A 143,433-nucleotide genomic window follows, 5' to 3' on the forward strand; every position below is an offset into this window, starting at 1 on the left:
TTTCCCAGGGTCAGGTGGTGGGCACAGACATTTTTTTCTTTATTCATGGGGACAAAGTGAATTCTAAATTGGTGAGTAAAGAAGGGCGAGTAAAGAACGCCAGTCAGCCGGACAAAATATCATGAACTTTCAACACTAATTAAAAAAATAAAATAATTGCAACTGGGTTGGCAAGGCCTTTTTCAGGGGTGACCGCTGGAACCACCACAGCTCCTGACACACACACGCACACACACACACACACACACACACACACACACACACACACACACCAGATCAATCCCCCAGCTGTGTGGAGAGAAGTGTAGAGAGACAGCCCAGAGGTCTTCACACCACTTATAGATTAGATGAGGAGATCAATGTTCCCACTGCTAGAATTGATCGCAGCCTGCCAATTCCTGTAGCTTACAGGGTCTGGATCTCGCATCGTTCAGAAGCTGCCTTGAGCCCCCGTCCCCGAATCGACGGATTAGAATTACGCCCCAAAAATGAGACCGCCGGAGGATTGGGAGGCGATCGTAGGAGAGATTCACCCCGTTGCGTTCCGCGATCGGAGCGCCCCTCACCTGTTCCCTCTGTCCCCCCTCAGGACCCACGCACCCGTCAATGGGGCCCTTCGGCCACCCCTCCCACCACCACGGGAACTTCCTCACCCCCGCCCCCCACCTGGAGCCCTTCAGCCGGCCGCCGTCGTTCGGGGGCCTGGCCTCCCTCAGCAACGCGGCCTTCGGCGGCCTTGGCAACCCGGCACTAAGTGAGTTTCGGCTCCCCGATCGCACGTTTGTAACGGGACGCACGACGCCGCCGCCGTCCTCACCACCCGAGACGCGCCTTTTATTTTCTGTTGTCTTTTCCGTGTGTTGAATCCCTAACAGCGCCCAACTCCGTGTTCGGCCATAAAGACAACCCCAACGCACAGCAGCACTTCGGCAACAACCACGAGCCGTGGAACCGCCTGCACCGCACGCCGCCCTCGTTCCCCACGCCGCCGCCCTGGCTCAAACCCGGAGACTCGGAGAGGAGCACCTCGGTCAGCTCCCACGAGAGGGACAGAGACTCGGACAAACGAGACTCCTCCTCCGTCAGCAAAGACGACAAGGACAGGTGATACGGGAACCCTTGACTGTAACCCTTGACCCTAACCCTACATACAGGGGCTGACTGCTGGCTCAGTCTTTGTAGTCGGCGTTAAACCCTGCTGTCTGTGTGTTGTTTTTTTTCCCAGGGACCCGATGGACAAGCGTCACCAGAGCCACCCGTCCCCCGTCCCCGTCAACCCCCTCAGCCTGCTGGGCCAAGGCCGGCCGCAGGAGCCCCCCAGGAACCACCTGACCCCCGGGGAGCCCCCCAGGGACAAGGACAGCAAGGCCAAAGACCGGGACAGGGAGCACCCTGCCGACTCCTGGAAGGACGTCCGCAGCCCGCCCGACGACCACAAGCTCAAGGAGAGCCACCACGGCGACAAGGAGACGCCCATCATCCTGGACGGACGGGCGTCCGAGGACAAGCCCGCCAACCGGGGGGGCGCGTCCCCCTACGTCCGCCAGACCAGCCTGGAGCGTCCCAACGGGGGTCTGGGCCGCGAGCTCCTGGAGAAGAAGGGGGAGGCGCCCTACGAGCATCAGCAGAAGAAGAACAGTGGCGGCGAGGTGAAGGTGAAGGAGGAGAGGAAGGAGGAGCCTGAGGGCGCGGCGGAGCGGCCCTCGGAGCACCCGCCCCAGGCGCCCCCCCCGGCCGCCGGCCTCCACCCCCCCACCTCCATGGCCGTGCCCATGGGCATGGCGGGCATCCACCCCATGAACAGCATCAGCGGCCTGGAGAGGACTCGAATGGTGGCGCCCTTCATGGGCATCAGCCCCATCCCCGGCGCCGAGCGCTTCCCCTACCCGGGCTTCCACTGGGACCCCATGAGGGACCCCTACAGGGGCCTGGACATCCACCGGCGGGACCCTCTGGCCAGGGACCTGCTGCTGAGGAACGACCCCCTGCACAGGCTGGCGGGGCCCCGGCTGTACGAGGCCGAGCGCTCCTACCGGGAGCGCGAGCCCCACGACTTCAGCCGCGACCACATCCACCCGCTGGTCATGGAGCAGAGGCGGGAGCACGAGCGCGCCCACATGGAGGAGCGCGAGCGGCTTCAGATGCTCAGGGAAGACTACGAACACGGCCGCCTGCACGCCGCCATGCATCACCACCAGGCCCTGGATGGCCACCTGCCGCACCCCCACCACGCCCTCATGGCCCCCGGGCTACCCAGCATGCACTACCCCCGGGTCAGCCCCGCCGCAGCTGCCGCCGCCGCCGCCGCCGCCCACCAGAACGGCATTCTCAACAAGACCCCGCCCACGGCCTCCCTGAGCGCCCCGCCCCCTCTGATCCCCACAATGGGCGCCAGGCCGGGCTCGCCCAGACGGACTACGCCCCTGGGCACAGACATCAGGGACAGGCCCGCCTCGCACGCCCACAAAGACATCGAGGCGCGGTGAGGGGGGCTGAGCTGGCCTCTCACCCCGGACCACCCCGGCAGACTGATGCCCCCCGCTGCCCTGTGCCTCAAACTAACACTCCACTCACACCGAGCACTTAGCCTTGGGCAAACAAGACTCCAACATAGCTGTGAATAACAGACGCGGGAAGACACGCCCGCACACCAAGTTGTTTTTGTACAAAAAGGGACAAAATAATGGAACAAAAAATGAGATTTTACAAAGCTTTTTTCCAGTTTGCTCCTGCTTTTGTGTGTATTCTTTCTCTTGTACAGTGAAGTGATCTGGAGTAAGCAGAAGGTCTGTAGTAAAATAGAAATGATGGCCTCACAAAGTCACTATTGGAATGTACAGGTACTTCAACGATGGTAACGTGTGTAGATATGTGTACAGTCGACTTGCTCACTCCTTACGGAAAAAAAATCATGGTACAAATATGCAAAAGGTTGTTTTTGAAAAGCTTTACTTTGAACAAATGTAAATAGAGGACTATGGTGCAGAATGTGCTTTTGGCAGGTTTGATGCTTGATGCAGCTGAACAAGGTGAACATTGTACCAGAGACCATCTCCCCCATTCTACTATGCAACAAACTTCTGGGCCTCCTGTCTCCAGGTGGCCCTCCAACCATCTCAACTGAATCTGACAACGCTGTGTTCTCTCCACAACACAGAGCTCACGACCACTGATCTGATAAGAGCGTAGCTTATCTTTGGCTTTAACTGACTAAATTCACTCAATGCTCCCCTAAAGCAGTCTGAGTGAACCACCCCTATTTCTAATGGTAGTGCAAAAGGCTCTGAGAAGATTCTGAGATATAATATTTTGTGGTGACAATCCTTGAAATCCTTATAGAGGTATTATATTTTTGGAGGAGTCACCCACATTAGCAGGTTAAAGGGAGAGATATTCCAGTTATTCTGACTATTCATGCGACTTCCTTTGGGGTAGTTATGGAGAGAACACAACACAGCACACTATTAAGAAGACGCCACATTTTCCCCTCTGAAGGAGTGTAAAGTATGTGTTTGGAAAAGTTCTGTTGGTCAAACAGTGTATTAAAGTGCTATCCTAAGTTGTTGTATCTACAAAAACAAAAAGACAAAAAAGCAAGTCTAAACTATGGACAGTTTGTTTCTAACGAGCAGAGATCTATTTTAGTAGTCCACTGAAGGTTTAGTTGTGCGCTTCAAACTCTGTGAGATCATGTTGTGCAGTGTTTTTTAATCCAACATTAAAAATGTCCACTGGAGCCGTAGTGGTTAGTCAATGCGTATTGCAAAGAGATTGTTAACAAGAAAACTTTTTTGCTGTTTATCATGTACGTAAAAAAATGAAGTCTTTCTAGATCATCATGTACAAAAATGAGAAAACAAAACAAAGCGACTGAATCTTCAGCATGCTCCTCATTTAAACTTGTGTTATGTAAATTGTGCCATGTTATTAAAAAATGTGAACTAATGTCTCTGTGCTGTTTATGACCATCACTCACTCATTTTGCCGACAGTGCACTGCGCATGTACACTGTTCCACAAGACACATGCTGATTTAATATAGGCTACAACAATTACGATTTTTAACATCACGGAGATTCAGTAGTACGTGGGCCTATGTGTCTATATGAGATTCTATGTACAGTAGTATGTCTAGGTCAGGGGACAGTAGACACACAAACACACACAGTCACACACACAGCATGCTGCGTCCTTTGTGAACATTGACCACTAGCAGATGTTAGTACATGATCGACACTGATGTCTTGTCAGGTCTCCCTGGCTTCATGTGTCTATACTGTCGATGAATGGTAGCGTGATGTTTTTTGTATTCAACAGAGGATGGGAAAAGTAGAAATCCAGCAGTCCATCATTTATAAATTATAGGCTATAGCAATCATGCACACAGCACCTGATGAAAAGCCACCATTCTGAAAGAGAAATATCCCTCCAGTCGCGGACATCAGTCATCTAGGATCCCCAGCTGGGATGTCATATGATGCACAGTTCATCACTTTTGTGAATGAGTTTTCTATCATATCAATCACAATACCTATATCCATCACCCAGACTGTCCAATGTAAAATTTCCCGTCCGTCAAATCACGAAGCTACATATTATTTCTTAGCTGTTTCAGCAACTGACAAAAGAGACCTTCATACGAAAATGCATTTGTATGTTCACCATTTCTACCAGGGGATGGTGCCAAAGTAGGCTACAACATACCAAATACTTTACATTCATAAGCCGACATCATAGTAGCTTACAACAGCAACGCGTATATTATCATGCTAACCTAATAATGCACATTAATTATATATAAAGCACAGAACACAGCTAATCTGTATGTAAATGGCCACGTAAATAAACTACCGGTGGTAGAATTAATGGCTACCTGTTCACCTGCTCGAGTGTATTCTGCTTCTTTAACGCTAGATGGCGACAAAATATAACCTAAAAATATAAATAGCCACACCGCAACAGAGAGCTCCTAATGACGGGCATCTAATGACGGGCATCCACAATATTGTGCTTCGTGTTCTTTCTCTTCCCCCTTCCTGACGTGACAAGATAGAACCAGTCTTGCAGGTTGACAAACTTTGTTTTAACCCCTCTTTGGTAGGCTATTTGTGTATGTGGAACTGTACACCATCATTGTATGCCGTCCGACAGGATGAGCAGGACTAACAAAGAGAAGAGAAGTGGTTTCTACACCTGACTTCCTTGTGAAAAAACAGCTGATGGGCTTTGTCACTTTAGTTTGCACTGGTGCACTTTGATCCGTAGGCTATTAAAGATCTATATCACTATAACTGTATCAAACGATTAGGCTACCTTTAAATGTAATCTTTCATCCTTAATTTAATCTTGTATATGTAATGTTTACGTAGCCTAGGCTATAAACAATACATTTTCGTGATTTCCATCCCTTGATTTCCAGTGGCCATAGCCTACTGGCCTCAGGTAAACACAACAGCCTCTTGTTGTTCAGGGCTGGGAACATGTTTACCATCCACAATACCTCTCAGACACAGGGATGAGACCAGATTACCCCTGGCCCCTTCTTAGTGCTCTGTCGCCTCCTCGGCCACTACAATCCTACAACACACCGCCTGCAGCACAGAGGCCATTAGATTGCAAGGCTCTTCTCCCCGACAACAATTCTAATCACATCCAAAGAAACATGCTCCCTCTCTCCTAAAAATACCTCCCTTCTTATAAATGGGAAAATAAATACCCCAGTCTCTGTGGTAATGTTCCCCTGATAGTTGTCTCCCCTGAGAAATGAGCTATAAACACACAACTGGTAGGCCTATTCATCTGCACACCATTACTGCTTCAGTTAATGGAATTGATGGAATGGCTGTTTTCCAGGGGGAAAGGTATTTCCGTACACACGGTTCGTTCATCATCAAAGGGAGGGGGAGGAGGAGCCGACATACAGGGAAAATAAATATAACACATATATCTTCAATATGTAGGCTACTCATTAAAATTGTAGGCCTATTCTACGGAATTAATTAACTAGCCTACCCTATAGATGAAAGGCCAGGTTTAAATTCCCCATCCCAAACCAATATCATCTATCTCTCAAGAAAGAAAAGTCAAAATGGCCTATCAAATGGATGATGTTTAAGGTTCAAATTTCAGCTAGAAGAAATGATTACCTCCGCCCAGCGGGGTGGCGTAGCCTAAGTAGGCCTAGTCTACGTCCGTCCGGTAGCTACGTGTCTGTCCGCAGGATTACGCCCAAAACTATACTGGACCGATTTTCATGATACTCGGTGGAAGGATGCATGCGCGAACCAAGAACACATTAAATTTGTGTACGGAACGGATCCGAATTACAGGCGGGCCATTCACCACAATTCATTTTTTGGATCAGGATTAGCAAAAACTAGGCTATACCTGACCAATTTTCATGAAACTCAGTGAAGTGGTGTTAGGCCAACTTAGAACCAACTAGCCTAATTTTGGAGCAGAAATTTTGGAGCAGATCCGAATCCCGTGACAGGACCACAATTTCTTGGTTCTTGGCTTGCTTGCTTGTTTGTTTAGCAGGATTACGCCTAAGCAAAAACTACCTGACCTATTTTAATGAAAGGGGGAGGATCCGAATCACGAGCCGCCAAAACTCGCTGGTGTTCTGAAAAGTTGGCCTACCTCCTCAGGATGATCTACACCCATTATATTATGTTTAGTGCATCCTGTCAGGTAGGAAATGTCTATCAGAACGCCCTTCTATCCATTGCACTGTGCTTAAACCATGGGTAGCGCATCCTGTCAGAGGAAATGCATATCAGAATGCCCTAAGACCCATTATTATGCTTAGGACATGTTGAAATGTCTATCATAATTTCCTACCTGACAGGATACGTTACCCATGACTTAAGCACAACATAATGGATCATAAGGCATTCTGATATATATATATATATATACATTCTGATAGACATGTCCTACCTGACAGGATGTGCTACCCATGAATTAAACATAATATCATGGGTGTATAGGTCATCCTGGGGAGGTAGGCCAGCTTTTCACAACACCTGCCATTCACCTCCATTCATTTTTTAGACCAAGTTTACGCTAAAACTACCAGTCTGATTTTCATGAAACGTGGAGGGGTGTAGCCTACAATGGGTCAACTAACAGCCCATTAAATTCTGGAGTGGATCAGAATCACATGGTAAGTCCACGAGCTGCCCAAACATGGCAAGACATTCATCTCCATCTCCATGAAATGCGCTATACAAATAAAGCTTTGATTGATTGATTGATTGATTTGTTTTTTGGACTAGGATTACGCAAAAACTACCACTTTCATGAAACTCGGTGGAGGGCTGTAGCATGGGCCAGTTTAGAACCCATTCAATTTTGTTGTGCACAGAGCCACAAAATGCATTCAGGGGCGGAGGTCTGCTCTCTGAGCACCATTTAGTTTATTTGTGTTTCCCTTGAGCACCTATAGGCAACATAGATGCTGATGCCCAAATTCAGAATGGTTCATAGCCTAGTTTTTCATAGGCTACAGAGGCAGTCACAGGCATGACACAAATATTGTCTTATCCACAGGCAAACACATTTTCATACGATTTTCATATCATTTTAATTCTTATTAATAAACATTGTACGCTACATCAGCTCCTACTGTGCATTATTGTAAGATTTGAGATTGTAATTCTGATGAACTAGTAATATATTGTACATAGCAGTGCAGTACTCCCCTGGCCAATTATTTAATTTAATATGATTTTCATATTTTATTCTTATTAATAAACATTGTACGCTACATCAGCTTCTGCTGTGAGTGCATTATTGTAAGATTTGAGATTGTAATTCTGATGAACTAGTAACATAGGCCTACTGTACATAACAGTGCAGTACTCCTGTGGCCAATTATTTCCAGACATGAAAATATGCTTTATTTTGAGATCATGACAACATATCCTTCTCATGCAGGAACTGAGGCAGGAGAGCATCATTAGGCTGTAATTGGGTGAAGCTGTCACATTCCACTCCTCATAGACAATTGAATGAAATGAGAAGCCGTTTTCCTGCAGTTTAATCTAAAAAGGTACTGTACCTGTACCCTAACTGGCTCCTGAAATACCCCGAGTTCAGTGACCTACTGTCTTTCTGTACTGTAACTCTTGCCTAAAAACCACCTTTACAGTAACTTCATTAAAAACAAACTGTACAAACCTTTGTCTCTGCCTGCAGGGTTATGACCTGATTCTATTCTTGAACCCCGTGTTGGTCACTCTCTAACAACCTCAACAAATCTTTGCGCTAACGCTGATAGCTGTTCCCAGAGTAATAAAAAGCTGATAACTAACTGCTGCAATCTCATGTCCCTCTGGGAGGGACGCCCCTCCTTGATGAATCTTCCTCTCGCTGACCCCTGGAGCCCACCTGGCTCTCTGTCAGATCACACGGCTGGCCTCTGCGCTCTCATCCCCTCTCGCTGTTCATGTCTGCTCCCTGACCCTGCCTTGTCCCCCGGGGGCCGCTGCTCTAGCATGAAAACAATTGAGATGATCTCTCTCCTTAGGGCAGTGAAATCAGCCCAATTTCACAGCCCTCCCCGCCGCCTGCGCCGCCCCCCAGGGCCCGAGCCCCCGCTGTAGAGCATGACGGGTCGGTCTGGGGGGGTGGGGTCCTGATCTGGATGGCGGCGCTGTACGTGCGCAGCATGACGAGGGAAGGACACTCTAATTGCCCGTCTGTAAATAGCCTGGGGTGGGCCGCTGTCGTCTCCAGGGGTCTGTGGAAGGAGAGGGACGGCCCCGTACCACTAAATCACCACCGTGACCTCTGACCTCACTGTTGCGACGCTGGCTGATGCTACCGCACTGTGTGGGGAAATACACTCGCTCACACAGACACGCACACTCGTACACAGACACAAATTCACACAGATTTATCACTGACATTCCCATGGTAATAACGGAGATGACCCCAATCACAAGAGGCAGAAAAAGGCAAGGCATTCCATTCCCTGGCCAAGGCTGCATTTTCCATCGGGCCCTCCTGATTACTTGGCTGCACCGGAGGCTGACCGGCTATAATGGAGCCGCTGATTAACCGCACAAACCACCGAGCAAACTGCCGTCCCTCCAGCCGGTCCTCCGGGGTCCGCCTCACACCTGTTGGCGCTCATTTTGCAGAACGCCGCCGCAGCCTCTGGAGACCGTAGATGGCGGATAACAGAGCTGCCCTTCAGGCAGCCTGCCAGGCAGGTCAGACAGAGGTGGGTCAGAGGCAGCGTGATGAGGCCATGCTGTGATACTAGACCACTGAGAGGAGGATATTAAACCGGCTCCGCACCCCCCCCCCCCCCCCCGGCACGCGTCTGTCTGGCTCAGACCTGTCCTCTCCCCTGCATTCTTAATCGTTCGTTTCTCCTTCACCGCCATAGGGAACGTAGTGGAAGAGCTCCTCATATGAAGCTCATTCAACACCTGCAGAGTGCTCCCATAGCTGTTGGCTTGCTTATGAAGGAAGCGATTGAAATGTCACGTTTGCCTGTTCCAGTGACTTTGCCCTGCCCAAAACAGCTTAAAATCGGACAGAATGAAGCAGCCAAGCAGGGTTTAAGTGCTGAATGAAAGGTCATGTCTGTGCGTCGAGTCTCATCTTCCCTAGAAATCATTTGTTATGGCCAAGGTGGCATTCATTAAAAGTATTATTCGCCCAGAAGTAAGATAATTGTCATCATCAGGATAGTCAGAGGTGACCTCAGTTGAACCTTAATAAGATGGTTCACCTTATATGATGCAGCAAGACACTATGTAAAATGTACCATATAGACGATCATATATACTGTACATAATGTATATACTGTATGTATGCATGTACCATATGTATGTATGACCATAAGTATGTATGTATGTATGTATGTATGTATGACCATAATCTATGCATGCATGTATGTATGTATGACCATATATGTACAGTATGTATGTACGTACAGTATGAATATGTGTATGTGATGGCAGCCAAATGGCATCTGGGTTCGGTTTACTGTTCTCCTCTCTTCACTGGCAGAGACGACAAATGAGCGAACAGCAGCTGGAGGATCCCCAGCAGACACCTTGCCCTCCCAGAAGTAGTGTTGGGGGTAGAACACTCTCTCAGTGCTCCTGGAGCAGTCTGATGATGAGCTAGTGTCGCCTACACATGGCAGCTCCCCCGGCTTCAGACGTGGGGTCTAGCGTTGCGTATGGATGTCTGGAAATGGTGGAGTCCCTCTCTCCCCCCACACCCTCAAAAACACAGGCTCTGCTGGGACAGGAAGCAAACCATGGGAGGAGAACAAGTTGGATTAGACCAATACATTTAGAGGGGCCTTTTGTTAGCGGGGGGGGGGGGGGGGGGGGGGAATTGTGCTTACAAGATAAATCATCCAGTTATGCAGCCGGCTTCGACTGTGTACAACCAGATAAGGTTGCCAAGGAAACTCTCCTGGACAACCAATGAGCAATCTCCCCCCTCCCCCCGCTGCTGCCCCCCCCCCCCATCCCCTTCTGTGCAAACAATTAATACCTAGCACAGAGAAATGGGGGGGGGGGGCGGGTGGCAGGGGAGAGGCACAAATCCCCAGGTGCTTAACAAAATGCCAGTCTCTCTCTCTCTCTCTCTCTCCCTCGCCACAAATGGAGACAGGGCCGGGGAAATCTGAGCCAATACATAATTTATCCTGCATTAATTCAATGCAAGTAGAATGACACACACAGCCCATAAATCCAATCCATATATGCAATAGCCAGACAGCACTAATGTCCTTTAAATGGATGTTTTGAATACACAGTCGTAAAAGGGGGCCATTACATGAGTATGAACATTCATTGTGTGGCTAAGATGGCGAATGTGATCGCAAACCCAACACGGTGCATAGACCCAATGTGATTAGGGAAGCTATTGAAGTCATTAGGATCCATGAGTGACTTCGACTGACCATAGATCAATGCACCGGGGCCCTATCCATTACTGACATCCAATTATAGCCAGGGACGTCCACCTCACACTGCCAGTAAGTGCTCCAGTCTTTTTATTGGCCACCTGTCAACCCGAGTCAACACACAGGGCTACTGGCAAATGATCAGCTATGGATTCTCTCCCGTTAGTCCAGATCATTAGCGTGATGGTCTCGAGTGAGTAAGGAGACAATGAGGTCAGTGCCGCTTGAACTCGAGATAGTCCTGCAGACAGGGGTACAAAAACCAGCAGACGATTCCTCCCGTTAACGGTTAACTTTACATTCCTCTGTGTTCAGCTCAGACAAGCGACGATTTAGGAGGGCTAATTTAGAAACAAATGTTGATTAGCCGAGACTCATGGTGCAGTTAATTACAAACCACATTAGCTGAAGAGAGGAAACGGCCTGTAAAAGAACAGGAGAGAAAGATAGCAAATGTGGACTTCCCTTCCTCACAAAGGCAGTGATGAAGTGTGAGGGTGGAAAACGCAGTCGGGAGAATATCAGTGAGTCAGCATGAGGCTAAAGGATACGTGTCAGAGGGCTTATGCTGAACAAAGACGTTAAGTCACGTTCATAAAGTCGAGCTAGGGCAGAAACCTGAAGGTGTTATTCTCCGGCTCTCTCAACAGAGGCGCAGTGTTGGCTGGTTGTGATCATGCCTCCCGGCTTCACTGATTAATTACAGTCATTAGGTGGTTAGAAAGTCACCTCACCTGGTGCTGGGGGTGAAAATCACTGCCTGATTAAAATTAATCACAGTAGAAGGCCGGCTGCCCAGGGGGCTGCTAGGAGAATGGAAATTAGTTTGATTTAAACCAAAGTCAACAGCTGCTCCTGCTACTATGTACTGGAAAAGAAGCAAAACGTAACCTTCTTTTCATTTTGCGGACTTTTATTATTCAAAAATACAGCACGAAAAATACACGCACATAAAAAGAAAAACTATAATGGTCTTCACACAGTGTGCAAACCCCAAACTAAAAGATCTTCATACAGTATTAGTACACTATTTTAAAAGCTACAGTTAATATCATTAGTAGTAGTACTTCATTTCTGAGTGGAGGAGGGCTGTACAATGTGACTAACTACCTAATGGGTCTGTACAGTTTGTCAGCAGCTGAAAGTCTAACTCTACTAAAAGGCTACAGGGACCCGATCCAGACAGTTCTCACACACGCAAACACGCACACACCAAGTTCCCAGGGTGACATGGCAGACAGGTTTGACACCTCGGGGAGGAGCAGGGGCTCGGTTTCGTCTCCACGTCCTTCCTGTGTTCAGGAGGACACGCCCCGCCCTGTGGGTGTGGGATTACACCTGCCACCACCAGGAAGTGGAGCGACTAAGAGAGCTCCACACACCCGTCACCTCCCCTTAGTGCCACACCTACATGCCTCGACATCCTATTCACACACACACACACACACACACACACAGAGAGTGCTTCAGCGGTGCCCCCCTGAACCGGGGGGCATTCGTTCCCACTGTCAAGACCCCCAGCGTCACACCTCTCCGGGTTTAGATATATACACCTGCCAAGCACAGCAATGCAGAGCGCCATACAAACTAACATCAGACAGACCATTAGATTGTGTTGTGATTAGATCTAGGGATAGTGTTACTTTTACAGGATATTTACAATACAAATACATGGAAAAAATACCTTTTTAAAAACCATACATGGGACAATGCATTTTAAACAGACAGAAAAAGGAATCATCAACTTGAACGAATCAATGTTTGAAAAAATACAAAACAAGACATGAAAATTGATTAAATACAGTGGCAAAATAACATGTATTTGTTTTAGCTGTCACGGGGATTAACCCTTCACTGGCTCTACAGTATGCTCAGTTCTACAGGTAGCAGAACAACAATCAAAGCATTCTGCATGCTTGATGATGGTGGAGTCCAGGTCCAGATCATACCACCAGTATAACCACCAGCGGGGGCTTGTGGAACATCGTCTGGCTCCATTAAAACATGCACACAGACGCGTGCGGAGAGCCTACGGCAGCTGCATGTGGTTCTGGTCCATAGGGGACAAGGCACCGGGACAGTACATGTCAATCACAGACCCCCAGCTGTCAATCACGGCTACGCAGGCCACAGAGAAGCACCGTGGGGGGCCGGGAGTAAGACGCGAGAGAGACCAGCGTCTCTGGACAGAGAGAAAACATGGGTCTTTACATGAGAGCCCTGGAAAGTAATGTAACTGCAGCAGCCTAAGCCCCAACACCGGCCGGTCAGCACTCCAATGCTTATATAGTATTATCATATGTATCGTATGTATATTATACATTATGTATGCTCCTGTGTCCCTTCACTTCCTCCACCTACCATGTACAGTAACATATGTGCACAGACAAATCCTTCATTTAAAAAGCAATTTCATGGTAATAGGGCCGCTAGTAACTTCACACTGACCATTGCGAGAGATATTCACGAAACTGGATAGCAGCGATGTAATTACAAATAGATATCAATTACTTGGATTAAGCTAAATCAGGGAGACCGCTGGGATGGAGTCTAAAATGCCGACGATGACGACTAAACGGTAGCATAGCTACTGCTGCAGGGCTGTTAATAAGGAATGTGAGAGGGAGATGTTCAGGGGGGTCAGCAAGGTTTGGGGCGAGGTGGGGAGAGGTGGGGGGGGGGGTGCTGATGGCAGTCAAACACAATTAGATGAGTTTGCTCAGTGAACCCTGCTCTCCGCCCTGTTCTCCAAAACACTGCCTGTTCCAAGAACTCGGGGGCAAGCCGGGCAAAGGGACAATTATCCACCAATCACACAATGTGTTGACCTCAACTCCCCCTCATCAACACTCCTGCTCACCCATGCTGGACCTTTCACAACGGTCAGTGTCTGAATGGTTGACCTAATTGCTCCCAGAACTGGTAAATCTGACCATCAGTCAGATTGCAACCTCAATTTACACCAGTAGTTTCACAACTAAATATTTAATAGCCACATAGAGGGGTCTTCTTCTATCTTTTTAAAGAAAAGAGGATAAAATCTAAATTAAATAGTGCTGTAAAAAAAAAAAAAAAAAAAACATGATTTACAGAGGTGAATAAAGATGTTTCATCAAAGTGGGGGCAATTCATCCATAGACAGAAGTTCATAGTACAGTCCATTTCCCACGGCCAGAAACAGACATTTACAAGAGAAACTATGTACCCTCATCGGCCAATCAGAGACCTGCGTCTGTTCTGAACACATCTCTCTGGACAGGGGAGGCTAGATTAAAAAACTAAAATATCATGCATTCAGCTATGTACAATAGAACCTGTAAATTGACCATTTGGGTGGATAGCCACCCGAGAATTTCTCTCTTTTTTTGTTTGTCAGAAAGTTCAGGAAGTAAAATTCAGGAAAGAGAACATAAAAGCGTGTGTTTGTTTTGCAATTTCAGTAAATATAGTTCATGTGGTCTGATGGGGCGGAGTACTGAGCCTCTTCTCCTCTCAGCTCCTCACCACCCCCCCGCCCCCCAGGCAGGGAGTGGCCTCCCAGGTGTAAATAGTGGAGAGTGGTGAATTAGGCTCAACTGGCCCCACCCAGCCCCCCCCCACCCAATCCTCCTCCACGTCCCAATTGGCTTGTGCGCCCCCCCCAACCCCCCACCTCGCTCAGGGGGCGGGGCGGCTAGACGATGGAGCCGTCCCTGTTCTGGGCAGGGATCATGACGGGGATGGCGCCCATGCGGCTGAGGTTGGGGCCGCCCATCCTGCCGGCGGTGGGGGGCGGCGCAGGGGCGTGGCTGGGCGGGCGGTCGAACTCCTCGCTGGAGGGGATCTTGTCGTACTGGGGCTTGAGGGCGTACTCGTGCAGGTTGGAGGGAGACATGGAGCCCAGGGAGGAGCGCTGGCTGCCCACGCTGGTGAAGCTGCGCGCCGTCGACACGCGGCTCTTAGGGGGAGGGACGTCCTCTCTGTGGGGGAGGGGACACGTTAGAACGACAGACAAGCTTTTCCGCTCACTTTCGCCACTCACCTGGGGTCTGACACCTGTCCCAGGTGGACGGTCACAGACAGAGGGACAGAGGAAGGGAGAGAGACGGGAAGACATGTGGAGTCAAACAGAAGGGAAGAAGGAAGCAGACAGGAAAGGAGAGAAAGAGAGACAGGAAGCTGCGTTGTCTTCCCTGGTCAGCCACCCTGGATGAGTGCTTGAATTCCCTGCAGAGGTAACTAAGCAACAGTCTTCCAGGCCTCCCTTCACACCCACTGGCAACAAATTAACAACTTATAAGCAGCAATAATCCATTAAAGAGCTCAATTAAACCGAGCCTGGGGCTAGCGGCTGTGTGTGTGTGTGTACGTGTGTGTGTATAGCCACTTTTCCACCTCATAAAAAAGGCACAAACTAGACGCGAGTCGAGTCGTGATGTTTTTTGCGCATCACCTCCTCCGAGATTTCAAGCGAGCTGAGGCGAGCCAAAAGGAGAAGTGAAAAACCACAGACCCCTGATTGGTCGGCCGCTTGTAGACAACTGTACATAGGAACTAAAAAAAAAAACACATACGGGATGAAATTCACACAGGTCTTACTTAGCTCTATATATTTGAGATATAGGTTGTCTTCAACTTGAAAAACTCACCAGGGTCTTTTGAGTTCAATGAGGGGAGTGCCGGAACATTTAGTGCCTGTTTCGCTTCAAAACAAGTAGAATTCTAACGCCTCGAACGGTAGCGCCAGCGCTATGCTATCGCCTAGGTAATGCTACATTGAGTGAAAGCTGCAGATAACGACACATTTACCAACAGATCATTTCTTTGTAATTTACTGTCACAAAGAATCCTCAAATTGACCGCTTTTCATGTGGAATGCTTTTCATATAGACAATTAAACACAGGTGCTGCCAAGGTCTACATGCTCTGTATGTTCTGCTATTTACGTTTTAGGAAGGTCATTTTAGGAAGCTTTTTTTGGCCAGGGACTACAGATAAAAATTAGCCTTTTGGCTAAATCTGGCATATGTTCATTAATATGCACTGTCCCTTGGAACTTGAGTTCACTGCCCTATAGGCTGGTGGAAAGACTGTGCTAACGCTACAGTGAAATAGAGAAATGACTCATTTCCATAGTAAATGTTATGATAACATTGCAGAACATATCATTGTACTGTACACCAGTTTCTCTCTGATTTGTTCATTAAGTATATGTTCAAATGAACCAAAACGTAAATATTCCTTTTGGTGAAGTTCGGAGCTCCCGTGGACGTTGACGCGTTGGCGTGGCGCCTGACTCCCTACTGTCTACAGTGGAAAACAAAGTAAAAAAAACAAAACAAAGCGAGTCGAGTAGAAATGAGTAGAGTCGAGGCGGTAAAAGGCGGTGGAAAAGCAGCGTTTGTGTCTTGAGTGTGTGGCAGGGCCCAGGCACCAAGCTCATCAGGCTAATTCTCTTTTGTCCCACGGTGAGCAGAGCTGTGTTGGGTTTTCAGACAGGCAGTGTCCAGGCCAGAACAAGTGGCCCAGGGACAGGGAGAGGCCCTGTGCCGCTGGATGGAAAGCCCTGACCGGTGTGCGTGTGTGTGTGCGTGTGTGTGTGATGGGGGAACTGGGGAGGCTGTACTGGGGGCAGACACAGGATCCACTGAACAAACAAAGCTCCCAAACTGATTACCACAGCCGTTCATTTGAGGAAGAGGAAAAAAAGGAAAGTGCTGATGGGGCGACAACCGCTTTCCTAGCCTGTTGACGTGTGTGTGCGCGCGCGTGGGTGTGTGTGTGTGCGCGTGGGTGTGTACGTGTCTCCAGACAGACCAGGGTACGGTCGCGGTGACACGCACCCATCTCGCTTGGCAGCTTTCAATCAGACTCATGTAACCGCATGAACGCCTAAGTCGGAGACGACACTCTAACAGTGTTCATCTTCATTACCCATCAGCGCCACTTCTCCTCCTCTGTATCAGCGCCATGTCGGCTCTCTGCTTCATCTCTGTGTCTCTAACTGTAACGTGGAGGAGATCTTCACCTCCCCGGGCGTTCCTACCCCGTCTCTGGGATGTGACGGTGAGATGCGCGGCGTGAGACGGCCTACCTGATCTCGTAGGAGATCTCCTTCTCGTACTTCTTCCTGTGGCGGGCGCGGCAGCAGCAGAACAGGAACACGGCGATGATGATGAGGATGAGGAGCACGGAGATGACGGCGATGGCCACGATACCTGCCGTGTTGGGGGCTGCAGAGAGAGAGACAGAGAGAGAGAGAGAGGGAGGGAGAGAGGGAGACAGAGAGAGAGAGAGAGAGACAGAGGGAGAGAGAGAGAGGGAGGGAGAGAGGGAGACAGAGAGAGAGAGAGACAGAGGGAGAGAGAGAGAGGGAGGGAGAGAGGGAGACAGAGAGAGAGAGACAGAGAGAGACAGAGAGAGAGAGAGAGAGAGAGAGAGGGAGAAAGAGAGAGAGAGAGACAGAGAGAGAGAGAGACAGAGGGAGAGAGAGAGAGACAGGTCACTCTAAAGTTCACACTCAGCCGCAAAAACACGATTCCCTCCAAGCGACGCCGTTTCCGGGCCGAGGGAGGTCAGACGGGTGACCGGCGCGGCGGCGAGGGCGGGAGACTCACGTGGCGTGATGCTGAGCGTCAGGACGCACTCCTCCATGCCCACGCGGTTCTTGGCCGTGCAGCGGTAGGTGCCAGACGAGGCGGCGGACGCGTTCCTCACGTTCATGGTTCCGCCCACCGGGTCTGCGGAGAGAGGGGGTGAACATGGGGGGGGGGGGCAGAACGTTCAGAACGCTGGACGATAGAACAGCTATGTTAACTGTGCGTCGTGCGATTTCCGCGTGTGTGTGTGTGTGTGTGTGTGTGTTACCCAGCACGGCGGAGGCCGGCAGCAGCTTGGTGTCGCTGGTCTTCTCCCAGCTGTACTGCAGGGGCTTGGTGCCCTCGTTGGAGATGCACCTCAGGGCCACATCCTTCCCCTCCTGGGTGGGGCCCTCGGTGTAGCACCTGGGCTTGGACGGGCGCACTGCGGAGAGGGGGAGGGTGAGGGGGGGCGGGTGGGGAGGGGGGAGGGGGAGAGCGGAGAGAGAGAAGAATATTAGGTGTGGCGTTTGCGCACGGGTGGACTCATTAGCTCCACACACAGACTCTCCCTGATTCCTCTCCTGCGCATCCCCTCAGCAGGTGGTTGCCCTCCGTGTGTGTGCGCGTGTGTGTGTGCGTGTGTGTGTGTGTGTGCGCGCCTGCTGTTGATTTCCCCTCATTCAGAGCAGAACAGTCATCAGAATAATGAGAGTAGTAATCAGTGTAATTGATGCAGCTACTGTCATTACAGGTTCTGTCACCCAAGATCATGAAGACGGAGCGCGCCATTGCCTGAAACGCGCCTGCGCACACACACAAACACACACACACACACGCACGCCCACACACACAGAGAGAGAAGGGAGGCAGGGGGCGAACGTAGGCCTCCGTGCAAACACACACAGACAGACCCCTCAGTCTGCTGGCAGGAGATGAGATGGGAATTCAAAAGCAAACAACGCTTCAAATTAAAACCAGACCGGATCAAACTGGAAGGCAGACAGACGGACAGACAGGCATGAGGGGGAGAGAGAGAGAGAGAGGGAGAGAGAGAGAGAGAGAGAGGGGGGAGAGGGAGGTTGAGATGGGGTGAGGAGGTAGGAGGTAGGGGGTATGGAGGGGCAGTGCGGCTGAGTGAATCAATCGTTATGAAGCTCAAATCCCTCGATTCAACGCCGTGCGTGCGTGTGCGCTGGTTGGTGCGCGTGCGCTGCTGACATCAGGGTGTGGTAATGTCCGCTGTAACAACAGGGCCCTGGAGAGGGGCTGTGTGGATCTGGGCCAGGGGCTTAGCGCGCCGCCCAGCGTGGATTAGCACCAGACGGGCCCCTCCTGTGAGAGCGCTCCCACTAATCTAATAGGCCTCGGTTTGAGCGGAGAGACGCAGAGAGACAAATGAAATGGGCGCTGATGGAGGGCTGGAGGGGATGACTAGGGCCGAGCCTGCTCTCTCGACTCGGTCTGAACACACACACACACACACGCACGCACGCGCGCACACGCACACACAGGATGTGTGAATGTCACACGGCTATGACATTTTGAATTCTCTTTACAGCCAAAAGTCGACCTGACGAGGCAGGGCGGTGACGTGTGCGTATATTAGAAACGGGGGAGAAGCGGGAAGTGCTGATTTATTTGTACGATACGCGAGACGGGTGAGGTCAAAGGGGAAGGAGACAGGAGGGCTAGGGACCAGTAAAGACAGTGATTGGTCGTGGTGGAATATGAAAACGCTGGAGATAAAGAGATTTATGCGTGGAGCAGGCCTCCACTGAGACAGAGATAAGGAGAGAGTTATACACTGAAGGAACATGGGTTTAGGTGGCTATAAACAGGATAGATAGAGAGTGATTTTGGCGACGAGTGAAGGTGATTGGCTGGAGAGTGAAGGTGATTGGCTGGAGAGTGAAGGTGATTGGCTGGAGAGTGAAGGTGATTGGCTGGAGAGTGAAAGTGATTGGCTGGAGAGTGAAGGTGATTGGCTGAAGAGGTCTATGGTGACTGGTTGAGACCTCGCGTCAGGTAGACCTGACTGGCCGTTGGGGGCTGTAGTGAGGCGAGGGCCTGTCCAGTGTGCTGCGTCGGCCGGAGATGTGCTCTCCCCTCCGGTTACCTTCTCTGTCCATCTTAGTGTGTGTGTGTGTGTGTGTGCGTGCGTGCGTGTCCTTCCTCGGCCATGTTCTCGAGTGTATTTACCCTCTGACAAGATCGACCTGAAGGTAAAATGCAGCGCAGGCAACATGTCTTCCCGTGTCCTTGTCACGACCACTCCGTCCCCACAAGAATAGCTCTGTCCCTCGGGTCAGCAGCCCGTCAGAAGCCCCTGGCCCTGGCCAGGAGAGACCGCCGCGGGATATCAGCAGCCCTGCTCGCACCCCCTGTCCAGCACTGTGTCTAGTAGTCTATTAAATAGATTTCCAATGTTTCCGAAGGGCGCTCACGTCCGGCCGTTCTCTCTGGTCAGCGTACGCCCCGTCGCCTGGGGTCAGCTGATCACTAGACATCGCCCAACCCATTCATCTCCTCCCTCTTAACACTAGAGGGAAAGGCTTAGTAGTGCACTATTGTGTGTGTGTGTGTGTGTGTGTCTGTGTATGCACAGAAACCAGTTTGTTTTCAAAGCTTCCTAGTTATGTTGCTTAATACCGATAGATTACTCAACACCCTTTCTTCAAAGGGAAATCAAGCAGGTACATGTTAACCAGGAAATGATGTTCAGTTATCATGTTTTGAATCTGGGCTTTACTACAGTACAATAATGATTACATACATGATTTAACTACTGACATAATGATTTACCACCACTGCTTATCTAATGCAAATGCTCTCGCTGGTCTTTTGAGTTTCAGGAAGCAAGTGGACTTTCAGCGGCGTTGACTCACCACATAGCAAAGGGCCTGAATCCGTCTGACCAGAGGTTGAATCAGCTGCTGATGAATACTGCCCATCGAGCCCAGTACAGCCCAGGAGGGCATTTGATCGATAACACCTCTCCCAGCAGCCTGGGCGGCTCAGAGGAGATGATGATGATGATGATGACACACCCCTCGGGAAGGTTAAACCCCCCCACACCCCCACACCCCCGCACCGTTCTGCTTGGAGTTTCATAAAAGCAGTGAGTCGGCCGAATGTACCGTACCATTGGAACATTGCGTTCGGTTTATGGTGGGGTTTTCAAGCGCAAAAAACTTTTGAAAAAGAAAAGTGTGGGGTGCCAAAACGTTACTAACTGATTGATTGATTGACTTTATTAGACAGAGTTGGTTGAAATACAAGACACTCAGACCTCTATGAGCTTGAGCACAAGATATTTAAAACTCTTCTGCCGAGGATAAAAACACAATAAAACCTTCCGGTTTATTTTCATTGCGGTCCTCAGGCAAGCAAGATGAAAGATGTTAAAACAGCCTTTACAGAGTTGAGTATGGCGACAAGGGAGTATCAGAGCATATAAAGGCAGCGCCGAAATCCCACAGCGCCAAAACAGTAAAACTCCAGGAGCTCGCTCGATTGTCTCGCCAAGAGAGGTCAGGGAAGAGTTTAACAGTTCTCCTGTATTTACAGTTTGTTTTGCTTCCCTCTGGGAAATTATGGGATGTCCATTCATCAGTATGTCCACCCCCCCCTCCCTCCCCCCTCCCCGTTACTTTCTGTGAAGCGCACCGCGTTGCCTTTGTGTACGAAATGCGCTATATAAATAAAGTTTGATCTGACTTGACAGCACTGATTAGCGGTCACTCACCCATGACGGTCAGCAGCATCTTCCGGCTGCGGATGCCGGGTGCCTTCTTCACCTTGCACTGGTAGGTGCCCGTGTCCGACGACTTGAGCGCCGTCAGGCTGATGGAGGCGTCCCCGTTCTTGGGGTCGGCGGCGTTGAAGTGGGCGCGGCCCTTCATTTCGGGGTAGTAGTCCTCATAGGCCCGGTCCCCGGAGTACAGGATCACCTGGGGGGGGAGAAGCCGGTGAGAAAGGTGATGCGGTAAATGGCGTTACTCTTTAATGGCCGACGAGAGAAATAACTCCAGTTGTAATGACCAGGAGCTTGGTCAACTACCTAACTCACTACTAACACACCGAGACCAGGCTGTCATCCCTCCCCCAACCCCCCTTCCCTAAAACAACAGAGTCTCACTCTAACCCCCCCCCACCCCCCCGACGTTCATCAGTGCCTAGACGACTGCATAGCTGACTCACTGCTTTTGCCCTTTCCTGCAGGGGTGCACTGTGGGACAAACAAAGCCCCTACTGTTGAGTCAAATCAACACCCGCTGTGTCAACCAACAAAGAGGTAGGTAGCCCCCCCTCCCCCCCCCCCCCCCCCCCGACCCGCCAACAAGGAAATGCCAGGAGATGAAGTCCAGGTGTGGCCATTATGGAGCCGATGCAGAGGTCTAAGCCCACAGTCCAACACACGGAGAGGGCTGGGAGAGAGAAATTCTCTCCCTATCACACACACACGCACATGCACACACACCCACACACCCACACACACCCTTCTCCACTTCCCGGGCAGAGGAGGAGAGAGGGAGGAAGAGGAGGAGGAGAGAACGGAGGAAAACCATGAGCATGGGCGAGAGCAGGGGAGCTGCATCCTAATCAACGCATCGGGGAAGACAGGCGGTTAGAAAGGGAGTGAGATGAGGGAGAAGGCAGAGAAGTGGAGGGATGCTGGGCCCTGGAGAGAGAGCCCTGTGTTCTCCGCCCCTCGGCTGGGAGGGGGAGTCTGGTTTCGGAGGCCCCCGCGCTGCGTCCCGGGCAGAGGACATCTTGTAAGCGTTAGTGATGGAAACATGTCATATATTTCACCAGGAAGGAAGGAAACCTCTCTCTCAACCCCCAGTGGAATCACAGCATCGTCGGTAATAACAGCCGAGATGAGAACACTGAGGAGGAGAGGAAATTAAATTGCCCCGGGCAGGGGAGACAGACAAGAGCTAACGCACTCTCTCTCAGACACACACACACACACACACACACACACACACACACACACACACCCACACCCACGCACACGCACACACACACACACGCACACACCCAAACCCACAACATTGTATGCCCAGATGAAAGTGGTTACAGAAAGCAAACCCTATAGAAACTTGAGTGCCTACATGACCAGATCGAATCAAAACGGCAAACAAGCAGAAGCAGACAACCAGAGAGGCGGGTGGAGTTGGCCAGGAGAGAGACCACATCAGCCAGGAGAGAGACCACATCAGCCAGGAGAGAGACCACATCAGCCAGGAGAGAGACCACATCAGCCGGGAGAGAGACCACATCAGCCGGGAGAGAGACCACATCAGCCTGGAGAGAGACCACATCAGCCGGGAGAGAGACCACATCAGCCGGGAGAGAGACCACATCAGCCGGGAGAGAGACCACATCAGCCGGGAGAGAGACCACATCAGCCGGGAGAGAGACCACATCAGCCAGGAGAGAGACCACATCAGCCAGGAGAGAGACCACATCAGCCAGGAGAGAGACGGCATCTCCCAGTGCTCTGTTTTCTTAAAGGAAGACCTTCGCAAGGCCCATCTGTACTGGAGCTCACTGTGAACAACCTCAAGCCCTGGTTATACTTTCGGCATCCGTGTAAGGAAGGGTCCACGCTGTGTAAATGACATCACCAGAGGGTGTACGGTACGGGTAGGCTCGGTGTGGACGGCCGCATAATACCTCTGACACCATGGTTTTGTGACCAGTCATGGCGGCCGCTACGCTACAATCTACAGCCGGCGATCTACTGCGCATATTTGGAAGGTGTCCTCCGAGTTGACACTAAGACCTTGTCTTAGTTAGGACGTGTCAAACCTCCGTTGTCCTGGCGACGCTAGCAGCGGGTGCCAGACAGAGAGGTTTAAAAGATGAGGTAATCGTCGCCGTGCGAGCCACCGCCCGCCCGGGGAGGGGCGGGGCTCATTTGAGAGTCAAATCAGCGCGCGGTGTCACCTGCGTTCTCCCAGCGGGCTGTCTGGCTCCAGGGACGGCGGCGGCGCGTTTCTGTCAAGAGCGAGGCTTTTTATTCCGCTACGCCTCGGCGGCCTGTCGACCAGCGGCTCTGCCCCTGGATAATTCTCAAGGTTAAAAGTGAGCGGCTACCTGACAGTAGAACACGTGCCCTTGATCACAGCCAGTGTGTAACAACACAATGTTAATGTCATTAACATGACGAGGACAGGCGGGCAAATCGCTACCCCAAAACAAACGCCGTCGGAGGCGCCCGTCTAAAGCCTCCGCGCCACGGATTAGACCTCACGCTCGTTTTCACGTCGTAACGCCCTCGGCAAACATTCCGCTTAAGAGTGCTCGGCTCAAGGACGCGAGCCCCGACAGCTGATAGCGCGAGCGGGGGGGGATTTTCACTCGTCACCCCAGAGATAACGCGAGTGCGTAGCTGTAAGCGCCCTTTATCACCCATATGTTGGGAGAATAGGCTGAGCACACACCCTGCTCACAGCTAACGCCTCAGAGCCACATGCAAATGGCCGTGACTGTCGGCATGCCTGGCATCTGCCGTCGTTACAACCCAAACAAAGACAAATACATTAGCTATAATCCACCAGGGCCCAAAGGAGTCTGATATGTAGGGTTTTTGCCAAACGAAGAGCCAGGCCTAGGACAACTCACTAGATACAGTATGAATACATGACTACATCCCCTGTGAACGTACTGGCACAACAGCCCCGTTCTTTACTGTAAACATAGTATGTGTACGGTAGTAGATCCAGTTTTCCTAGTCTGCCCCGGGGAGCGGTGTACTACCATCTATAAAGCAGCGTAGCACAGACTGGGCGCTCGCAACGTGATACATCTTCCAGCTGGCTGGGCCCGTTCAAGCTGCTATTATCTGTGACTTCACAGCAGTTATGAGTCTCTAGGGGCTCCCTGGCTATTAGTTATAGGCTAACTGTTCTACCCCCCCCCCTCTCCGTTCCCTGGGTGGAGTGTGTGTGTGTGTGTGTGTGCATGAGGGGTCCAGCGCAGGCTGCCAGTACACAGCAGCCCCGGCCCTGACAGGCCAGCTAATCCCACTGGGCACTGTCACATACACTAAGCTGCCAACTGGACTTAGCAGGCCAGTAATTACTGATAATGAACTCTGCACATGACATCATCGTCACATCAGGGAAGGGGGGGGGGGGGGGGCGGTGTGTGTGTGTGTGTGTGTGTGTGTGTGTGTGTGTGTGAGAGGTCAGTGAAAATGAGCGCGCTCGGAGGGAGATAGCCGGCCATATTAAATTAACCCAAAACCTTGCAAATGAGTTTTGCTGCAGATCAAGGAGTGGCGCGAGGAACATTGGGAACATTCTATGCACGTCCCGTCCACAACTGCACCTCAATGGACACCTCCCACACTGTGTCACATGGGCATCATTTTCCTTGCTGCCAAATACCCAAAACCTGGGAGCACAAAAAGGCTTTATCATAATAATAATAATAATAATAATAATAACTGTTTTTCATAAAAGGGAGCAAAAAAAATGGAAATGAGCCATTTCAACCCCCTCCCCTCCCAAAAGATCATTAGCGGTTCCTGTTCTAAATAAAGTGAAATAGGTCAAAAACAAACAGGCCCTCCAGTTCAGAAGAGACTAATGGGCGGTCCAAAAAGAGAGAGAGAGAGAGAGAGAGAGAGAGAGAGAGAGAGAGAGAGAGGCTGGGTCCCTAATTACATTGGACTGGGCTTGGTTGGAATGTAGTGGGAGGAATGGAGGGAGGGAGAGAGAGAGAGAGAGAGAGAGAGAGAGAGAGAGAGAGAGAGAGAGAGAGAGAGAAGGATAACGATGGGCTCCTGACCCATTTCTGGCCCCAGCCAACAAGTCCAGGCCCTAGGGACAGAGAGAGAGAGAGAGAGGGAGAGGCACCTCCAACAGAACCCCCCACCCCCCCACCGCCAGACCCATGGAGAGAGCATAGGAATCTCAATGCTGCTCACTGCCTCCAGGCCTTCTACGAGGCTTGTGCTATCAGTCCACCATTCGGGCTCTCTCCGGAACCCAGGGGACCCGGTCCACCATTAGGAACCCTTCCCTCCTATCACTCAGGCTGGGGAGACAGTGGCAGGTCACCGCATTCACCCCGTCAACGCAGAGAGCCGGGGGCTGCCGTTATGCAAGCCAACGACAACTCCTCACACATACACACACGCACGCACACACGCACACACACGCACGCACACACTGTTGAAACATACTCCAAAAGACAGGGCGCAATGCATGTATTGGATTATGTATCGGATGACATGTCACTCCCCTAGGAGCACACACCTTCAGGTTGGAAGTGCTCTGATGTCCGGCCACACCTTCTAACCATGTGGACACGGTTTTATAGAGCATTCAAACACATGCAACATGTTAAACATTAACTGCTGTTTTTATAGCTCTGTTTGTGACGAGAGTGAGAGCTTTCCAGAGCTCCACGCACCGGAGAGCAGACAGGAGAAACGCTATTCAGCTGGATAACAAAGGGAGAAACAAAGACTGACTTCTACTTTGGCTGCTCAAATGACTGGTCAGTCATGCTTAGTACCATTATAAAAAAGTACATCATCATAGTTGGGGGTGAAATTACTCCTGAAATAGCAAGAAAAAGTGCACGCACGCACACACACACACGGACACACACTCACCACTTTGTCCTCTTTCTGGTTGTCTGAGGCCAGCAGGCTCCATTCGATGTCCAGAGGGCCAGAGTCCTGGGGGCCCAGAGAGAACCGGCAGTCCAGTACGACGCTCTGACCGTTGGCCTTCTCTATAGACGTGGACTCCGTGGATGTGATCTCCAGGCCATGGGCTGCACCTGGACACGGACACACACACACACGCACACACACGCACACACACGAAAAATAAACATTTAACCTACAGAAAATGGTGGGTGACATTAGCCTACTTTATAAGCACACAAGCATGGAGCCATTCAATACTCAACTGCCACATGCCAACTGACAGACACTGTACATAAATACACTTATTCAGCAGCAGTATTTTCATCCCACCATGACATTACGAGGTTGAGTGCCTCTTCAAGGGCTAGAAACGGTAGAAACGGTAGAAAATATTGTGTGAAATGTGAAACCCGTGGGGATTCTAATAAGGGAAACTAATATAGCAGAATAAGAAGAGCGCAGCCAACCCATCACCCAAATGGATCGTACTCTGAAGGAGTTATTCTTAGAATGAATAAACATAATTTCCTGGTGACATCAATGGGGCTAAGATTCCCCATTCAAAAACAGATTTAAGCCTCAGCAAGGAACACAGTCCATGGGGGGGGGGGGGGAAGTGGCACATGCTGCCGCCACACAGAAAAATCCTTTTGACAGCCCTTCATCTTCCACTGAGAGAAAAAAATTAGCTTTTGGGGAAGAAAAAAACACATCCACTCAATACATGTTGTGTGTGTGTGTTAGTAACACACAACGAATTACACAACATGCTTATAGTGGTGTGAAATTTGCTACAGTACACTGTTAGAGAAAGCAACATGTTTACGACAGCGGTGTTTTAAATCCATGAAACCACAAGAGACAAATTGTTGTGAGCAATTGTAACCAAACAAGGCATAGACTCACACACACACACACACACACACACACACACACACACACACACACACACACACACACACACACACACACACACACACACACACACACACACACACACACACACACACACACACACACACACACACACACACACACACACACACACACACACACACACACACAAAGGAGAGCAGTTGAGCAGTGAGCAGGGATTGGACCGACCAGCCCTCAGACCCAGCACGAGCCACATCAATCACACCCCTCTGCTGTATGTTCTGCCAGCCCAAAAAAAACCCCCCCCTGAGTGTAATCTGACGGTAGGGGCCAGTCGTGGTGGGGGGGCGCTCAGTACATCAGCCCCCCGCCTCTGCAGAACATACAGAACATTCTAGAAGCTGAAAGAAACCCTTGGCATTCTCTGTCCTCTCGTGTATCTGTAGTACGAATACAAAGCTCTAACCTGTGGTTGTCCCCCCCCCCCCCCCCCACACACACACACACACACACACACCAGCATAATGAAATAGGCTGGGTAAAAAAAAATGCTCCTGTGATTGTTGTGTTTGGGTTCGGGTGGCTTGAGAGAGAGGGTATCGTCGGCACGTCAGAAACTTCTAGAACCTGTTCCTCTGGTCCTGTGGTGCCAAGTGAAGGGTGTAGCCTACAGGTGGGCGGGCCCAGCCTTCTCTCTCAAGCATCAGCTCCACACCTCACCTCCCTCATCGTTCTCTCCCTCTGGGGTGTGACAGACACTGTGATCTGACGCACGCACGCACGCACGCACGCACGCACGCACGCACGCACGCACACACACCCACGTTACTGTAGAGCCTAAGAGGCCTCAGAGGATTTCACACGGGCGCAGCTCTAAGCTGCCGCTGCCGTCGTCCGTCGGTTGTTTCTCTCCATTGGATCTGACAGCCGTCCTCGTTGTGAGAGCCGTCCTGCGCCCGCGGCCCGTGAAATATGAGCCGCGGAAACAAACAGACAGCCCTGCGCGTCTGTCAGCGTCAAAGACGGACAGCCAGCCTAGCGTCTACCATGACAGGAGGCTGCGTCAATTCATCAAGCTCCGATTGAGCCTGCGCAGCAGGAAAGACAGACACAAACAGACAATTACATTTTCCATTCGGCTGGAACTGTTTATCAGGCTTTTTTTGTTGTTGTTCTCCGACGTTGGTTCAGGGGGCACCGTCTAGTTGTGGTATCTAATGGAGGCATCTGGGACATCATGGACCCTGGCCTGCGTTTCTCTTCGACCTCGGGTCTGCGTGTCTGTTTATTACAGCTGACCGTGCCGGTTATCTCTGACAATAGGGGGGAAAAGCGCTATTTCAAGCTTTCATCTAATCACTCTGAGCGCTGCTGTAAATCTGCGGCGGGGATGCAGGTAGGATTCAGACGGGAACGGGGATGAAGCCGGCGTGGGGTGGGGGGGTGGGGGGGGGGGGTAGCGTGCCTGTGATCTGAAGTTAATTCAACATTACGTCAACGCACTGGAATTTATGGCCGTCTCCTCGACCGGTCTGCCTACCCTGGTGACTCCCCCGCTCGCAACCTGCACAGACACAGCGGCCTCCATCCAGCAGCAGACGGAGAAGAGCCGGCCTTTTAGAAAACAGCGCGAACCGCCGTCCTTCATATAATCTGACGCTCTTGAGATGTCGTAGGCAGCCAGACAGCCTGGCTTGTACAGATGTGCGTTCTCTCAGGAGGCCACGTATCTAGGCGCAGATTCTAATCATGCTAATAGCTTCTAGCCCGCATAACTCACGTCTCGCCTTTTAACGACTCGCACCTCGAAATGCGGCAGTCAAAAGAAGCCGTCGACAGCCTCGAGCCTCCGCACTTTTACACCGCATAAAAAACCCCAGATGGCCACCCCTTTTATGGAGAACAAATTAATGTAATGGAGATATGAGCCAACTGAAAAATCCCTTTAATCATTTTAATAAAAACAGGCAATAGATGGTATTAGGAGATGGGCTCTGAGCATGGAAATTAACTTTGACAAAGCCTATGGCTGCGTTCAGAATCCCATAAATCCATACTATGTAATATGCCAAAAAGGGATGTAGTATGTCCCAATACATAGTATGCCACTTGCAGTATGGTAAAAATACCAGGATGTCCTACTACATCCAGACGTATTTTGCGGTACGTAAGCCAGCAGACTAGGGGCAGCTACCGGTAGTAAAAAGTAGAAGTATGCGATTCTGAAAGCAGCCTATCTGCTCTCAACAATCCTAAGAGGTCAAAAATTAAAACTAAACATGGCGTCAAACAAAATAGATGTAACCGTTCACTGGGAAAACTCTGCTCTGTGACTCGTGCTCAACATCTAGAACATTGTTTACACATAATAATGATTCATCATTCATCACTGTAATCACCTACCACGCTCACTTATGACACGGAAGCACAAGCCCTCGCATGGAGTGAAACAAACGTGTTGCTGGTTACTTATTAACGCTAAAACACACAGTTCATAACTCGCAAGCATACAGTATGACTGGAGGGAATGGCCTTTCTTCCTCCCTGTCCCGACTCTTAACGGGAGCCACAGCGAGCCAGTGCGCCGTATAATGACCGGCCTAGGAGGACGTCCTTGGCTCTTCATTTAGAGTGATGGCAGCGCAGACAGGGGAACCGGGCCGTTCTAATGGCAAACAGACGGTGATGGGAGAACCCACTCTTATGGTCTTAGAAAGATTGACAACGAGGAAGACTAACCTGCTGGCGTGCACACGCACACACATGCACACGCACACACACACAAACACAGTACTATCCTTGAGCATAGAGCCTGCAGTAACACTCTGACTGTGTTTATACTGGTGTGTGTAAGAAAGAGGTGGGGGAGAGCGAAGCCAACGAGAGTGCGTAGCGGGTATACTGGCTAATTAAAAACTATTCTGATGACTACTCATTCCTGTCTCCTGACTTGCTGGCACACCCCCCCCCCCCCCCCCTCCTCCCCTCCCGCCCCCCCCCTCCCTCCCCTCCTGCCCCTCCTGCCCCCCCCACACACACACACACACTGACACAGCATATCCCCATGCTGTTACCCGGCAACCAACCACTGGCCAGCGGGAAAGTGGGGGATGCAAAGGGGTGTCGGAGGACATCACAAAACACCCCGCTCGCTCCCCCTTTCCCAGACCCGCCCCCCGCCCACACCCCTGATTGTGGGCCGCCAGTCCCCTGGGCCCCCCATTCTCCCCAGTCGAGCTGATTGTGGACCCCCCTTTGTGACTACACAATGAGGAGAGAATCTGGTCTCCTGGCAACAGATCCTACCGAGAATGCTGCTACGGCACTTGAGAGATGGTGGAGAGACAGAGGGAGGAAGGATAGGGGATTTGTGGAAACGGGAAATGACATGTTGCTTCGAGGTTTAGAGTCTTTATGGTGGGGCCAGTCGTCAGCTGGACTACTGGACTACTGGCTGGATTAATAAGACAGCCGCTCAGAAACCCAGCGCTCCAGAGGTCCAGAAACCCTGCCTTCTGTTGTCAAGTATAAACCGGTTAAATGTTAACATCGATCAGGACTATAAACTCTTACGTTTTCAGCTTGCGGAGGACGTTTTTGCCTTGACTACGTAGGAATCACTGTAAAGAATTGTACTAATTTTAAGACGGAGTGCAGGCTTAGTCTTTGATGTTCTCTTTTTCAAGGCACGCAATATTTCATATGGCCACCGCCTGGTTATCTGTGCTATTTATCCAGGGCGGTGTTTCTCTTAAGCGAGGTTAAGGAGTGCACTAGTAGGACTGGAAGAACAGTGTAGTCAGCAGACAGACAGCACTAAAGCTCCCAGGGTCTGACCTCTCCTGACCCTGGTGCTAGCCAGGGACCCAGGGGCCGACAGTTGGCTGGCATCATGGTGGAGCATAAGCCTCTTTCCCAGCCGACCTCTGACCTCAAGGTCTTTCCAGGGACAGGGATGGAGGCCATTTGAAGCTCACGTTCCCACAATGGAAGGAAAAGGAGAGTGTTAAGAGCTTAAGTGTTAAGATTGGATGAGTGTTTGTGTGTGCTCTCATGTTGTGTGTTTACATTTGAAAATGTGTCAGGTAAAACACGTAGCTTAGCCTACCCAAAGCTACTTTGTCTTGCTCTAGAAGTCAGATAGCTACAATTTTCTCGTTGAGGACAGACGAGCAAGAGTAACAATAAAATGAGTCGGGGATGTTTGAAGGGCGGAAAAAAGCGGTTTAAGCATCCGGAAAGACAGCCTGTTCTCACCCTGGGACTGCTGATGAGGATGGATGGCATCTTCGCACAAAAAAAAGAAAGAGAAAATAAAAGGGAAATAGCTCGGTTCTCGCCGTTTCTCTCAGAAACATTCATAAATCAGCATGGAGCCAGATTGAAGAGCGAGAGGGAGGGAGCTGTTCTGGGGCCGTGGTGGAGGCAGCGTTTAGCTCATCTGATAATAGAAGCCTGCGGTGAAGGGGCTCCTGAAGACGAGCGCGGCACATTTTCTCGGGTGGGCGAGGCTGGCTGGGGGATTAGCAGCGGCGGATCGTCATTAGAAAATGGCAGTCTGGAGGCCCCTATGGCGAGCAAATTAAACAGCAGTGATAACACTCCTCCCTTTCATTACAGCGCCGGACGACCCTCTGTGACCGGCCGCGCTGAAGCGTGTCAACCGGACCGCGCGGCGCAGCATGGACTTCCTGGCTCCTGGCGGCGTTTCGACAAAAAACGGGAGACAGCTGAACGCTCTCGCCTTCCCGTCCGCCGCCGGAGCCCAGCTGTCGATTCTGTGACGGTCTGGCTGCGTTCGGAGCTGGCGGGACGGCGGTGTGTTGGTGGGCTGGCGTGTTGGCGGGCTGGCGTGTTGGCGGTGTGTTGGTGGGCTGGCGTGTTGGCGGGCTGGCGTGTTGGCGGGCTGGTGTGTTGGTGGGCTGGCGTGTTGGCGGGCTGGCGTGTTGGCGGGCTGGCGTGTTGGCGGTGTGTTGGTGGGCTGGCGTGTTGGCGGTGTGTTGGTGGGCTGGCGTGTTGGCGGTGTGTTGGTGGGCTGGCGTGTTGGCGGTGTGTTGGTGGGCTGGCGTGTTGGCGGTGTGTTGGCGGGCTGGCGTGTTGAACCATGCAGAATGCGTCGTAATGCAGCCAGAGAGCCCTGCTTCCCACATGGCACCGCCATCAATTCTCTGTGTAGCAGATTGACCTGAGGGGCTGTTTGGACTAAATTGAGCATTAACCGACAAGCGGGTGACAAATAGACGCCGTTTTACTTACTTCTCCTCTGGTACATTAAACTGGGTGCAGGGGGACCAGCGCTCATGGGAAATGTAGTGCAGTTAGTGCCAGTGGTTTTAAGTGTCATTCCAGAGGCCTCCACAGGTCCCATGTATATTATTACACCTTTCCATACGTAGGGTTGACAATAAGAGCCAGCCTGTGACTTTATAATGAGTCTGACTTCTGCTGTGAAGTCCTTGACCTACCAAGCCGCCTGGCGTCATCACCACCCCCTTCTCCTGCTGCAATTAATGGAGGAGGATGGCCGCTACAGAGCACAGCTGGTAAAGGCCACGGAATACATTTTCTGTTTTCTTCCGAGGGGCAAATTAGCCTTGAATGCTGAGCAAATACGTGATGAAAAGTACAAGATGTGAAGAGCGGGGGGGGGGGGGGGGGGGGGGGGGGGGTTGGGGGGTAGCTTTGCCCGCCTCGTTCACACCGCCTCGTTCCTTAACAGTTGCTTAATCAAAGGCGAAAGCCTCCTTCGGGGATACTTGTTTGGCGGAGGCTCTCATGCCTTTGCAGTCTTGGGAGGAATAGTCGTTATTTATAGGCTCAGCATTATCATCTCACAAGGTGTCAGAGCAGTGGACTATGAGCAGCTGCTGCATGTCTAATCCAACCCTCTCTCTCTCTCTGTCCTGGAGATGAACCAGCAACTCCCTCCCCCTCTCTCTCCACACCTCCCTCTCTCCACACCTCCCTTCCTCCAGCGGTTCGTTTATCCAGAGCGCCCTGGACAGCCAGATAAGCGTCTCCCCCTCTCAGGTTTCTCCTCCTCACTCCCCTGTGTGTTCCCGCAGGGCTGCGGAGTCTTCTTGGGAGTCAAACACACACACACACACACACAGACACAGACACACAATACACGCACACACTAGGTCCTATGGAGCCCCAGGGACACGGTGTGCTGGCGACAGCGCGGGAGGCTGGCTCTGTAGACTGGTTGATAGGCTGCATGCCAGGCAGGCCAGGGAGACCAGATAGCCTGCTGATAACGTCTCCACAGGAAAACACACACTAACCAGCAGGCAGGATGGCCAGTGAGGAGAGGAGGAAGACAAGACAGAGGAGGGGAGAGGAGGGAGGGGAGGGGAGGGGAAGGGAGAAGAGATGGGGGAAGGGAGAAGAGAGGAAAAGAGAGGAGAGAGAGGGGAGAGGAGAAGAGGGGAGAGGAGAGGAGAGGAGAAGAGAAGAGAGGAGAGGAGAGAGGGGAGGGGAGAAGAGAGGAGAAGAGAGAAGAGAGGAGAAAAGGGAGGGGAGAAGAGAGGAGAAGAGAGGAGAGAAGGGAGGGGAGAGGAGAGGAGAGAGGTGAGAGGAGAGGGGAGAGAGGAGAGGAGAGAGGAAAGAAGAGGAGGAGAGAGGGGAGGAGCGGGTGTTGAGAGTGAAGTGTCTCTGGGGATATAATGCCTGGCCTGATTTAGAAGATGCACCGTCTTTGTAGATGTAGTTGGCAAGGGACACAAACATGAGACACTGAGTGTGTTTCCTTCAGCCTAGCGAGCTGGCAGAGTAATTACAAAACCATGTCACCCTCGCTCCCTGAGCAGCCATTAAACATTAAACACTTACTGACAAAGATGATCTGGGAATCATTATAAATAGAGGATTCACAGCCACGTGCGCACACACACACGCGCGCGTGCATACGCACACACACACACACCACAGATAATGGAGAACAACGCAGGATCTAACCAAACCAATTAACAAGACGTGTAAATGTGAGAGTTTGAGGCAGATCTCATCTGAAGCAGTAGTTCAAAGCACAAACAACAACATGGCACATAAAGAAAGCGGGTGGCTGGCACAACGACCCAATTAAGACAAAAAAAAAATGTTTGGAGGTCTGAGTTAAGTTTCAGCTAGTTTAACTTGGTGGGACAACCCCACAGTGTGTTAATGAGGTACTCATATTCTCTGGGTGGACATCGCAGTGCAGGTGACCCAGTAGTGAAGTGGCGGCCAGGGCCAGAGCCATTATGGGAGCCGAGCGATGGGAGTGACCCTGGATGACGGGGCTGCTTTACGAGAGCATAAATCTCTGCACTCCCCCCAGGGACCTGTAAACCCACCTATAACAGCGCCATGCAGGTCTAACAGCACCACTGCAAGGTCACACACTCAGTACTGACCCATGGGACTACATGTGCACCAGACTCCGCCGCACCAGAGACGCTATAGACTCCACCCCACCAGGGACGCTATAGACTCCACCCCACCAGAGACGCTATAGACTCCCCCGCACCAGAGACGCTATAGACTCCACCCCACCAGAGACGCTATAGACTCCACCCCACCAGAGACGCTATAGACTCCACCCCACCAGAGACGCTATAGACTCCACCGCACCAGAGACGCTATAGACTCCACCCCACCAGAGACGCTATAGACTCCACCGCACCAGAGACGCTATAGACTCCACCGCACCAGAGACGCTATAGACTCCACCCCACCAGAGACGCTATAGACTCCACCCCACCAGAGACGCTATAGACTCCACCCCACCAGAGACGCTATAGACTCCACCGCACCAGAGACGCTATAGACTCCACCCCACCAGAGACGCTATAGACTCCACCGCACCAGAGACGCTATAGACTCCACCCCACCAGAGACGCTATAGACTCCACCCCACCAGACGCTATAGACTCCACCCCACCAGAGACGCTATAGACTCCACCGCACCAGAGACGCTATAGACTCCACCCCACCAGAGACGCTATAGACTCCACCCCACCAGAGACGCTATAGACTCCTACCCACCAGAGACGCTATAGACTCCACCGCACGAGAGACGCTATAGACTCCACCCCACCAGAGACGCTATAGACTCCACCCCACCAGAGACGCTATAGACTCCACCCCACCAGAGACGCTATAGACTCCACCGCACTAGAGACGCTATAGACTCCACCCCACCAGAGACGCTATAGACTCCTCCCCACCAGAGACGCTATAGACTCCACCCCACCAGAGACGCTATAGACTCCACCCCACCAGAGACGCTATAGACTCCTACCCACCAGAGACGCTATAGACTCCACCCCTCCAGAGACGCTATAGACTCCACCCCACCAGAGACGCTATAGACTCCACCCCACCAGAGATGCTATAGACTCCACCCCACCAGAGACGCTATAGACTCCACCCCACCAGAGACGCTATAGACTCCACCCCACCAGAGACGCTATAGACTCCACCCCACCAGAGACGCTATAGACTCCACCCCACCAGAGACGCTATAGACATTTCACATCACGATTATAGTGACCAAAATTAGCACAGTTATCAGTATGATCGTGGTATTGTTAAAATGGGCCGAAAATGCTCAAAAACTACCAATACACACACTGAAATCATTTCACCAAGTCTTATGTTGAAAACCACAAATAAAATTAGCAGCACTATGCACTTTTTGTTTGCATAAACATTAAAATAATGTGTCTTGGAATTGTTGCTAACTTTGGTTAATGCTGGATAGTATTTACAGGGAGTTTTTCCAAAGCACAGTAATCAAACAGGGTTTTAATGATAATCTTATCATGATACATTTTGTCACATTTTATGGCGGTTTATCATTATACCGGTTATCGTTACATCCCTACCACACGCACGCACAGTAACAACACAGGGAAGGCTTGTATGCTGCAAGCAGTCTCAGAAATGAAAGCCACATGTTCTGTGGAGTGCAGCCATATCTCCCCTCAGACACAGGAGGGTTTCTATACATGGGGGGGGGGGTAATAGCCCACCCCTCAGTCTGCACTATCCTAGTCTCCCCATCCCCCAAAACAAACAGGGCCCCTGATAAAGACCAGACTCCCGCCGGCGCCCCTGGCCAAAGCCTTTGTCCAGGCCTGGGGGCACAAAGCCCTCTTTGATCAGGGGGGGCAGCGTCACTGATCAAACACTGAGACGCACAACTGCTGAGTGCGGCCGCTTCATTCAGACCACGGCTACGGTCACACAGCAGCGCTTCAGACCACGGCTACGGTCACACAGCAGCGCTTCAGACCACGGCTACGGTCACACAGCAGCGCTTCAGACCACGGCTACGGTCACACAGCAGCGCTTCAGACCACGGCTACGGTCACACAGCAGCGCTCAACATCAGGGCAGCGCAACGCACGCAACAAAGGCCTGTTTCACAGATCTAAATAACACAGAACAACACAATGCAGGATGCAGCCCGGCACATTTTGATGTCGATAAATATGCGATAGGCTATCATAAATAAGCCTAGCTAAGCTATGTTCAGCTTTGTAAATGCGTAGGACGTGTGCAAATAGGGTTCCTTTGGATATGTTCTGTCGGTTAACTGGAAAGCGCAAAAAAGCGTTCTCACGGCTGTCCTTAATTATGTCCGAAGGGCACCAAGCTTAGACTGATAGAGCGTGAATATCAGACTAGAACATTCGCCCCTGAAATGAAGGGCTCAATTAAGGATTAAGAACTCTGGCCAGCACTCCTAACAAGCCCGGTTCTCAATGTCATTAGCAATGGGAGTTTATGAAAAGGGGACGGGCCTGTGATGAGACCACTGACATCTCTGGAGCTCAGTACAGGTCAGCCATGTCTGGAATGGGCAGTACTTTCCACTGCGCTTATCTTCCCTCATATCCCTGTTGTAGCCTAACGGTACCAACATCTGCTGTAAATGACCAGCCAAACAGCAATGTGCTATTCAAGTTGAGCCTGGGCAGTTCTTAAAATGCGGTGGGAGTTGGGGGTCAGATTAAGGCCATTCAAGACTATTTCCGACTACTACTAGGTTCCTTGTACTGTCTGGTACAGAAGCCTGACAGCAACACTGCGGGTATGTTTCTGTCATCTTACAGGGCTTCGAGGTTCAACTACATATCACGTTAAAGGCCTCGCTGTCCCACTTAAGCCGAGGTGCTGGAAAACAAAACGGACACACACTTAATAGACAGAAATGGGGTAAACACTCTCGTGGCTTGTTGCCAAACACTAAAAGGATTGAAGTGCGGGAGGCCTATGAAGACAGTTCAGAACTGTGGTATGCAAAGACTAAGCACTGAGATGGTTACATCTGAACTACCAGTGACCTCCCTATAGTCAGGGAGGGGAAGGGTGCCTTTAGGATTTGAGTTAAAAAACCACCAGAAACTAGAAAAACTATATCGCTGCCACTGCTACGACTGGGCTGGGTTTTCTAGGTCATAACCACTGCAATTGTTAATATTTAGGATCATCGTCGAATTAATACTTGATATTCATGCGTTTCATGTCATATACAGTACACGCACAAAAGCACATCACATGCAGATTAAGATATTAGCATGTATGCATATTTTACACGGTAGCCTAGTTCCTGCGCTGCACACAGGAGCATGCGTCGCTCAGCCTGATAGGCCAGGAGCAACCGATGAGTCCGACCTGCTCACGTTCTCTCGCTCGCAGGTTCTGCTCTACATTTTGCTCCCCTGAAGATGTTCGCATGACGGGCTTCTGGGAGTTACACATACAGTAACATGTTTGTACGTCAAAGCCCTTGTGAATGCCCATGATGGTATTAACCTAGTCTATGTCGGTAGAGTATGTGCGACACATATGTTTCAATCTAGCAATATAGTACTTCCAATGATAGCGCCTTGGGGATTGTGGCAAATGGTGTATTGATAAGGTACCTCATAACCACAAACGATCAATATCCCCTTCAAATGGATGGGCAGCGTCCCAGCTCACTGCGTTCTCATCTTGGCCCTCCCCATCCAGGAAGAAAACGATGGACCTTGAATAACACAGACACCCCGTCGCTCCCTGTCCTCTGTGGAGGACAGACGGTGCAGCAAGACATCAAGATAAGCTCTCAGTCGGAAGATAACAGGCCTCTTTATGTCTCCCTGATAATCGCTCTCCGACTCCAGCATCCTCCGACTCTCTCCTCACCGGGCATGGAAAGCCGGGCCTGCTGTTGAGAACTCGGTTCTCCCCACTTAGAGAACTCCCAGAGGCGGCAGAGTAAACACACCTGAGCCGTGCGGCCCTGTAGAAGCCAGGCAGCTAGAACTGCTGAGTCTGTCAACCAAATCTGCCTACAGGTACTAATAAAGTAACTGTACCGAACTGAACGGTCTCTGTTGGTTACTGTTTCCGCTCAACCTAGCCCACTGGGCATATTCATTCCTCCCAGCTGTCATTCTAAGCCCAGAGACGTGATGAGAAAGCCCAAAAGGACCACCCTCCCCCTCCGGCCTATTGAGAAACTGAGTGACAAGGAAAGATGGAGAAATTTGAGAATAAAAATAAACTCCACCGCATTGGTTAAGCAATATCCCAGAGATATCTACCCCCCCCCCCCCCCCACACACACACACACGCTCACTCCCTCCCCCCACGTCTCGGTCCTGACATCTCTTGAAGGTATTTATTCTTGATGTCTATTACAGTGTGTGTGTGTGTGTGTGTGTGTGTGTGTGTGTGTGCGTGTGAGAGACGAGGCTTGTCAGGCTCATATAAAGATGAGCCGGGAGTCTGGCCGGCAGAGATAAATGCAGTAAAGCCTTTTAAAGCTGCAGAGCTCAGGACTGGTGGAATGCAGGGTGGGTGTGACCGGTGAACAGGTTATTGTACCTAACCTGTCCAATGTTCTTCCTTGGGTCAGCAGCAGGTCTCCTTTCAGTTGCTCGGGGACCTGTGATACACCCTCAGACCCTTCAGATTAAAGGGCTAGTTCAGAATTTGGGACAATTACAACTTACCCATAATGTTGATTGACGGAGAACATTTTCAACTGTTTCCATGCCGTCTCTAGTTTCGCGCGTTAGCGAGCATGCTAATGCTAGCGCAATAGAACCGAAATGGCTAGCATTCAAAGTAAACTCAATTAAAAACTCAAACAAGTAAGGATCACCAGATACACTAAACTCCTCATCAAAGTCAAACATATCCCTTTTGAACACGGCCATTGCAACTTGTGTTGATAGTAAGAGAATAGTCCCCTCTTCTGTTCCTTGTTGTCATTAAGACAATAGTGCTGGCTAGTTACGTATTGATCCGCCTCCCTATTGACAGAGCTATATAGGTCAGAACAAACAAATTGGTTCAACGATAGTTGGACTTCAAAAATAATGGTATAAAAACTCAAATGAGCCCCCGAGAGACTGTCCTCATATTTGATTTGGGTGCACTGTGGAGTGTTTAAGTGAGTTTTCTTAGAATGCTAGCCGTTTCTACTGCATTGAGCTAGCATTAGGAAGCCGCTAACGCCGGAACGAGAGACAGCATGGAATCAGCTGAAAATGCTCTCCATCAATCAACAACATTATGGGTAAGTTGTAAATGAGGCTCTATGTCCAAAATTCGGAACTACCCCTTTAAAGGGTTACCATCTCCCCTGATCAGAACAAAAAGCATAATAGGCCTAAACACCAAGGGACAGTACCCATTTCAAATGACTTCAGAGCATGAAATTAAGTTTTGAGTTGCCTCTGAGTTTGTGTGTGTGATTTATCAGAGCAAAGCAAACTGGACACTCATGGACAGAGAAAGGGTGGGAAGGCAAAGCATCCACGCATGTCTGTAGAGAAAACTTATTTTGGGGGTCCTATTGAGCTGGGGCCTTAAAAGATGAAGTGAACTGACAACTAAGGGAGCTATTTTCTCTAGGTTCACGGTTGAATATAAAAGTCTTCAGACATTCTGGGTCAAATTCCCAAGAATAATGCCTTACATCTGTTCAAACCGTGAATGCATACCAAAGGATGGAGTTGACAACGCCGCATTTCCAAGAAAACAAGCTTGACCTTTCAGTTGCACAATGAAATATTACTCACTAAAAATACCACCATGACCTGAATTGCTAGCCAAATGTGGTCAAAACACCCAAGGGAACAAGCTGGGATTGGCGTTGTTGCGGAACAACTCAACCAAGGTAGCACTCATCACCACATGCTCAGAAACATCCCCAGCAGGGATGGTCAGGGGCTCTCAGGTACTTAGTGTTTACACTCCCTGACCAAACAGTACTCCAAATTTTAAAAGGCATTTGGATGTTGGAATTCACAGAATGATTCACGTGTTGTTGAACTGATCTAGGTCTCTTAATTTTAACTCAAAAACAAATGATGCATTGAGGCAAATTAATATTAACCTTGCAAATGATGCTCAATCTCTATCTCCCTACCCCAAAAGGGGAAACCTTACAGGTAGACTGCTTTTGTGAGTGAACTCCCAGACCGGCTGGCCAGCTCCACTGGTCTAGTGACATTGAAAAGGGCTAAGTCCCCAGAACACAGCCTACTTATACAGCTCCCTGGGTCAGTCTGGCAAGCAGATAATCCCAGAGAAAGTGTCTGATGGACAGTGGAAAGCAGAATGAAGGATAGCAGCCTACATGACCCTGAGGAGTGAAACTCACAGTAAACATGGCACACATCAGTTTTTAATTTTAGCATGAAACAAAGAGAAAAGAAAAGTTCAAAGAAATATTTGTGCAATATTTACATAAATAACTATTGCTATCATTGACCTTGGCTATTTAACACAAGATGTCCTAGAAATCTAAAAAATGTACAAACCCTTTCAAACAATCTGCTTCTAGTCCTTTCAGAAAGATACACTGCAACCAACTCAGAAAAATAAGCAACCAACTCAGAAAAATAAGCTATCTGATAAACGGGCCTACGCTTGGTTCATTGTAGGCATTTTATGCATCGCTGGCACTGCAAGTTGCAATAGCAACCCCCTGAATTCCAAGACTGATAAAATGTTTAGTAAATCACATGTTCGTCTTGTACCATGAACTGGACAGGACAGACATTAACTTCTGCTCTGACATTAATCAATTCACAATTATTCCTCAGGCCAATTCACACATTTTGCTATGAAATTCCAAGGACACTTTATATAGGCTTACTACATGTTAAATGTCAATGACAATGGAAGGGATGTGGTCCTCCATAAAAAAACAATTCCTTCAAATTGTTGTGCTACCTTTCGGGGTTGTCTACTGCAGCATCGGCACTGCGGCTAATAGGCCTACATCCTCCTGTTGTCTCCAGCTGTGGAGTCTCAGTGGGATTACATTTTAGACGGGGAGCTGATGTTCCTCCACACCTCACCCAAGGTGGCTGCCATTTGTGTTAGTGTGACGGGGGACACTTCGCTCGCCAATTACCCAGACACTCGGTGAGAGCCAGGAGCCCTGTGTGTGCTCATGAATTAAACATTGGCTCCATTAAGGCACTTAACAGTTGGTTCCTGAGGAAGCTCCACGTGAGGCAGAGCAGCAGCCTAGCTGCCCCTCTGTGTGCCTCTGGCTATTAAAGCAGGAGCGCTCACGATTAAGATCGGGCAGTAATACACCTGTGTCTTTTGACCCACCATAAAGCAGAAAGTTGGACGAGCTGCTGATTTTCTCACTTGGCAGTGATGAGCGCTACAGTAATTAAATGAGTGTGGCCTGCTGAACTTGCTGGTGGTTCAGGCTCTCAGCCTTCACCTGACACCAGCAGACGGCCTGGTCATCATCCCTTACACAGATGGTCTTCAAACTGCAGGACCGAAGGAAGGAGAGGGTCTGGCTCTTGAAAGTCAAGGACAGGGGGGGCAAGGGGCAGATTGTGACTCTGTTCTAGAATACCTGGGGCCAGTTGTACCAGCTGGGCGCAGCACTGGACGTAGGAGTAGGCTGGCTGTAAAAAGCGTTTTATACCCGACGTAGGATTTATACCTGCTGCACCATCTGGTGCTACGTCGGGGTTTGAGTCTTATACCTACCCCTGCGTAGGTGTAAGATAGAAATACCCGACTAGTTTCCATGGTGACAAAAAATAATAGGCTACAACTGCGGTAAAGCGTGTCTAATCTACAGACCAGCCAGCTTTCAGGGTGAGAGGGTGTTGAGAGATTGCACTCTCGATACATATGGAGATAAAAGAGCTCATAGGAAGATTTCGCTTCAGGGAGGCTAAGGTGTTTTAGTATTCTGATGAGCAATCTCCCCAGCTTCAGCATGTCCCTGCCTTGTCCCCAGCTTCACAGCTGTCCACTGCTTATGTTTTACGCAAATGGATCGTTACAAAACACTGCTGCAGACATTCTATATCAGTATAATGCGCTATACTGTATTCACAACTCCAGTACTTCCTGAAATTAGACATGCTTCTCTATTTCCTGTCTTACACTATTGGATGAAATGATTATTCAGGTGTGCCTGATCATTGTGCTGCAGTCAGGCACGCACACCTGATTAATCACTTCATCCAATAGTGTAGGACAGGAAATTGAGAAGCATGTCTAATTTCAGGAAGTACTGGAGTTGTGCATATAGCCTATTCCTCTCACGTTTTTTAGACTCTGCCATTTAGCTAGCCTTGATATGAACCATCCACCGCCAACTTTCAACTTGGTAAAATTCTGTTACCTACATCCAGCTGGTGAAACCGCCCCCTGGCCGCAGTCAGCCAATGAAAATCATTTAAATGCAGTGAAGACCCATTAAGAGCTAGATTTTAAAAATGAATATTCACATACGCAATCAACACAATATTGCAGTGTAGGGAGGTCTGGATAATGGAGAAAAAACACAATAGTGCATGTTAATAGCCATCTAGGGAAAGAATCACTTTTCTATGCAAACACGAGTCATTTCCATATGCACACCATCCACGTAGGCCTAGGCTAATTTTCATTTGCCTTGATTTAACATTAGACGAGATGACTTTAATGCCATTGCCCCAGGGCACGATGAGAGGCTTTTTACAGTCTGTGCATATTTGCCTTTCCCTTCTGCGTACTGCTAGTCGACAATGCGTAATGTTTCTCAATGAGATAAGGGCGCTAAAAATGGCTCCTTCAACAGCTGCTTCCACTCCCCCCTAAACCCAGCCCCACCCTCCACTCATGCCACTTATCTTCTGAGCCATAATATTTTTCAAGATTAGACTCACAATTAACTCTAATGTTCTTAGCGAGGGGGTGGGGGGCTTACTGCTGATAGAGACATTGTATTATCATATTCTAATAGCCAGGGCTCTGTACAAGACAATGCCAGAAAACTATAACAATAGGACATGCACATTACATTTGATAATGCTCATCTCTGAGGAAATATTATTGTGCGTGGCAAATTTTTCAGACTGCCTCTGCCTCTCATCTTACTTATGTGAGCTCGACTCTCACCATAGCAAAACAAACGGTCTAACAGAGCAGCCATTATGTGGAGAGCTCAGACCTTGAAGACAGGTACAGTAGGGAAGCAGCCGACTGCCCACCAACACACCAACACCTGCAGACGCAGCCCCCCTGGGGACAAGCCCGTCTCACTGGGTACCGTCACACTGTGTTGCCCGCCTCACATAGATCAGTGGAGTAGGTAGAGCTGATATAAAACCACCGTGAGCAGAGTTCACATGTGAACCAGAAAATAAAAATTGTACGTTAATTAGACAAAATATGACAGCATCTAAGAGGATGAGAGGCAGGCAGAGCCTTTAATGAGGATATTGTGGTCTTGGTTTTTCGACTGGCTGTCAGGACATTGAAGTCTCTCTGCTTGCTGAGAGGGTGTGGTGGTTTAGACGTGAGTGGCGGGTAGAATGATGGGAGGTGCTGACCTGCCTCACTAATCACTAAGCCTTTGCATATGAAAAACACAGCCCATTTTTTATTGCTGTTCAAACCCTCCTATCCTCCAGACTGATGAACCACAAACCCTTCACTATGACTCACAAGAAGTCAGTCTTGGGGGATTTTGAGACCTGCCTATTGTACACTGACTACAGAAACCTGCCACTGTATGCCACTGCAAATGTATGCTCCAACTCTGCAGAATAACGCTCCAATTCTGCAGAATAACTCTCCTTATTAAAGGGATTCAATGGAGTTTCAGAAAGTGGTCCCCGACAATTGTGTATCACGTCTTCTAGCATGTGCACAAGGACACACGAACAAGTGCATGAGGACGCGCGAGCATTGTGGTGATGTTTCACACATACGTGTGAATCCTAGTCTTGAAGCTACAAGTAGAGCCCACCCGGTGTTTCTAGACCAACCAGAGGCTTCTATGTCAGACAATTGGAGGCAGTGTTTTGTGCAGTGGGATGCAACCTACCTTGCTACTCTGCATCTTCGCTATCTCGGGATGTAAACAGTGTTGCATTCTAAACATTAAAAAAAGAACACTTCCCGAATGAATTATCAGGTAGGAAATGCATTCAAAATGTTTATATGTTACATGTTAACAAAACGAATTAAGCTACATGGGTTACCTTTAAGAGATAACATCTAGTCAGTGGATGACAAAAGATGGCCCAAATCTGCCAAAGAAAATCCATCATGCCTGCCATGACAGCTGTAACTCTTAGGGTCTTAGTAGTTCATCTACAGGAGAGAGGGTCTCTGTGTGATGAACATCACCGATATGAATGTGAGAAAAAAAAGAAAAGAATTTCGGTCACGGCTCCCAGTTGATCCGTCATGGGGCCCATTATTCCTCATTAAGGCTGGAGGGCGTTGCGGGGCTCTGCGTATCCCAGCATCATAGAGTGGCTGGGGGTGATGGATGTGCCGGGGTGTTTATCGCCTTAACAGACCGACACCCTTTTGATGACGGATGGGCTCAAGTGGGGAGAATCAGCACCGCTGATCCGTGACCTTGTTTTTATTGATGGGTTACATGGAGAGTGAAGGGAAAGTCTCCCTTTCCTGTCCAAACATTGGTCAACCAACCCAATCTGAACACCGCTATACTAACGACATTTTCTTTACCACACACATTGTGTATGAACATTATTTTTCCTTTGTAAATGCGACACAAGCACGTTGTTGGGGCGAGAGTCTGCACCTGCAGAGAGTGTTTTGAGGGAGAAAACACAAGCATGAAATCCGCTTCTGTTCAGTTGCGTTTTCGTGAGTCACTCAGTACAACTTTATGACGACGTTGGTATCAGTTTGGAGTATCAGCTCACTGAATTGAGCTCCGAATACTAACGTACCAAATGAATAGTGGAATTACTCGGGCCAGCCCTATGGAAAATCTAGGAGACGATGTTAGCGCAATGACACAAACAGCCATCATACAGTATTATTAGCAGGCTATCCACAAGGAATGCATGGCTACTTGAATGGCTGATAAACCAGCAGACCAATGTCATGGAGTTGAAAAATAATACTAATGTACCAAAAGTTCATCAAAGTCATTATTTACATATTCTGAATATAGAGTAGGGTTTACGACCAGAGGGTTCAAATTAAGGGTTACCAATATCTCTTCTCCATATAGCCTAGGGCTCTGGCAGTAAGCCCAGCAGAGTTATTGCTCCCACTACCTGAGAATAAAGAATGAACTCTGAATACAGAGTTGCCTCTCTGCCATAGATAAGCCTAGAAAACAAGAACTCCTATTAATCATTATCATTGGCTCTAATGGAATGCAATCGGCACGCATTAATGGTCCACTCGCTCTCTAAATTGAAAATAAACGGAAGAAATAAAAAAGGCGGGGCTGGCGAGCGCATGGGGTTAAGGGCCAGGATCAGTGTTTCACACTCTCGAATGAGGGAACAGGAGTCACTTACGACTCCAGCATGTTAAAATATTTAAGGCCCGGCCTCGGAATATATTCATGGGGCATCATCCTGATCATCGGATTGTGGAGGACAAGAGCAGTGTCCCTGGAGTGTAATCCAATTCTACATGTTCTTGCTTAATTTCCAAGGACGGAGCTGTAGGAGGATAAGGGAGGATGTTGGCTTGGAGGTGATGCTGCTGCTAGAGCACGTTGCAGAACACAGGAGGCAAGTTGAGGGCTGAGAGAACCATGTCACGAGATCTGAATACAAAATCATGACCTCCAGCAAAAGCTTGCCTGTATAATGGGGCCCATGATAATAGCTCAGACTGAACATTTGATGTCACCGCCCATCTCGTTTTTGTGGGGGGTTTTGATCGTCAGAATTTCAATTCATGAACGTAAGAACTGTTCGTTGACAGTTTAATGCTACCTGTGCAACTGAATAGTCTACGAATTTCTGACAGACAACCTTACCCTGGACTCACATGTATGCTTTGCTAGGCTTTGCTTCAACGCTTGACAGTGGGCGGGCCTGATGCTCGCAACAACCAATCACATTGTCCAAAAACGACTTTTTGTGAAAACTATGGAAGACAATATATCCAATACGACAAATACAAAACTACACCACTAGTATATTGGTAGCCTAATGTCACTGACCCAAAACAATTTAGAAAGTTAATAAACTACAAAAACTGCTCAAGGTGCATCATCATTGTTTCTGAAAAAGCTAGGTTTGGACACAGCTGACAGCCATTCGGCTAACGTGACCAGAGTTAGAATTAGCTATTTTCGAATGGTTAAAGGAGAATGTTCGTTTTTGACAACCTAGACCTTATTTACAGCATATTATAAGACGTTTGACTCACCGAGATAACTTTGGTGTAATTCGGAGGCCTGTAGAAGAAATTTAAAATCCAGTGCGAGCCAAGTATATCCATGTAATGGCGGGGAAGCTATATTTCGTTTCTAAAGATCATATTACAGAGGCATTTGAAAACCACAACAAGCCCTCACTCTATGTAAGCACAACTAGCGATTCATGAAAACAGATTGATGAAAACAATCTGTTTCGTGGCAGAAAATTGATTTTTTAGAAGCTGCATTCTCAGTGCCCCGTCCGCCGCCATTACATGGATATACTTGGCTCGCGCTGGATTTTAAATTTCTTCTACAGGCCTCCGAAACAGCCTGAAACCCATAAGTGTGAGTCCAGCGTTAGACCGGAAAAAAAATATAGAAGCAGGTAACTTGCTGAAACCCTTTACATGAGATATGGAGGAACTATCATACCCTAATGGGAAAAGGAAGAAGTACAAAAGAGGAAACTCAACTTTGCACAGATAAATCAAAAAAGCAAAACAAGGGGCAAGGGGGTAAAGGAGATAAATAATTCAGTTTCTGGTTTGATCAAGGACTTAATTGAGACCTGTGGGCAACAGTAGGGGGAGGGCGGTCTCATTTGAAAAAGACAAGCACACCCAATCATGCTCCCAGGATCTGCGTGTCTGTTTTCAAAAGGTAACCTAGCAACCAACTCCCGGCAGGCTTATCAGGTAACGTCATCCAGGGCCTGCTCTGTGAGTTTGCTGCGTTTACCTTACCCAAGGTCCCCCAATTCACTTTTCATTTGACCCCGGGTCGTGGCGGGGGGGAGGGCGGGTGGAGATGGAACAGGTAGAAGCCAGCTCTAAAGGCAGGAGATGATCTCAGATTTCAGAGAAAATAACCAGCCAGGCCTCACAACTCAAACAAACACAGGCAAAGTGCTGACTAGCTGGCGGATGTCTAGAGGCATCTGCTTAATCCCGTTAAGAGTGGACAGGGCCATCAGAAACTATGAATACCGAAGCATACAGAGACAGACAAACGCACAGTCTTGGACACAAACTTGACAGAGGGCATGGGGTAAAGGAGAATCAGGCCACATCTGGTGTTGAGCTCTCAGGGACAACGGAATTCTCTTTCCATTTGTTTCTGTTTGCAAAAATCTAACAGGTTACAATTCTACCTGATGATCTCGGGGGAACAGAGGAAATGGTCACATACATTTAATTCATAGGGTCCTTGTAACAACATCCCTTCAGGGATGATATAAAGTATCTACTGTATCTACCTATCTGTCATGAAATGCCTCAAGTAATTTTCCTTTGATGAGAAACTCAAAATGGTGTAGTCAAAATGCTCTAGTTCCAATTGGGGATCCCTATTAAAGGAAGATACACTAGGTATGCGTCATTGTTGAACTAGGTGAATGCCAGCCTGTCTGCTGAAGTGGGACAGTGCCCAAATGATGAGCCGCCTATGATGCCATTATGATGGTAATGAACCTGTTCTGGTATCTGTACAGCAATGTCTAGTGAAAGAAATATGCATTGTTGGAGGGTAAACAATACCTATACCAGACATTTAAACATTGCCCTCACTGTCCCTGCTTCACAACAGGCAGAATATATCTGCCTGTGTAAACAAAGCAATTCACTCTTGCATGGGTTTATCAGTAACCAGTGGACTGGAATGTCATTGCCCTGTCATTGGCTCAGCTTCTCCTTCACACAGGGAACCTTTTGACAATGCAGGCTAAGAGCAACACTATCTACCAAACCATATACAGTAGTTTCACTTCTCTGTTGGGAGCGAGGGAGGAGAGATGGTTTGGTTTCAGTTAGAATTCGAGGACACACACACACACACACAATGTTCAATTCATCTAAAGCATGTCCCTAGCAGCAATTAATCTTATACAGTAAATGGCAGCCCAGATGACAGTTTAATTGTTCTATTGTATTGCCCATTCCACTCTCTTACCCTATTGACTCAACACCGATTTCATGGGTTCCCACGAGCGCACCAGACAGTGGTCATAGTTACACAAAGAGTCTGGTGGAATAACTTATCTGTGACTTTTCAAATAAAACATTATGACTTATAAAATGTGTACAGAACACATTTCATTGTTCACATCTTATGCTACTAGTAGGCCTACTAGAAATCATGGTGTGTGAAACATTATCAGCAAAGACATTTGTGGCTTTAGAAAGCACCTCCAGCACAGATCTTGGTACTACGCGCGGGAGGGGACCGATGTTGGCTTCATGTGCTGGCAGATGGCAGACCGAAACCACACAACCCCCTTGCCCACGGGGTTTAAAGCCGATCGGCCAGTTGTAGCCTATTAATTAACGTTTAAACAACCAAACCTGAATCTACTTTAGTCCAAGCAAACGGTAGGCTATAGTTCTATCATTTCTTATTTGTGGTAGCAAAAGCAAAGTTTACATACGTTAGGCTATAGCCTATAAGTTAATTAATGTTATGCTTCTATATCCTAACGTCGATAATAGGCTACATGACGTTAAACGTCGGCTATCATATCATTTCGAGTGAACGCACAGGTAACTTTAGTTTTAAAAGCAATTCTTATTTACAATATTTGTCAATGTTCATCCAGCACTGGTCATTACTTAATGTTTGCGATAACCCCCCTTATGTTGTTTGTGGAAAACTTTTTCACATGTTGCTCGCGACGCTAGCAAGTGAGTGCGAGCGGTTCACCACTCCATTTTAGCTCCCCGCTTTAAAGAAAATTCACTGAGTAGCTTGATGTTTTCTTGAAAACTTACCTGCGATAACGCTAATTAATAAACAGCAGAGGTGGGATATCGTCAAATCCATTCCTTTCTATTTATTCCAAGACTTCTCAGGCGAAACTTGGCGAAAACCGAACTTCTTTGCTGCTTGTCAGACAGACCAGTCTAGCGAAGCATCCGAACTCTCCCGTTCCTTCCTTCCCTCAGCAGGTGCACAGGGGGAGCCTGAGTCTGATCACGTGCTTTCCGGAGGGTACCCATGGAATGTTTTCCAAGTTGCTTTCGTGCCCCCTACCGCTCACGACAGTAATACCACTTTTACGGTCTACTACACACAGGACTGAGGCCTAAATTAATATCAATGATGCCTGCCAAATTGTACTGAAAAACTAGACAGTGCAAAATAGTCTTCAATGGGTTGCGAGAACAAGGCTTTAATGGTTATTGATGTAACCTGATGTGGATGGCATTTGTTTACATTAAGTCAGTTTAATCAAACTAAAATCACAGAGCTTTGAGATGATTATAAAAAAGTGTTTTAATGATTTTTTTTTTATAATTTAAAGAGCTTTGCACAGGTCATACTACTACAATGTGAATAAATAAAAAAAGTATCACTGGAATATAACTGGTATACAGTAACATACAATTATCCCATCATCATATATAAATACAGCACAAATATTCATGACAGTAAGATACAAAGCAAAGTCATTACTCCTGATTCATTACAACTACACATTTTACTCACACTATTACAATTGATCTAAAGTGCAAGATGTCATAAAAATAAAGAGTACAAATTCCAGGGGTAATCATTTCACTACAAAAATACTATAAAAAAGTGGTTTGTCATCTTAGTGGATTTATTTTTCGCTCTCTCCTGTGTCCTGTGAACATAATTGCTACATTGGTTCCTAACAGTGTGCCAGGTTTGGAATGCTGCCCCAAAAGCGACCCCCTCTGTGGCCATGCTGGGACCCACCATTTTGTCTGAAGGGCTGGGTGAGCCTGCCTGAAGGTCTAAAGCCATATTGAGGGTGTGGAGAGTGGAATCCATTACCTGGTCCCATCTTCTTCTTGGGTGCCGGATGCCACATGGGCGCCGCTGGGTTCATCTGTGAACATTTAACAAGAGTAAACATTCTGTCCCCCCACATAGCAACAGTTTCCCAAATCACAAAATCATCCATCTTTCATGCAAAGGTGTTGGTTATACCTGGTGCGTGGGGCGACTCTGAAACAGGGTAGGGGTTGGGCGGATTTCCCTGAAGCTACTTTCCTCATCAGAAGAGGAGCCGGAGTGGTAGTCAGATGTCACTCTCTCCACAGCGCTGGTCACTTTCTTGGTGACGTCCTCTTTGTCATCATCATCACCAGAGAAACTGGCAACTGTGAAAGCTGGGTTTTTCTCTCCATACCTAAGTGAGGTAAGAAGCCAACAAAACTGTGATGCACTATAATTGTAACATGTTAAACGTTGATAAACATGCATTTTCAAGGCAGGAAGCCCCTTACCGGTCTCAGTAGAATGTTGTCTTGTGAAATGAATAGCCATCCCCATGTGTTGACGTGTTAGGCATGGCTAGGAGGATGTAATCAATCGTCTAGCTTTACTGTGGCGGAAGTTTACAGTGTGAAAGGTATGGTGTAGTGCGTTCAGCGAAATAGTTCTGGCTCAAATAGAGCTTTTGTTTCAATACTCGGTTTGAGAATGCAATATATTTCACATGACAGCATAATGACACTGGTAAGATCACACCCTGCGCTTCCTGCCTTGAAAATGCATGTTTATCATAGTTTTTAGGAAAACATAAACCACATGCACCTGGTGTGCGTGTGGCATGATGTTAATATCCATGATTTCCAGGGACCCTTTTTGGTTCGTGAGCACCAAAAATAGAACTTGAGGCTAGAATCATAATGAAGTTCTGTGTCGCAGCTTTTATTTGAGACGTGGTTTGGAACTAGACCAACTAATACTGACCTGCAGCACACCTCCCCTGGGTCCACCCAAAGGGTGAGCTCTTGGGGCAGGCCCAGGTCTCTGTACTGAACCCCACACTCCTGGCAGGCCCTCAGCAGCTCTGGATCCTCCCGCTGGAACCTATTCATCCGGATACACCTGGGAGAGGATTGCAATATCAAACTCAATTTAGTAGTGGATTAAACCTCTAAAAAGCTATATGATGCCTGGCTTGAGATTAATAACTCGAGATGGACTACAGTTACATGAGAAAGGGGGAAATTCAGCTGAAACGTAACCCAATGTTAGAAAAATTGTAATAGATGAATGAGAATGCAAAGCTTCTGACCAGTACCTGAATGCTTGGCCTTTGCTGGGGTTGTGAGGGTACCAATGACCCCTGAACTTTTCTTGCAGAGCCACAGTGAACCGCTCAAAAAGCGGCTCAAATTTGTCCGTCTCCAACGTCCCTGCCTGCTTGATAAGTCGCTTCAGGAAAAACACCACTGCTGCTATTTCTTTCTTCATATTTTACTGATTTTCTCTAGCGATGGTCCGGGGTCTGTGGGTACAAGAAAAGAGAACCAAAACTCAGAATCTTAAGTCTTTAGTAACGAATCTAGTCTGGGAGAATGACCTGCACGGCTGCACTGCTGACTTTGGATTGGATTGTTTACCAAATCAAACGGCCTTCCCGTCTGGCGGGACCTCTTTGAGAAAGGCGCGCTGTGACGCACTAGTTCCATGACAAGATGGCAGCCAGGCAGTAGCCAAGGAGTTACAAGCGAAAACAGCACAGATGCTGAAGTCGCACCTTGTTAGATAGATAGTAGCTAACGTTTGATAATATATGTGGCACGTAAGTAACGCTAGCCCTGACAGGACTTTCATATGACATGGCCATGGATGTATTAATAGAACATGGCACACTAGTTAACTTATTAACTGTTAGCTAACTAGTTGTTAGTGCCATAGTTACAAGCTCCAGTACGTTAGTGCTGGTTCAATAGCACCAACACGTTTATAAATGTGCTAGTTGACCCTAACGATATATGACAACCGCCAGATTCACGTAAAGTTAGCCAACGTTAAGCCACTTAGGTTCGGAACGAGACAACTTGGCCAGTTAACGTTTAACTACGTTAACATTAAAGTTACTGGCTTGCTAACTCCCTAGCTACCCGAATGAGCGTGTCTCTTGCTAACGTAAAAAACAGCGATTTTGACTAACTTTAGCTAGATGAAGCCAGAATGTGAATCAACAACACTAATCTATACAATTATATATCAAAAAGTAATTCTAGCTACCGTTTTCAATGTTCATCACAGCAGCTGTGATCACAACGTGCTTGGCTTGGCCGGGGCAGGCGCGATTTCTACAAATGACGCACGTACCCCGCAAACAGGACCAAAAATGACCAAAATGGCCACCGGACGGATAAGTGCTTCTATTATAATCTCTTTGGATGATGGCCTTCATTCAAAACAATAAAAACAACCGTCAACATACCTCAAGAGTAGGTGTACATTTTCCAATTAAAAGTAAACAGAACAACGTGGCTAGCTTTCCCCAGTGTGTACATGTACATATTTTGAATTAAAATACTGTAGTGTGAGATGCTCACCACAAGAGGGCACTCGACCTCTACTAATGATACCCTCCTGAGACACGAACCATTCATAGCATCCATGGTTCATAGACAGGGGGAACTGATAGATCAATAACATAATACTTATTTGCTACACTTGGTAGACTTGTCCCAATACTTCTACTGTGGAATCGGGCATCTGTATGAAGAGAATTTATTTTATTTCTGAGCCACAGAAGTAAGAAAAATAGTTTATTTTATTGAAATATTTTAGAAAAAATACAAACCACTACTTAGGCAATTTACATAGGCTATAAGCTCCACAAACAAACACACATTTAAACAAACGAAAGATCACAGTACAGGTGCAGCCTTATGGATCAGACCACAGCAGTAAATCATCAGTCATGTCAAACAGGGTTGAATGTGTACATGTAAGCACACATCCCTGATACATACTGTAATTGGGATTCACCAAAGACAACTAATGACAAACAGCTCACACATTCTACAAAGCAGAGACGCATCAGTCCAGATGTCATGAGGAAATGACAATCAATGTGATCAACTTTAACCAGAAATCTGAAGGACACAGCACTCATGCACACAGGACACATTTACTGTACCAATCCAAACAAAACCAGGAGTTTAAAACAGAGCTAAAGCCTTTCCAACAAACCCCAAAAGGGCTGAATATATATTTGATCTCTTATAAAGAGAAGGAGATTGGCAATGACAAATTCTAATACACATCAATCTGATTACAATTACCTCTTGCCTCAACATGTTGGGCTAATGGATGAGGTTCTTGAGAATGTATACAGAAGCACAGCAGGCTTGATATTCCAGCCCTGTAGTCCAACCTCACCTACTGTCTCCATCACCAGAGGGTGACATTGTATAACAAAAAACAATTAAGGTTTCACACACTAACCAAGGACATGCTAAAACACGTGTACGATCACCAACTGTAATCTATACTTTAATACTTTACAACATAATATTACCATATCCTCATCCCATTTTCTCAAAATCACTGACCTGAAGAGAATGGACAGCTGAAACTCTTTGCTGCTTGGGCTTCCCACCATACTGCTTGCAGATCAGTGGTTACGAAGGAGGCAAGGCCACAGCCTTACTTTAACAGAACATGGAATAAAGTAACATTTTAAAATAAAATAAAGAAAACAATTACATAAAACATAGCCTAATTACTGAGATGAATCAATCACACACCCAGATCAATTTTCAAGTCTAACAGTTGTTGGGGTTTATCATTAATGGTTATTTAGTAGAATCAGAAATTTATCATTGAGCCACATTTCAAGTCAATTTGGTTTCAGGTCTCTTTCTATTGCATTTTCACTACAAAACAAGTAGATTACGGTATATGGATATGTCTATTGAGGCCTATACTCATAGGCCACTAGTCTAATAAATACTGGAGTTTACCTTGCCTTGAAGCAAATAAAGGCTTTGGTTTTGGGACAGGCCAAAAGCAGGAGTTCAATCCTATCTTTACTTTTTCAGCACCCATTTTGTGTCATTTGCCTTATTCAAGTACAGGTCTGTCTTGTGCTATAGTTAAACCACAAATTGCCATTAAATGCCTATCCAATTAAAATCAAGGACTTAAGACAAGCAAAGAAAAGCATCTATGCAGCATGCTGCTAACAAAGCAATCCACAAAACCCATTGAAATGAAAAAGTTAAAAACGGCAAAAAGATTGAGTAATATAACAGTGTTCAAGAGGAAGCTGCACTGCACTGATTTAAAAAATAAATATTTCACTCATTTAGGAACAGTTACCACAGCAACAATAGAACCAGTCCAACAAAATGCATGAAAATTAGAAATAAAAACACAAGTGGGTATCAAATTAAATAAACTGACTGTGTGACTACGAGGGTAACCAATAAAATGAAAACTAAAATACTGATCAAAACAAAAAAACACAGCAACTGTAGCTTAAGTACAATCTGCAGTTGTTCAGCAGATATGATCAAATATTTGCAGAGGCATTCATTAATACTCTTGTCTGCATAGTCAACAGGTCCACCAACACTGGGTCTCAACACAGTTCTTCATCTGGAAGTCAATGGACCTCTAAGTCTTTATTGCCTTTCTCAAGCCCTTTCTTCAGATACTGCAGAAAAACCAAAGGGCCCCAAATCAAGGGAAGACATGTCCACTCCCCTTCCCTCTAGGAGTCACCACACCACACACACCATGTGAGAGCCTTTCAGGAGGCAGAGGGCCTTGGTCAGTCTGTGTCCACACAGCCCTGCAGAGGTGGGGATGAGACCCCCCCACCCCCCCTCAGGAGGAGCTCGCCTCACTCCACAGGAGCAGCGCTGCTGGCTTTGACGCCCGCCCTGCTGATCTGCAGCCAGGGCAGCTTGGCACAGTTCTTGAACAGCTGCTCGATCGCGATGTGACGAACGTGCAGCTCCGACGACAGGGAGTCCTTCTCCTGCACTGCCTCCGTCAGCTCCTCGAACACTTCTGTAGAATCAAGACAGAAAAACAGAGGTCAGTAGAGCTAACACACACACACACCTAACACAAATACGCCCTGCACACACAATCCCACGAGCACACACGTGAGGGAGGGGCAGGAATAGAGATTAGAGATAAAAGCAACACAGGCCAGGGGCAACTCGCCCTCACACATAACAAACAGCAAAAACAAACAAAAGGAAATCAATAAAAGTGATTGAAGAGAGAGGGCAGAGAACAATGACAACACCACCTCACAGACAACACCTCATCTGAGACACAACACAAACAACTTCTCCAAAGGACACTGCAGCTCATTTATTAAGCGGTGCGACCACTTCTATATGCGATATGCGTGCCTGTCCGCATGAGATTTAGACCAATCAAGAGCGGCCTATGCAAATCAGGAGTAGCCTGCAACAACAATGCCACATCCAAAAGGTCCTTTTCACAGCAGCCACTTTCGCATGTCAAAGCAGGATAAACATAAGTGCAATCAATCAAATTAATTACGGTCCCGTTGAAGTTGGTGTGTCACCACCATTCCAGTGAGCCAGCATGCACAATATCAGGGCCCTGGCTCACCTAAATGGAACAGGGCCAAAATTAATGTCATTAATTACAACTTTGTTAACCCTGCTTTGACATGTTGCTGTAAAAGGAGCCTATCTGCTCCACTTTACCACCTGGGTGGGTTTTTTCAAGTCCCTTTGAAATAAGCAGCCATTAAACCCAGTATGCTGAAGCATTCCTCTCAAGCCAACTGATCTAAAACTACCCACCAAACCCATCTGTTCCCAATAACTTACTTTGGATCTGCAGCAGAAGTTGTCCATTCAGCTGGTGGAGCTCATCCATACTCATCTTAATCACTGAAAAATATAAAACAGACTGTTATAGTGAGCAACACTGGTTGAGCAACTAATTCCTAACTGCCGTCATTGGGAACAACTTCAGGCACTTGTCGCTTAGCAACAAAGTATGTAGAGCTACACTTTTTATTTTTTCCTCCAAAGGATGAGAATTTGAAGAGTATAAAAGGCCAGCGTCCTTGAGAATATCCCCCTCGCTCCCAGAGGAGATGCGCAGTCAGTGACAGTGTAGGTAGAAAGCAAGGACATCTATTGAGGTGGCGCAGAGAGAGAGAGAGAGAGAGAGAGAGAGAGAGAGCGAGAGAGCGAGAGAGAGAAAGAGAGAGCCCGACCAGGCACAGGAATGTGTGAGGACGTTAGAGAAGCAAGGTCTGTGCCACCATATTGTCAGCCTGCCACATTAATGAGGGGGGAGGAGGGGGATAGGATTGTCTGGGTAGTGGAGATCACAGAGAGAAGATAACACAGGAGAGAGGAGAGAAAAACGAGAGTGATGCGTCCCATCTGTCTCCCCAGGCTTCTCACATCCTCCCCCTCCCCCCTCCCACACCACCTCACTCTTCACAGAGGCAGACACACTTCCTGCTCCAACCTTGAAATGTAGCCTTTGAGTGATTGCAGATACCCTGACCATGTTTCTGGGTCTAAAACACTAGGGATCCGGTATTGGTGATAATGATTTATCATAATTTTCTCATGACAGCACAAACGTCACAATAAAATATATATATTTTTGCCAGTAAAGACAGTGTGCGGGGACCTCTCCTTCTTTCTCATGACAGCACCACCAGTAATAGCTAAGAAACGCATTGAGCCCATTGCTGCGGATGACCGAACCCTCACTTTGCCAACTGCCTCAGCATTTATAGCCAAGCAACAGCTTGCATCCAACTGTCTAGTGATTTGAACAGAAAAGGTCGGTATCCGTACTTGGTTTCGTCTGGCACATTCCAAGTCCAGTACTCGGAATCGGCAATAATGGCGGTTAAAAATAGTAGGTGGAGGGATCCCTCCCAAAGACACAGAAGCAAACTGTGGTATGAAAGTAAATGGGTCTACTCTGCCCAACGCACACTCGTCTCTGCCATGGCCTCGGTGTCCGTGCTGCGTCTGGTCGTCCGCTGGGGACTGGCCGAGGTGGTGGAGCCCCCGCCTCCCCACGCCTCCCCACAGGCATCCCTGCGACACCTCCAGGAGCCCCAGGCCCAGGTCCTCGGCGGCGTAGTCGGGCAGCCCCGCAGCCGTCCCCTGGTTCCAGCGCGGCGCGTAGCGGGGGACCTGGGCGTCCGACTGGGGCAGGAGCTTGCAGTCGCCCGGCTGGCTGTAGCACAGGAGTTTGGCCCCCCGTCTGCCCGGGCCCTCGGAGGACACAGAGTCTTTGTTCTGGGCGTACTGGACGATGCGGCTGATCTTTTGGCTGAGGGCCAGCTTCATGCCCTCGTAGGTGCTGCGGGAGACCTTTGAGCGCGACAGCTTCTGGTTGGCAATGAGGTGGTACTTCTCAAAGCAGTCCCTGTGGCCGCGCAGAGACTTGGAGTGTAGGAGGGTGGAGGCGGACACACCTGCAGAGACACAGACCGATGAGTCAGTTGAGACACCTTCCATTTCTCAATCCTTCAACGTCGGCCTATTTGAGCTGTGGTCCTAGGACTGAGGTTGTAAAGTCGGTTCACTTACTCTTGACATATGTACTTATTGTCATGTTTGGATAAAAGTGTCTGCTACTGTAAATGACTAAAATGTTTCTAGAAAAATGTAGAACAAATGAGCATACAGCAGTAATACTTAACACACAAAAAAACACGTTTTAAATAATCCACTATAAAAACTGGGTTGATCAAAGTATGTGGATGTCTGCATCTTAGGCCTGGGTTACATTACTGCCTTTTTAGGTGTTTTCGCCAAAAAAGACCTACGTTTGTGCCTGGCAATAACACTACCCCGGCCAAAACAAACCTTGAACCTGGAGGCCTTGGGATAGAGCCAGAGCTACGTTTTGGCACTTGAAATCTGGAGCTGCGTTCTAGTGTAATCGGCAGATCCGGAGGCTTTTGAAAAAAACTATAGGAATAGGCCTACACTGTAACACTGTTCACTTCACATTATAACAATCAAAATGTGATGTACGAGTTTGAGCTAGCATGTATACTGTAGTATCTTAGTGGATACTATAGTTCATATCAATTTAGAAATAAGAATAACAGGAGACACTCAAAAAACAGCCAAGTGGATAATGGGATGGGATGAACTTGAACTGTAATCAATGTTAACAGGTTTCCCCCAAAAGTAGACACTTCAAATCATAACCCAAACAAGAGTAGACACAAAAATAACATTCTCTCGTTCAAAGAAAAGTAAATGGCAAAAAGGTGAAGCGCCTTTATTGAGATATGCTGCTATATGAGTGGGTAGGTTCCCCAGCTCAGTCTGTGTTCCCAAACAAATAGCTCCTTCATCACACCTGTCTGAACTTCCCAGCACTCCTGCCCTTGTCTTTTCAAATAATATTCTCTATTCAATAATCTAATTCTGTCCACATGTTCCAATATATAGGCCTATAATCAGTTTGTTTTAAGTCCTTCATTCCTTCACATTATAGCTCTCATATTATGACGACTTGAATATGACGAGACATATTGAATGGGTTTATGTCAGCAATCCTGACGCAGAAGTTTGTGCTTGTGCATATATATTAGGGTGTGTGGATGTTTTTATGAACACAACTGTCTGTCCAAGTCCTGCATGTTGTCACTGAAACATCACCATCAATAGATGAATAAGCCTACTGATTTAAACCTCACCACAGTTATGGGAAAACATGATTTAGGATAGCTAATAGGCCTACAAACGGAGATGTCTGTTTTTGCAAAAGAACCTCTCAAATATGTTGTACAGTTTAATCGGGAATCGTATTCTGAAATGGGATCAGTACAGATCTTGAACAGATCTTTCCATGCAATTTCGCGTGTAATCGCGGATCGGGTTCTCTGTTCGAAAACATAGCCATGAACAAACGCTGTAATGTAATCCAGGTCTTAGTGTGCTACAGTATGGATGATCTTGTCACTGCTCCATGGAGAGTAAGGACTGAAGATGGCCTCATCCTGACCTGTACATGCTGTCACAACAGCCACACAGTCCTCAAAGAGAGAATATCAATACCACAAAGTTGATGCTTGCCTCAACCTGTTCTATGGATATTTCAAATCATTCTGAGGAATCTTGAGTCTTGAGCAACAGCAGATAGGAAGTTGCAAGTTCCTCATTCCATTGTTTATTTCACATGTTTATCAACTAAATTTGGGTGAATTCTACCCACCCAAAGTCAAAACAACCTTGATGTAGTAAACTAGGTCACACAGAGGGAGACTGGCAAATCACGAGGGAGGTTAGATAGACACAGTGGAGTGAGTGTGAAGTGGACTCAATGTGCGTCAGTGAGAAAAGGGAGTATAAACAAGAGTGTGTGTATTGGTGAGTGTACAGTATGTTTGCACAGGCTTTGTCTGGTTGCTTTCTTATCACGGTCTACACCTCTGTGAGGTAGATGTACGTGCTGGAACCTGAAGCCAGGAGATTAGTCAGCGCTATTCTTCAAGACAGAGACGCTCATGAGCTCGGTTTACCTCAAAAAACTACCCCAGGATAGAGGGGTGTCATCATGAGCAGAAATGCAGAGACCATAATGACCAGCACATTTCCCTACTGAACAATTAAGTCCTATAGGAAGAGAAGTGAATGCTCTCTTCTGAAACAGTCACCTGAAAGCATTAAGATTGAAACCAGGCCAGGTCCAGCCTGGCTTTTGTGCGTGGCTGGCTTGTTTCTGTTCAGGACTGGTAGAACGGAAGCTAGTCATGCCATTGAAATAGCTGTGAATTGAAATGACATGAAATAATGTCTGATAAATTAAGATATGTCTTGTCGCCTGGACACATCAGTGCCAATGCTTCCAATGCTAATTCAGCATAATAAGAGCGGGATAGCCAGTTAGCTCATGGGCTCACAACAACTAGCAGCAGCTTCTATGACATTAATGGCAGCAGTCAGTGGCTAAAGCAGTTACACTGATGATTCCTGTAACGTTAGCTATTTTGCTGCAATTGGTTCAACTTCTGTTTCTGGACAAAGGAAAGGGATAAAAAGATTGGAGTGAAAGGATGAACATGTGGAGGTTTGGGGTATAGTCCCATAAAGTCATCCCCACCGGGGCCTTGAACCCCGGTCTCCCGGGTGGGAGTCCTATGCTCTCACCACTACTCTACTTGTGCAGTGGAGATCGGCGGGTTGGTTTTGGTGTTCTTCTTCCAGTCCCTAGTGTGGGTTGGGGTTGGGACAGGATCTGACCTATAAGGCAAGGGGTAAAGGTTGGAGTGAAAGGATGAACATGTGGAGGTTTGGGGTATAGTCCCATAAAATCATCCCCACCGGGGCCTTGAACCCCGATCTCCCGGGTGGGAGTCCAATACTTTCACCGCTACTCTACTTGTGCAGTGGAGATCAGCGGGTTGATTTTGGTGTCCTTCTCTATTTTGGTGTGCTGAGACTACTGCCTCTTGTGGTGCCAACAGAGAAATGCAGGTCAACATTGACCAGAGGGAGGGAGTGATAACCAGAAAAACGCTATCCTAGGTGCGCTGGCTTACAGCCACGCACAAAAAGAGAGGCATGAAGGCTAAACAGATGTCGTGTCACCCGATAGGGCCATTTCCTTCCCCACAGCAATGTTAATGTCAGGCCCAACAAGACAATGAGGAAGTGGGGGCCAAGACCTTCTGCCAGATATGCGCCCACACACCGTCAAACACGTATTACATACACACAGTAGTGCACACTGTAACACAATGCACGCACTGTACTGTGCGTTTCTCTACATCTCACACAACACACAAAAAAGCAGAAAAGCACTGAATATTAAAATGCTGTAGATCCACAAGGCACATCATCTGACTGGCTTGTGCTAACCACCCTCTCAAGGGCATCACTCAGTTTATACAGAAGTAGCACAATCTTCTCACCACAGAGATGCAACCTGTCTCAACTTGTCAGAATTCATACTTACCGGATTAAACAATGAAATTGACTGGCTAGACCGTAAAAACAATGCTAGTAATCAGTAATCAGTCTACAGCCTAGAGGCTCATTACAAATTGTGTACAGACATGTTGGAGGACCACAGCTAGTTTAGCATTGGCACTGCAGCTCAGTCCCTCTGGCACTCAGATACTTAACCTTAGTATTTCAAACATGCTGATGTTTGGTAAAATAGGCTAACACAAACAGGAACTGTATTTTTTATTTTTAAAGTTATGCTATGCGGTTTTGCCAGCTGCAGTCCCACGCATAAACTAAATCCGTCTGTCTCATTACATTGATAATGACATTAAAACTGTTGTCATATTACTGTGACCTACGGTAATAGCCTAGGGCTACACAAATCATTAAATTATATTGTAAATAACGGGCAAACGTGGGCGAGAGAGAAGTGTGAACAGCATGAAGGTGTCAGTGTGACATTTATCAGGGCATTCATATTTGAAAAAGACAGTTTTAACTTTGTTTGGGGACAAATTCTGGAGGTGATTTAAATGTAGCCTATATTTGCTGGCTGTGATTAGGATTGCTGCTTGTGAGTGGTCCCTTTAGGCCTACTCTATAATTGTGAAAAATATATTTTACCAAACCGCAGCAAAATGCAACAAATATTGTACGCATCATAGCCTCAAGGAGTGACTTAGCCGAACCAATAATCTCTTATGCAATGCATTTTTTCTTATATTTCATATTGCTCATTTACACTCTTTATTGAGAACCTCTGGGTTATCTAGCCTAACTTTTCTTTTTTTATTGAACACAATCTCTAGGTTGTCTAGGTAGCCTAAATTTTCCTTGTGCCCATCAAGGTTTTGGCTACTTACTAAGTTCAATCTGGCTGCACATTAAATGTGTGAATAGGTGCCAATATCGCTACAAGGCCTTTATAATTTGTTATTGCATGGTAAAATCGCACAGAAATGGTCTTTATTATAGAACCCTATAGAATTTGCTTCCACAGTTTGTCAGTGGTCTTCCAACATGGTGCTGGGGGTGGGTGTGGTTCCTAGATAGAACCCTAACCCTAGCCTAATGACTGGAGAAGACCAATTTGCTTTAGATGAACTAGAATTAGACCATACTTGTGTGGTGGCCATCTATTCTTGGTGCGTGTGTGTGTTATTACCCTGGGCAAGAGACCAAACCTCTTTAGTCGATTTAGTCAGAGTTGTAAGGGACTTGTGAGCCATCCAGTGTTTTGTGTCCTCCCAGAGTCCTAGCCACTGAAGGGGCTACCCAGGGGCTCCATAAGCCACAGAGTCAAAAGCAATAAGACAATCAGGCTCAGACATTAGTCCACCACAAAACACTGACCCAACGGTCAAATCAGGGGCCCACAACCAGGCCAGTGCTCCACTTGCCAAGTGGGTTGTGGAGCTCAGCTTCTTAGAGCTAAGCAGTTCAGCAGCTAGCTAGCATCTCTTTCTGTCTGTGACACACATGCACGCACACATGCACACACACACCAGCGTTTCCGCTGGTAAGATCCTTGCCGCCACACCAAACATTTGATACAAAAAACAATAATACAAATTAGGCTATATATAAATAAAACCTTCTAAATATTTCTGCCTAAATGTGCTTTCAAAACCACTGTCGCGCCCACATTAGAACTATTTATTTTCAATAAAGAGCCTATAGGCCGCGCGCTCCATGCTGCTCCTTGCTGAGGTGATCGGAAGACTCGGCGCGTGAAGGGATTTTTTCTTCAGTGAAAGATAGGCAGGCTATTGCTCCTCAGATATTACCATAGTGTTAACCAGTGTTTGAATTGGGCCAAACACTGGTGCTGGCACCTAGGCCTACTCCTCAAAATGCCTAGCCTACTGTCTAAAATACATTTATGTTGGTAATCTAAGTGCCGTTATAGCTACAGTTAGACGTGCCGACAACTCCTGCCCATCTAAAGCACTTTGGTAAAGCCTTTGGTTTTATAATTCCTTGATGACAACTAGCGGATCCTATAACCTAATACAGTATATCAATACAATTTTCCAGATGGGCATACGATTATTTTTTGAAGAGGAAGAGAGAGGAGAATGATGAGACCAGTCAGGTAGGCTAGGTTATTGAAGAGGAAGAGAGAGGAGAATGATGAGACCAGTCAGGTAGGCTAGGTTATTGAAGAGGAAGAGAGAGGAGAATGATGAGACCAGTCAGGTAGGCTAGGTTATTGAAGAGGAAGAGAGAGGAGAATGATGAGACCAGTCAGGTAGGCTAGGTTATTGCCGGCTAGCCATGATTCACACCGGGGGATTAAGGAACAAGGCACGCTACCTGTAGTAGGCTAACAGTTTTGCCCGCTTCCCAGGGACCAGTAAACTCTGTTCGGCCAAGAGGAATGCCTCATGCAGTTGTCTGATCGGACAAGTAAAAAATGAATATGATAAATTGGCCTTGTGTTGCTAACGTTACGTAACGTTATCTGAAAGTACAGTTTGAGCCGAAGCGGAGCTGCTTCATTTGAGCTACGCGCTGCTGTCTGTCTGTCTGTCTGTCTGTCTGTCCGTCTGTCCGTCAGTCAGCCCTTCAAGGGAGCGTTGTCAAGGAGACATACACCACAAGCGCGAGTAGGTTTTGCAACTTTCGTGTGAGTCAGGCGCAGCGCTGCCTGATGGATGGATTGTGCGACGGTCTTTTTGGTTGGCTGTACTAATGGTGCGTTCGTTTGTGGTCGGATGTGGCAAGTCGCAAGTGGCAAAATACCTACTTCCGACCTGTGTGCATTCGAGCTATATACCATTATATCACAGTTACCTAGTTATATCTAGTGCATTCGAGCAACTGGGGGCTGAGAAACATATCCGAATTTGCGACGAGGAAGTGCGAGTTCATGAGGTGTTTTATTTAATCATTCCTAGTAGCAAGTCGCAATTTGCCACCTCCCAGTTATAAACGAATGCACCAGAACACTAGCTTGTGTTAATGTTCCTCCAGCCACCTAAAAAGTGCCAATCAAAATAACAGAACACAGCAGCTGTTACCATTATAACCGCTGCTGTTATAATGGTAACCTACAATACATCTGATTAAAATATGTCTATAAACCATATGATTTATGAAGTGCCTGTGTGGTTACTGTTTTATCCCGTCCAGTTACATGTAATTAATTACATTTTAAGCTCTAGGACTTTACCAGCCTTACGAGATAAGTTAGGCCATCTTTATAGGCCTACTTATAGGAAGGGGACAGGAGAGAGGAACAAGGGAGGAAGAAGGGCAGTCTCCGATCCACTGCTTAGGTTTTGAAATCGGACTCTTTTTTTCACACACCACCACACCAAGAGATCAGTTCCACAGGAAACACTACACACACACACACACACACACACACACACACACACACACACTTGTGAGTCGACACCTGTAGTGACAGTTGGGAATATAAGCAGCACAGAGCTGATGAGCAACATGTTTAGCTGACCTTCAACAAAACAGCCCAGAAGCCTCGAGGCAGCCTCCTCACTAAACACATCAACAGTCCTGTCAACAGTGTCTGCAGACAACAGCATAGCATCACCAAATGTCAGACGTACAGGGAAGAGCGACTGCGTCAAGTTGATTAGCTCCAACAAGAAATGCTAATCCCTGGAGAGACGGAGAGACGTTAATTTGATCTAATCCTGTTCTCCATTTAGAAAACACAGTTCGGTAGCTAGCCAGAACTTCTCTCTCTCTTGCCACAGGACACAGGGCTAGTGGTCGGAACTCGCTGTCATGGAAACCGCAATCTTATATGTAAAGATCTATGCCGTATCTGTCTCTGCAATACTCTAGTCTGTTCATGCAGGCCTATCTCTACTGCTCTGGAGATACAGCCAGAAGTCTCTTATGTAATTATATACATGTGGAGCGTGTGTGTGTTCTCAGAGGATCAATACCAGCTCCACTCCACGTCAGAATGTGGACTGTGACGAGTCAGTAACAGACAGCAGTAAGTGCCTGAAATCTAGTCGTCATCTGAAAACAGCTGAAGAAGAGCAAGGACAACCGATCCTTGACACACTTTAGCGAGTTCGGGGGTAGGGGGGTGGGTTTGTGGAGAGAAGTGGGACAGGGTTCAGGTGGCCGTCGTGTCCAAATAGAACAGCTTAGCAGTGGCGCGGTCGAAAGTGGAATATGGTCAACAGCTGCAGAGCTAAACCTGGATGGTGGGCAGAGCTCACGTGAACTGTGAATGCTGCCTGCCAGCCGCAGATGTCGTGCCGTCTTAACTGCACGACTGGCGGTGTGAAGCTATGGACGGAAACATCCACAAGCTGATAGAAATAGGCTTCGTACGGGTAGCTAGCTAGCTCTTACCCTTAACAACCTCCATGAACAGGCCATTATATGAAAATGAACAACATCTATATACACCCAAAATATACACCCATAAAACCCAAAGCATGCTTCTTTATTCAAAAAGGCCTTATATAGGCACAGCCTGTTCCTCTTGACCACCCAAATACCATATCAGAGAGCCCCTAGGGGCTTAGTGGCGGGCTTTGAGCTCTAGCAGCCAGAGTCAGCACATTTCTCTACCCATTCTGTCCAAATGCATAGAAGCTGCCATGGCCCCGACAACATAATCAGAGCTCACAGCACCTCGAGCTGAGGAGTTCGCCCTACAATGAGTGGGTCATTTACAGAGCACAATAACCCCAAACAGAAGCACGCGGTTCCACTAGCATCAGCATCAGCTCCGTCATTCCACAGCGTTGTGTCTGAGCGTAGCCCTCTCCCAGCCGGAGTGTTCCCTGCTTTAAACACTCCCGGGGCGCTCATGATCCCTGTGCAGGTACGTCACTGGCATCGGTGACAAAATTCCATCTGCGTTAGGTAAGGGGACGGTGGAACGCTGTTTGGGCTGAACTCGGCCCCGCCGACGTCTGCCTCGGAGAAGGGATGAGGAGGGGGGAGGCCGAGGTGGGATCCCATCTGGAGGGGAGAGGCCAGAGTGGTGTCTCTCTCAGGTGTCTTCTCTCTGTCTCTCTCAGTTAACAGCCAGCCAGATCGAGCTTAAAAATCACTGAGGTAAGGTATAAGGGAACAGCATTACAAGCTGCAGACCTACTCGACATGAGTTTGCCTTGGACACAGAGGAAGAGCATCTGCAGAATAACAGACAAATCCATCGTTCCAACACCAAACTTTGGGGATTGTCTGTACTGGAGGATGGGCGTGGGAGGGACTCCAGGATAAACTAACTGGGCAGCTCTGAATGAATATGAAGTATCACGGCTGCCGCAGGAAACGGAAGACTGAGAAACAATGGGCAGCTGCAGTATAGAGCAGGCAGCTGTGTATAAATAGCCAGTGCAGTTACTGTCAGGGCTACTGACCGAAGAACCACGCCAAGCACAAAAACACAACCATCAAACACATACAGACAGCACAGAGCACTGAGTTGAAATGGTTAAAGTTATGCCTCAGTTTATATGTAATGGCCTACCACAGGATCCAGGCTAAGAAAATGCATTTTTTCCAAATACAGTGTTTATCTGAATTGTTTCTAATGAGTCAGATATTATTTTGTTTTACATGCATAGAAAGATAAGATAATATTGTTTCCATAAACAGCAAATACATAAAGGTGATACCTATCTATTTAAAGCTGAGTTGACTCATCATTGTAACGAGAGAGCCAACGTTCTTATATTAGGGGGGGAAAAAAGAAAAATCTTTGTCGGGAGCCCAGGATTCCTGACTATAAGACTAGTGCCTTATCCACTCAGCCACCGGGCAGTATGGTAAACCAGGCAGTATGGTAAACCAGGCAGTATGGTAATCCAGGCAGTATGGTAAACCAGGCAGTATGGTAAACCAGGCAGTATGGTAAACCAGGCAGTATGGTAAACCAGGCAGTATGGTAAACCAGGCAGTATGGTAAACCAGGCAGTATGGTAAACCAGGCAGTGTGGTAAACCAGGCAGAAGATGTAAATAAGAAGAGAAATGGCCACATTTTGTTTTAATTTGTGCATCTGCCCAGTGATCCGGGAATCCTGGCAGGAGATGAAAAGATGAAGTGAAGGAAAGGGTCCAGGTATGGCCAAGTTCTGTTCTCATTTTCATTTGTGTATCCGCCCAGTGATTCGGATCTGCTCCAAAATGGAATGGGTTCTAAGTTTGCCCCCCCGTGGAGGCAACAGTGGCACGCACACACACACGCGCACACACGCACGCACACACACGCACACACACGCACACACTCCCCATTGTAAATAACAGACCCATTAAGAATGCTGACACTGGGGTCTGCCTATCTGCACACTAGTCTATATGCTGTGGCCAGTCAGAAATGCAATCACTACACAAGTACCTGCCAACATCAGTCTACCTTTGGTCATATGCTACCACTGGACTCTGAGCAGGTTACATGGAGAGAAAAAAATAAGTCTTACTTTATAACAACAATAATAATAACGTGTGTATTAGTCCCCTTGTGTTTCCATTTGCCTCTGCATTTCACCCATCCTAACACTAGGAGCAGTGGGCTGCCATGGTACAGTGCCTGTGGACCAGCTTCAGATCTTTGCCCGTGCCGTCAGGGGCTCTAACAGGAGGATAAACCCTAACATGTCTTTTGATGGTGAGAGGAAACCGGAGCACCCGGGAGAAACCCACGCAAACCCGGGGGAGAACATGCGGAACCTTCGCACTGTGAGGGAACGGTGCCCTGCTCACCACCGAGCCATTGTGCTGCCAGTCGCTCTGCTATGAGAGTGGAAGAGTAGAGCGCTGTTTACTCATCAGCAGCTGATGCGTAAACAGACATGTGAGCGGCCACAGTGCATGTAAACCTCTAGGCTGGGCTGAGGCTGTGGATGAGGGCGCAACCAGCGGAGCGAGACGAAAGATGTTGGAGGCACAGAGGACACCCGCAGGCCCGCCCTCAGCAGCAACGGTTAACTGCTGAGGTACATACGCTTTTGACAGAACAGAGAGAGAGAGAGAGGGAGACAACAGACAGCAACTACAAGGGCCAAAGATTCTACTTGATGTACTTCCTATTCTCACAGGCCCAGGCCCTTTCACATCTAAGCCTACAATAGTGCTTCTATCAATAATTGGAAAATGTTCACATGCATATGGAACTCATTCCCTAATTGGTACTATCAGTGTCCTTGTCTGGCTTCTCTAGCCTGCTCCAGTAAGGAGGGAGGGAGAGAGACAGAGAGAGAGAGAGAGAGAGAGAGAGAAAGAGAAAGAGAAAGAGAAGACCAGGCACAGGAATGTGTGAGGACATTAGAGAAGCAAGGCCTCTGCGCCACCATATTGTCGGGAGAGAGGCATCTTCTATTCTTCCGCATGGTCTGCTCTGGGAGTCCCATAGACGACCCATAGCGACCTTTTGTTCTCCCCCGTTCTCCCCTAATTGAGTCAGGCAAATGATGAGCCGTGGGACACTAGATAATCAGTGGGCACGTAGGAATCCTGTAAGCAGGGCCTGGAGAGACACTAGCCAGCCATCATCATGGCCAACCATAACCCAGATTCCTCTCCACTAACCACGAGTATTACTGCAGCGCGTGATGGTGTGCCGCCCAGGGCCGCCTATTACATAACGACCGCTCCGCGCCACGCAGGCTCTATCAAAATCTCTCTGCAACAATATCTATTCTAGGCTATCCATCCACAGAAAGACACGGTGGACCACAATCGTAACACTTTGTGGCATACTGTGATATCAGCATGAGGCTCATTGCCACTCACAATGATGCTCATCCACTCACAATGATGCTCATCCACTCACAATGATGCTCATTCTCAGAGGACTCACAATACATCCCACAACAATAAACAAACACAGCCCCAGAGCAGCAAACAGGCTACATTCTCACAGTATTGGAGATTTAGCCCACCCATGCCTATAAATCCTAGCCTACCTGCACATATGAATCACCCTTCCTGTCAGTATGATATAAGGCTATTCTAAGGTTCGGTCTGCTATCAGCTGCCGTTTCACTAGCAAGCGCGGCAATTTCACAGAGAGATAACTACAGTTCTCTCATTCACAAAGTCCCTCATACTGTGGGTCTGAGACGAAAGCGCAGAGAACCAGGCATATTAAATCCCCTCGGAGCCGACACTCTCGTTCTAATAGGCCCCTCATTAATTAAAAGCGGGGGGGGGGGAAAGCACTTCAAACACACGCCGCTCTCATCGGAGTGACACATCAAGCAGAGAAGCCGGCGCAATGGTGAGCGGTGGTCATTGGTCTTGAATGGACGCTCATGCTCATCCGGTCCTTCAGACCTATGTTCCACGGTATGAAGAGACCGTGTACAAACTATGGCCTACCTCACGAGGACATGAAAAGCAGAGCTTGAATAGCCATTAATAAAACTACCTCTCAAAGGAGACGCACACACTTCCATCAGGGCATTCACCTGGAGAAGATGAACAGAGGCACTCAAGGTTTCATTAGATACCCTGGTGCAGACGTTACCCTAAAATCCAAACATTAAAGGACTAGTTTGGTATTTAGCATCATAAGCCCTGTTATAAGGTTATTTATGATCGTATACAATGGTCCATATAAAAACATTGCCAGGCTGCACTCGAGATATTAGTGCTCATTGCTCATGTTACAACCAAGTACACAATCGATCTCTATGAGCATATATATGGGCATATTATATATAAGCTTATAACAGGGCTTATGACGCTAAATACCAAACTACTCCTTTAAGCCTTTCTGGAAAGCGATACCGGCATGGGCTAAGAAGGCCTAGCTTCTCTGGTGTTGGGATAGCCTGCTACTGTCTAAATATTTTATCAGGTAACACAGGTACTAATATACTGTACATGCCAGAGATTGGTTCTAGCAATAGTTAGCAGATAGGACTGGCAGGGGAAAAGGCTTTGGACTTCCAAGTGCTATACAGACTGGCATCACATCACACAGCGCTAGCTAACATCACATAATATGTGATTAGTCAGAAGGTTTTGCCACCACGCCTATAGTTTAAGCTACACAGACAAGCTTTGGCATTTTCAAACAAAAGTGTGTCTCGTTTTGTGGAACATCAACATTGGTTTTACATAACACAACATAACACATAATCATAACACATAATCATAACACAATCTGGAGGGGTTAAGGAAGCAGGTGTATGGAAATGGTCCCATGGGAGTGACGCTGTTTTGGCTACAGCCTACAGCTCTGAAACCTGAGCTAGCTCACATGTTCTGCATGGAAAGGGCACATTCAGGACTCAAGTGTGCTTCATTTCCACGAGGTATACAGGCCGTGGGGACCCTCCTTCTTTCTACATCCCTCCCTCCCTCCCTTCTCCCTCTCTCACCTTCAATGCTGAGCTCGAAACAGACATGGCAGAAGGACAAGGTCCCCGTGTCCGTCTCCAGCTTGCAGACACTGCAGATGTTGTCGTCATTCAGGTCGATGTTCACAAACTGCTCCTCCTCGTCCATGCTGCCCCTAGGAGGAAAGAAGACACACGTGGCAGGACATGAGGGCTTTGCACAACCTCCAAACTGTTTTGACATCTAAGCTACATCTTTCTTGGACAGAGAGTCTCTTGTTAAGTAATCGCTTGACCTGTAGCAGGCAGGGAAAAACATTTCTGACATTTCAGTCAGACGACAGAAGACACCTTGCATTGCTGATTTCAGGACATATGTGAAAGATCAGGAAAATGAATAAGACATCAGGACTGATCTACTGATTCAACCTAGAGAAAGGAAAGCATTGAGTTAATCTAGCACGTCATCTTTTCAACAAGATAAAACATTATTTTGGAGTCCTTCCAGCATCAAGAAAGCTATAAGACTCCTGAGACACAGACTTAAACTGTCTCTCTGGTTACAGATGTTTACACATGGTAAATTAGCTAACCCAAGCTTACATAAGTTCACCATTGCGGAATGTCACAACCAAGTGGGAAATGTCATTACAATGTGGGAAGAATAATGTCTGTGTCTCTCTCAGTCCTCTTCAGTTTCCTGAGCATCATGGGGCCTAAATTGTGTATAGGTATGAGGTTGAAATTGAAAAATCATTATGGCCCTAGTACGGGTAGATGAGCCATTATAATAAGCATATCGGACGTCTTTCATGCTATTCCAAAGTAGGAACAGACATTACTCAAAGCCAAATTCAATTCAGCAACCTACTCTTGGTTAGCCGATGATACGCTTACTGATCATTTCACCGTGAATTGTATGCATCCTCACTAACCGCTTTTTCTTTTTTTTTTCAAGCCCAGAAGGAACCCACTCCGACTCTGTCTGGGATGCCTGGGGAACTGTTCGCTGTCTAAGCCACTTAGGATGTAACAACATGATAGCTAGCGACTGGCATCTTATTTTAATACAAGTTTAGTTGCTAAGTCCAGTCTCAAAGGTTATCACGTAGATATCTACTAGCAAATACGATTATCTTACAGTTTTTTAGCTACTAACGTTAGCTAGTTGGCTGAGTTGCCAGGTGACACTTGCTGCTGTAGGAAGATGCTAGCGCTAGCTCTGCTAGCTAGCTTAGCAAGGTGATTCACGTTAGCTAGCTCTATCGTAGCAAACAACATTCATTTATGACAATTGTAAATGATATATGATGGTAATTTGATCAAGCATATTTCGTTTCTAACAGTTACTATGGTTGATTACCTCGTACGCGTCTTTTATTAGTCGTGATCAAAGAATTTCGCGGTTGTTGGGCGAGTTTCCCTGCGCTTGTTTTCCCTTCCCTCCTCGGGTCCGCTTCAGCACCAGCTGGTAGCAAGAGGCTTGAGATCACAGTCAGCTACAGCATGGAGGCTCACTACTAGACTAGACACGACCATCAGCATGGAGGCTCACTACTAGACTAGACACGACCATCAGCCTGCGAGCTGCCACTTCAGCCGAGGGAAATCCCCCCCTTTTCGGAATGAACCACAGCAGAGGGTAGGTTGAAAGATTAATAGACTAAACCATGGACTTTATGCATATTGCAAATATATATATACACTGTATACACAGTTAAGATCTGATATATAATATTTATGAAAAAATATCGCCTTTGAGATATTTTAATTATCATTTTCAAAACAAATTCGTATAACTGGACACCTACAGGTTAACATGGTACATCAAGACGGCGTCAGAAGTGGAACAGTTGTGTAGAACCAGAAGGAAACAATAACAATTTCTTAAAAGAAAGGAAACTGAAAGTACGGAGCAAAAGTGAAGATAATCAGTAGTTAACTGTTAGGCCTATCGTCATCAGCAGAGACAACACTTCTTTGATTTTACATTTAGATGAAGTCACGTGTGGAATTCCTTTAAGGACATGTCCATGGTCAAGTTGCCATTGTGCTCCGCAAAGAAAACATGCCTAAAATTAATCAATTTCAACATATTCACCCCTTCATTCAATCATATGTGTTGTTTATTCCTGACACACAACTATGGCATTTTCAAGCTTATAAATAACCGTCTAATTTTTGATTTGATTTGCAGGACAAATACAAATTCAGCCGTATCCTTGGATATTTCAGTACAGAGATTCAGATTTTTTATTTGGCCAAGTAGAAATTTGTCTAGGTCTGTTGGTGGAATAGACATAGTGCAACATAGTACAAGACCAAGACAGGACAGTGCAACATACATTAACAAAGTAATAAAATACAATATATACTATACAATCTACAAAATGCACAGAATATGCAATAAACAGCGCAAGAACAAGACAGAAGCAAAATTCAATAACGGAATGATAAAATACCCTACAATATACAATACAATCTACAAGAATGTACAACGTCATCCTGTTGATGAGGCCAACTGCAGTTGGGAAGAAACTGTTTTTGTGCCTTGAGGTTTTGGTCCTGATGGACCGCAGCCTCCTTCCAGGGGGGTGTGGTTCAAATTTGGATTGTGACCAGGGTGGAAGGGGTCGGCCACAATCTTTCTCGCTGCTTCAGGGCCGGACGCTTGCAATTCCTGGAGGGATGGGAGGTTGCAACCAATCACTGTCTCAGCAGAGCGGATGACATGCTGCAGTCTGGACTTGTCCTTGGCAGTGACAGCAGCGTACCAGATGGTGATTGAGTAGGTGAGGATGAACGCGATGATGGCAGTGTGTATCATCATTGGCTTTGGCAGGTTGAACTTCTTCAGCTGTCTCAGGAAGTACATCCTCTGTTGTGCCTTCTTGGTGTGAAAGAAAACATAGGCCTAAAATGAATCCATCTCACCATATTCACCCGTTCATTCAATCATATGTGTTGTATTCCTGACACACAAATATGACATTTTCAAGCTTGTAAATTACTGTCTAATTTTTGACACTTGAGGTCCTGGGAGATGATGGTGCCCAGGAAGCGAAAGGACTCCACAGAGTGAACTAGTACTGTACGGCTGTAATGGTATGTGATTACATACAAATTTAATATACTCACTGCATTTGAAAATGTCCTACTGAAAACAGAGTTGCCGATGATGTACAGTATATGAATCATCCTTTGTTTCATAGGCCGTGGATTTCTGACCTCCTTGGCATGCAGTGATTATATCTCAGAGCATCTCTGGGGTGCTTCTCTACTCCTCCCTGGGGTGCCCTGCCCTCTTTCTATAGAATCATGACAATATTTACAGCCTTTGTTCCCTCAAGGTTATGACCCTATTTGAAACTGGCTGTTGAGTGCTGTCCCCATAGCCCGAGCATTAGTGGTCGTTTAGCTACCATGACCATGAAGTAGCCCATGAAAGGGAGAATTTCAATAAAACGTTATAACTTTATACCAGAACATACTCCGAACAAGTCTTCAAGGTGCCATTTAAATGCTTTTGTGAGTGAATAATTATACGGTAGCATCTGTCGTGTGAGGAAATGAGTTAGTTTGGCTACCTGATAGTCCACAAAGATATCAATTCTCAGTTGAAATTAGCAACACAAAGCACTTGTTCCTATTGCTTGTTGAATTATGGCCACATGCTCCATATTCCAGATCCAATTCCAATCTATTTTGGGAGATAGGCCTACATGTAATATTCTAATGACTATCAGGCTGCTCTACCCTTTCATCTCATGCCAGCACCATGCAATCACCAGACTTCTGCACCTTCTATTTGGCAGTACAGCAAAGACCTGTATTTGTTTTAATGATTCTCTCTTGATGACACAATATTTCACCATATGTTTGTCCTGTTTGAAATCACAGGAATTTGATTGATTTAGAAATTTATGAAAGAATATTACCTTTGAGATATTTTAATAATCATTTTCAAAACAAATTTGTATAACTGGACACCTTTACAGATTAACATGGTACATCAAGACGGCATCAACAGTGGAACAGTTGTGTAGAACCAGAAGGAAACAATAACAATTGTGTAAAGGAAAGGAAACTGAAAGTACTGAGCAAAAGTGAAGACAGTATGTTATCATGCAATCAATATTTAACTGTTATCGTCATCAGCAGAGACAACACCTCTTTCATTTTACATTTACATGAAGTCACATATGTGGAATTCCTTTAAGGACATTTCCATGGTCCAGTTGCCATTTTGCTCCGCAAAGAAAACATAGGCCTGAAATGAATCCATCTCAACATATTCACCCCTTCATTCAATCATATGTAACTGTCCAATTTTTGATTTGCTTTGCAGGACGAATACAAATTCAGCCGTATCCTTGGATGTTTCAGTAGACCTACAGATATTCCGATTTTTATTTGGCCAAGTAGGAATTTGTCTAGGTCTGTTGGTGCAATAGACATAGTGCAACATAGTACAAGACCAAGACAGGACAGTGCAACATACAATAACAAAGTAATAAAATACAATATACAGTACTATACAATCTACAAAATGCACAGAATATGCAATATGCAATAGACACAGTGGAGCAAAATGCAGCTCTAGCCGAAGTGAACAACTATTTAATGCAGGTTTTGTGTGGCCATATTTGACCAATGTACGCAAGGAATATTAATGAGTGCACTTATGTTAATTTGCCTTTTTAAACAGTAGAAATCATGCTAATTGAAACGCAACACAGTGGGAACACCATGAAAAAAGGGCTAGCAGAGCCACCTCCTGGTCAGAAGATAGTGTTGCAGAATCATCTCAGTTACAGAAACTGAGTATAGCCTACAGTTTATATGTACTTTAAGTGAATAAATAACATAATGAATGAAAACTAACTATATATCTTTATTTTGTTCCTTAAAAAAAAAAACTTTGTACATGTCTAGGTTTTATATTGTAGGCCAACAACACCTAGGTCTTTCCATTCCAGTAGATGGTGTGAAAGGAATATGTTTTGGTCCTCCATTCATTATGTCCATTGTTAAACAAAGTTAGGTTGTGCTAAATCACAAAGAAGATGTTTTCTATAGGGTTTTATTCAACATCACAGAAGTACTTGGTTTGGCGATGTATTTTAGAGCTTGAATGTAATGAATGTAAAATTAAGACTGACAAGACAGAAATCTAGATAATTGTTTATGCCAAGAGAACGATACATTACATTTGTTTTCCCAATGTAACTGACATAACCATGGTAAATGTTTTAATACCAAAAACACCACCAAAGTGAACACAAACTCCCTATCTGCCTCTGAACTCATCAACGAGTAACTTTCCATGAGTTCAACAAGGTGCTTTTAGCCTCCTCATATCCAGCCATAAATCTAGGAATCCATCAGTGCTTTAGTGTACCCACATCTCAGCCCTAAGGCAATCTCCCCATGTTGCAACTTGCTCGCATCTTCTGAGGCACCAGTTCAGATCTCGTCGGACGGGTTCTGTAAGGTTAAAAGAAGGAGAGAAAAACAGCCCTCAGCCTTGTGTGATCATGTGATCTCTGTGAGCTGCCAGCCAGTGTCCAACATATGTTGTTACTCCTACTGTTTTAGATTTTACACAACCAAACTCCAATAGCCTAGTCCAAAATCCATGGTTGTCTGTAGACAATTACTCAACACGCTAAACTGAATTATTCATTATTAGAGTGCGTGATGATGACAGATACAGGAGACTTGCGTCACTTGGACGGTTGGACTCATGGTGAAGGTTTACAATTGGTCGCGGCCCAGCAGTGATGTGTGACTCAGTTAAGCTAAAAGCCCTCCTTGTAAAATACCCAGGTGACTAACAGCTGTCTACCAGAAAGGAAGTCCTCTGATCTTTGAGATTGAGACCTATTATATACACAGACATAGACAGGAACAGACCATGCTCACCAGGCATAAGACAGAGTGCAGATAATAACTCTTACACTAAGTCCTTTGTTTCCAATCAGGCACAGTATGTTTATTTGCCCAAGGATGAAACCACCATACTAGTGTCTGGTGTAACAACCTGGCCAGGTCCAGCCTGGCTTATGTGTGTGGCTGGCTTGTTTCTGTTCAGGACTGGTAGGACGGAAGCTAGTCATGCCACTGAAATAGCTGTGAATTGAAATGACATGAAATAATTTCTGATAAATTAAGATAGGTATTGTCGCCTGGACACATCAGTTCCAAAACCTAAACAAAAGCGTTTGTTTAGCCACATATAGACTAGAGGAGTTTCGCTCAGCATAGACGGTAATCTCTGAGAATGTCCTGTGTGGGAGTCCAATCCTCTGACCACTACTCTACTTGTGGAATTTAGGTAAGGGATAAAAAGGTTGGAGTGAAATGATGAACGTGTGGAGGTTTGGGGTCTAGTCCCATAAAGTCATCCCCACCGGGTCTTGAACTCAGGTCTCCCGGGTAGGAGTCCAATACTCTGACCACTACTCTACTTGTGCAGTGGAGATTGGCAGGTTAGTTTTGGTGTCCTTCTTCCAGTCCCTAGTGTGGGTTGGGGTTAGAATAAGGGTTGGGGTTGGGACATGATCTAACCGGGTCCCCGGTCTCCCGGGTAGGAGTCCAATGCTCTGACCACTACTCTACTTGTGCAGTGGAGATCAGCAGGTTGATTTTGGTATCCTTCTTGATTTTGGTGTGCTGGGACTACTGCCTCTTGTGGTGCCAACAGAGAGATGCAGGCCAACATTGTCGGGAGTAAGTAAGGGAGGGAGGGAGAGAGGGAGTGATAACCCAACAAACGCTATACTAGGTACGCTGGTTTCCAGCCACACACAAAAAGATACAAGTTGATGTGTTAAAAGTAGTATTATCGTTCAGTACTAGTCTAATTGAGTGATTGTTCTGAAGGCTAGTTTTATGTTGTAATAAAAATGATCAAAAACATTCCATCACTTAGATTCAGGGTTCAAAGTGGGTGCGTCCAGGGGTGCCGCGGAATCCTTTGGTTATTAGAAACAGATATTCTCTCAAGTTTTCATATCTCAACAAAAAATGTATACCTTTGGTTGAGGGGTGATGTCGGCTAGCTAACGCCAATGCGCTTGCTAACGTTGCCTGTCAGCAGATGTCGGGGGCTAGCCAGATGACAGGGAAAAACAGATAACGTTGCACCCTTTCAGCAACATCGGAGGCTATGCCTGACCAGCCAGGAGCAGCAAAACGACCCAAACTGCGGCTTTACAACAAATGCCAGTGTGGTAGCTGGAGTGGTAGGCTACTACTACGTGCCCACACTACCTGAACTGCAGGGGGAAGTTGGCTAACATATAGCCTTTATCTCATTTACTGAATAAAAAAACGAATTACTTTGAATGTTGTGGTCACTATCATCTTATAGCCTACTACAACTACTACTACTACTACTACTACTACTATTACTACTACTACTACTTCTACTACTATTACTACTACTACCGTACTAGTACTACTACTACTACTACTACTACTACTACTACTACTATTACTAGTACTACTACTACTACTACTACTACTACTACTATTACTACTACTACTACTACTACTACTACCACCACTACTACTACTACTACTACTACTACTACTACTACTACTACTACTACTACTACTACTACTACTGATCATTGATGAAGAGTAGGCCTGACCTATTGACCTCAAGGTGATGGCTTAAGTCCCTACCACGTCTTATAGAACCTCACCACCAGCTCCACTCACCACCAGGTTTTATTGTTATCCATGGCTCATGAATCTAATATGTTCTTGCTTAAACTACCATCACATGAGTCAATCAGTCACAGCCTCTCTTAAAATGCTTCTCCCAAATGTGTGTGTGCTCCCAATGCGCTCTCCTCTGTGAGAGCGGTGCCACTTGATTTAGACCTCTGTTCGTGCTCACAGCTCAAAGGTCAACTCCTCAGTGTGAACTCACACACACTCATTCCTCTTCAGCCTCCCTCTTTGGAGGAAAGGCCCAGACCAGACTCTCTCCTGGACTCAAGCAAGATATATCGATACTCACCAAACCAATAAAGGCGAGGCCAAAATATCTGATGAAAGGGTAAAAATCTTCATATAAAATTTGTTGAAGTTATACAGATAATCCAGTTGCATGAAAAATACAGGTTACAAAAGAAAAACATGAAAGAGAATAGTTCCTAGGTCTCCAGCCGATTACTTCTTCCATGCCTCTGTTGGTGGAAAGAAAAGTCTGAATTCCTTCATTCCTCTGTTGATGGAAAGAAGTTCTGGAGGAACTGGAGGGCAGGGTGTTGACGTCACGTCTCTTCGGATGAACACAGTCCTTCTTTCCTCCCTGGCAGATTAACAATCCTTGCATTCAACAGTTTATCTCTCTCTCACCCACAGCAGGACAGAATAAATGTCTAATTAATAGCTTATCAAATATCCTACTTAAGCATTACCTATATACTCAAACAGTTGATACATGGATACATTCTCCAATCGTTACATTGTCATTACTGTCTCACACGTATACAATGTTACATAGTTGATCTTGACTAAGAACAGATACATGACTTATAAATGTCTACTTCTACTTTAAGTGATTACATTTCCAATAAATGGTATTCAACTCTAAGCAGTGTTACTAATTAATTACATCTCCTACTTTTAACGCCTGTTATTCGCATCTTCACACACTAAAGGCTGTTGTTGTCTCAGGCTTTCTAACACTGATCCTTTGATACACTTCACCTCTGATAAGCGCCAGACCTGGGCTGGATGGGGGGGACATAGAGGTTTCTTATCACTTTACCAGAGCTAGCTGGGCCTCTTGTCAGTTCAATGTGTGTGTAGACCATTCATTATTCATCCATCCATCCGTTTTTTAGAGGGATCCGCTTATAATATTTATTACCACCTTTCCAGCCTATCCCAGGGTCTTGGGCCAGATCTGCCCCCGTAGGCCTCTCGTCTCTCATGTCTGACTCTTGGGCCTAATGTGCCAGCCCTTGGTGCACTTGACAGTCCACCTCGTTCCTGACTGGTGGTCGGGATCACCACAATAATAATAATAATAATAATAACAATATGCTAATAATAATAATAATAATAATAATAATAAATTGTTATAGGCTAGTAGGCCGGAGCCTATAATACTGTCATGCTAAACGTCAGTGGCATGAATATAAGATGCCGAGAGTGAAAGGTAAGAATGTAATTTGGGGTCGCCGTGGATGAAAAAATTATGTATAGGGGTGCTCTGAAACTGAAAAGTTTGAGAACAACTGACTTTGACTGATTACTGTCCCACCTCCCATGGAATTCGGATTCAAATGCAAACTAGCCTATGTAATCCTCATTTAACATTTTTCAACTGTCATAAGTGACTGATAATATTCTATTGTTGCCATAGAAGCAATTAAAAATATAATGTTCAGACATTTGAATATCAGTCAAAACAAAACAAATCCCTCTGGCATTTTTCAAAATGTTTAGAATCCACTTATGTCATAAATGTCCCCAGGCATGGTAGTTGTATTCTATTAGTGATAGGACACGGTTGCTCCAGAAACAATATCAAACAGAATGTTGAGAAATCCCATCGAAACACCATTTCTGATTTGCTCTGAAAACAAGCGCCATGTCTCATTTTTCCCATTAAAAAACACCTTATAAATTGGAGGAGTCTTCACAATGGATAACATCGTACAAAACCAACCTGTGACAAACATCCAGCTTCCAGGAGGGTTTTGTCCAGGTGAGAGACCCCCCACGTTGTTACCAATAATTCATTCATTCAACCTTAGGGAGTCAAGGCCTCCTTTGCAAATGAGCTGTTTTACAAAATATAGGCTGCTCATTAACACAATAAACACAACTGTTAACAGTTTTTTCTAACCAGTAAGCTATACAGTATTTTGTATAGCATGAAAGCAGTCGGCAGGTCATTGATGGCCTGGCTCTGTATTATTAAACCACTGTAGGCACTGTATCATGTAGGTGGAACTTAGAATTGTTCAAAGAAAAGCTAAAATCATTAATATAAATAAATAAGCAGACCTAAAACCTGAACCTGAAATCAAGATATTTAGTAGCCTACTACAAAAGTAGTAATCCCTTTTCTCCTGTTTTGTTATGCTGGGTATTACAGTGATGCAGGGTCCATGTATGTGGCAGCAGCACCAGGGGCCTTGGCTCCACAGCACCCCCCAGGTGCACTACCCTTACCTGGGCATGGCCCACGGATACTACACCCAGTCAGCCCCCAAGAGGGTATGTGCCAATCAGTTCCTGCACAGTGCCCCTTACTGGCTGCCCCACAAAAAACTGAACTCTGACCAGTACCCTCCAAAGTGGTGGCCCGAAACCTACAGTATGGCGTACCAGGCTGGATACCCCAGGTCCTACAGGCACATGCCTATGGATGCCAGGATGTGTCCCATCCTCACCACAGCGCCCCAGGCTACCAATAGCCTCATCCATCAGGCTGGTACCAGTACCTGTTTGGTAGAGCAAGCTGCAGGTCCTCTGCTCCAGAGCTGTGGCCCGAGGGCTGGACCCACCACCCCCATCCCCACCTCTCTGACCCAGGTCAGTGGGATAAACTGGCAGGGAGCAGGGGACTGTTGTTTCCACGAGGTCACCTCCCTGGGTGAGGCCATGAAGATCTTCTGCTGTGAGCCTGAGGCCAGACAGGCAGCAGAGCCTGAGCCCGAGGACAGACAGGCAGCAGAGCCTGAGACCTCTACTCAGATGCCACAGGAGCTGGGTTCAGGTCCCGCCCAGGTTTTAGGTATGTCGATGTGATGTGTGATTTGAAGTACATTTACTCCTCAAATTCAATCAATTCTAAGTAAATTCTTTACAAAAAAAATCCCTTCCCGTAACTCGTCTGCAGGTGTGGTTCCCTGCTACCCTACCATGGACCGCTCTCTAGACCATGAGGACATGGAGGCCTGTGTGCAGCGGCTGCTGGATGGCCAGGCCTCGCAGGAGGCTTGCGGCCCTGTAGCTGCAGTAGCAGCAGCACAGGATTCTGGGATGGAATTTTTCTACCAGGTGGACAGCTTGGGTTGCCTGTGTGACCTCCAGCTGTTTGACCAAACTTTGGCCAGCAGCACTGAGGAGGAGAGCAGCCACATGGAGTTTCTGAGTTGATCACATTCAAATGTCATTTGTTGAGATTTGTAATGTTCAATATTATTTTAATTACCATAATAGTTTAAATAAAAAGTAGCACTTACAAAGTTTTACAAGGGTGAGAACAGTTAAATTATTGTATTTGTCTGGGATTTTTTTCTGCACATAATATGAATCTTTGCAAAGGTAGGCAAAAATACAAATTGACAACATTAAGAAGTAGCAATGTTTTTGGCAGTGTATTTTTCACCTGTTATCCATGAAGATGTTTCTTAAATTCATTCAAATTAATATGCTTATACCTCACTTGCGAGTGGCACACTGGGCCACTCGCAAGTGAAACACACCATAGCCGCATTCAAATCCCTACCGCAGTTTTGAAAATCGGGCATACAGTTCAGAATAAACACACTTCCAACTTTGACAGGTTGGTGGCGCTAGAGAGTTTGAGGTGCCGACATAGACTTGGTGACAGAGGTCACGGGACTGTCTCCGATGAGTATGCCAAATGTGGTTTGGATACATCAAAATGTTACTGAGATATGACCACACTTCCTGTTTAGCGGCTTAAATGCCATCCCTATAAGACTTTTGTGGACATTGGTCTAGAGAATGTGCATACCGAGTTTCGTGCACATTGGTCGGAATTCCTAGAAGGAGATACATTTTAAGTGTTTTTCACAAAATCCAAAATGACGGAAAATCCAATATGGGGGAAACTGATGTCAAACTGTTGAACTCAAGGAATCCAACAGTCCCTCGTTTTTGAAAATCGGGCTTACAGGTCAAAGGTTGCATGCACAAACGCACCTCCAACTTTGACACGTTGGTGGCGCTAGAGGGTTCGAGGTGTGGACATGAGTCATGGTGACAAGACTCAGGGGACTGTCCTGAATGAGTGTGCCAAATTTCACAAGTTTTTACCATGCTGTTCTATGGGCTGACATAGACTCCCATGGCAGAAGAATAAATAAAGAATAAATAATAAGAAAAGGTAGAAGAACAATGTAGGCCTTCGCAGCTTGGCCCCCAATAAGCCATATAATCAATCAATCAATCGATCAATCAAAGCTTTATTTGTACAGCGCATTTCATACCCAGAGGCAACACAATGACCTTTACAGAGAACAAGGGAGGTGGGCATACGTCCCACCCCTACATATTCCGGAGGGAAGCAAAAAAAACAGTATCATCCAGGGGCCAGATAAGTGAGCTGTAAAAAATTCTTCCCTGACCCTTCCCTCCTGGAGTATGTTTGTCTACCGGCTAAGAACATTTATAAAGCAATACATTACATTAAATTACATTTTCAGAGTAAGAGAGGCTAAAAACATCATAGGAGAGACATGGCAAACACTGGTGTATGTCTGTGTGTGCATATAATGACATGACAGGCTGGAGGTAAGGTTGGGCAACAAAATAACTTTTATCTTCTACTGGAGCTTTACAGGATCACCTGGCAACAGGTGATAGTCCTCCCTGCTAATAGAGAAAAACCTCTGATTACACAGACTTCACAAGTCAGTTTTGCGGTACTCCACAAACATGAGCTATAAAAACAGAGCAATTACAAGCCTCACAAACGCTCAGCTCTGAGGGCTGGAGACTCAAGTTTCGAAAGACCCAGCCTTCCGGGCGTCAGGAATGGCATGTTGGTTTAGTGAGTGATGAAAAGTTTAAGTGGTCTGAAGAATTAGCCAACAGCCTAGAAGTGCAGGTATACTGTCAGCCCCCTCCAAATCACCCACCACCCTGCGATCTCCCCCGAGGCCAGTTCCCATGCTACCTGCCAAGTCAAGCATTCTCTGTTGGGTCCAGTGCAGAGACACCTGAGATGAGGGTGAAGATGAGGCGGCAGATGCAGACATGCCCTCTTGCCTGGCATTGAAAGAGGCCAGGCAGTTTATACACACACCACATGTACGCACACACACAATAGTATAAACACAGTGTTGTAGTATTGACGGTTGTTTAAAAAACATATCTGCAACAATATGTCATGGAAAAGGAAAATATTTCCACCAACAGGTTATGACATGATCCTATATATATATATATATATATATATATATATATATATATATATATATATATATATATATATAACAAGCAGGTGTACTGGCACCAGTTTATGCAAAGTACAACAGTAGAGGAAATAGAATCTAAATCTATGGTCATACCAGAGTTTGTACACATATCTGCATGAGTGTTCCATCCCTGACAAGATACCACCATGATGAAAGAGGCTTTTAAACCCACAGCACCAACGAAGCATAGCCTACCATCTGGCAAAGAAACACCACAGCCTACCATAATACTGTAACAATCAAAAATATGTACAAATATACCTGCAAGCAGGGATGTGGGGGCCAAGCAGTTTAGCTGCAAGCAGCCAAGGAATCAGCTAGACTGACGTGGTGACATGAAACATGTTTGACAAGGGTCAAGGATGGTTCCGAGAATTTCAAAAGTCAGACATATGGTTGAACGGGATTCGATCTCTGTACCTGCTGCTTGCAAGGCCAACATGCTAACCACTGTGCTACGCAGGATGTTGTAAGGTGAATCACCCTAGACCCAAGGAATGTTAGCCTTCGCTAACCCCCTAATCATGGGCGATTTTATAGGGGGGGTATAGGCTCTGTGCACCAGCTTACATACTTCCTGAAACTCACCTGGCATCTTTATTTCCTGTCCTATATGATTGGATTAAGTGATTAATCAGGTGTGCGGGAGACCCAGCGCACACCTGATTAATCACTTAATCCAATCATATAGGACAGGAAATAAAGATGCCAAGTGACTTTCAGGAAGTAGTGGAGCTGGTGCACAGAGCCTATTGGGGGCAAGTGCCCCCCCTGATTAGCCAGCCCAACTCTGCTCAAATTCATATTTTACTAATTAACGCAATTATTAAATACATAATTGTGGTTTGTACCAGTTTGTGTTAGGTCATCATTCATTTTAAAAGTGTATTTATTACTTAAACTAGGCTACCTTAATAAAAAATAAATCATAATCCACCAATGGCACAACTCGTCCGTCGACCTCAACTATTTCCGGTTTGATCTGTTACACAAAAAAAAGAGATCTGACTGTACTGCTCAGTGCTCAACAAGCTACAACTAGCCAACCTGCTCACAATGGCGAAAAGAGCTATATAAACAATTGACCACTTCTTCATCAGAAAAGAAAAAAAAACTGGCAATGCTAATGAAGAAGCTACCACTCGAAATGACACCGCAGCAAATACAATCGAATGCAGAAGTGCAATCGAATGCAGAAGTGCTCCAGAGGCTATCCACTAGCAACTTCACCACATGGATGTATTAATAGAACGGCGAGGAAGCTAGCACCAGCAGGCAGTTGCAGTCTGATGTTGTGATGTTGGGTATGGCCTAGTGCTCGGTCATAAAGTCATATTGACATGCTTGTGGTGTCTAGATGAAGTTTGAAACGTTGTGCATATTGAATTGTCATACGGATTTCTTTAGCATACTGTTCACAACTGGCATTCTTTGTAAATAGATGGGAGAACTGTTTTTTTACTCACGTCAAAATGTTGCCCCCCCTACTCTCAGAGGGTAAAATCGCCTATGCCCCTAACCCTATTAGCTGAATCCCAATCTGTCCTGAGAACTTAATTAATGTCAGTTGGATGGGTTGCTTCCTCTCGGTTGAGTGAGAGGGGGGGGGGGGGGTGTCGTAGTTTAAATTGGCACATGGCGAAAAGTACATTGCATAGCTCAACTATTTACTTCTTCAGAATCCAGACAATCATGCGAACATTTCCATGTATAATATGTCATTCGGTCTTCAGAAGTGTAGGAGAGGTGACGAGTTAGAAAAATCATGTCATGATTTTGGAGTGTGGCTCCATTGTTTTCAATGGAGGGGGGGAGTCATCATTCGAACTGTCACAGAGTGAAAAAAATAAAATCGGAGAGCTTAGCTTTTTTGATTTTATGAATCCCAAGAGTCGTGTGAACATTTTGATATATAATATGTGTATGAGCTGTGAGAATTGGAAGATTGATGGCAGTTTAGAAAATGTGTGACTTTTTCCAAAATGCGCCTTTCACCACTCTGAAACTGGTGAAATTGTGCAGAAGACAAAAAGTGTTGCTTGCATTCTGCAATCAAAACAATGAAGTAATAATGAAACCATGGGGTGTTTTGAACTCAGCATGAGCCAGGGAATCCATTGCTACCATAATTTTGTATGTTACTGGCATAAACGCAGCTCCAACTTTGACACGCTGGTGGCGCTAGAGTGCACGAGATGTCAACATGAGGCTTGGTGACAGATGTCATGGGTGTGTCCCGGATGAGTGTGCCAAATCTGGTTTTGATAGATTAAAACATTACTGAGATATGACCCCAGTTCCTGTTTTGCAGCTTTTCTGCCAATTTTGATTGGCTGTCACGAGCGAACGCAATGGATAATCAAAAATCCCTGTAAATCTTTTTGTAGACATTGGTGTATAGATGACATCCACCGAGTTTCGTGCAGATTGGTGAAAGTTCCTAAGAGGAGATACATTTTAAGGGTTTTGCACATCATTAAAAATGACGGAGAATCGAAGATGGCCACAATGACGTCATAGAGTGCATTGAATCCGGCTTGAGCCAAGGAATTGAAGGACACCTGAAGTTTGAAAATTTGACTTGCTGAAGAAAAGCTGCATGCATAAATGCACCTCCAACTTTGACACGTTGGTGACGCTAGAGAGGGTGAAGTGTGGACATGAGACTTGGTGAGGAGGGTCAGGGCACTGTCCCGAATGAGTGTGCCAATTTTCACAACTTTTGACCATAGAAAGAAAGAAAGAAAGAAAGAAAGAAAGAAAGAAAGAAAGAAAGAAAGAAAGAAAGAAAGAAAGAAAGAAAGAAAGAAAGAAAGAAAGAAAGAAAGAAAGAAAGAAAGAAAGAAAGAAAGAAAGAAAGAAAGAAAGAAAGAAAGAAAGAAAGAAAGAAAGAAAGAAAGAAAGAAAGAAAGAAAGAAAGAAAGAAAGAAAGAAAACGTACAAACACAATGGGTGCTGCAGCAGCTGCGCTGCTTGGCCCCCAATTACAGCTGATCTCTTTAGCTTGGGATACGTTCCCTATGTCATCCATAGTGAATGGAATGGAACAGAGGAAGGTTGGAAAGTCAAAGACAGCTCTGTACAATCCAAGGATACCACAAGTCTGCTGTGTCAGCTGTCCTCAGCAGGGTGCCATTGGACTCTGGACAGTATTTACTACTGTACCACGCTCCGTCAGTTTGAGGATAACAGCTGATCTGAGAAATTATCCAACATCCTGGAAGTGCAGGTATACTGTCAGCCCCCTCCAAATCACCCACCACTGCGATCTCCCCCGAGGCCAGTTCCCATGCTACCTGCCAAGGCAAGCCTTCTCTGTTGGGTCCAGTGCAGAGACACCTGAGATGAGGGTGAAGATGAGGCAGCAGATGCAGACATGCCCTCTTGTCTGGCATTGACAGGCTATAATTGATGCATGTGCACACTTGCGCGCGTACACACACACACACACAGCATTGTAGTATTGACACTGTCGTTTTATTTGAGAATATAACTTATGGACATTTTGAATCATATCTGCAACAATATGTAATGTAAAAGGAAAATACAAATGACCAACAACAGGTTATGACATGATCCTATATATAACAAGTGGACGTACTGGCATCAGTTTATGCAAAGTATAACGAAAAACGACATAGAATCTAAAATCTAACCTGAGGGATAAGTCTGTGGTGCAATGCTCATACCACAGATGTATATACAGTGTACACATATTAACATAAAAGGGTTCCATCCCTAACAAGATACCACCATGATGAAAGGGAGATAACAGAGGCTTTTAAGCCCACAGCACCAACGAAGCATACCATCTGGCAATGAAACATCACAGTCTGCCATAATAACAAACAATCAAAAATATTTACAATGACAGCTGATCTCTTTAGCTTGGGATAGGTTTCCCATGTCATTCATAGTGAATGGAATGGAACAGAGGAAGGTTTGAAAGTCAAAGACGGTTCTGTACAATCCAAGGATACCACAAGTCTGCTGTGTCAGCTGTCCTCAGCAGGGTGCCGAGGCACACAGAGAGCCAGTGGACTCTGGACAGTCTCTGCCATCACGCTCCGTCAGTTTGAGGATAACAACCCTCCTCTGGAGACGCCTGGGCCCCAGGGGCTTGACGAAATCCACCACTGGCTGCACTGCACTCTGGGAAATGGAGCCACGGCAGTCCTGTGGTAGCTCCACTCCCTGTGCCAGCAGCATGGTGATGATGTCCGTGTAGCCTCCCTTCACTGCCAGGTGCAAGGGGGTGAGGCCCTGCTTGTCTGATAGGCTGGCACTGTCCGGGCAGCGGCGGAGGAGCTCTCGAACGACCTCACAGTGCCCGCCCTCGGCCGCCAGGTGGCAGGGGGTACGTAGAACCTGGTTGGTGCTGTAGGGATCTGCCCCTTCCTCTATCAACATCTTGACCGTGGGCAGGTGGCCCTGCTGAGCGGCGAGATGGAGGGCAGTAAGACCCTGGGCGGTACGCGCCTGGATATCCGCCTCGTGTTTGACCAGGAGGCGGGACGTACTGGTGTGGCCCGTTTCCGCCGCCACGTGCAGCGGCGTGTTCAGCCCCGACGACGTCACGTGGACGTCGGCCCCCAGCTCGATTAGGATCCGCGCCGCCCGGTACTGCCCCCTCTGGCACGCCAGGTGCAGTGGCGTGCGCCCGTCCGTGGTCTGGCCGTCCACGGCGGCGCCCGCCTGCTTGACCAGCAGCTTGACGATGCTCAGGTGGCCCTGCCAGGCCGCCAGGTGGAGCGCAGTCCAGTCGTCCCGGCCCCTGACGCGGACGTCGGCCCCTCGGCTCAGGAGCACACGCACCACGTTCTCCTGGCCGTGCTGGCAGGCCACGTGAGCCGGCGTGCGGCCCTGGGCGTCCGTCTCGTTGATGGCGGCCCCCCGGTCCAGCAGCAGGCGCGTGATGGCCTCGTCACCGTTCTGGGCGGCGCAGTGCAGGGCGGTGTACTGGTCCTCGTCCTTGCTGTTGACGTTGGTGCCGCGGCGCCCCAGCAGCAGCTCGGCCACGCCCTTCAGGTGCTTCTCCGTGGCCAGGTGCAGGGGGGTGGAGCCGCGGGCGTTGGCCAGGTTGGGGTTGGCGTTGTTGAGGAGGAGGAACTTGACGGCCTCCTCGTTGGTCAGGGCCACGGCGTGGTGGAGCAGGCCGCCGCCGCCCTCCAGAAGCAGGTCCACGTCCTGCGGCTGCAGGATCTTCATCAGCTTGGCGATGTCCTTGGCCCTGATGGCCTCGCACAGCTTCCTCCTCTGCACCTCCCCCGAGTCTGCAGGGCAAGGAGACACAAAACACGCAATTCTCAATCAAAATCACGACAGATATGCACAATGTCCACCCGCATCGACACCAAAAGAAATGTAGTGATGTTTGTGCGCGTTACATTTGATGGTAGCTATCTTTTCTGAATCATAACATAATTCAATTATTATTAAAGCTCTCTTACCACATGTGCTCTCTTTCTCGAAAGAGAGGGTGATGGAGTCTTGGGAGGAGAAGGCGGAGTCTACAGAGGAGATCCCTGACAGTCTCTTGCTGGTGTTGTCTTTGCTGGGACAGCAGTCCTCCTTCACACGGTCAAAACTACGCGATATCCCAGAGTCCACCTGGCTCAACAGCTCCGATAAGCTGTAATCTTTCTCTGGCAACATGGCCGACTTGGGTCGTATTGGCTTCTGATCTTTGGCCTGTCGGAGATAAAGGGTACATCAAACCGATGTGGACGCAGTCGGTATTCAACAGAAGAAAATTTGCAGAGATTGTTTTAGAGGGAAATGAAAACCATGTTGTCTTGTCTGTAAACAGTATATTGTAGTGTATCATCCAACAACCAGATACAGTACATGGATATGACACCCCTGGGATTCAAGCCGTTCATGAGACAGTCCTTCCGTCTAGCCCAACACCTTGTTGTTCTTGTTGACAGAACTGGGTGTTCACTGTCCTCCCACATTTCCCAATCACACTTGGCATTGCTCTCAAACAGACTCATGTACAAGAGTCCAGGAAATGACAGAGCAAAGATCTCTGGTTAAACAATGTCACTGGACCGCATTCTTATCTGCTGATGAAACTGTTTGTTGGGATCAAACATTCACTCCGGATCGGCCTTATGGAAACAATAACCAGCGTGGAAATTCTCAGAGAGGCATTCAGAACATACCAAAAATAGGGTACATCACGCAGAATAATACAGTGAACGCATATATACGCTAACTAAGGGTGTCGTAGAGAGGGACAGGAATAAGATAGAGTGGGTGGTGAGACTGAATGATGTGAATGCAGTGGTGTACCTGGTCAGTGATGTGGCCATTGGTGGGATTGTTCTCTTGTTCAGGCGCCTGGGTTTTAACCTCATCCTGGGGCTTAGAACAAAGCTCCTCAGCCTCTGAAGTGATATCTAGAGAGAAAAAACCTCTGGGTCAGGGTAGGAGTTGACAAAGGGTTCTGTTGTAACAGCAACTAGAATCTTTGCCTTCTCTTTCATGATGACGTGTGCGGGCTGACTATTTATAGCAGAGATTTGATCCTGTCATTACATTCGGACGAGTGTCCACTCTCACACCAGTCCACGAGGCTGCCTGGTGGGCTCAGTGGTGTGTGTGCACTCACCCTGGAAGCTGGGTCTGGCGTCAGGCGAGTTGGCCCAGCAACGCTGCATGAGGCCGATGAAGCCGGAGCAGGCCTCGTGCAGCTCAGGTCGACAGCGAGGCACGGCTCCGAGGTCAGGACGGCCCCCCCGCACCACCTTCACCATGATCTGCAGGATGTTGTTGTCGCCTTGGGGAGGGACAAGAGGACATGGGGTTAAAACCACAACAAGAATCTGCCTGAGACCAGTACAGTAGCCAGGTAATGTCAGTACAGTAGCCAGGTAATGTCAATACTGGCTATGCTGCCTGACTGACCGACTGACTGAGATTTATATGGTTTCATACACATGTAACGAACAAAAAAAAAAAGGAATGAATTTGAATGAAAACGAGAATGTTTGGCCTTTTCTATGATATGACGGGGCCCGTCTGTGGACGACCTGATGATGATGATGATGATGATATCACAACCTCGTAGCCTGGCTACATCGCCAAATAATGCAGATGAAGCCTAATGACAACCTCACTAGATCATGTGCTTCAGCGAACAACAACATAAACTTGGGAAGAGTTCCTACCAATATTGACAGTCTATTACGTTTATCCTCCTGCTGTGTGCTCTGATAAGGGCGTACCTTATGTTTTAGTTTCCCACAACCGTTGTGGAAAATCTCCCAGACTTCCTGCTGGCTAAGGGCCTCTCTGTTATCAGGCTATGGTAGCAGCTAGTCAATGATTCAGAGCAAACAAGGGGAGGTAGCAAGGTAGTGGTGCTAATCACAGGTGCAACCGGCCTCTTTTGTAGCTTGAAAGAGAAGGATGCATTACATTGGCAGGAGCTGAAAATAGGGCCTTTACTAGTTCTTCATGAATTCCAAAACCCAGGTGCCAATGCCAATCCCACTGCCCTGATCAAGAGCTTTCAACTCAAATGAGCCAAATTCCTTCAGCAGCAGTGGTGCATGATATGCCTGGGAAAAAAAAACCTATGCCGGCCAGTCTGTCCTGGAATGTACCAGGTAAACACACACGTACGCACACAGTCACAGTCAGATACACGCAGACAGATTCAGACTCTCACACACACACACGCACACGCACCACACACCACACACACACAGTGCACTGTGACTAAAGGTTCAAGTAATCTATACTCAGGGAGACAAAGTTCAAATGTGGATCGTGTAAAAGGAGACTAACAGTGGTGTCATGGCTGATGTGATCCATGTAAGATATCTAATGGATAATTAGACGGCTAATGACTAATGGCTATTATGCAAAATAGCCGGCTAATATCTAATGGTTTATATCTAGACTGTGACAAATTTAAAGTACAGTGTGAAAGGATGTGATTGGAGACACCATGATAGTCACAGACACCAAATCAGAAACAGTAAAATAAAACATGCTAGTCCCCAAATCCATGAGTTCTGTCTCCATGTCTCACCTTGGTATGGTTTCTTTTGTGTGAGAATTCCCCAAATCACGATCGAGAAGCTGGAACAGGCAGGAAGAATCAGTTTAGTAGCAGCCCATACAAATGAGCCAGACAGGTTTTCATATTCAGAAAATGATAACTCGTATACAATAACACATGTAATAGTGAGAGAGAGAGAGAGAGAGAGAGAGAGAGAGAGAGAGAGAGAGAGAGAGGGCGGTGAGTAGACCCACCTGTAGACATCATGTTTGGTGTCTGACACGCGGTCCTTCTCGATGATGCTCTCAGGGGGCAGATAAGCGATGGTGCCACAGAAACCGTCCCGACTGATGTCATCGGCCCTGGATAGGCCGTTCCACCGGGCCAGACCAAAGTCGGATATCTGAGAGGGAAGACAGACGACGGCACGTGTTTTAAGAACAGGAACCCACTGTGTCCTCTCAGCCTTTGTTATGACAACCATGACTAGCTACTCCAAGCCACTTGAGCTTCACCCTTATTGTGGGCACACGGTTCCATGAAGAGGACAGCCATGTCCCAGCCTGTGGGTGCTTTCCTTTCATGCCCTCTACAGTAGGCATGCGTGGGCAAGTACACCCACACGCACGCACGCACACACACATACTCCCATGCACGCACACACACACACACACAGTTAGCAGGGGCTGTATGTATGAAGCGTGTTATGACAGGCCCAGGGAAGGTGTTTACATCCAAGCATTAAGTCAGGGTAGCGAGGGTTCCCACACTTGTCTCTGTTTCCATCTGTCATCTCAACTAGAGGGAGCTTAGTGATCAGGTGGTCATGAAGACTGGGAGCTGTCTTTCTGCCTCTAGCATGTGCAGTAAGTGTGCTTCTTGAAGATCATGAGTGACAAACAAATTCATTGTAATTCCATTGGAGCTAATCTAAAAAAAAAGATATGTCATAAAACACACGAAGGCTTCAGAGTTTGGGTAGTTAGAAAGAGTTTATTTAAACATACATATACTTAATTTCTCTTTTGGGTTTTTGCAAGTGAGCTTATTAGACCAAACTCAGACATTAGTGAGTGTCTTGGTTTAGTCTCGTTTTTTATTTTTTTTATTTTAACATTCTGCAATAATTTGGCACCAACTGTATACACAGACTCCTAAACTACCTCAGCTCTTCCCAACATGACTCAGCAGAACACAGCATGACCTCATCGTGTCACTACATGCACATCTACTGTGGGAGCGCAGTCAATGATGCGGGGCTCATCCCAATAGTCTATGGTGGTGTCGTCACCTAGTTCATCTGCCAGCGTGCTCTGAAACCAGTACAGCTCATGTAAGGAGAGGAGACATGAGAAAGGACCGTACTACCTCAGACTGAAGCTACAGCCCTGACCTTAGGAAGTCTCACCTTCACGTGGTAGTGGGCGTCCAGCAGGATGTTGGCGGGCTTCAGGTCCAGGTGTAGGAGGGGCGGGCTCATGCAGTGTAGGAAGTTCATGCCCACGGCGGCCTCGTGGATGATGCGGAAGCGCAGCTCCCAGGGGAGGGGCTCGGCAGCCAGCAGGGTCTCCAGAGAGCCCGTCTCCATGTACTCCATCACTAGCCCCTGGGGGTCGCCGCAGATCCCATACACTGGCAGGATGTAGCGGAACTTCGCCACCTCCATCTTCTTAGCCTCCTCCAGCAGCTCTGCACGGTCCCTGGAGAAAGAGCACGGCCGTTAGTTGACCGAATCGAAAAGTCACACGCAAGTAATCTAAGCCTCACCTCACCATCTGTAGCTTGCACTACACTATGGTAGCATTATGTGTTATGTAACAGTTATGAAGAGACTAAGGGGTGAGGGCCGGTGTGTTGCTCAAATAGAGGCACTAGTTCCGCTTCTGTTGTTATGTTCAACCAATCAAATTTTACACCTGTATCTACGTTCTCTAGACAAATAGACCTTATCATAAGTTACTAGACATGTGGGCTGCAGAAAAAACACTAAGTCTAACTGAACAACGTGAACAAGGCCATTGGGTTCTGCTGCCTATATGAACCCGAGCATCAACACCCCTCAATCCACAAATACTTAACAGGCCCCTCTCTTTCTTATAGAGTATAACACAGGTCTCTGAGGCAGTGTCTTGATAACAAAGCCAAACCATGCGGAATGCCGCTCGTGTCTTGACCCAAATCCCTTCCTCACACACATGGCTAACAAGCAGACAGCAATGCAGCTTCCTCATTAACATTCACTTGTCTGTAAATCATGGACGTGCTGTAAATCAGTGACCCTCCTCCTCCGGCCGTGTCTAATTTATGACACACAAGACTCCCGGAACGTAGACGGTGAGCATATTTGTGAGAAGATTCCATTCCTACGCAGATAAGGTTTTAATGACATTCTTGTGGAGCCTGTGAAGCGCCCGGCGCTGCGTGGAGCATGAACGGAAACCTTGTTCTCTCTTGCTCAACCTTCGCGCAATTACCTTCCATCAGTCCAGGCGAGCTACCAGCCTCAAACACAGACGCCTGTTCCACCGCTGACCTCGCCGGCCTGATCTCAAGGAGAGGCGGCTTGGAAAACAAGCTTTGATCAGAAACACTTCATCATCTCTGATCCTGAGTCCATACGGAAGGGTATGAACTACAAAGGCACAAACTCAGTTTGGTTGAGTCATTTATTGTTCATGTTGCAGATGCTGGCCTCTTAACTATGGCTTCTTACAGGCGCCCCGGTGGCTCAGTGGGTTGGGGTTATCATGCAAAGGCTAGTCCTTATCGCGGCGGCGAGCTCGAATCCGGCCCGCGCCCTTTGCGTTATGTCTTCCCCCCATCTCTCTCTCTCCCACCTTCCCTGTCTGTACTTCAACTGTCATATCCAAAATAAAGCAGAAATGCCCTACAAAAATAAATATATAAGTATGGCTTTTTACTTATGAAGAAATCAAAGACTTGCTTACAGTGATGCTGCACTAAGGAAACAGCATATTTGGAGGACTGCAATCATTCACCTAGGCTCTGTGAAGCCGTATGCCTTTCCTATCAAATGCATCGAATAGGCATGAAGAATCTCTGCAATTGTGTGGTTTAGAGACAGAGAGGGGCAGGCACTCGCTCAACTAATCCTTGCTTCACCCAAAGCACTCCTCAACAACCCTTCAGAACCAAACAATGTCCCTTTTTTTAAGGCAGAGGGCCCAGCAAGACTGGTTTTGCAACTTATCTCATTGTCTGTGAAACACGACGGCAACACAGTGTAGTCAGACAAAGCTGGCTTTGAGTCACTGCTGTGTTTGGTGTTTGGAGGGGCAAGGCAAATTAGTTTGTATTTTGCAGATGTTCCAGGATGATAGCATCTTTGGTTCAGGTTCAAAGGATGCTTTAAAACAAGCCACGAGATGCAAGAAGATGTCAGTTTCTTTAAAGTACTTCCTTTAAAGTACTTCCTGCTTATCTATTACTTGTTTTAGTAAATGTTTTATTGGAGCACTGAGGTAGATCTGATTAGAGGGATACAACATGTAATGTTTATAGGAAAGAAAGCAAAGCACAATTAGAAAATAATAATATATTTCCTGTGGCTTACAAAAATGTGTTTTTCTGTGGCTGGAGACACCATCAGCATTATAAAGTTAAACCCTTCTGTCTATGCTTAAGGCTACATTACCTTGAGTAAAATTAAGTTTAAAATCAACCTGATCCGTATTGTTCCTGAGGCTGTAAAAGCTCTCAAATGTCACTGGATCGGTATGGTTAAAGTGCTGTACATTGTATGTCTCCTGAATACAGTTTTCCCAGAAGCATGATCAACAACTTTTTGAAACATAACTTGATATGACATTCAAAATATTCAAAGGCAGTGGAATTCTTTAGACCCGCAGGTTAACATTTTGTCAACTTTGCTTCGTTTGAAGACAAAGTTGAAAACATCTAAGTCAAATATATGTGGTATATACAGTAATCCGGCCGTAGCCAGTGGAAACTTCCATTGAGCAGAGGGTAGGGACTTGCCCTGCTGAGGGGGCAGGCCTCTAGTGTTTCCTCCTGGTGGTGACAGACGTGTGAGGGGACACGGGTCACCCACGCAGCAGGCAGGCCAAGTAGGTGTTGTAAGACAGGAAGGAGCATGTCGGCATAATGTTTCACTCTCTTCCCTCCTCAACTCACATGGATGTGCAGTAGCCCACACTCCACTGGACACACACGCACGCGTGCACACACACACGCACGCACACACAAGTACACACCATGTACAACAGACAGGAGTCACAGGTCGACAGAGTCACAAAATAACAATGATTTAATCACTTCCCATAAATTTGAGAACCATACAAAGAACTTCTCATTTTCATCCAACACCAGTCATTTGAGAGACGCAACCAATGCAAACATCCATGTATCTGCAGGCCGCTACATTCCAGAGTCATGTGTAATGTCTGGTGTCGCATGGAGATTGTCCTGTTTACTGGAAAGAATGCTTTTGTGATTGAGGTGTTTGGGCCTTTTTGACATGTGAACGCATAATCATGGCCCTATTAACATGTTCATGTTATGTTCATGTCTTTATGGGTCTTCTTTAAACACACCTTCTGACACTGTATGAATTAATATAAATCCATTACATGACAGCTGTTCATGTTGTTGCTGTCTAATGTGCCAGTCAGTACAATGAGTTGGAATTTGAGTCACACAGGTGTACTGTTCCATGAATAACAGTACACCTGTTAATAACTGCTCACATACAAATCTTTCTATATTGTCATCAACTCACATGACTTTCCATAATCGTACATTCGGCCAGGATATGAGACTGTGGGTGGTATTGAATAAGCTGCCAGTTTACACCACTCATTCACTCAGACAAGACAGGAACAAACACGTACAGAACATATCCTAAATATAACCATTAATATAACATTACTCATTTGATGCACTGTAATGTATTATTAATTCCCAAACACACCATTAAATCACAGATTGAAAACAACTGTCATACTCACTTGTCATCTACATGGAGGCAGGGGGGGCACTTGATAGCCAGCCATGTTTTCCACTGGACATGCCGAACTTTGTATACTTGTCCAAAGCCGCCCGAGCCTATCTTCTCCCAGCTCCCAAACTCTGCGGAGTCAAAGGTCCTCAACAGCCCCATATTCCCATGGGAAGTGTCGTGAATATCCATATCCGTCTTTAAAAAGACTTCAGTTGCGTTAAAATTCCCAAATCCCTTTTTTCTTCTTCAAAATACATTCACAGGCACTAAACATACACACACACCTGCCTAACCGTGTGAGCTCTTCCTTGTTTTTTTCTCTGTGTTTAGCTCAGTCTGGCCCCGCCTTCTGTACAGGTGAAATGGGGAGAGGCTTGGTGTTATGACATCACTTCCTGGGTTTGCCACACAGCTTAAAGAGGCCCATGGAGGTGTTGCTAAAGCAACAGTATTGGCCACACTGTCCTGGGAACGATTATTCTAAGCCCCTCCCTGAGTTTTCAACTTTCTCCTATTTCTGCCCAGGAAAAAGGAACATAATCTTTTTAACGCCATGGAATCCAAGAACTGTGGAATGTGGTACATCACACTACACCATTGTCCCTCTAAATATTACATGACCAAAGCCTCTAAAAGCCCCCTAAGGATAGAAGAAGAATATTCTTTAACAATGGTTATGCGAGATGGCTCTAGCTAGGAATGTGAGGATTCATATCTAAAGCATACTACTCTATTAATTATGTGGGATCCACATTAACCCAAACCCTCAAGCCGGGTTATATACCTGGCCAATGTCCTTCATCGAGATGTGTCTGTGACTCAGCATGGAACATTACAACACTTGGCAGAACAATGACTATGTCTGTGGGGAGAACTTGGTTTCTCTTCTATCCCAAAGGGTTAGATAAATGGATGTCTTGTTCTGTTGATATAGGGTACAACAAAGAATCTGAAGTGAATCACGGTGGGGCTGGAGAATGACTATGTTCTTGGTTTACATGTTCATGGTGAAATCATCAGGTAAAAAAGAGATAGCTACAGTGTATGATTCCTCTACAGAGTCAAAATAGGGTCAAAAGTAATATATGTGTGTCATCATATCCAAATGTGTGAAACATTTTGAATAATTGATGAAATCTTTGCCAAAGCCCAGGTCTGTAGTTTTGACTTACAAGCATAGACAGACACAAGTTAGTGTAAATGAGCTATGAAGAAGGCTGTATAACAATGAGATGAGATCTGAGTGCTCCGTGATGGGTAGGGCACTTCTCACCATTGTTATGCCCTTCATCACAGAGACAGTGCCAAGTGTTTGTAGCTTAGGGCTAACGGACCACACACAGGGCCATTTGCATTAAACAACAGTTGTTTTTTTTTTTAATGCAGATGTTGGCTCAGCCCTTTGAGGTAGCCTCAATGGTCCACTGCTCACGCCCTGAACACACACACCTTCCCCTGGTGGGTGTTGCCACACCTCCGACCTAGATAAAAGAGATAGATCAAGATCAAGATTCCTTTTATTCGTCAAATGTAATATACGGTGTACAGTCACAGTGAAATGTTGCTGCTGGCTCTAAGATTATGCTACAGATTCACTCTAATACTCAGTTTCCAAATTACACATATTTTTTTTTATTTATTTCACAAATCACCACAAATTACACAATAAGTACCCTTTGTATAAGTATAAAATTAAGCTGGGATGGGATAGATAAAGGTCTGGATGGATTACTGTATTACATACTATATATGGGTATAAACAAACAAACAAACAAACAAACAAACAAACAAACAAATAAATAAATAAATAAATAAATAAATAAATAAATAAATAAATAAATAAATAAATATAGGCGCAGGCGGGGCATTGGTGAGTTATGTAAATGCTATAGCTATAATAGCTAACATCCTTGGGGGGTGTTAGAGTTATTCGGGAGCCGAATGGCTTGTGGGAAGAAGCTCTTCCTGAGTCTCTCCGTGCTCACCATGTGAGTGCGGTATCTCTTCCCTGACCGCAGCAGAGAGAACAGTCCATTTCCTGGGTGGCTGGGGTCTTTCAGGATCCTGTTGCCTTGGTCTTGCATCTTCTGGTGTAGATGTCCTTGAGTTGGGGGAGTGCCCCCCCCCAAGGTACATTCAGCTGACCGTACTACTTTCTGTAGGGCCTTGCGATCCTGAGAGCTGCTGTTCCCATACCAGGTGGTGATATTCCCAGTCAGGATGCTCTTGACTGTGGATGAGTAGAAGCTCCGTCGGATCTGGTGGGACGCTCTGAATTTCCTCAGTTGTCTGAGGTGGTACAGTCTCTGACGAGCTTTCCTCATCCCACAGTGTCTATATGTGTTGACCATGTCAGGTCCTTGGTGATCTGGACGCCAAGGTACTTGAAGCTGTCCACTCTCTCTACAGGGGTCCAATTGATGATTAGAGGGGTGTAGTTCCTCTCCTGCTTCCTCCCAAAGTCCACCACCATCTCCTTTGTCTTGCTGACATTCAGACGGAGGTTGTTTTCCTGACACCACTGGGTCAGGAGCCTCATCTCCTCTAGTTAGGCCCTCTCATAATTGTTGATCAGGCCTATCACTGCTGTGTCGTCAGCAAATTTGACGATGGCATTGGAGTCAAAGATAACTGTAGATGTGTTCCTTGACCACGGATGTGAGATATTGATCTATAAGATATGAAGATCTATATTGATACGATCTATATTGATATATCTTTAATGATTCATATTCAGCTCTCTACCATTTAATCTAGCCCTCTACATAAGTGTTTTTCAACCCTTTCTAACTCAGGGACTGGAGAGCTAGGGTATTCACAGACCATGGGTTAAGAAACACTGCTCTACACACCTTCCTGAATGAATGGTAAAGTCTATAGTATGCACTATGTCATATTGGTAGTATTCTAAAGCCTGTTGCTCAATAGAAATGAGAGCTCGGACTCTGGAACCTCAACCAGTAGGCCTATTCAAAGTATATAAATAGGCCTACTATATAAATAGTGTACGGAGGCCTAATGATAATAGTGTTGGGGGGGTGGGAGCATACTGCCTGAAATACATTCTATCAGGTAATAGCTCCCCCTTCTGGCTGACAATATGTACTGTGGCGAGGCTCAACCAGTGGGCTACAGGCATGGACCAGGTGGGTCAGGTGGACAGATCCGAGGAGATGGGCAGATGGTCCCCATTCTGTAGCTGCACCAAAATAACAACATTCACTGGTCTGCTCATGATGAAAATGTGAACCTCAACCAAACACAGCTACAGAGAAGTGTCTGCTTCAGGTCTTGGCAATTTAAACATTCCTGGAACCATTTGTCTGCAAATAATGTCATGTCTCTCTTTTAGCAGACTATGACTATGACTTAGATTCTGATTATAATCAAAACATCTTGATATAAGGCATTCAAATAATCTTTGTACTTGTATGATGTAGCAATAGTGACCAATAAACTTGAATTTGACACCAAAGAGGAAATCCAACCAAATACTTTCTTTAAACTCTACATACTATTATACATGAACTGTTCAATAGCTATTTACAAGAGTATTTTTTAATTAATTAGCAGGGACAATGCAGAATACATTGTAACAATTTACATGAAAACAGATGTGTTGCATATGGGATTTCTAGCCAAGGCAAATTTGCGACCCCTGTCCCCGGTTAGGCTTTTCTACTTAAAAATTGTCATTACGTACAGTATCATCATTACCAAAAATACATTAGTTAAAGTAAACACATAGGAAGTAGTGAGATTCTCTACATGATCATACAATAATTACATCACATTACAGTCATTTGACAGTACAGAAATGTTCATGTTCACACTAGTTCATCATCACTTCTCAGAAAGTACATGATTGGGAATGTAGGCATCTGGGTGAGAGTTTTCAAAGTCTCCACATCGGCTTTCACAACAGGACCATGTATCCCTACTGGGAGGTGACCAGCACCTACTCTAGTAGCTGAACATCTGCTGTGCTGTGGGCTGCTGCTGGGGGCCCTGCTGCTGGTCCTGCGCGTGGTTCGCCCGGCCCTGCTCCGAGACCTGGGCCTGGGCATCCTGGGGGTCGCCTGGAGCCCCCTCCACCACAGGGGTGACCTGGGCCCCCTCGGCCTGCGTGACGGGCCTCCAGGCCAGGGTGGAGGTCTCCAGGGGGTGGCCCATGGGGTTGACGAAGGTGGTGAGGTTGATGAAGTGGGCGACCGACTGGGGGGCCGTGGCCCCCCCCGGACCCACGGTCTCTGGTACGAGCTCGGCAGGGCGGTTGTGGAGCATGGCGGAGCCGCTGACGGTGTCAAAGGTGACAGTGAGGATGGAGCTGTCCAGGGAGAGGGGCCGGTCACTGGGGGCCAGGTGGCCGACCGCCACGGGCTGCAGGCTGGTGAACTGGGCGGGGGCATGGCTGGTGATGGGCGTGACGGTGATGTTGGTCAGCCCCACTGTACTGTTGGGGGAGGAGGCCGAGGAGGCGTTGGGGTCAGTCAGAACCACCACCTGAAAAAACAGCATCCGTACTGGGTCAGAGGTCAGACCAAACGCAGTATCAACGTTAGACCCACCCTCACATCTTAAAATTAGGTTGCAACTCAACACTGAACAGTTCAACTTACAATATTTACACTACCATGGAGTGTAAATACTTCTCAGCAAATCCATTTTCAGGTCCACAGTATTGGATCTAGTACCTGTTGAATACTCTGCACAGCAGAGCTGGTCTCAGTCTCGTCCCCGACGACAACCGTGGTGAACGCTGCTTTAGCCGCGAAGTCTGCATACTCGTCAGAGTCGGACAGCTCCGGCTCCACCAGCTGTTTCTGCTTCTTCCTCGTCTGCCGGGGTGTGTGTGAGGGCCTGTCTTCTGACAGAGCCTCCTTGTCCAGGGTGAGGGTGGGCTGTGTAGAGGGCAAGGGGGAGAATCGGGAACATGAACATGGTCCTTTTCCAGTGGATGTAGCTACCGGGATCAAAAGGTAAATAAGCTTCCAACCTGCACTATGCTGATGGACGAGTCATCGATGGTCGACGTCTCCTGGAGATCGTCAAACTCGTCGATTCTCACGCTGACCACCTTTTTGGGGACAAAAGAACAGAAAAAGAAAAATACATTTTCACCACATGAAAGACTTGATATTTCATGAAAGTAGGAAGACCCAGAGGGCGCCAATGGTGTCGTTAGGGCGGTTTAACCCCCTCCCTCCTGGCTCACCTCAGGGTGTTTGCGGCGCATGTGGCGGTTCATGGAGGCGCGGGTGGAGACCTTGGTGCCACAGAGGTGGCAGGACTGGGCCTCCACCTTCTCATGGGTCAGGTGGACGTGCTTCTGCAGCATGTACTCCGTCAAGTACTTCTTATCACATACCGCACAGGACCACGTCTTCCCCACTGACATGGGGGGGAGAGAGAGAGAGAGAGAGAGAGAGAGAGAGTACGGAAGAGCATTAGGGCCAACAGTGGAGTTTTTTTTTTTTTTTTTTAAACTTCTGACTTTTTTCTTAGAAATTTTGACTTTAATCTCAGAAATTCAGACTTTAATCTCAGAAGTTATTTCTGACTTTTTTCTCAGAAATTCTGACTTTAAACTCAGAAGCTTAAAAAAATAATAAACTCAGTTGTTGGCCCTAATGCTCTTCCGTAAGAGATAGACCAAAACAACGTTCAATAATACAAAGATTTAATTCAGCCAAATGGAGCAACAGCGCATTTGTCTACGAGGAAAGCATGACATGCAGGACGCTTTAGGGTAGGACACGCCAGTACAGAGTCGGTTTTAGGCAGACTAACCTGTGTGGATCAGCTTGTGCGTCTCCAAAGTGTTCCTCTCGCTGAACGTCTTACCGCACAGCTCGCACATGAAGTCCTTTATCCCTGCAGGTCCGCACACAGCACCGCAGGAACGATAACATCACACAAAAACACATCCTGAGTGAGACATGAGGAGGGTTCAGCCAGAGGTGAAGTTCAGATGAACAGGCGCTCACCTGTGTGCCTCTTGTAGTGCTTCAGCATGTTGACCTTCTGGGCAAACTTGCGGTTGCACTCCTTACACTCGTACTCTTTGATCCCCTTGTGGAGTTTCATGTGGTGACGCAGCGCATGTTTGGTCTTCATCCCTGCAGGGAAGGAAACATCAGGCCATTTCAGTCACCGTTCAAATCCAGTCACGAGTCGTAAGTATTCAAAATACATTCACGGGACTTGTCTGCGAGGCTGTCATGTCATGCAATCTGCCCTCCCTCCAGGTCCTGCACGCCTCCAGGGCCCTGAGGCGGGATAGAAAGATCGCGGCCGACTCCTCCCACCCCGGTCGCAATTTCTTTGAATCGCTTCCCTCCGGCAGGAGGCTGCTAAGATCTCACGCCAAACAAGGAGTTTCTTCCCGACTGCCACCAGCTTCATCAATAAGGCCTGTGTCCCCCTCTGACTCTCTCCCCCCTCTGACTCTCCCCCCTCTGACTCTCTCCCCCCTCTGACTCTCTCCCCACTCTGACTTCTCCCCACTCTGACTCTCTCCCCTCTGACTCTCTCCCCCCTCTGACTCTCCCCCCTCTGACTCTCTCCCCTCTGACTCTCTCCCCTCTGACTCTCTCCCCTCTGACTCTCTCCCCTCTGACTCTCTCCCCTCTGACTCTCCCCCCTCTGACTCTCTCCCCTCTGACTCTCTCCCCTCTGACTCTCTCCCCTCTGACTCTCCCCCCTCTGACTCTCTCCCCTCTGACTCTCCCCCCTCTGACTCTCTCCCCTCTGACTCTCTCCCCTCTGACTCTCTCCCCTCTGACTCTCTCCCCTCTGACTCTCTCCCCTCTGACTCTCCCCCCTCTGACTCTCTCCCCTCTGACTCTCTCCCCTCTGACTCTCTCCCCTCTGACTCTCCCCCCTCTGACTCTCTCCCCTCTGACTCTCTCCCCTCTGACTCTCTCCCCTCTGACTCTCTCCCCTCTGACTCTCTCCCCTCTGACTCTCTCCCCTCTGACTTCTCCCCACTCTGACTCTCTCCCCACTCTGACTCTCTCCCCACTCTGACTCTCTCCCCACTCTGACTCTCTCCCCTCTGACTCTCCCCCCTCTGACTTCTCCCCCTCTGACCTCTCTCCCCTCTGACTCTCCCCCCTCTGACTTCTCCCCCTCTGACTCTCTCCCCCCTCTGACTCTCTCCCCCCTCTGACTCTCTCCCCACTCTGACTTCTCCCCACTCTGACTCTCTCCCCCCTCTGACTCTCCCCCCTCTGACTCTCCCCACTCTGACTCTCTCCCCTCTGACTCTCTCCCCACTCTGACTTCTCCCCACTCTGACTCCTCCCCACTCTGACTTCTCCCCACTCTGACTCTCTCCCCACTCTGACTCTCCCCCCTCTGACCTCTCTCCCCTCTGACTCTCCCCCCTCTGACTTCTCCCCCTCTGACTCTCTCCCCCTCTGACTCTCCCCCCTCTGACTCTCCCCCCTCTGACTCTCCCCCCTCTGACTTCTCCCCCTCTGACTCTCTCCCCCTCTGACTCTCCCCCCTCTGACTCTCCCCACTCTGACTCTCCCCCCTCTGACCTCTCTCCCCTCTGACTCTCCCCCCTCTGACTCTCCCCCCTCTGACTCTCTCCCCCTCTGACTCTCCCCCCTCTGACCTCTCCCCCCTCTGAATTTGTCCCCTTTGTACTTGAACATGACCTCTGACTGTACTATACACACAGTATAGGCTCACACTACACCACATATCACAACAGCACACACATTATATATATATATATGTATAAAAACATCACACACACATGAACACTTTGTACACATACTGTATACTCGCACCGCACACCATTTTGTATTTTGCATTGTCATTTGCATCGTCCCGTCTAGTCCTCGCACCCAGTCTAATGTTGTCTACCCACCAGTGTTACGCACCAGCTGACCAGAACAAACTCCTAGTGTAAAAACTACCCGGCAATAAAACGGATTCCGATTCTGATGAACTGACCTTTCCCGCACTCGGCGCACAGGAAGTCGCGAATGTCGTCGTGAACCCTCAGGTGCTCTTTCAGCATGTCCTTCCTGGCGAACGACTTTCCGCACTGGTCACAACCGTGGCTTTTCACCCCTGGGTGGATCAGGCAAACGTGCAAAACAGCATGAGGGGTGGAGGGGGGGAGTCACGGAGGAGGAGAGAAACGGCATGTTACGGAACCGGAGTACCAACACAGCTTCTTGGCTGTGAGGAGCGGCTCACCTGTGTGGATGATCTTGTGCCGCTCCAGGTTGCCGATGCTGTTGAAGATTCGGCCGCACATTTCACATGGGTGGATGTACCTTTTGGGCAGGGAGATCCATGTCAACAATTACAGCCAATACATCATAAAAGTCACGTTACTTCATATTGCACCAGGCTCGTGCCTTGTCCCATCCCCCCCCCCCCCCCATCTCTTTCTGACCCCGTTCATACTTCTGCACTGCGGGGTCAGGGAGCTGCTCTCTGTGGATGACCAGGTGGGCGTTGTAGGTGGCCTTCAGTGCGAAGCGGCGGTTGCAGATCACACAGCCGTAGCCCCTCTCCTTATGCTGCTCCATGATGTGCTTCAGGTACTCTCTGCCCTTGGCGAACGACATCTGGACGAGAGACACGCAACACGGTCTCGACGGAGCAAGCTAGAGTTTGACGGATTGTGTGTTTGCGATATTAAATGTCTATCAAGGACGGTGGCGCGTGTGTGTGTGTGTGTGTGTCTGACCTGACACTTCTTGCAGCTGTACTTGTGGAGTTCTGGATCATCTTCCTCATCCTCTTCCTCGGACTCGTCACTGTCATCCACAGAGATCCCAATCTTCCTGATGAAGTCTTCCCTCTCCTGCTCGTCCATCAGGGCTATGTCCTGGGGAACAAGCATTGCTACTGTATTATCTTATTCTTAACCTTACACTTGATGTATCCCTTCGCTGTTGGTTGAGAAGGTCAAAATCGGCACACTGAAGAAGACTCGGCCATAATGTCTTGTATGATTTAACCTTCTTGAGTCTCTCACCTTAAAGTGAACATGAATATGGTCCCTCAGCACGTCCACTCTGAAGAACTTGCGGCCACAGATCTCACACGTGTACTTCTTATCTCCGTGAGTCAGGAGATGCTTGTTCATGTTACTCCTGCAGGAAAACACCTGCGCGCGACACAAACACACGCCTCGTTAGTTACTGACCCAAAGAATGACATAGCGTACGTGTATGCACTCACGCATACGCTCAAGGCGTCTTTGTCATCTTTCTCTAACCTTCCCACAGACGGGACAAGCAGACGGCTCCTTCTTGTACTTGGTCCCTTCGTCCCCATTGGCTTCCAGCTCCTCTCTCTTCATGTGCTTTGGGCCTGTACACACACGCACAGTTACAGCACAACTCAGCTCAGAGAAGATGGGCCGTATGAACTTACCGTTATAGGAATCTAGGTTAAGTAAATACAGCAAATACAGCTTTTGATGTACTGTTTGTTTGTTAGGTAGGTAGGTAGGTAGGTAGATACTTTATCCATCCCCGAGGGGAAATTGTTGTATCACGTTAGTCTCTGCTATGGCTGCTATTATGCATTGTATTATTGAAGATGATGTAGTTCAGAGTACTGTCACCCATGAAGCCAGTTACTCACCCACACCATCATAGATAGATAGATAGATAGATAGATAGATAGATAGATAGATAGATAGATAGATAGATAGATAGATAGATAGACAGAAGACAGACAGATAGATCAGACAGAAGACAGACAGACAGACAGATAGACACAGACAGACAGATAGACACAGACAGACAGATAGACACAGACAGACAGACAGACAGACAGACAGACACAGACAGACAGACAGACAGACAGACAGACAGACAGACAGACAGATAGATAGATAGATAGATAGATAGATAGATAGATAGATAGATAGATAGACAGACAGACAGACAGACAGACAGACAGACAGACAGACAGACAGACAGACTACCCAGGTACTCACCCACACCATGCCTCCTGTGGTGCTCCTGCATGACATCCTTGCGGTAGAACATCTTGTTGCAGATCTGGCAGGAGTAGAGCTTCTCGCCATGCTTCTTCTTGTGCTTGGACAGGTTACTGTTGGTGGAGAAGAACCGCGAGCAGATCTCACACTGGAACGTCTTGTCATCTGCCAACGCGAAGATCGAAGCACTGGGTCAATATCATACTCTGCAGCGTCGATTGCAGCATGCAGAGTTTACATTTCGGTTTTCCACAGAGAAACAGCGTTCAATCCTACCAGTCCGGCAGTTGTGGAACTTTAAGGCGTTTTCCACTCGGAACGCCTTGTCACACGTGTTGCACTTGTACTTGTACTCAACGTCAGGCTGAGGAGGAAACATACACCAGGCATGTATTAAACACATTTTTTTTCAACTAATGTCTCCGTATATCCTATAAGAAAGAAATCACCTACCAAATTCTTGCTGTGCTTGTAAGAGATATGCTGCTTCAAGCTCTCCTTGCGGCTAAACAGCTTGTCGCATTCATCGCATTTGTACAGCTTGTCACCTGAGGGCGTAGTTTTCAGAAAATAAAACTTGTATAATCCAGGCGTGAAGAGACAAAGGGTGAGACTAAGAAAGACGGGGCATGGACAGCGAAAGAGGTGAAAAGGAGATTTGGCTACCAACCATGGGAGCGAATGTGTCTGTTGAGGTTGCTGCTGTTCTGGAACACCTTGCTACAGAGAGTACACCTGTAGACCCTCTTCTGCTCGCCGCTCTTGGGTCTCCTCAGGACCGCCACGCCGTCCAGGCCTATCAGACGGCTCTTGGCCCCTGCCTGTGTAGCCTCTCCCCCGGTTGTGGGCGCTACGGTGGCGGACCTCTCCCCTTTCCCCGAGGACACAGCACCTGGGAGGGGGACGTCACATGTGTCGCGTCAGGCTGGCTAAGCGTGGTACTTCCATCGAAAAGGCCGTGAGTCGGATTCCCACATGAGCTACGTGTACCGTGTAATGGCTACTTCCAGCCTCTCGGTGACATAACGTCTCACCTCTGGTCCTCCTGGCGGCGGCGGTCTTGCGTCCCTTGGCCCTGCGGCCCCTCCCCAGCCTTCTCCTGGGGGCCGGCTGAGCGAGAGCCGGGGGCTCAGGGTCGGCAGTGTCGTCAGGGGTTGACAAGTCGGCTTCCGGGGGAGTTGGCTGGTCCACGGGAAGCTCAGTAACCGTCTTCACTTCCTGGAGGTGGTCCAGCAGGTGGTCTGAGATTGAAACGGGCGGAGTTATGGATAAATGAAAGACATACATGTCAATACAGTAGGGAAAAGTCCTGTTCTCCTCCGGTAACCAGGGCTTTGTGTAAATGAAGAATTGTTGACGTCTCATTCCTGCAACCAAACTGCATGGGAGTAGGGTTAGATAGCATGACCCTCTCTGGTCTGGCAGTGTGCCCTGGCGATGGAGAACATCCCCGGTCAGGAGCTGTGGCTCCACAAACGTAGCTGGACACACTTTACAGAACCCCAGACTGCCCTCCTGTCCCCGTCCCCCTGCTGACAACATGACTCAGGTCACTCCCCATTTCTGGCAAAGGAGTGCTTCATTTCCCATCAAATCAATAAATAAGCATATTGACAATATCCAAAAAATACATGGTGATCAGACGCAAAATCATATCTGTGGGGATAGTGAATTATTCTCTTATTATGCTCACTGACACAGGGCTCATGAACACGGCCCATAACTAGTTGTTGACAGGTAGTGAACATCAGGCCATACTAGCAGCACCTCTGTGAAGCAGTGCTAACATTAATAATGACTGGAAAGTATTTGGAGTATTTGTGGAATTCACTCATGTATGCTCAACCTACCTGCATTGCTCTCATCCACCACCAGGGGCAGTGACGATCCAGCATTCTCCAATGTTTGCTCTGGCGTGGAGGAAGTCACCACATCTGTGCAGGAACAAAGTTATAAATCAAGTCAAAACAGCGGGGTTATAGGATCAACGGGAATAACAGTTCTGCGTAGAGACACAGAGACACTCACACAGGTCAGTGTGTTGAGCCAATAGCTTGCAACACCAAAGGCGAAGTTTTTATTCCCCACTAGGACCATATAGGGGTACCATAAATGTGTTATCATTCATCCCAGTTGAACAAAGAGACTACAGACTGCTCAAATGAGCTACCTGGTGGAGGTGGGGGGACTGGGGGCTTTAGCATGGGCTTCTCCATCTTCTTGGCATAGAAGGCCCCATACCAGACCCTCAGCTCTGTTCCTGGGAGCACGTCCTGGGGAAGATGGTACATTTTCTGCACTTATAGCGCTTTTAGCCTCTCATTCACCCATGCACACACCAATGGCGGCAGCTACCATGCAAGCTGCTAGCCTGCTCATTTGGAGTGATTTGGGGTTGTGTCTTGCCTACGGACACTTCGACATGTGGACAGGAGGACACAGGATTTGAAACGCCGATCCTATGGTCATTGGACGACCAGCTCGACCTCCTGACCCACAGCCGCCCCAAACAGAGCAACGGTTTAGTTCCCTTCAGTTCCAGAGTTGACTGAAAGAGGTTGTTCCGTGTTGCTCTGCTTGGTAGGGGTTCTAGATTAGAATGGTATACCTGGGAGGTGTTGAAGTAGACCTCATCGTCCTGCTGGTAGGCAGTCAGGTTCTGGTGTGTGTGGTCTGTGGCTGGCCGCACTAGCATCATCCAGTTACAGTCGTCCTCATTGGTGGTGTCAAAACAGACCACCTGGCCGTCTTTCTGGAAGATCTGAGCCCAACACAGTTGAAAAAAAGGACAACTTGGGATTCATGCACAACAACAGACGTCCATATTCATGTACTGTCTGTAACATATGCTTTTGTTGTGGACGTACCTTGAGAGAAAAGGGCCCCTCTTGGTACAGGTGGGATACTCTCTTGGCCTCGAAGGGCCCAAACCTAGTCCTTTTGACCAGCAGTCGCTGAACAAACACTCCGTCTTTCCCTTCTGGCACTGGTCGGATTTCCAGACTGTCTGGCAGGGATGACCTGGACCATGATGGCCACGTACACATGTTATTACGCACTGTAGCTAACACAATGTACATTTGCCCTCCATCCTTCCCTTCTGTTTCTTATGTGGTGAAGCCTCACTTACCTGGCTCTGCTCAGAACAAATGAGTCCTGTACAGTTACTACTGGTCCCAGCTCAGGACACTCTGAGTCATGGTACTGGCCACAGTCCTCACACCCTAGAACAATAAGAAAAGACAGTTCATAGAAACAACCACCACATACATTCATAGCACACCACATACTATCTGTAGAGACAGAGGAAATCCAATTTCTACTCACAGATGAACTCATCTGGCGCCTGGTCAGTCATCATTTCAACCTATATTCAGAAATAAAATTATATGATTATCAATAATATATTGCATTACTACAAGTGTATGGTACCAACTGTCCTCCAAAGCATTGTTTTATTTCTAGTTTTGTAAAATATATCAAAACACTTTCAACGACTTCATGAAGTAAGATATCACTGAATAAATGTGTTCTGGGGGTTCAATCTATTATACAAGTTATGAATCGGGAGATGCTGTTGATTAAGTCACTGAACTGTTTAGTTAACGGGGACCTGACTGCAGCAGTGACTAACGTATTCGACTGTTTTATAGGAACTTCAATACATTTCATAACGCTAATGCCTATGAACCATTATTTAGGGAGCAGGGTACACTATGATCACGATCCGGTAGAAACGGGATCCAGGATTTCACAGGATTCCAAACTGTAGCCGGGTTTTAACTCCGATCTCTGCTGCTCAGTCTTCTTCAGCAATGCAAATGTAACAAAGAACAATCGGCATGGCGGATGGAATGGAGACGCAAACCCCATCTGGAGCCTGTGCACTTCAATGTCAATGCGGCGCTAGTATGGCCACTTAGGACCATTCTGAGTGCACCGTGCAAAATTACTGCATATGCTCTGCAGTTAAGCAAATTTATTATCTGGATACACCGTGCATATTTGAAGTAATCACGTTACCTGCTTTCCAAACGACTACACATTTATTGGATCCTGACTCCGGGTTCCAATCCGCTCCAGAAACCGCGCAAGACCGGAAATAAGCCTCATCGAAATGCAGTGTGGGAATTGTAGTCCTCCTCACTAGTTCCCGAAAAAGATTGGGCGTCTACGCGATTGAACCCATACAAAAGGCTACTTGTGTCATAATAAGAATTTAAAATTAAAACAAAACAAAAAAATCAAGAAATTTGAGAACAGCACTCAGTTATTCAGTCAGTTACATTTATTGCTCAATATGATAAACCTGATATGTTGATTAGCTAATATAATAATCCCTGCATGGTACTGACTGGCATTCTATATCAGCAGGCATTCAGGTTCTGTGCAAGCGCCAAAATCAATATCAAATTTCAAGAAGCAGTTATGCAAATAAGCCCACTGCTTAACTATACACTTGCAGGAACCTTGTTTTAGGCTTAGAGACAAGCTGACATGGTTAAAACAGCCCACATTATTTTTTATCTGAAGTTCAACAAGATTTCCATTTGACCCACCACTGCTCAAGTACATCCACAGAAGACTTAATGTTGCATAATATATCAACATGAATGGCATGCAGCCCAGCGTAACCAGGTCAGTCACAGGTGGCTCTGGAAACAAGGTTACAGTGTGTTATGGTCGATAGAGTGAACGAAAATGGCCCTCGTCTTGTCTCAAATCTACTCAAGCCAGTTGTGACATTCCAGAATCCACAATACCAGATGATACCGGTATAACAAAGCCACAGCTGCTTAAGGACAGCAGAGTCAGGGAAGCACGTTTTTCCCAAAAATCTAAACCTGATATTTGTCCATCTCCTCAGGGTAAAAATCCCCATAGTCTGACATGGTAGGACCAACTGTTCTTTTTGAAGCCTTGTAAATAGTAGACCTCTGTCTATCAGAGTACTGCCACATCCATCAGTCTATAGCAGTACACTGTATTTCTCAGTAGGTTCACTTAATGGAAGGACAATCAGTAGTTTCATGAAGGAACTGATATATTAAGACCCTTATCCAGTTGCCTGCTTTAAGAAAAGTAATACAATCATTAGCTAGGTAAAACACAAAAATCTGTCAAACCATTTTCAACATATGTCCACTATTGTGTTCAGAATCAGATTATGTTTAAAGCTCCCATACATCTTTAAAACAAGATCATAGCAATACCAATCATTCAGTGGAAAGGCAAAAGTGAATAAAGATTTGGTTAATGAACACTGCAACACACATGCCTTGGGGTAGTGTCATGTTCCTTCCCCTACGGTTTAATTTGGTTCCATGTTCCACTTCACCAAACCTAGTAGTAGTAGTGTAGAAACTGAATCGTTAGGAAGACAAGGGGAAGTTGCATATAATTTAAAACACTGCAAAGTACAGAAAAGAGAAGCGAAGTCATAATAACAATACAAAAACAAAAATAAAAACATTGAAAAGTATTAATATGAAACAACATACTGCATACTGAATTTTTCACCACCATGTCACTGCACTGTTTAGATTTTTTTTCCCTGTTGACATTTCTGAGAATTTATGAAAAGAATCTACATTCTCTTTTGAAGATTTATCATTTACAATTAATTGACATCAACAGCTCATGTGTGGTCTGGCATAGGACTTTCACAGTAACATTAACATTAAATGAATTCATTTTAGATCCGATATCTTGGTAGCACTTCACTTTGCAGTATGTTAGAACTGGCATTTACTGGGTTTTTGGTGACGTGATAATTACTTCCTGAAGTAACTCTCCTTGTACTGTACTTATTTTGAACAAGCTATTAGTTATCACCATATGATATTGTCATAATAAAATACATTCCTACCAATGGCATGCATTAGAATATTAACGTTATGTCCCACTAGAATCAGCTTTGCACTTAGACTGGCTCCCTTTGTCAAAACATCAGACTGCTCCCATCATGGTAACATACTGTACACTACACAATCTAAATACTAGTTAGAACCTTTTTCTAAGAGTAGCTCTAGTCATTGCACTGAACAGCATATAACTCAATCTTGAGCCAACCTATGTTTTTTCTAGAAATGTGCAAATCATGTCAACGCCACTCTTCTCCCCATCTTTGGTCCTTTCTGGCCACCGTATGATACCCATAGAAACAGGAAGCCTCTACTCTCAATGTGGACAAGGGTATGGAGCAGTTACTAGCATTTCTTTCTGTGGTTTCAAAGGCCACATATACAGAATATGTATCAGTATGCATCACTTCAGGTGAAATAAAAAAAAATAAAAAAAATATATATAGTGCTGAAATGGCATGAACATTAAGAAATTAATTCAGAATAGCCTCAACCACACTCAGTGTCTCTTTGTCATATATTTCTGCTCCCAAAAGAGACAGGAGAAAAGAGAGAGGGAGATATAGAAATGATTTCCATTGACACAGTCCTTCCCACCAGTGCGAGTCATGGGGTGGTGGAAGGAGTCGGAGGGACCCGGTCAGTGCAAGGTGTTGGTGGGGGGTGGGGGGGGGGCTATGGCATGGTCAGGCGTGATGCTCCCCCATAGGGGCGGAGCCGTTGGCTTTGCTCTTGCTCTTGGGCAGCAGCTTGCGGTTGAGCATGCGGCTGAGCGTGGCGGTGCGGCTGGCGCGGTCCATGGCCGCCGGGTGCTCCAGGTACACCAGGTCGTTGTGTGACTGGCTCATCCCCGGGTCCTTGCGCTGGTGGCGCCGGCGGAAGAACAGCCTGGCACTCTTCTGAAGGAAGCTGCCTGCAGAGCGCGTTGTTTGTTTGGGGGTAGTAAGAGGGGAGGAAAAACACGGTTGGTCACGCATTTACTTTTGACAGTTAGTGGAAGCTATCCTGCTCTACCCGGTGTCAATCTATTCACTGTTACAGTAGGGCCAGTCATGAGTTCTTATTTTTATACAAACATCCTATCTCCAAGTTGGAGCCAAGTTAAACACAGCTTTGACATAATGGGGATATCTGGGATAGCATTTACCTTTAAGGCTCGTCTTTCAACAAGGGGAAAAACTGTCTCTATCTCAGCAGATACAAAACATAATATACGCAGTTAAGTGCTTGAAAAATAAAAGTATTACCAGATACTTATCATATCACCTAAGGGGAGGGAGGAGAACACTTTAATTCAAACCTTATGATCACAGACTAAGGGAACTGTGAGATGTGGGAAAACCGCTTCCTAGATCCCTACATAGCTCAACTAATCTCTCCCTTAGAAGTGACCTCTCAACTACTCTAATCCTATAGTGCAATAGGTTCTACAACACCCAAACTGAAAGTGACCGGAGCCACATTTGGAAGATGGACAGCTCGTTAGTATGACTACAAAAAGGACTAAATACTGCCCACAAGGGAACCTTTAAATGTCTAGCTGAGTACCTAGGACTGGAACGTGGAACTGATTAGCAATGATAAGATACTGTAAGGACAAGCGATTACAAGAAGGTACACGTACTTGTTACACATGGCGAACAAACTTTTCTATTCTATTCTATTCTATTCAAGGTAACTTACTCTATAATAATATCTGGTTAGCACAGGCTTCCTCTTAAAGACAGTAGAGAAGAAAGTGACAAAACGGAACGGTGGAGAGAGTAGGAAGGAATGATGAGAAACGAGAACATTATGGGTAAAAAAGAGAGACAAAGAACACTCACAGAAAATGTCAACACCACTGCAGTGCTGAGCATGAGGCATGGAAACGGTAAAACAGAGGGAGGATGTAAATTAACTTGAGTCCTGATAATGTATAAAAAAATGATATTCCAAGTTGTGCTAATAGCTCAATGCAGAGCACCCGTCTGAAAACCCTCACCTCTGCTCTTTTTACAGCTGGACTCTGGGACACAGAGGGACAGGGAGGTCTTGTCTGCGTCCTGGTCATCTCCCGCCTGACTCTCCCAGTCGTCGGGGACCCGGCCCACCCCACTGGGGCCCTCCTGGGGGTCCGACATCTCCATGGGGGTACTGGACCCTGACGCTATCGCAGCTGTAACATCCTGAGTTGAACCCCCCTGTGACATGGAAGCGTCCATCGCCGCAGCGTAACCCGCCATCAGGGCCATCTCATCATCCTGTGACAGAGGAGTCTGGGAAATGGAGTCAAAGAAGCGTTAGGCAAAAAAGGGGCAACAGTACGTAGGTGAGTTGCAATAAACTCAAACGTTAACCGTTAATTGGAGGTGTATGCTAGCCCTACCTTGGCCACCCCTGAGATGATAATGGTGCTCTTCTTGACGGGGGACTTGAGCTTCTGCTTGGCCGACTGGTGGAGCTGGCGGATGGCGGCCTCGGCCACCGGGTCCGTTCCGTTGAGCATCAGCAGCTCGGTGTCGGAGGAGGACAGAGCCTTGCTCACCGTGGCCCCCAGCGCGGTCGGCTGCTCCGACACCCTTCGCTCTGACAGCTTGGACTTGGTGACCACAGGCCTCGCAGGGGATTCTGCAACACGGGGGATCATCTGAATGAATTACCGTCTACCCACTGACTAATGAATGGAGAAACATTGTGCGTTTTTAGGCCTTTCAAAGTAAGCGACTCACAGTCTACTCTATGTGTGCATAAGGAGTCAGACATTCTTCTCTGGGTGAGGCTTTAAAAGGCCACTAATCTATGACGTTATAATGTGTACTAGTGATGTACCTATGGTGAGCCCGGGCGGCAGTGGTCGGCCCGGTTTGCTCTTTACAGCTGTGATAGTGGTGACCACGGTTCCGCAGGGCATGACCGTGCGGTCCATCTCGACTCTCTTGGTAGCAGCTGGCGTCGGGGTCTGCCAGGACCGCACCTCGCTTGGCTCCAGGTAGGTAAACTAGAGGAGGTGACGGACGGAGTGACCATATGAGAGCGTGTTATTGATAAGATAAGGCAAAATCTACTGCAGTGTAGGTCACAACTGAGAGTATATCTGTTAGGCTATATCGATGGATTTCAACATAGTTCCAACCTCAGTAGTAAGCGACCCAGTCACTTGGTCTTTGGTCATGAGTGCAAACGTTTGCTGTCCTTTGGGATGTTTTTTAACGAGATCAAAAGGCACCAACACCTGACCCAACAACAATCCTGTCAGAGGACAAAAACGGAATCAAATCAAGTTTGCGGATACAAGACTTCTTATTGTGTCCAGTTATGCTCACAAACAAGAATAACCTCTCAGAGACTTTGGTACACGACAAATTGCAGGATAGAGAATTTACTGTCTATCACAAAACATAGTTTGAGAGTGATGAAAAGCTCTTGTTGTTCCCAAAATCAACGTAGGAGACAAGTTCTTTCTGCTGGGAATTGGACAGATTAGTGCTTGAAACAGAGACAGAGAACAACACAACTATACTCACTCTCTTGAGGTTTTCCTTCATCCCACATCTGAATTCTGAGCTCCTTTGACCGGCCACTCAGCTCACTGGTGAGAAACAGAGGAGGAGAAAGGAAAATGGAGAAACGCTGCAAGCGAGACAGAATGGGTAGCAGTAGTAAAGCATCAAGGGTTCAGGTTTCTGACTTTTAGAACCACGGGCTCCTACTGAAAAGGGTTCTCTGGTGGTACCTGGAGTTCTACTTACAAGATGAAAGGCTGGTCCCAGGCTGGACTGGCTGTGCTCTTCAACACGGAGGTGGAGAATCTCTGGGGAGGGTCGTCTAGCTGCAGCACGCACAGGGGATTGATACTGGCTGCAGACACATAATAACACAGCAATATACCATTACACACTCATCAGATATCACCAGATATCATGTCATCAAAAGTACATTACATTACAGTAATTTAGCTGACGCTTTATCCAAAGCGACTTGCAGTAATTGCATTAAACGTAGGAAAAGTGTACTACTACTTGCCAGAACTTAAGTGCATCTCCTTTCTAAAATAAAGTGACTCAGAGCATAATCTAGTGCTGAAGGCAAAGTGAAGAATAGCAAACTAAAAATACAATAGGTGCTTAAAGGAGTAGTAAAGGGAAAATGCATGTTTAGCCCTGTTTTAAGGTTATTTATGATCATATACAATGGTTCAGCTCAAAACGTTGACAAAACTAGCACTTTTGAGAAAGTCTGATAGTTGCTCTACCATCGTTTTGGTCATACAATGGATGTGGGTGGGCACCTTGTAAATCTTTCAAAAACATGTTAAACTCTCGATTTCAAAGACAAGAAGCTAACAAGAACATTTAAGTCGCTTTGGATGAAAACGTCAGCTAAATGACTGTAATGTAATGTAATTAAAGTCATATCTTATCTTAAAAAAGAACCCCATTGCTGAAAACACATAAAAAATAACAACATAGGCCTACAACCGAAATAACAACATATGGCTACTGTTTCTAAATTAAAGAATACATTTATTAGTCAAGCTACCAATTACTGTACTTCACACTGGAAGTGGAACGTTAACTTTGTTGTATGTATGCCTTGCACATCTTAACAGTAACAGTCAGCTAGTTGTCATAACTCCAGTGTCTTAAGCCTACTTAAATGACTCAATCACACAGAACAATACACTCTGATGATTTGCTCTGAATGGAGTCAGCCAGTGTTGCATAATCCTGACTTTTTGTGTGTTTCTGATTGATTTTGCTAGGCTATTATCAACCCTCTAGTTTACCATGGTACAAAATAGATTGTATAAAACGAGTTGTAGCAGGTGCACATACAAGCCTAAACAACGATGAAATTAGCCCACACATGATTAAATCATTTAAATACTCAGCTAAACTGCAGTATAAAGCTGTCACACTTGTAATCTACAAAGTAGCAGGAGGAAAAAGTTGGATTTTGGAAAACAAGAGAGGTGACATGACTGCTTGCCTCCGCACACGCAACTTTAACATGCATCACCAAGTCGCCTTTTTTATGGCCTCTGTGGTCTACTGGTTGGATACTGGTTCTATGGATACTGGTTGATCGTGATCAACGCATTGGGCACCCCTGGCCTAGAAGGACTTTCCCTGCCAAAGTGCTCCTCTTCAAGACCGGCCCGAAGGCCAATGATGCCATTACTAAAGAGCAAGAATACGCAACAAGCCATGCTGCAATGACCCTGAACTGCCTCAATTAATTAGATATCTGTACAGTAAAGATAGATCTCTCAGAAAAAAAACTGCATGGCTTCCAGCCCACAGCTAATTTCATCACTTAACCCATCAGGATTATTGTGCCCTTCGCTTAAAAAAGAAGCAGCTGAATAGCACCTGAACAGCATCTATCAAGGCTAATGTATTCAGGGAGGCTCTGTAGATGGTAAACGGTAAATGGACTGCACTTATATAGCACTTTTATCCAAAGCACTTTACAATGGCCTCTTATCCACCCATTCACACACCAAAGGCAGCAGCTGCCATGCAAGGAGAAGCAGGAGCTGATTGGGAACAATTTGGGGTTCAGTGTGGGGTTCTTACCCAAGGACACTTCGACATATGGACAGGAGGAGGCGGGATTCGAACCGCCGACCGTACGATCAATGGACGACCCGCTCTACCACTGAGCCACAGCCGCCCCACACTCTGGAGATACTGTGGGGTGAGGAGCTCTGACTCTGCCGGATATGAGTGCCAGAGAGAGTTCGTAACACAATACTGAGAAGCTTAAAATATCACATTTACAAGCCAATCTAACTCTAAAGCTTCTGTGGCCACTAAACTTGCCACAATACCGTTTTGGGAGCCGCCTTAACTGAATGGAAACGGGCGTCACTGAATTGGACTTGGTATTTTCGCGACAAACTAAAAATGAAGCACGTGACCTCGTTATAAACCGTGGATGAGCGTCTCTGTAGTGTTTGGGCTCACCTGCAGCGTCATCCTCCTGATTGAGCACGACCCTGGTGTTCTTCACCAGCAGCTTCCAGTCGTGGGCACGGGGTGGCTTGGGAGGTGACATCACCTTGTTATGGGCCTGCTGGAGGGGGGGAGGGGTAGAGCAGAAGAAATAAAAACCTTCAGGTTTAACATGTTGATAGCAAGTGATAAGATACAGTATATAAGCATCATGTGCACCTTCGTTTCCTAACGCACACAGAAATAAATATATGGTCCGTCTTAAATATATGGCCCATCCCAAACACAGAATAACCTAGGTCCTGAGTATTATGTGGAACGAGTCTGTCTACTGGATGGGTCTGCCGTGTGTGCTCTCACCTTGACCTCAGTGGCCTGAGCAGGCCTGCAGCTAAGCGTCACTGAGGGTCGCACCGCACACAGCAGCTGTCTTAGCCTGTCCTTCACTGCTGCCACACTGGGGCCTGTGGCATTGTCCTGAGATGATAGATACACACACCAGAAAAGCACAAACCAACACATTAGAAAGGGTCCTCACAATCCCCACACAGCCTAATCTCTGACTCAGTCTGACTGGGCGTGATGAGCTGTGTTCCCGTGTGACCCCCCACCTGTGTGAAGCTAGGGGTGAGCTGCAGGTCCCATGTCTCCAGGTGAGACACGCCCCAGATGATCTTCACCTCCCCCTCAGCCTCCCTCATCTGCAAGTCCAGCTGGGGAATACAGGCAGAGGATTAACACCGCAATGTGCCGGAGTTTCACAGTCGCGGATGTAACTGTGACCTAATGGCACTCCCTCGTGCTCTCTCTCTCCTATACACACAAACTAAAAGCAAACACACGTTCCAGCCCTGCGGTGACAACAAATGAGCAGGAAGTGAGCGGTCCCGTGGCACTGCACGCAGACAGAGAGGGAAGGCAAGAGAGAGAGAAAGAGTGAGAGAGGAGGGCCTTGGCCATCCTGCCCCAGCATGCCTAGATTCCATTCTGAATGTACAGCCGCCTCTCTGTTGGAAAACAAAGGCCTCATCTGATAGCTTCCACTCACCAACTCTGCTATAATGCTTGGACAGATCTAGCAGAGGCACATCAGGGCCATTCACAATGATAGTTGGACTCAATGCTATTTGAGCAGATGTCCCTATCTCTGGGGAGAGGATGTACCTTAGCCTATGAATTACAGATAAAGTAACTGAGAAGACCACAAAAAAGAAGCTGTGTCATTAACATGGCGTGTGGGCATCAAGGTTTTAATAGTTTAGCTTTTTTCATTAGATTTTATTTTTACATCGTTTTAACTTTTTGTGCCCAATTTCAGTTTAGTTTTGATTAGTTTTTAAAGCAGGTTTGCTAGTTTATTTTATTTTTTGAAGATGCTTAGTTTTAGTTTAGTTTTTATTAGTTTTCTTCTGCGCTAGCCTCGTGAGACTATCCTGATCTGAGCCTCGTGAGACTATCCTGATCTGAGCCTCGTGAGACTATCCTGATCTGAGCCTCGTGAGACTATCCTGATCTGAGCCTCGTGAGACTATCCTGATCTGAGCCTCGTGAGACTATCCTGATCTGGGCCTCGTGAGACTATCCTGATCTGAGCCTCGTGAGACTATCCTGATCTGAGCCTCGTGAGACTATCCTGATCTGGGCCTCGTGAGACTATCCTGATCTGGGCCTCGTGAGACTATCCTGATCTGAGCCTCGTGAGACTATCCTGATCTGGGCCTCGTGAGACTATCCTGATCTGAGCCTCGTGAGACTATCCTGATCTGAGCCTCGTGAGACTATCCTGATCTGGCGAGCTCACGTTGTTTCACTCTGTGTGAAACAAACTATCTGGTGCACGTCAGGTTACTTCTGCTCAGGGGCACAGCTAAAGAAAAAATGGAGGATAGATTTCATATCCATCCAAAATACTAGGCTTATGTATGAAATGAAAAATACTAAAACTAAGGACATTTTCTCTATAATTTTAGTTTATTTTAGTTAGTTTTGTAAACACACAGAACAGTTTTAGTTAGTTATTGTTTTTTTGTAAAGCCTAGTTTTTATTTTTATTTCAGTTAACTAAAATGCTTTTTCCCCACTTAGTTTTTGTTTTTTTAGTTAGTTTTCATTAACTACAATAACCTTGGTGGGCATACAGTATAGTAAATGAAAGCAAAAGCAGGCAGGCAATATAAAGCAGTATAGCAATATAGCAGGCAATATAAAGTGTCACATGAATGTTCATGACCTATCCACAATGAAATGACAGTAAAAGAAGCACAGCAACTGTGAGATTTCACATGACCAAAGTGCATTGAGCGGTAACCACAGTGTTAACAAGTCTCTGCACACAGCCTAACCCACATGAACAGGGATCATTCTAGCGTCAGACAGTCAGTAGCTCGTACACACAAACATGGATGAAAGAATTTGAAAAGGCGGCAGGAATTTTCCAGACCAAACTGAAGAAGAGAGAGTGAAAAATACAACAACAATGGCCTGGCTCAACCCACCCCAAAAACAACAACTGATCCAAAGCCAAAACAAAGACATCCTAGTGCCCAGTCCTGGATTTAGCTTCCCAACCTATCAGTGGAGTTGTATTTATGGCAAAATCAGATCAGGTCCACAGCAAGCCAATGAACACCTTGCTTATTGGTTTAAAAATAACTGTAATTCAATTGGGCTAGCTTGGACTGCTAATTGCTCTCAGCGCTTTTGTAAAGACAGCACATCTATGGGTCTAAACCTTAGACAAGGTAAAGGCTTTACAACGCTTAATGTGCTATACTTCCATCTCACACTAGGTTCTCTCTGGCTATCCGTCTCCAGGGTTCTCTTCACCTCTGGTCCAGCACATTACCTTACTAAGCATGTACCAAATCTCTCCACACACCTGGTCCAGCTCTCTTCACTGCTGGTCCAGCACATTACCTTAGTAAGAATGTATCCCAAGTAAGTGGAGGGAAAACCAGCAGGGGATAGCAATGTAGGATAGCAAACCTAAGATGACGCAAAATTTGAAATCAAGGACGAGCCAAATGGAATTTGACTGCATGCTTATTAAATGATGGGTCATAAAAAATGCTAGGATAACCAATGAATCACATCGTTTGCATGAAAGGAGACTCATCACTCAAAGCCAGTACTAGTTTGATCCACAGGCGAGAAACTCTTTAATTCCATTTACTGTGTGGTCTCCTTCTCCGTGAAGTGAAGGTTGACAAAGACAAAGTGGGACACCTTTATCTAGCGAGGGGTTGGGGGACTCATCCCTTACATGAGTCTGCCAGCGATTTAAATGAGGTCTCCAGGACATTTGTCAACCACAGACCATGCCATTTAATCTGATTCCTGTGCCAGGGGCGAACTAACCAACACTGTGTGTCATGTTCAATTAGGAGGACATTCAGGAGCTCTGACCCCCATCCTTCTCTTTCCTATAGTTAGCATAAAGCACAGCTTCAGTAGATACGTGGATATGGATTTATTTAACCTTTATTTAATGTCTTCCAAGGGAGACATAACCAAGACAGGCAGCATTATAATAAAAAAAAAACACAAATAGAAAAATAAAATAATAATAATAATAAAAAAAAAAAAGAAGACAAATCAAGCATAGGGAGTTTCGCAACCAGGTGAATTAAAAACATTGACTACTCAAGGAATATAGTGGAGGGCATAACTGTTGTATTCACCTGCAGCTCCAGTGGAGATATCCTTACGCTGTACCTGCAGGGGTTGGCGGTAGACATGGCTGTTGATGCTGTACTGAGGGAGAACTGAAGCTTGTCCCCAATCACCTTGCAGCAAGCAGCCTAATTGCAAGACAACACACAGAAAGATAGCATACGATGAGTTACAAGAGAGTAGGACTTACAAATTAATTTCTCACTTGCCTATCATTAATTCAACATACTGTACATTCTGTATAAATGTGCTGTGCGTCCATGAAGAACCATACCACAGTGACGCTTCAAGGTTTTAATCTGTAATCACCTAAGGTTAAAGTAACTTTGGTGTGGTGGTGGTTGTGAGTGTTTGTGTATACATGCAAGGAGGTCTACATATTGGTATCCCCCGGTTCCCCAAATCAACCGGAGCAATCAATTCGAAAGCCTAAACATGAAATATCATCTCATTACAGGCCCTGCCTGAGCACATCTCCCATAGTCCTCTTCATAAGTTCTTCCTGTCTCCTTTCTGCTGCACTGACTGAAGGAAAAGCTATAAGCTTCTTACTGCACGCATGCACCCCCCCCCCCCCAACACACACACACACACACACACACACACACACACACACACACACACACACACACACACACACACACACACACACACACACACAGGCCAGCCAAGGAAAAGCCTTTGTTCAAAAAACTCTCTTGAGCATAAAACAAGATGGATCTTGATACAGGCTAACCTCTATCATAAAAAGCTGATCCTGTATTTAACAGCACAGCCAAGCCAATTCCTATGGCTTTGCTTTTTACAAAATCTACCAGAGGTAAAAATCCTATTGAAAACAGTCGGAAATCTACAAATCTTTACAGGTATTGTGAATACCAGAGCATCCTATAAATTTGAAGCTAGGGGAGAGGTTGCAAAAATGTCCTTACTGCACAAATTCTCCGGCCAATACCGGCTGCGGCAAGACAAGGGAGGAGGGAAATGTCTGGAAGCGCCAGAGCAGCTAATGGACATTGTGTGACTAGACACTGGCCACTGCATACCTGGAACGAGTCTCTCCCTCTCTATTGAATTACTGAGAGTAGAGTGACTTCCGTAGCAGGTTATGAGGTTTGGCTACACTGGCTTGGAAAAGGGAAAGCTATAAACACCTGTTTTTCTAGCTCTAGGCTAATCAATGTTAAGCAGGCCCAAACTGTGAAACAATTAACAACTGCAAAATGTGTCTTTGGCTACAGAAGGATGGCCTGGAAGAACGTTCTCAAAAAACAACATGTATTGTTTCCAGGCTAAGAGATGAAGGAGAATAAGGAAGATTCCTCCACACGGGCATTTAACAATGACTATAGATCCAGAATCCTCATCTGACCTCAAACTTAATTTTAAAACATTCAAAAAAACAACCACAAGCTTATCAAGGCAGTAATGAATTACATAGGCTCTTCATTCGTGTAAACTTTGTAGTATTTACCTTATGTCCAGCAGTCTTCTGGAAGCTTGACACTTGGCCAAACACCAGTTCTGACGACTGAAGACCATCCTCCTCAAATGATAGTTGTACAGAACCCTGAAAGGTAAATCAGTCAGTAACATCCCCCAAGTAGCCATGTGCAATCATCCTGCCACATCCCCATAATAATAATAATAATAATAATAATTATTATTATTATTATTATTATTAAAGTACACTTTATTTATATAGCACTTATAACAATGTTACAAAGTGCTTCACAAACAAAATAAAACACAAAAGCATTGTACTGTAAGAGAGGCACTAACACCACCATAAATTACAATAAAAAGGGAAGAAAGTAATGTGAATAACATAAAAATACTGTGACAAAAATAAAAACTACTATGAAAAAGCTTTTACATAAAAAGTTTCGAGAAGAGACTTAAAAGATGATACAGATGTAGCTTGTCTGAGACTCAGGCAGGGACTTCCACAACTGAGGGGCCCGTACAGCAAAAGCCCTGTCCCCTTTGGTGATAAGGCATGTTTTGGGAATAACCAGGAGACCCCTACCCTACCCGATGTATCCATAGTACAAAGGTCTTGAGAATCGATGTGAATATTTGAGATGAGCCTAGAAGAGTGAGATGTGCAGGAAAGCATTACTTGAATCTTGGGTTTACAGATATAGGTGGTATAGGCTAGCAATAGGTTGGGAGATAATTGAGAGAAAAATTGTGTGGCTACATGGCTTCAGTGCTATGTATGTTGTTATCAACACTGCACTCCGTGACATAGGCTACTCGGGTTATCACGGCGCTCACCTGAAGAAGGTCAAGATTTGGTCAACTGATAAGAAAATCGTATGTTATCACAATTAATGTTGGTTTGCTTTGAAACAGAACTGTTTGCTGCTTGCATTTGTGTTGCTATATTGAATATACTTGGCTGAGTACTTATGTACCTTCAGTCTCATTTAGAAAGCATTGTAAACTCTTTGGTCACGGGACTCACCCCAGACTTCCTCGATTCGTCATTCAAAGCTCTGCACCAAGCACCTCTCCATTGACTTCTCCAGCTTTTCAATGACAGCGCCCATCCCAGCAGAGCGTCCGCTTCCTCCGTTACCGCCTCGTTTTGCTCTGCGTTGGGCTGAATTTGTAGATCGCCGAAAAAGTACTGTACTAGATACAATAGTATTGTAACGACGGACGCGATGAAGAGTGTAACCATACAAAGCCATTGCAGGTCCCCAAAACCAATATAAGACTGGGAACTTTCTGAATCCGAGTGAGGCATCCTCAGAAAGCGTCAGGCTAGAAAACTAGCTAACGTTTGCAGTTAGGTCGCTAATAAGAAGCCCTTGAAAGCCAGCTATCCCAAAGCCAAATACATGGTAGCTAGCTACCTACCCTACAAGAAAGTACTGGTCATTGCAAGATATGCTAGCCACATCATAATGCTAGCTACCTAGCTCGCTGCTGGCTATAATGTTGCTGGTGCTAGTTAAACCTGTCTTGCCAGTCCTGTCTGCGAGAGAGGTTGCCATGATATCTGGACTTTGTGAGAGCCAAGCTTGCAACTTCACACACAGTTCTAAAGGCACACGAATGTCCCAGGAAATCCATAAGAAAGTTATTTGAGATAAATTTCAACTGAAACTTAATCAGGTCCTTATTAAGCCATAACAGCTTTCGTAATAGTTAGGAGACCAACGATGTTAACCAGAGCCGAAACCTTGCCTTTGAATGTGATATGTGGCGAAAGATGTGGCATAAACTGTTGTTCCCAGAGTGCATTGCGGCATTTTAAAGGGCCACTAGCACTGTGCGTCTTAGCTCGAAAAACTAAAATCGATTAGTTTCTAATAGACTGTTAAACAGGCTTTGTCCCGCAGTGGATACAAATCATACACAAAGTATATTTTTTCGTCCCTAATCTACGCAATTTTCAGAAATTATGGACAGATTGCCAAAGAGTTAACATGCTGGTCCTCTGTACTTGCCGTAGACCCTGCTTTGTTGACAGAAATGGCTCCTCCCTTTTTCACAGTACTCGACGTGTGAGTTACAGAGTTCGACGTTTGTGAGTCAGCTAGCTGACGATTTTATTATGTTGATGGAACATATTTAGGTAGCTAGCAAAACAGCAACAGTAGTTTACATATATTACTATCCTGCTGTTAATCCCGGGAGCCCGTTAACAACATATCTAACGAGCCAAGCTAGCTAACCTGCTAGCTAGCCATTTTGGTGGTGAACCAGTTTTATCAAACGTTACAACGACGGAAGTGTAAACACCTTCATGTGCGCACCTAAATTCTGTCAATATCCAGTTTTTGGGAAACAATTGGAACATCATCATGAACTGCCGCTCGGAAGTGCTGGAGGTAACAGTGGAGGGGAGACAGGTTGACGAGGCCATGTTGGCGTTGTTGCACACTATCCTGCTGCACCGCAGCACTGGGAAATTTCACTACAAGAAGGAGGGTACCTACTCCATCGGCACTGTGGGCACACAGGACATAGACTGTGACTTCATCGACTTCACATTTGTCCGGGTGTCCTCAGATGAGCTTGACAGAGTGATAAGGAGAGCTGTGTGTGAATTCAAGGTAACCTAGATTTCTAACGTTAAGTTTAGTTCGCATTGGTTGGCAACGCATTGATACGACAGTGATGTTGTTGATGAAGGTGAACTTGCTAAACAATAACTAACCATCTACTGACTTTGAATATACTTTGTGCTATTCAGGATGCTTTGGGCAACACGGGAAGCGATGGCATGGGACAGATCTCCCTGGAGTTCTACCAGAAGAAAAAGTCACGCTGGCCTTTCTCTGACGAGTGCATTCCTTGGGAGGTCTGGAGTATCAAGGTCAACCTTGTAAATTTGGCCAATGAGCAGGAGAGACAGATCTGTCGTGAGAAAGTGGGTGAGAAGCTGGGTGAGAAAGTGATCAACATTGTGGAGGTGATCAACCGCCATGATTACCTACCCAAGATGCCCACCCAGTCAGAAGTGGACAATGTGTTTGACACCAGCCTAAAAGATGTCCAGCCATACCTGTACAAGATCACCTTCCAGATCACTGATACACTGGGCACTTCTGTTAGCACCACAATGAGGAGGCTGATCAAAGACACTTTAGCACTGTAAGGGAGCCTGGGGATGATGAAAACATGACTGAGGAGGTGGGGCTATGATTGACTGGGTGCAATTGGCTTCCTCCTTGGCTTTTGTGCCAGTATGAACCCTCTGTTGCTTTCAAGCCACTTTTTGTCCTTGCATCTAGGCTTAGAAGCACTGATAGTATGCTAGGAATTACCATCATGCAATATCTACTCTTCAACTTTACATTTATAAACAACCTTTTTAGAATGTTAACTCTTTCTTTGATCTCCCTCAAACTGCATTCAGTACAATGACATATGACAGATCTCACAGTAACATTGTCTAATTATCCTACTATTTGCTTATAATTGTAAAATAATTTGTATTAAACAGCATATTTGTTATGGCATTGAGCTATGTTCCAATCAAATCAAGAAAGATTCAAGATTGTGTACATTTCCTTTTTGAAAATAAATATTGATCACCCTTATGTTGCAATTGATAATTCTATGCAAACGTTTCATCTATTAATTCATTTCTCATTCAGAGAGGGACCTTGTACACATACAGAGAGCAGAGGATTTCCAGGCTCTTTGTATCCTCTAAAGCTACAGAGGAGGCAGTTCCTAAGTTCACTTCCTGATGTCCAGCCAAGAAATGAGTCAGTGCTGTCCATATGGCTAAATGACTTGGAAAAACATCCCTGTGACCCAGGTTTCTATTCTATTCTAGTGACCCAGGCTTCTATTCTCAGAAGTTGCAGATCTCCCCGGGTCTGTTCCAGTGTGAAAATCTAACCACTGAAGTCTGGCTAGGTGGTTTATGTGTGTGCTGTTTGCTCTTTGAAATCTTCAGCACAAACATGTCTGATGGAGACAAATGCATGAGTCAAGGTGATTTGAGAAGTTCAAACAAAATATATAGAAATTATGCCCAGTGTCAATGCTTATTAGGCATATTTTCACTTTATTAATGAGAAATGAAGCACAAAAAGTGTAGAAAAAACAACATTTGCAATTCCTTATGGGCAATAATAATATATAATCATACTAATACAAATATGCATAATTTGAAGTGAAAGCACAGTAATACTTCAAATATCTGTTTTCATGAACCAACAAAATATAATACAAAATATAGTACAACCACTGCAATACAACAATTATATTCAACCTCTGTACTTTATCTTGCTCTTTAAGTTTTCCTCAAAAAAGTTACATCACTTATATAAATACAGAATTTACCAGAACTTAAACTTTATCAAAAAACACTTATTTTAAACATTGAAAGTGTAATTCCATAACCATGTAGAATATTCATGTCTGCGGTATCAATGGTCTAAATTGCACCTCTGCCAGAGGTCATAGCACTGATACACTCAACAAATTGCAGATTAGAAAACATTTCAGATGGACAGTATTCTGTATAACCACCACAGCCACAGCAGAAGTTTGCATTTGTATAACAACTACAATCAAAATACACAATCTTGGACTCTTGAGTCATATTAATATAAGGGGGTGCTTCCATAATTGCTTTGTACCTCACCGTTTCTGATCACGTGTAAATTAATTTCCTGGATAAAAAAAATAGGTTCACCTATATTGTGCTTTTATGTTGTGCAACAGTATATTTTGAAATGTTTCTCAGCTTGCAGACTCTAAGGCCATATCCTCACCTAAACCGAAAGGTTACTTGCTTAATTATCAAGTTTATTTCTGTAAGCACAATTTTTGTACCTTATCATACTGGTGCTGAAATGGATACTAAGTGCTATACCGGATCCCTTATAGTCATGTCGACCCCTGCATCAGATCTCTCACACAACCTGCCATGATGATTTTGATCAAAATCCAATACATTTTGTGTGTGTTGGGGGGGTTATAATGTATTAATCCCACAAGGGGAAATCTATCTTCTACCATTGGCTGAGTAAAGCCAATGACCAGTGCCCCTGGGCGTTATGAGCTAGTGTTGGGGTTAAATGCCTTGCTCAAGAGCACAATGGTAGGCAATGACTGATGAGAGCCAGCAGCCCTAAAGACACCAGTTAAGTTTCCACTTTGTCAAGTAGCCTGACTGAGGTAATTTCATTGCATTATCTAATTTTATCACAGGATTTTTCAGTGGACTTTATGAAAGAGGAGGTTATAGGAGCATGACATTCATTTGTAGTAAATCACTACAGTACGTACTAAGAGAAATGTTACTGTGTCAATCATAGTAAATGTATATTAAACCTGTGCAAGTAAGTATAAAGCCAACTCTGAGAGAATCCTCTAAGTTTAATAAAATTATTTTCTAAATAAATAGGCTATAGGTCAAGGGGGCATATACTGTACAGGTGTTGTTTTCAGATATTTTATTAGAATCTTCCCTCTCTTTGGTCTTATTATTAAATGTTGAAAAGGCATTCGAAAATCAAAATTAATTCAATAAGAGACATTCACCCTACAGTATAAAACAAGCATACCAAAACAACTCAGATGGAATGGAGGTTTGAAAAGAAAAACAAATCAACAGCAATTAGACCATGTGTGTCTTAGCAAATACATACCTAATCTCAAAACATTAGAAGATATTGATTTGCATCTAACACGTTAGAACAAAAGTCACATGATCAAAAGCACTTCAACACCTCAACATTTTACAGCAGTTCCTAATAAAGCACTTTGAAAAACAGTTTTTAAAGCATGTAGGCTAACTCTGAGGGAATCTAATCATTTCAAAGGCAAAGCACCAAATCACTTGAAGCTAATAATGGCAAAAAGCTATTAAATAGCACAGATTTACTTCCACACCTCTATACCAATGCACATGGTCTCTGGAAACATAACATGGAGGCAAGCAAACTATAAACAGCTATAGGTACATTCATTCTTCTGTAGTCTGATACTTTTGTAAATAATGTTATTGTAATTACTCGAATATGTGGATGTGAGATGTAAGTCTACTGTATGTGTCACAGAGGAACCCTGGTATTTGGGAGACAAGATTACAGGTGGCTGTGGCTCTGCTCATGACTCCAGAGACTGAAGGCAGTCTTGAAAGTCCGGTGACAAAGCTTACACATGTACTGCCTTTTAAATGTGAGAGCAGAGAGAGAGGGGGCATGATAAAACAGTGTATCTGATTCCTGAGGGCCGACTGGATTCTCCACATTATCCGTCCTGGACAGAGGGCTGTGTGCGTGGCTACTGTCTTGTCTGTCCATCTCAGGCTTCTTGGTCTTAGTCACTGATGAGCTGCCAGGCTCCTCCTCCTCCTTCACCACTGCCGCGGCCGCTGGTCTTTCCTGGTCGGTTTTAGGTGGTGAAGGCTGAGGCGTCGGGCGCCCGGTAACTTGTGGGGTCAAGGGCGGTGAAAGAGAGGAAGGGGAGGGTCGTCTGTCGACCTCCCTGGCTTCAGGTTCCTCCGAGGCTGACATGTGGGACTGGAAGTGGCTCCAGAGGCGGAAGTTGGTCCTGAAGGCCTTGTGGCAGATGTGACAGATGAAGGGTTTAATGTGGCAGAGCAACTCTTGGTGCCGCTCTAGGTCTTTGTGAGAGTCAAAATCCTTGCCACATTTCTCACACGGCCACACTCCTGGCTCCTCAGGACTGGCGTTGACGGTCATCACGTTCTCCCTCTCACTCACGGCCTCCTCCATTGGCTCCTCCTTCACCGTCAACTCGCCATGATGCTGACCCATACTCAGGTCCTCAGGCACAAATGATGAATCTTCCGAGTCAAACATAGGCGGACCACCTGAGGAGTCACTGTAAACCATGTCCTCTCTAGAACCCCCCGCCCCCATGGGTTCCTCAGTTTGGGGCAGCCCTTGGAGATGACCTGCTACTTCTCCATTGTTCTCCCCTCTACTAAAGGTCATCTGCTCCCTAACAGTCATCATATTGTGATTGTGAACTTCCACCTGGTGTCGCCATATGCTGAAGGAGGACTTGAAGGTCCGCATGCACTCCAGACAGGTCAGTTTCTTGTACTTGCAGTGTGCCTCGTGGTCCTTCTTGACCTCTGGACTGGAGAATCGGAGACCGCAGTATGGGCACACGGTTGCATGACGACAGACCCTCTCGTGGTCGTCCTGCTCAAAGAGAGAGGACAACTTCTTGTTGCAAAGCCTGCAGGAGTACTGAAGGGTAACCGCGTTGTCCTTCTGATGAACAGTCCGGTCCTGCTTCTGGAAGACGCCGCTCTCCCCCTCCGCCTCCTGGTCAGCTCTCGCGGCAGGGTGGGTCTTCAAATGCTGCTTGAAGTGAGACTGAAACGCGAATGTTTTCCCACAGTAAGGGCATAAATGTGTCCTTGTCCTCTTTTTGGCGTACAACTGAGAGGGCAGGCCCTGCTTATTTCTCCTGAGCTTCATAAGCAATGCTTTCTTGATTTCTCTCTCTCGCACAATATCAATCAGCTTCTTCTGAAACTTTTCGTCCAGTACAGAGGAGCTGGAGGATGAGGCTGGGTTTTGTACAACTCCATGCTGAGTTTGGCAGTGGGTCCAGACTTTGAAGTTGGTATGGAAGCGCTTGTGGCAGATGTCGCACGTATATGGCTTCTCCGGGTTGTGATACATGTTGACGTGACGATGCAGTCCGGCGTTGGACCTGAACACTTTCAGACAGCTCCAGCATTTAAACGTTTTGCTCTGTCTAGGCTGCTCGTAGTCCTCATCGTTGTTGTCATCCATGTTGGAGTTATGCTGGACAGATTCTGACACGTTGTCATCGAGCGGGAGATGATGTTCATTGATCCCTCTGGACTTCTTGAATGGATACCTTCTGTTGTCTGCCCTGAGTTTCCTATTTCCTGGGAGATTAAAAAATGGTCTGGGGCCTTGGTCACAATTAATTTTAAAGTCTTTGAGATTGACTGGCAAACTATCCCCGACTGTGATTCGAATGATCTCAGAGGGGTCAGCGAGAGGGCTGCTAGGTTCTGTTTTCACTTGGACCTCTTCTCCCTGAGTGTCTTCTTCATCATACCTGTTGTGATACCTTGACCTGAGAACCAGCGGAGGAACAACTTTTCTTTGTGTTTCTTGGCTGGATGGATTGTGTTTGTGCTCTGAAGGCTCCTTCTCTTCTGTCTTTACCAACACCTTAACAACAGACTGCTCTCTGCCTTGCAGGTCTTTGAGCTCCAGCCTTGGGGAGAAGACTGGGACAGGACTATCCATGGATAATGATCTGCGTAGCAGGCTTTTTATGAGTGGGCCACTCCTGTCAATGGTCTGGCTGGGCTCACCAGTCTGACTGTGAAAGGGTGGTTTGGGGCTATAGAGGGGCTCCATCTCCTCTTCTTTAGGACCTAGAGCACTGTCTGTTTGTAACCCGTCATGCTGTATTTGAGCTTCACTGAAGGAGACTGAGGAGGTGAGCTGTGGCCTCACTGATGATGCTGAGTGCGATGTCTTACTCTTCAAGATGGAGGCATATGCACCGACGGGCTTCCTTTCAGTGTCATCACTCGTCTCAGCCGGATTTCTGGGGGTAGAGGCAGTGCTTCTGGCTGACTCACGTGGCTCATTGTGTCCCAAGGGCTGTTGACTCCGTTCTCGGAAGGAGCGGGACGATGTCTCAGATGACACAGGAAGTGTCTGTTGGTGTGTTTTCCCTCGATATTTCGAGCTGCTGCTGCTGCTGCTGCTGGGGACATGTGTATCAACCCGGCTCTTGCACACAATAACGGTCCTCTGCTGACTGTCATTGTCATCTTCCTCTGAAAAGGACAGCCTTTTTCTGGAGACACAGTAGGACACGTGAGGCATCGTTGACATAATGTTGGTCAGGAAAGGGATTCCTAAACTGTAGCCGAGCTCCTGGATGGCTGCAAGGCTCCCTTTGTCCACAAAAAGGGAGGATGAGTATATGTAATTCAGTACTATCTCAAAAGCGTCAGGCTCACAGAAGTCCAGCTGTACTACCAGGTGGGGCTCAGAGTCTCTCTGCGTGAACAGGGACTGGAAATACTCACTGCTAGCTGCGAGTACACTCCTGTGGGCCTGGTACTGCTGATCCCCTACCACCAGGACCGTGTCACACAGCTGTCCCCTGAGACGCTGCTCATTGAGCACCCCCAGCACTGACAGGGCATGTGAGGGATTGCTGTAGTGCACTAGGCTCTCCATGTTGGCTGAAAGGAGAGGGAAGCAAAGCCAACACAATATTAATGCCAAGTGATCACTAAACTGAGCAATCTGTAAATTAAAAACGATGAATATCTGAATGAATACTTTCACCCTTTTAAAATAATTAGCTATTTATTCATTTATTTGTACATAATTTGCAGTTCTGATCACTCAGTCGATGGAGAAGTCTCAATCAAATATCCCCATTCATACGCTAAACGTCAGTGAATTGTTTGTATAGTAAGCAACTCATTTGTGTATGTGGTATGGTATGGAGCGCAAATAACGCAACGCATGCGCAGGCCCTGCTGTTTGTCCATTACATCATGCTTTAACCAGAAGACAGGCATGTTTAGCCAGGAGTCTGGGACGCAACGTTCCTACATGTAGCCTACAGAGACGCTAGGCACGGCTATCTATCCGACATGATTAGCAACAGACAGCCCCTTGTCCCTTTTTTATCGGTCACAACGCTGCACCCACTCTATGGTATATGGGGAAGTCAGGGGGACGATCATTGGTGAGACGTGGCTGAATTCCTGATGACACAACTTCAGCTGAATATAGGCTTTAGCACTAGGGCAAGTAACTAGCTATTTCCTCACAACAGGCTAAAGAATGAAACAAAGACGCGTTGATGTTCCAAATGAACCCTAACCCAGTATCTCCTCAATTCCAAGTAGCCTACGTTTACGGAATTTTATAATATTTGTTACATTCATTGTTTCCAGGGCGTTAAAGATTGAACTGTTGCTGCGCTTTCCAGAGTTTCAATTGAACCAAACACGCAAATATCAGAATGAAAACACTACTGGGCATTAGAAGGAGAGTGTGTCCAATGGACGTGGGCACACACCCGCTCCTCGTTTCACGCTGGTTACAGCAGCGCAGACGCAGCCCTAGGACAGTTGCTTGTGAGGGTTTAGAAAAGAAGAATCCCCCTCCGAGTTACGTCAGGAGAAAAAGCTTTTCCAAACAACCCCCCCAGCACAAGGTAGCATACTACAGTCAGATATTCTCAATCAAAGTTGTTTATTGGCCACCTAAACTTACCCTATTGTAATATTTCTGTTCCCACGGAGCACACTACTTATGAATTCTGTGGAGTGTATGTGCTAGTCGTGATTCCATCCATCTTGAATTTGACGTCATCCCACTCCAGAGATGAGGTCATCGCAAAGAACGCTCGTCACGTGCACTGCTCTGTGATAGGCTGTTCATATACAGTGGGCGTGGGTGACAGGCAGATTTTATTAGCGACAGTTTTAAAGGGACAGGCAGTATTTTCGTTTTGAGACGTCAACCTGTCACTTAATGGGATTATTATAATCCTTGATTAGGATCAATTACTGTATTAGATTATCCCAAAAAATATTATTCTCATCAGTACAGTATTACTGTCTCAGGAATGTAAACACTGAGGGTTTAAAAAAAAAGTGTATTCTGTTTCATGATTCTATAGGATGAAAATCGGATTGCCTTAATAGTGCCCAATTATTATCATCACTTGTAAATTATACATACCTAAATTGTGAGTGGCCAATGGATTTAAGATGATGCCTGTAATCATATCCACTGGCCCCAATGAAACCAATTAAACATACAGAGACATTGATTAAAAATAAGTTACTATGGCACCCCTGCTCAATCTCATTACTGGTCTCCGGTGGGAACCAGTTGCTGTGTTTATCTGGCCGACCTGCCTCTTCACAGAAAGCTTACGTAGAAACCTGGCAACAGTGTAATGACCCAACCTGGGTGGTGGCACTGTTGTCCAAGAGTTGAGGGGAATTTTGTGCTTAAGTTTGTTTTAAATTTCACATGGATCTTGAACAGGTCTAGACAGTGCATACCGGTCTGCACAGTTAAGAACATTTCACCTCAATAGATAAGCCTTCTTCAGCCCACATGCTGGCTTTGTTTAAGCACTAGTTTGGTATTTACTGTAGCATCATAAGCCCTGTTATAAGGTTATTTGCGATCATATACAACAGTCGATATAAAAATGTGGACGAAGTGTGCACTCTTAAGATACAGTATAGTGCTCATTGCTCATGTCACAGCTAAGTACACAATGGATCTCTATGGGCATATATTTGCCCATAGCTGTGACATGAGCAATGAGTACTAATATCTTGAGAGTGCACAGTCTGTTAACATTTTTGGACCATTGTATATGATCATAAATAAACTTATAACAGGGCTTATAATGCTAAATAACAAACTAGTCCTTTAACTAAATTTGAACCACTCCTCTCCTCATCACACTGCATGGTCCAGTGTCAGTATGACAATAAGGGTTATGTATTTTATTTTGAAGAAAAGCAATATTTTATTTGATATTGGTTTTCAAAGTATAAAAGTAAAATGTCCTTTCTTATTGTATATAGTTATGGAAATAAACAATGGCACTAGAAGATTCAGTCTTCATTATTATTATTTTGCCCTAAGCAAAAGTAGTGAGGGAAATTAAGAGGGAACCTACAGTAGAGGTGTACAGCAGGGTTGGCGTCAATTCAGTTTTCAGGAAGTGACACATTTCATTTGCATTACATTACAGGTATGTAGCAGACGCTTTTATCCAAGTGACGTACAACAATTGCATTTAACGTAGGAAGTCAGTGTGCTACTGCTCGCCAGAACTCACAAGCGCATCTCCTTTCTAAACAAGTGTCCATTGTAAGAGCATACACTAGTGCTAAAGCCAAAGTGCAAACGAAAATAAACATAAACACTATCAATTTTAAACACTTTTGATGCCTTTTCATTGTTTCTTATCAGTCTTATAGTATACTGTATGTGAAATACGTTCACTAACTTGACTAAACATGGAATTGTTATTTCAGTTTCAACTCTGACTTGAATTGATCCAGGCCCGGTGTAGAAACAGGCCCAGGCCTACTTTCATTTCTCACCAGCACCTCTCTCTCCTGATGCTAATGGATGCTGGAGGCTGTGAATGAGGAGATCACAGTACGACACTGCTATGGTTACCTGACTGGAAACCAAGGCACCTGGGACAGACACTGCTGCTCTTCCAAGCCTTCAACTCCGCCCCTCTGGCATCACAAACATGTTGTTTGCCCTGACGGTACTAGGTCATGACTTCCTGGTATCCAAAAACAAAAATGTGAGCATGTGTTAACCTGCTAAGAGCTAAGTTCATTGCTAGTTTAAGCCTCCAGTCTTAACAATAACTGGGATAGGCTTATGATTAACTACGAGGCATAAGGCACACATAATATGACCTGTACCCCAAATGCATTCATTCATTTGAACCCCCAAATTCTCATGCGACTTTCTGCATTGAAAACTACGGCACACTCGTATGCATTATTAGAGAGGATTGCAATCATAGGAATATTTACAGCATTCTCCATCTAGCTATTATCCTGCCGGTGGCACAGGCTGGGTACTCCGGGGACCGTGGGATCTGGGAGGGGAGGAGTGGAAGGGAGAATGAAGAGCATTGAGCATATTCACCATCATCTCAGCAAGATAAAATGTATGTGAAGCATGGTCCTTGAATAGGTTCCAGAGTCTCTCATCTTTTCAGAATGACTTGGATGTTGTCCACCTGGCTGGCTGTGGTCCTATTGGGTCTCTGTGAATCACACAATACTCTGTTTGAAGGTAGGCTACAGGGCTAGACTTTGGGAACAAGATGATAGTGTGAATGTTCTGCATTTAAGGACGTAGATATGACTAGATATGAATGTTAGATATGAATGTTATTTTATGTAAAGATTATATTGAAAGCAATGATAAAATAAGAGACCTTCTGTACTATTTGCGCATGGCTCAATTCTAATAATCAGTGTGTAGTCTTGTAGCCCTACAGATATTCTGTTTGTGCTTAGACACAGTAAATGGACAGTCTCCATCACATTTAAAAATGACTCTGTTCCAGGGTATGACCTGTCTATGTCTGGCTACCACCTATGTTCTGGCAATGAGACTGCCATGGTGAGTAAAGTTGTTTCCTACAAGACCACCTACACAATGTGGAGGTCATGTGGTGGCTGGCTGCCCTGGAAGATGTGTGAGGTCACGCTGGACAAAACGACCTACTGGACTGAACATATGTGGGTCACCAAGGAGGTTACAAGGTGCTGCGATGGCTATGAACAAGTGGGCAGCTACTGTGCTTTATGTGAGTATTCAAACGTTCTGTTTTTCCACTTTGGGTAATGAAATATACAATGGAAAACACTAGCAAAGTATTTCCAGTTAGCTGACTGTGTTGAAGAATGGTCTGGCAGATGATGTAGCACCATGCCTTTAAGATAGAAGCAGTATGGTGGTCTTTTCACTGTGCAGTTTCCCTCAAAGAACACCAGATGGGGCTATAAGAAAAGTGGCACCAGTGTTATTTATCCCTGCTAGTTTGCCAGTCTGGGTTGTTGTCATGAGCATCTAATCAGTGGATTATTTCCCTTGATTTAGCCCTGAACAGAAGTGGTGAGTTCACCGCCAAGCCAGGCTCCTGCCCCAAGGGAGCAGCATTGACACCCAAGGGTGGCAGCTGTGAGCTGGACACAGACTGCCCGGGGTGGCAGAAGTGTTGCCAAGCAGATGGCATCTCTAACTGCACATACCCTCAGCCGGCAGGTTAGTAGGCCTAGTTTACAGATGAATTGAATGTATCACAGAGCATTTGAATGAATTACTCCATATATTTTCCATATCATAGTTAAATTCTGAGATTACAATATTATGTTTATGATTATTTCACTCAGGTACTCGAGGATGGTGCTTCAATGTGACTGTGACAGTGAAGACAGACTACCAGATGCTGCTAATGGACAAAGGAATCCTCAACCACACCAGGCTTTTGCAGTCTGTGGTATGTTTTTATTCCCAATGACTTTCCTCATTCAGATGTACAGTATGTCACAGACTCGCCTCTTTTGTCTGATAGGTGAGAGGAGCGCTGGACTCCCCCGATGTCTCTGTGTACTACATGAACTCATGGCCTGTGGGTCCATACAGGACAGCCTCCTCCCTGCTGATTGGCTCCCCTGATACTCTGTTTCTGTCCAATGCAAAGACAAAGCTGCATATTCTGCTCAAACACGTTGAGGAAGTCTCCTCAGTGACAGTAGAAGGTAAGGGGGATACTGTGGAACATGAGGCTTTACTGTTCATACTGTACTATAGACTTGACTGAGTCTTCTTATCTAAAATGATTCATGATGCTGCGTTGTTACTGAGAACACTGTGTTCAGGAAAAGCTGACTAAGTCTCACCAGGATGGCCCACTGCCTCCACTTCCCTTTGACAGTCATCTATGACATGTTTCCTGTAAGAACGGAACAACTAGGTCATTAACGCTCACTCATAAAACACGACAGCACAGAAACACATACTGCATGAGTACACACACAGTGCCTGCACACACACACACACACACACACACACACACACACGCACACACACACACACACACACACACACACACACACACGCACACACACACACACACGCACACACACACACACACACACACACACACACATACACACACACACACACACACACACACACACACACACGCACACACACACACTCACACACACACACACACACACACACGTATGCCATGTGCCTTGTGCCATGTCTCACATGTTGATTTGTCCTTGTGCAGATGTGGATGAGTGTGCCCATGCTGGTCTTCGCAGTTGCTCACCACAGGCAAAGTGCACCAACACAGAGGGATCCTACACCTGCACCTGCCTTCCAGGAACCATTGATTTCAATCCCAACAATACTGGGGTCCACTGCCATGGTGAGTCTAGGGATCTCAAATCAAAGCGACTATAAATTGTGTATAGTTTATCTTTCCTGAAATCTGAAAACATACATGGAAAAATCTGTTTTTTCCCCCCCTTCAGTTCCTGGTAATCAAAATGTCACTCAGATGCCCACTCCACCTACCAATATCACGTATGACCAGAGTACTGTGGGGAGCTCCAACATGACCTCTGGACAGTCTTATAGCTGGTCCGAGACCAGCACAGCATTCACAGTCTTGGATAGCAGCACCAGCGGCCTGCTCCTCTCCACCTCTGCCTCTCGTCCACTGGGCAGCACTGTATCCCAGACTGGCACAGAGCCCTCTGTGACACCTCAGGGTGTACAGTCAACGCCATGCTGTATGTGAACAGATAACATTTGATTTGATTTGATTTATTCTAAATCATCGCTTTATTTATATTTCAACTGGGACACTCAAGGCTAATAAAAAAAAAAAAGCTGAGACCAGTTCTGATATTGAGTCCCTCTGTTATGTCATAGAATGCCCTTTAATATATTTCTAGCACAAATAGAAGGTTCTGGACTGGTCCATACAAATCAGACTGAGGATGTTGTCCACTCTCTTCCAGACTCCGCCTCTCTCACCAACCTCCAGTCATCCAATGTAACTGGCTCCTCCTTCTGTGTGTCCTGGACCAGCCGATCCCAGAGTGGGGTCATCTTCCTTGTCATCCTGATGCAGGGGTCAGAGGCTAAGGGCAGATTGGAGACCAATCAGACGATGTGGGAGGTGACAGGACTGCAGCCTGGCGTGCTCTACGACGTCACTGTCACGCCCTGTGACTGTGCTGGCCAGGGGGACAGCCTGCAGCTGCCTGTGAAAACTGGTAAAAGCCATCATGTGCAAGAAACACTCAATATGTAAACCCTCTGGGTCCGCGGTGCTGTAGCGGTCTAATCTAAGTGTTTCGGTGCAGCTGCCCACAGAGGCCTCGGGGTGCGTGCCCCAGTCTCACCAGATCCGAGTATGACCAGATCTGAGTATGGCCTGATCCCAGAGGGAGCGGCATATTGGGCGGCCTCTTCCTGAGGGTGCTCAGTTTAATCTCAGTTTGAGGGTTCGTTGCGCCACAGCAACCCCGTCCAGTGTCAGAAGCGAGCTGAGAGAGTCAAGGAGTTGTGAGAGACTTTCTCATTGCCGACTAGCTGGTTGCGCAACAACAATAGTTAGTAGGAGGTAATTGGACACTGTCGGGGTCAATTGGCTACCAAATTTGGTCAGAAAATAAAGTTGTATTTATATAAAAAGGTAAACCCTGTGAAAAAACTCAGTTCTTGTTTGTTGAGCACACTTACATGTAGCATATTGCACATTTCAGTTGCTTTCAAGCATTCCTCTTTGCTTACTTATAGTGGAATATATCAAGAGGCATAACATGCCCAAGACGGGCCAAAGTGAACAACTAGGCCACTGAGGAACAGCAGAGAAAACCTTTGATCATTCTTCAGGCACCTTAACATGACAATGACAAGATTACTCTTTCAGCAGCACTTTGGTGTTTGCTGACTACTGACTCTCACTGTAGGTAATGCGAGGGTATTGCCCAGGGGAATGACAGTGCTGTACTGACTGAATATGTATCTCATCCATAGCCGCACAAACGCTTCAAGCAACAACTCGCCTGACCAACGTACAGTTCACCGACGACCTTCTCGACCCCACCAGCCAGGCCTATCAGAACCTCACTCAGAGCATCGAGGAAGAGGTAGGAGGATGCCAGGCAGCATCACCTTCTCATAGACATGTTTTTGTTGCCATTTGTTTGCTAATTCATTTGTTTATTCGTCAGCATGTTTGTGTTCATTCATTCACTCTGAACTTTGACCTTCTCTCTTCCCCAGATCCGCCTGTGCCTCCCCCCTGACATCCTGGCCATGGTGAACTCGGGGGAGGTGAGGGTCCAGATCACAGGCCTGTCTCCTGGGAGCGTGGTGGTCAACTTCACCATCACCTTCACCCCTGGTCAGACCCAGGACCTCCTCAACGTGTCCTCAGCTCTCCTCTCTTCCCTACAGAACAGCTCCAAATACACTGTGGACGGCAACAATACTAGCATAGACGGTAGGTTACAATAATCACCCGTCAGCCACACACACAAGCCTAGCCCTAATCATTTAATGGAGACTCTACACTGATACTCATGTCTTCAGTGAGAATGATAGTCAAATTAATTTGCACCTTAAAGGTCTGACATAGACAACATGGCTAGTCAGTGACATGACTACACAAGTGAACTTAATATTGATGGCCAGATGTGTTCTGTCCCCGACAGATCTGAATGAGTGTGCTACAGAGGACATGGACTGTTCCCCACTGGCGAACTGTACCAACACGTGGGGCTCCTACAGCTGTGTCTGCATGGACGGCTTCACAGACATCAACCCCTCTAGGCCTGGTCGAGCCTGTCAAGGTAGGCAGGGAAAGCATCACTGAGGAGTGGCTATATCAGTAATTCCTGAGCCATTCTCACTGTCTCTCTTATTCTGACTAATCTTAAACATTTAGGCCATCATTTGAAACATTCAGTAAAGTCTTCTGTTTTTTGTGTGTTTTTTTGCCTCACAGTTTTAACCACAACCATTCCTCCTGTCACAACCACGACAACTACTATACCAGTTACAACCCCAATCATTTCTCCAGTCACAACAACAACAACACCTACTATACCGGTTACAACAACAACAACCATTTCACCAGTAACAGCAACAACAACAACAACCACTATACCAATCACCAGCACCACCACCACCACACCAGTTACATCCACACCCATAAGCACCACCTCTCTGACCAGCACCAGCCAGACTGCGCTCCTCACATCCACATCCACGTACCACGCGAACACCATCTCGGTGGAATGTCGGGCCAGTGCTATTACGGTGACAGTCGACAGGGAGCTGCTGGTGGCAGGCCAAATCAGCGACAGCGCCCTCTACCTGGGCCTGCAGGAGTGTGGCATCAACGGGGGTAATGCCACTCACCTCCAGCTGACAGTGGCATTGAACGAGTGTGGCACTGAACTCTTTGACGTGAGTTACTATCTGACACTACCCCCACCTTGTGTGCAACAAATGTATTATCAGGTGTGGTTATTTGGATTGCAAAACTGCTTATTTCATGAATTCAAATAGCCATTTGACAATGAAAAGGGGTGAATTACCAACTGGTTTAAACTGTCCTAATGCTTTGTTGAAAATGGAAATAGATAGCGTAGCCTATCTCATAGCCATGTTAATGTTTGTATTTCAGAACAGCACTCACTACATGGCCCAGGTGAAATTGCTGAACTCCATGAGTCCCCAGATCATGCCCGATGGCACCTCAACGGTGGCCAAAATCCACCTTGAGGTGCCAATCATGTGCTCCTACAGGAAGAGCATTCTTATCTCCACTGATTACGGTCCCACTGGGTAAGTCTATCCTGGTGCCTTGTCTACCCACTATTATCGTCATCATCACTACAATTTCACTACCTTTTTACACCCGCAAACCACTGCTCAGCTGAAACATATTTCAATTTGCACCCCATGTATCTGTGTTTTTCTCCATGTGTATTTTGTCCACAGGTATGGCATGATCAAGGATACCATCATGGGTTCCGGGACCTTCCATGTGACAGTGCAACTCCTGAACGGGACATTCCCTCTTCCCCAGAACTACAGCCTGTCCCCTGACGAGGACGTGGTGGTGGAGGTCAGCGTCAACTCCACCGTGGACCTGATAAAGGTGGTCATCAACAAGTGCTGGGCCACCCAGACCAGCATACCAGATGAAGCTACCAAATATGTCTTCCTGGAAAACAGGTCTATTCACTGTCTGCTATTGGACAATACATGTTGAACGTTCCTTTGTTTAAAGGGTTCTTTCTCAGCTAGGTTATTCTTCTTCTGGAACAGGGGTTCCCAACCTTCCTTCCCCCGGAGCCCCTCTAACTTACACTTGATGGATTTTGCGCCCCCCCCCTACACACACACAAAATCTCTGTGAACGTCCAGTCTGTGTGTGTTTCTATGTAAATTCCATCAGGTGTAAGTTAGGGGACAATGAACCGCTTCACCAGTGTAGCAGGAATATTAATGTTAACACGATTCATAGTCTCAGATTAATTTGTTGAGTTTATATGGTATTGTAGTGACGTAAATACAAGGCTTTTTGACCCTTCAGATATGATCATGTATTTTGTTAAAATTGTTGTGTGACATGTCAATAACATGATTCTTTGTCTAGCTAATATTAAGGCCTCAAACTGTCTGGGGCCTGGCGGCCCCCCTGCGATTGTTGGCGCCCCCCCTAAGGGGGGCCCGGACCCCAGGTTGGGAAACCCTGTTCTGGAAGATAGATAATAAAGACATAGCACTGTAGCCATTCATAAAGGCTTCAAAATGTGATGGACGATCAGATTGTTTGTCTCCCCTCCCCCCAGCTGTGCGGTCCACAACACATTCACCACAGTCTTAGAGAACGGCAACTCCAGCACGTCCCGTGTCTCTGTCCGCATCTTCTCTTTGGTCAACCTGAATGTCATCTTCATACATTGCAAGATTCAG

At 46.5% G+C, this 143,433-nt stretch overlaps 10 protein-coding genes across 10 annotated transcripts in view; 3 read left to right on the forward strand and 7 right to left on the reverse strand.

The window, feature by feature from the left end:
* The window catches only part of auts2a (activator of transcription and developmental regulator AUTS2 a), a gene marked incomplete at both ends in the record, with an annotated part of 292,549 nt that extends 290,063 nt beyond the window's left edge, over positions 1–2,486 (forward strand). The window contains 3 exons of the mRNA XM_084449320.1: positions 590–754; positions 864–1,104; positions 1,226–2,486. Of these exons, the coding sequence (XP_084305446.1) occupies positions 590–754; positions 864–1,104; positions 1,226–2,486 (1,667 nt within the window). The remainder of the gene's footprint in view (positions 1–589; positions 755–863; positions 1,105–1,225) is intronic.
* Positions 2,487–14,563: 12,077 nt separating this feature from the next.
* On the reverse strand, positions 14,564–49,633 carry cxadr (CXADR Ig-like cell adhesion molecule). The gene is made up of 7 exons (XM_084449628.1): positions 49,480–49,633; positions 26,137–26,306; positions 21,247–21,451; positions 17,788–17,943; positions 17,538–17,660; positions 17,015–17,153; positions 14,564–14,900 (listed from the first exon to the last, which is right to left on the reverse strand). The coding sequence occupies exons 1-7, from the start codon at positions 49,529–49,531 to the stop codon at positions 14,615–14,617; spliced, it is 1,131 nt and encodes a 376-aa protein (XP_084305754.1). The 5' UTR covers positions 49,532–49,633; the 3' UTR covers positions 14,564–14,614.
* Positions 49,634–49,891: 258 nt separating this feature from the next.
* On the reverse strand, positions 49,892–52,800 carry btg3 (B-cell translocation gene 3). Its single transcript, XM_084449966.1, has 5 exons — positions 52,721–52,800; positions 51,768–51,974; positions 51,434–51,571; positions 50,666–50,867; positions 49,892–50,564 (listed from the first exon to the last, which is right to left on the reverse strand). The coding sequence occupies exons 2-5, from the start codon at positions 51,938–51,940 to the stop codon at positions 50,364–50,366; spliced, it is 714 nt and encodes a 237-aa protein (XP_084306092.1). The 5' UTR covers positions 51,941–51,974; positions 52,721–52,800; the 3' UTR covers positions 49,892–50,363.
* Positions 52,801–55,337: 2,537 nt separating this feature from the next.
* On the reverse strand, positions 55,338–72,154 carry cUnh21orf91 (chromosome Un C21orf91 homolog; the record flags this gene model as incomplete). Its single annotated transcript, XM_084449420.1, has 5 exons — positions 72,081–72,154; positions 70,760–70,893; positions 57,447–57,935; positions 56,311–56,373; positions 55,338–55,507 (listed from the first exon to the last, which is right to left on the reverse strand). The coding sequence occupies exons 2-5, from the start codon at positions 70,884–70,886 to the stop codon at positions 55,338–55,340; spliced, it is 849 nt and encodes a 282-aa protein (XP_084305546.1). The 5' UTR covers positions 70,887–70,893; positions 72,081–72,154.
* A 15,259-nt stretch (positions 72,155–87,413) lies between these two features.
* ripk4 (receptor-interacting serine-threonine kinase 4) lies at positions 87,414–97,195 on the reverse strand. Its single transcript, XM_084449537.1, has 8 exons — positions 96,922–97,195; positions 93,342–93,633; positions 92,188–92,336; positions 91,964–92,013; positions 90,536–90,703; positions 90,217–90,323; positions 89,370–89,610; positions 87,414–89,192 (listed from the first exon to the last, which is right to left on the reverse strand). Exons 1-8 carry the CDS (start codon positions 97,101–97,103, stop codon positions 87,925–87,927), a joined length of 2,457 nt encoding a protein of 818 aa, XP_084305663.1. The 5' UTR covers positions 97,104–97,195; the 3' UTR covers positions 87,414–87,924.
* A 3,398-nt stretch (positions 97,196–100,593) lies between these two features.
* On the reverse strand, positions 100,594–110,970 carry prdm15 (PR domain containing 15). Its single transcript, XM_084450194.1, has 24 exons — positions 110,920–110,970; positions 110,224–110,263; positions 110,027–110,120; positions 109,764–109,917; positions 109,505–109,657; positions 109,067–109,169; positions 108,747–108,830; positions 107,931–108,137; positions 107,567–107,788; positions 107,350–107,444; positions 107,173–107,260; positions 106,894–107,061; positions 106,165–106,259; positions 105,922–106,053; positions 105,631–105,771; positions 105,345–105,508; positions 105,132–105,211; positions 104,883–105,002; positions 102,902–103,033; positions 102,705–102,788; positions 102,130–102,305; positions 101,911–101,991; positions 101,609–101,815; positions 100,594–101,417 (listed from the first exon to the last, which is right to left on the reverse strand). Exons 2-24 carry the CDS (start codon positions 110,255–110,257, stop codon positions 100,878–100,880), a joined length of 3,354 nt encoding a protein of 1,117 aa, XP_084306320.1. The 5' UTR covers positions 110,258–110,263; positions 110,920–110,970; the 3' UTR covers positions 100,594–100,877.
* Positions 110,971–113,421: 2,451 nt separating this feature from the next.
* Positions 113,422–125,524, reverse strand: c2cd2 (C2 calcium dependent domain containing 2). Its single transcript, XM_084449542.1, has 13 exons — positions 124,842–125,524; positions 123,846–123,941; positions 122,380–122,499; positions 119,311–119,412; positions 119,060–119,176; positions 118,712–118,820; positions 116,492–116,600; positions 116,267–116,331; positions 115,876–115,991; positions 115,572–115,740; positions 115,129–115,370; positions 114,745–115,018; positions 113,422–113,673 (listed from the first exon to the last, which is right to left on the reverse strand). Exons 1-13 carry the CDS (start codon positions 125,124–125,126, stop codon positions 113,447–113,449), a joined length of 2,031 nt encoding a protein of 676 aa, XP_084305668.1. The 5' UTR covers positions 125,127–125,524; the 3' UTR covers positions 113,422–113,446.
* A 362-nt stretch (positions 125,525–125,886) lies between these two features.
* atg101 (autophagy related 101) lies at positions 125,887–127,422 on the forward strand. The gene is made up of 2 exons (XM_084449635.1): positions 125,887–126,441; positions 126,582–127,422. Exons 1-2 carry the CDS (start codon positions 126,190–126,192, stop codon positions 126,984–126,986), a joined length of 657 nt encoding a protein of 218 aa, XP_084305761.1. The 5' UTR covers positions 125,887–126,189; the 3' UTR covers positions 126,987–127,422.
* Positions 127,423–129,936: 2,514 nt separating this feature from the next.
* Positions 129,937–133,068, reverse strand: zbtb21 (zinc finger and BTB domain containing 21; the record flags this gene model as incomplete). The annotated part of the gene is made up of 1 exon (XM_084450195.1): positions 129,937–133,068. The coding sequence occupies one exon, from the start codon at positions 133,066–133,068 to the stop codon at positions 129,937–129,939; it is 3,132 nt and encodes a 1,043-aa protein (XP_084306321.1).
* Positions 133,069–137,070: 4,002 nt separating this feature from the next.
* umodl1 (uromodulin-like 1) overlaps positions 137,071–143,433 on the forward strand; it is a gene marked incomplete at both ends in the record, with an annotated part of 6,902 nt that continues 539 nt past the window's right edge. Inside the window, 13 exons of the mRNA XM_084450196.1 lie at positions 137,071–137,221; positions 137,515–137,679; positions 137,808–137,914; positions 137,990–138,176; positions 138,716–138,856; positions 139,455–139,712; positions 140,479–140,591; positions 140,728–140,947; positions 141,159–141,296; positions 141,773–141,915; positions 142,136–142,296; positions 142,453–142,689; positions 143,310–143,433. The exon at positions 143,310–143,433 is cut by the window's right edge and continues 40 nt beyond it. Coding sequence (XP_084306322.1) covers positions 137,071–137,221; positions 137,515–137,679; positions 137,808–137,914; positions 137,990–138,176; positions 138,716–138,856; positions 139,455–139,712; positions 140,479–140,591; positions 140,728–140,947; positions 141,159–141,296; positions 141,773–141,915; positions 142,136–142,296; positions 142,453–142,689; positions 143,310–143,433 — 2,145 coding nt within the window. The remainder of the gene's footprint in view (positions 137,222–137,514; positions 137,680–137,807; positions 137,915–137,989; positions 138,177–138,715; positions 138,857–139,454; positions 139,713–140,478; positions 140,592–140,727; positions 140,948–141,158; positions 141,297–141,772; positions 141,916–142,135; positions 142,297–142,452; positions 142,690–143,309) is intronic.

Source organism: Borostomias antarcticus (assembly GCF_949987555.1).
Source record: "Borostomias antarcticus genome assembly, chromosome: 15".
Lineage (NCBI taxonomy): Eukaryota > Metazoa > Chordata > Actinopteri > Stomiiformes > Stomiidae > Borostomias > Borostomias antarcticus.

Coding starts and splice junctions, on each gene's coding strand:
- atg101 (XM_084449635.1), top strand. CDS start 126,190: ATGAACTGCCGCTCGGAAGTGCTGGAGGTAACAGTGGAGGGGAGACAG. Junction 126,442..126,581: donor GAGCTGTGTGTGAATTCAAG/GTAACCTAGATT, acceptor TGTGCTATTCAG/GATGCTTTGGGCAACACGGG.
- prdm15 (XM_084450194.1), bottom strand. CDS start 110,257: ATGATGACTGACCAGGCGCCAGATGAGTTCATCT. Junction 107,261..107,349: donor ACAAGCACAGCAAGAATTTG/GTAGGTGATTTC, acceptor TTTCCTCCTCAG/CCTGACGTTGAGTACAAGTA. Junction 101,992..102,129: donor TGCGCCGCAAACACCCTGAG/GTGAGCCAGGAG, acceptor GTCCCCAAAAAG/GTGGTCAGCGTGAGAATCGA.
- btg3 (XM_084449966.1), bottom strand. CDS start 51,940: ATGAAGAAAGAAATAGCAGCAGTGGTGTTTTTCCTGAAGCGACTTATC. Junction 50,868..51,433: donor CCAGGGGAGGTGTGCTGCAG/GTCAGTATTAGT, acceptor TACCTCACTTAG/GTATGGAGAGAAAAACCCAG. Junction 50,565..50,665: donor AGAGTCGCCCCACGCACCAG/GTATAACCAACA, acceptor AAATGTTCACAG/ATGAACCCAGCGGCGCCCAT.
- c2cd2 (XM_084449542.1), bottom strand. CDS start 125,126: ATGCCTCACTCGGATTCAGAAAGTTCCCAGTCTTATATTGGTTTTGGG. Junction 119,177..119,310: donor TCACCCCTAGCTTCACACAG/GTGGGGGGTCAC, acceptor CTATCATCTCAG/GACAATGCCACAGGCCCCAG. Junction 115,019..115,128: donor TCATCTCAGGGGTGGCCAAG/GTAGGGCTAGCA, acceptor TCCATTTCCCAG/ACTCCTCTGTCACAGGATGA.
- cxadr (XM_084449628.1), bottom strand. CDS start 49,531: ATGGATTTGACGATATCCCACCTCTGCTGTTTATTAATTAGCGTTATC. Junction 17,661..17,787: donor GCCGGCCTCCGCCGTGCTGG/GTAACACACACA, acceptor CTCTCTCCGCAG/ACCCGGTGGGCGGAACCATG. Junction 17,154..17,537: donor GACGCTCAGCATCACGCCAC/GTGAGTCTCCCG, acceptor CTCTCTCTGCAG/CCCCCAACACGGCAGGTATC.
- ripk4 (XM_084449537.1), bottom strand. CDS start 97,103: ATGGATATTCACGACACTTCCCATGGGAATATGGGGCTGTTGAGGACC. Junction 93,634..96,921: donor TGCCTCCATGTAGATGACAA/GTGAGTATGACA, acceptor CTCTTTCTCCAG/GGACCGTGCAGAGCTGCTGG. Junction 92,337..93,341: donor ACGCCCACTACCACGTGAAG/GTGAGACTTCCT, acceptor CTTCCCTCTCAG/ATATCCGACTTTGGTCTGGC.